A 144,179-nucleotide genomic window follows, 5' to 3' on the forward strand; every position below is an offset into this window, starting at 1 on the left:
CTCCCAAAAGAAGGTGGTGCCCCAAGTAGTGTGCGTACCTCTTTACGAACATTTTGTGAGGGTAGGCCCATTGGTTTGGGTTTAGAGGCCCCATTTCAAAAAGCTCGCCCTCAGCGTAAAAATTACAAAACATTTATTACCTCTGTGGTACGAATTTGGAGGCAATTGGAATGCTAAAGCATGTACCAAAAGTTAATGATCGTTTTAAATAAGCCGAGTCACGGTGAGTGATAGTATAGTAGAGTTTCATAACAAATTATCTCAAAATATGTGTGTTTTTTTTTAATAAATGTCAGTACAAGGCATGATTAAAATAATTGATCTTGCAGCTTATAATAGAATGTAAACAAGGAAGTCTTCCACAAAAACATGTTCGACGGCGAATCATTTTGCTAGAGGGGTATTATCAGAATGCATTAAAAAAAAAGTTTATACCAAGAGGTTCTCTGACGTGAACCATTGCACATAGCTTTATCTGCAATAGTAATTCTCAAAGACAAAGCACTCCTTTTATAGAAACAAATGTAGCTTTCTCACGCATTTACATAAGACTATGCTCAAGAAAAAGGAAGAAAATAGGTTTGTCATCATCAACGTGCCATGTGGCACTAATCGATTAGCTTTATCCAACAATCCGCAATTTCTCCCAAGAGTTTTATGCTTTACTAATGCTACCATATACATGTGGTAGTCATGTGTGTGAACACACTAGGACCGCCGGGGCTTTTTTTCCCTCTATAGGAGGTTTTTTCCCCGTGCTTTGTATACATGCCCATCACTCTAGGGCTATCTATCTTTCCATTGCACACTAAGTAATACACTCTCTATTCTATGCTTTGAGCTTCTTTCATCTTCTCCAAGCTGTGTGTGTTTCTCTGCAACCCTAATTCCAACAATTGGTATCAAAGCAGGTTGCATCCTCCCGGGCTCAGTCGCCAGCAGCTCCAACACGCGCCTACTCACTTTCTCCGATTTCTGTGACCTTTGGCGAGCATTCGCACGTCGACTAAAATTTTGGGTGTGCTTGTAGAGCTCGGTCTGCTCAGATTTCTGATTCGGCTCATTTCGGCCTCCGTTTCCACTACAGGCAGGACTAAACAGGCAATTTTGTCATTTTGTGTAGAATTTCTGTCAGTGACGTTTTCTACATAACAGGTGCCTTACAATCTTCTACGGTTTTTGCTATATGGCACGTGTTGTTCCTGCTTTGTTTCTTCTCTTTTCAGGCAGTTTTCACATCAGGTGCAGCATTTACCATGGCAGACAACAACACAGATGTGTTCAAGATGTTTGCTGCTGAGGACAGGCTGCATGGGGATAATTACCCTATGTGGGCTTATATTATGCAACATGTTCTTGTGTCAAAGGGCGTCTAGAATATTGTGCAGGGCATTGATGTACATCCTGGTTCTGAGGATGTAGGCGATGTTGAGGATGTTGCAGGTCTTGCTGCAAGGATTGCTGCTATTAGAGTTGTTTTGCCTACGGTAGAACAAGCTCGTTGGAATGTAAAGGATGCGCAGGCTCATGCGTTTATTCCGTTGTCTGTGAAGCGCACCATTGTTCCTCACATTCGTTCAGCAAAATCAGCAAAACAGGCTTGGGATATTCTAGCAAGTCTTTATGCAAGCCGCAATGAGGCTAAAATTGCTTTGCTGCGTAAGGAGCTGGAATCAAAGATTATGCATGAGGAAGATGATATAGACACTTTCCTTGCTAGTATCAAGGATATCAATGAGCAACTTATTTCTGCAGGTGAAGTCATTTCAAACAGTTCCCTTGTGCATACTATTCTTGATGCATTACCAAATTCTTACCGACTTTTGCTAGTACTTGGAGACTTATGACCCAAGGAAATCCTGAAGTTGTCAAGTTTGATGCATTATGCACATTACTATTGCAAGAGTCACTTTCCAGAAGATCAAGACTAGGCAGCATGCAGTTGAAGAGGCTTTTATTGCTTCTCAAAGAAAGGGTGGTAATAGCAATGCAGCCACTTCTTATGGTTCTACTACGAGTGGCAAAATTTCTGTTCCTACTGCTTCTGCTAGCAGCAATTCGTCTGGAAATTCTGGTGATAAGGGCAAAAAGAAGATGCGTTGCCATTATTGTAAAGATAATGATCTTGATCAAGCAGTGTCCTAAGTTGATGGCCAAAGAGGCTAAGAAGAAAGAGAGTGGTTCCAATGCAAATGTTGGTTCCACTACAAATGCATTCATTGTTGAGTCTTCTCTGAAAGGAGACTGTGTTGCTGATGTTGATGCATAATGGGCTTTTAGTGCAAAGTGCACTTACAATCCTGTTGTCCATGTGCATGCATGTCAATTGCTATAGATTCACATGTGTGGTATTTTGACAGTGGTGCTACAAAGCACATTACCTCACATCGTGAATTGTTCACCTCTCTTGAGTCTGTCCCTCATGGGAATTTAGTCACTTGTGCCAACCATGCCTCTTATCCGGTTCAAGGGGTTGGAAAGATTGTGCTTATTGCTGCAAATGGCAGTTACTTCACACTTCTTGATGCACTTTATGTACCTGGGATAAAGAAGAATCTCTTGTCTCTATCCACACTTGCTAGACTTGGACTTGTAGTCAAATTTGTGGATGACAGATGTACAATTCATGATCTCAGTTTTGGTGATAAAATTGTTGCATCTGGCCTTTTATGCCGTAGGCTATATAAGCTCACTTTGTATGAAAAGTGTGGACAAATTTGTGCAAATGCAGTTGGAGATTTAAGGGCTATTTCAGATGCAAAACTTTGGCATGCACGTTTTGGTCTTTTGAATTTTACAAGTTTGCTGCATTTGCAGAAATCTGATATGGTTGCTTCTTTGTCACCTCTTGAAGCACCTGTCAAACATGTTTGTGAAGGCTGTATTTTGGGTAAAATGCAGCGTTCTAAGTTTCCAAAGGATGGTTCAATTAGGACCACATGCAAATTGCAGCTTGTGCATAGTGATGTTTGTGGGCCCATGCAAACTCCGTCCTTGGGCAATTACCTATACTTCATGACTTTCATTGATGATTACTCTAGGCATGCATGGGTATTTCCACTTTAAACGAAGTTGTTGACCGCTGGGTCAACAACACAACATAACTCAAGTTTCGTACCAAAGTCTTATCTTTTGCGAGTTATGAAATGATGCGGATTATGGCTATAAACGTCATTTGTAATGAGTAGTTATTCTAGTTTCAGAAGCCGGGGTGCAATGGCACTTCCAGATTGTAAATACAAAGCCATTTGACCCTTTCAACCCCATTTTTGGTTAAACCTAAGGTAGCCTTAGTATATAAGGTACCTAGGTCATTTTGTAAAAGGACTTTTATCATAATCAAAACTTAGCGCTGCCGTCTACTGTGTGTGAGAGAGAAAGAGAGTGAGCATGAGCTTCATCCTCTCGCTACGCCCGGCTCACTCAACACATTGGAGATCCGACTGCACCATTTTTGTAGGCTCGAGGAGAGCTACGCGACAACGCCAAGCATTCCATGCGAGATGAAGCGCACACGCCGACACATCTACGAGCTATTTGTGGCCGTAAGTGTATCAAACGATGTCTGTTTTCTGTGTGGTAGTCATTAGGAAATTTCGGAGGTCATTTGGAGGGCCTTCTAAGAAAATGTATTTTTTGCACTCTCTCTCTAGAAAAAATGACAAATAAAAGAGCTGGGTCTTTCATAGTAAAACTTCAAAAAGTGTACTTTAAGTACATTCCTTACCCCTCTGAACATTCGTTCGTAGTGATTGAGGGATAATACTCTTTTTAGTTGTATTGAATGAACAACGTCAATACGGAGGGAATGAGGCTAACATGGAGGGACAAATCCGCAGCCGCTATTCACTCTCCATTAAACCTGCACATTTGGCTAATGGCGCACTCCTCAAATGGCACAAATGTTACCCACAAACGAGCCAAATATCACCTTCACATTGATTTGGACAATGAGTACCAACCATTGATTAAGCGCAGTAAAACAAACACACATATACCTCCCACCTCCATAGACACGCTCAGAGCTCAAGGAGCTAAACACATAGATATCTGGACGAGAGGCTCTCTCTACCCTAAGAATCCAATAACTAATGCGTCTCCACCGTTTGTCAATCCTACAAGCTTATTGACCTTTGCTGGTGATGGAGAAAACGGCCTTCTGGGTTATTGTAAATCACTTACAAGAGAAGCTGGAACTTACAAGAGCATTTTCCAATCTCAACAATGTGAGATTGTTCGCCTTTCACATTTACATTCTACAGATCAGGTTACCATTTTGCAACATAAAACAGAGGTACAAGAACTGAAAGAAAAGGTGCGAAGTTGTCAAATGAAGGACACCATCTTGGGTGGTCGTATCCGAAAGAAGAAATTGCGCAATCTTGAAACATTGCAGGTTGCATCAGGAGGTCTCAAGAAAAGAATCCGAGCATTAAGGTGATGCTTCTTGGTTGGCTACATTGTCTTAGTTAAGTAATCACTTTGTTTTTTCTTGTTATGCATTGTTTTCATGTGCCTAAATAGTGTTAGTGAAGCAAATTTTCTGTTATTTACTTATGCATTGTCTTCATGTAGAGACTCAATCTATCCTGACAAGGAAAACATTGACCCCAAAGCCAATATAGGAAAGAGATTGAAGCCACTTATAAGTAGAAGCCTGGCAGCAGATATAGTACATGACAAGAAGTTTAAGGTTCTACAAAGAAATGTAGTGGACCGCTTTATTTCAGAGAACTCAGTGCCTGCAAAAGAGATACAAGGCACACTTGATTCACTTGGTGTAAGCAAAAGAGGATATTCGGCTATCCAAAAGTCTGTCTCAACCATCTTTGTTAGGAAGGGTATAAAATCCAAACTTCTACCATCAGCCTCAAGTGTTTGGAAAGAGAGGCTTCAGCTTAACGAGGCACAGGGAGACTATCTTGGACAACCCTTTCATATTAAAGCAACTTACAGTGGCCATGGAGCCAACACTGTGGCATATGATGAGTTCAACAATATTTTTATGGACCTGCGGATACTACAGAAGAGAATGGTGGAGTTTTACAACGTCACATTTGAAGAGTCACGTGGACTATTACATTTTGTGTTAAAACTGGATGAGTGTGAGCTTGTTAAAGAGAAAAAGCTAGAGCGTGTTACTATTACTTTAATGAATAGAGCCCTCTCAAAGTGTCCCAGTGATGATCCTTTATATTTTAGTGTTCAATCAGAATCTAACATATGGTGGCTTGGTGCGTTTGAGGTAAGCGATATTCTCAAGTAAGCTCAAATATTCAGATCTACTTAAGTCTCATTTATTTTGTGTTGCAGGTAAAGAAAGAAGATCATGAGATTCTATATTGGGTGTTCCATCGAACTAATATTCCGGAGCTGATTGATCGACAGACTAACCAGGGAGAGGTACTACGTCTAGATGGAAGGGGAGACTTTCAAGTTCAGTGGCATCTTGCAGGTGACCTGAAAACATTAAAGTGCATGTATAATTGTGGAATGGGTGCAATGGCAAAGTCACCGTGTTTGTTCTGCATGGAGCCTGCAAAGGTCATGAACCCAAAGTGGTGGAGAAAAGCTCCAACACGTCACATTGAGGATCCTGCTTTTCGACCAGTTTTGAAAATACCACTTGTGAATGTTCACATTTGTACAATGCATGCCCTTTGTAGAATTGTAGAGAAATTGGTCTACTTATACATCGGGTTTGCTTGGAAGATTAAGAACTCTGCAGAACGACAAGTAGCCTTGCAGTGCTTAGAAATGGTACTGTCGGATATGGGGCTTCATGGTGGCAATGTGAAAATCCAGCGGGATGAAAAGAGATCAACTGCTGAGAAGGATGTCCCATGCAAACCTTCCATCGGTGGGGTGAAGGCACGGAGGTTTTTATCTAAGCCCCAAGGTACAAGAGATCCAAAGCTAACAAAACATGGAAAAATATATAACACATCTTATGTTAGCAAGGTAGAGTATCAGAGCTGGAAAAAGCTACATATTGCAGTCAAAGACCACGAACCAACTACTCGTAACGCGAAGGCTGAGGTTTGGCGATCAATAGACATCCTATTTTTGATGTGCGACAAAGATGACTGGTCACAAGGTGATATGAACAAGTTCAAGGAAAATCTCAACCTTCTGAAAAAATCATTCAAGACAGCATGGACAGACACCCAGATTACTCACTACATGGTATTATTGTGTATTTCATTCTCTCTTATGTGCAAATATGTGAGTGTAAAACATTCTAACTAATCTGTTTTCATATCCAGCACATCATCTTCAATCATTTGCCATATTTTATACAGAAGTATGGGAACCCGGCAATATGGAATACCCAAGGGATGGAAAAGTCTCATTACATGGCGAGAAATGCTTATTTCAGGCACACACGACATGGTGGCTCTCGAATCAAGGCTAACAGTTTGAGAGAACTATTTGAATGGTTCTATCGTAGAATCATTCATCGAATGCAGGCAAAAGAAGTCTTGGCAAATTCAGCAACAGCACAAGCAATCAGACATTTACAACAACAAAAATCTAAAAGATCAATGGCATACAACAACTCCGGAGCTCGTGAAAGTCAACGAAGGTGGAGAGAGACAATGGTGTATGTGAATCACAAGTGGAGAAAGATACTCTGAGTGGATGGCATTGTAAAAAATTTATGTAATACATGACCTTATACAATTGCTACTTGAAGTGTATCAAGATTTTGCAGGTTCAATTTTGTTTTTTGGCACGTCACCCTTGTAACGAATCATGAGATGTTTGCCATACTCTAAAAGTTCATCTGGGTTTTGTCTACCAAGAGCTAGTGCCATTGCTGTGTACGTGTAGTAATACGCTGCCCGACCACCTGTATAGCCTGGGCAGTAACCAAAACAATCTCTAGCAAACACTTTGTCAACAAGAATGACTTTATCTGCACTTTTGGGCAGCACCGGTCCACCCAAGAAGCGTGATAGTGTCTTGAATGTGTAAGTTGCTATTGAACCCTCTTGTGACATGGAATTGTGAAAAACTACTATCGGTGACTCGCAGAGCTTTGAAAGGTACTGTGCTAGGGCCGCATCCCTTCCTCGATACTCTCTTGTCCGGCGCCGAAGGAAGTCATCCTTGTCAGCAATCCAAGACTGCACATACAATGTCAGAAATGACACAAACAGAGAGAGAGAGAGAGAGAGAGAGAGAGAGAGAGAGAGAGAGAGAGAGAGAGAGATACCATGAAGCTCTCATCCTGCAGAAAGAGGTTTTCTTGCCACAGGTCTACAGATGTAGTTGACCCCTGACCTGAATGGTTAAACCAATCCTCCACTTCTTTGTTACTTTTCGATGGTCTTAGGCTTTGTCTTATTGCTTGGAAGGTGGCTTCATCAGGGAGTGTCTCCTTGTATTTTTCAGCTTTCTCAAAGCATCTTCGAAGGCATTCCATTGGATTGCTGGATGTTTCCATTGCCTCATCATCACTACTATCCTCTGAAACAAATCCACTCCTCTCCTCTTGGACTCTGGAAATAATAGCCAGGGAGAAATCCTCCCTTAAATAAAACACACTTTGCACATCATGTAAGAAGATATAGGTCCTGTCTCCAATCCTGAACTCAGGCACAGCTGGCAACATCATCTGAGCATGCTTCTCAGTGAAGTTACTGACATCCAATGGAAGTTTGATTTCTGTGGTTTTCACGGAGAGCATCTTACTTCTTTGTACTTCAATTGCCTCAACCTCAAGGTCAACTGTGTCTTCAACCTCCTCGACTTCTTGCATATGAGTTGTCTCCTCGCATTCCTCTTCTGGTGCTGCATCATGCTCCTCTAACACCTCATCAGGATTCTGCATGAGGAATCCAAACAGGCTGTTGAGGTAAATCATAAAGCCAAAGGCTTCCTGAATGAGTTTGCATTCTTTTTGGTGCAAAGGGCAGACTGAATGTCGGCAAGAGGGTGGTAACTCCCTATACTTCTTCACTCCCTGTCCCTTTCCACCACAGTCATTTAAATGCACAAGAGTCATAGTAGGCAGAACAACCCTTCCTACCTGCACCATCACCTCAAACTTATCTCTGTAGGACTGCAAGAAATTACTGTGCTGAGCTAATAGGTCTTCAATGTCAAACTTTGGATTAAACATAGAATGAATTAGATCATACTTGTCCCCAGCACCACAAGATGCTGCAAAATCAAACAGCCTCTCATCAGTTGCAGCTGGGTCTTCCAGAGAACCTACATCCTCCTTTTCTTTACATTCTGTACTTTCTAGCACATCTGCATCATCGGAGAAGTCTATATTTCTCTTTCTGGTATTTTTCTTGAGATGTACCTTACAGGGCACCACACCCTTGTCGGGTGAGGAATCTTCTTGCCTTGGTGACCTCTCTGATTGGTCTTCACCAACAAACTTTTCCTCAGATATGTCCTCACAAAAGTCAACAGTTCTTTTGGCAGATACATTAAGCAACTGAGCCTGCAAGGTTTGAAATCCTGGCACAAGCCCTGGATCTGGTTTCAGCCTCTTCTGCCTACTGGACCTTAATCCTAATCATCAAGAAACATAACAAGTCAAAACCAAGAGCAAACATGACAATTCTGCCAAAACCCAACCATCATGATCTCTCTCTCTCTCCCCTTATAGATATAAATATATCTATAAATATAAATAAATAAATAAATAAATATATCTGTCTCTCACCAAAACAGAAACACACCTAGTCTCTCTCTCTCTCTCTCTCTCTCTCTCTCTCTCTCTCTCTCTCTCTCTCTCTCTCTCTCTCACTCACTTTGCATTTGTCTATAGGACTAAAGGCGCGCGAAGAAGGAAATGTGCCTTGTGCAAACCTCTCCGCGCGCCTTAAGTACAACTGCCAGAGAAATAGCATTACTAACGGCGCGCGGAGAGAGTAGCCAAAGGAACTTTCCCTTCCTCGCGCGCCTTTAGTCCAATGGACAAATGCAAAGAGAGAGAGAGAGAGAGAGAGAGAGAGAGAGAGAGAGAGAGAGAGGATGTGTCTGTGTATTTGTCTATGGAACTATGGGTATTGAGGTGTGTGTGTGTGTGTTGAAGAACACACACACACACACACACACATACACATACACACACACACACACCAACTGCTAGATATACAGAGAGAAAGAGTGAGAGATCACCTTTTTTTGGTGGGGTTTGCAGGAACTCAAAGGGAGGTGTCTCCTCCATTGCTTTTCTCTGTGTCAAGGGAGTCTGTCTTTCTCCCTCCCTCTCTCTCTCTCTCTCTCTCCCTCTGAGAGTAAGGACTCCCTCTTTCTCTATCTCTCTCAATCTGTGTCTCTCCCTCTCCCTTTCTCTGTGACAAGCTGATCACACTTTCTCTCTCTCTGAGACTCTCTCTCTCTCTCTCTCTCTCTCTCTCTCTCTCTCTCTCTCTCTCTCTCTCTCTTTGTGACAATCTGCTCTCTCTCTCTCTCTCTCTCTCTCTCTCTGTCTCTCTAAGACTCTCTCTCTCTCTCTCTCTCTCTCTCTCTCTCTCTCTTTGTGACAATCTGCTCTCTCTCTCTCTCTCTGTCTCTCTAAGACTCTCTCTCTCTCTCTCTCTCTCTCTATTGTTCTCTCTCTTTCTCTCTCTCAAAATCACACCTTTAACGGATACACACGGCGGCGCCCCACGTGTCACAATCAATTAAAATATATTTGCATGCGGTCGCACGTGTGGTAATAATTATTTCCGTATACTTTTTGTACGCCATATAAAGCGGTGAAGAGAGAGAAAAACTACACCTTGTGAAAGAGAGTGAGTGAGTGAGAGAGTGAGATAGAGAGTGTGCAAGAGCAAAGCCTGCGTCTCCGACAGCAACCCCACGCAGCGAGATAAAGAAGGTCTGCTTCTCCCTCTGGCTTTGCCTAAATCTCTCTATCTCTGTTTCTGTCACCCACACACAAACACACACACACATATACACACCCACACACACACACACACACACACACACATACACACCCACACACACACACACACACACACACACACACACTCACAAACACACACACTTACACAGAGACACACATCTTAAAAATACACACACACACACAATCTCTCTCCCTCTCTCTCTCTCTCTCTGTCTCCCTCTCTCTCTATACCAACGGCGCGCGTAGAGAGACATACCCGTAGTTCATGTGTCTATGCGCGCCGTTAGTACAGTCCATTGAGCAGAGAGAGAGAGAGAGAGAGAGAGAGAGAGAGAGAGAGAGAGAGAGAGAGAGAGAGATAGTATTGGTGTGTTATTTTAACCTATACTAACGGCGCGCGGACGTGTTTGTTGAAGTTAAACGGTGGTCTATGCGCGCCTTTGGTAATGTAGATTCTCTCTCTCTCTCTCTCTCTCTCTCTCTCTCTCTCTCTCTCTCTCTAGTTATATATGCTAAGCTAGAGAGAGAGAGAGAGAGAGAGAGAGAGAGAGAGAGAGAGAGAGAGAGAGTCACAGAGAGTCAGAGAGAGAGAGAGAGAGAGAGAGAGAGAGAGAGGGAGAGAGAGAGGGAGAGAAAGAGAGAAGGGGATTGAGACTCTTCTTTTGGTGTACAGTAAGATGGCTAGAACAAAAGCCACTGCAAGGAAGGCAGGCAAGGGTCCAGGATTAGCATCGAAAGCAAGTGGTAGATCAGCAACCCCAAAGAAAAGACTTGGAAAACCAAATAAAATTCTGAAAGGGCCAAGGATGAAGAAGCTCCAAACCTGCATGGGACTTTTCAGAGAAATCAGAAAGGCACAAAAATGTGTAGATTTATGCATACCAAAACTGCCCTTCCAGAGGATGGTGAGGTCCATATGTGATGAAGCTACCTGGGGCACCAAAAGGTGGAAGGTGGTGGCATTGATGGCTCTACAGGAAGCAGCTGAGGACTTTCTACTGGAGTACTTCAGTGACATGACCATTGTTGCAGCCCATGCCCACAGGGTTACTATAATGGACAAAGATAGTGAGACATTGAAAAGAATAAGGTGGAGGTATGACAAACTGCTGGTCCCCAATGTGTGCAAGGACAAGAAAATGAGAGAAATTTTGTTATACCCCCGGAGCTAGTGCCTCAGCTCACAGTTGTAGATGTCACACACGATGTGAATACAAGGGCAAAGGCAGAGACTATTGCTCGCCAAACAGAGGAAATGAGGGAAGCAGAGCTTCAGGAGAAAGCAAAAGTAGCAGAGGTGGCCCAGAAACAAACAGAGTGCAATGTGACCCTGTCTATAGAGGCAATGAATCAAGAAACTCTGCTTTCAATGAAGAATGGTTTGCTTGCAGACATACCATTTGTAGATGGAACCAGAAGCCTAGCTTTGGAAAAGGTGGACATTGATTTATTGCAGAATCCAGATGCTCAGATTTCAGACACAATTATCTATGCTTGTCTTAAGTAAGTGTTACTATCTTGCTAGCTTTGAAAACTCAGATAATAGTTTTGCTAACTCAGGCAAGGTCTCTGCAGCCTGATCAAAAGTCAACTCCCACTGCACACTCACACAGAGGTGTTTCTCCTTGATCCACAAATGTCTGTAATTATTAGACAAAAGAATAGTCCATCTGGGACATTTGAGAGCTGGTTCCGCCACTGTGCTATGCTGGAAGTTACTGTGATCATCTTCCCATATGAGAACAACCATCACTGGAGTCTCATATGCCTTGATGTTGACCAACCAGCAGTGTGGGTGTTCAATTCAATAAAAGGAACCCACCCTGAAATTAGGCTGTAAGTGTTTTGTGTCAGAAAGTGTTTATTATAGATATCCATGTAAATTTGAAGCCTCATGCTAACATCTTGACATTGCCTAATGCAGTTGTATAAAGAGGTTGTTGCTTGCCTATGGCAAGCTATGTGGAAGGTATGAACTATACAAGGCCACAATCAAAGAAGTACCTGTCCCAAATCAAACCGATGGGAATTCTTGCGGCTGGAGATGTCTTCTCCATGCAGAATATGTCCTGCAAAGCTACTTTGCATTAAAACCTTTCATGACTAAGGTACCCATTTTGCAATGCATTCAGTTAGTTTTGGTTTAGTCTATAAAAGAATTCTCATCATGTGGTCTTTCAATTTTGCAGAGTGCTTTAAAAAACTACACATATGATTATTTGCAAAGATACCGGGTAAGTTTAATACAACACCTGCTTACTATGTCTAGCCCTAGAGAGCTTGAAGATAGCGGCTTGGATGAGCGCACTATTGATCTTACAAAACATGACGTGCCACCACGACAAACCCCTACATCCGATACAGTGGAATCGCATCGGGCCGAGGGTGTCATATCAGCAGAAGATCAAAGAGTCGAGGATGAGGAAAGGACAAATGAGCATATGGAAGCAGCTAAGGTTCAACCGGAGGAGACAATAAAAGAGGCAAGTCAGCCTGTGGAACAGCCAAAAGAGCCTATGGCTGAAACCGAAGATGAGGAAAGCAGGCCTATAGATGAGCAAAAGGTTATGGATGAGGAAAGCAGGCCTCGGGACGAGCAAAATGATATGGATCAGGAAAGGATGTATGAGGCAAGCCGATCAACCTTGAATCAGGCAGAAAGGGCCATGGGGGAGACCCCTGATGAAGCTTTGAATGATGACTATGAAGATAAAGCGGAGGAGAGCAACAATGACATGAACACTACAGAGACCCAGTATGGACCCTTGCTACCTGTAGATACGGTTGTTCCGGTAATGTCTATTCAAGTATGGCAAAATATGTTCAGCTTCTAACTACTTATATGTACTTGTCAACTTTTACAGAGGTTGATTATCTTGGACGTCAATGGATTGCTGCTGATGCGGGTGCCTCTCGGTGACAGAGGACCCTTTGATGATTTGCAAACGTTTCGGATGGGAACTTGTCGAGTCGTGGTTCGTCCAGGAACCAAGGAGTTTATTGAGTTTCTTCTTCCGCGCTTCAGAGTTGGCATATGGTCTTCAATGCAAAGGCAAAACTTATCGCCACTAGTTGCAATAGTTTGCAGTGTATGCCAAGCTCACACGTCAGATTTTGCCTTTTTGTATGATCAAAGAAAATGCGTTACTGTTGAGGGCCACTACCACCCTAAAAAACCAGGATTACCTCTTTTGTACAAACCGTTTAGCCAAATCGGTGTACCCTTTGATGCAACTAATACACTACTAATTGACGATACTCCCGAAAAGGGAGAACTAAATCCGCCGGGAACAACCATCTCACCACCTTCTTTCGAGGGGCATTCCTTCGATTTTTACCTTGAAGATATTCTGATTCCATACTTACAGAAATTGTATCTCAGTCCATTGTTCACGGACGAGTTTGTACTTTCTAATGAATTAAGATGATACTTCTATCTGTGTTTTTCTAATATATAGACAGAGAGAGAGAGAGAGAGAGAGAGAGAGAGAGAGAGAGAGAGAGAGAGAGAGATTTGACGTGGTAAACAAATGTATTTCAAGCACACTTTTTCACAGGGCACAATTGAAAAATGAGATCAATAAACTTCATGTCTTGAAAGTCATTTGTATACACTTGGGTTTACAAGAATATCTGTTACATTGACACTACTTCAACCCGACCATCCAACTCTTTGCACAAAATATCTTTTTCTCTTCGCCGCATCACCTTACGGCCAGCTAAGAAAAAGGAAAAATCTGATAGTTCCTTGTCCATTGACTCTTCAATGATGTCATTTCGCAAATGCTGAAGACTGCATAGCTCCCTTATTGTAACCACCAATAGTAGGCCATGCTCTTTATCAATCACTTCCACATCCACAGTAGGATTATCTTCCAAACCTGCAGAAACTTGGTCCATAGGAATGTACTTACCGTTTAGCATTTGTGATCGCATATACCAAAATGAGAGTAATAGTGATTGGCTTGCAATCATGTACTTGACAACTAGAGTATCAAGCGCGACCTCGCACCGTAAACCAATCTCTTCCTTTGCATACCATCCTTTGTCAAGAAGTTTGTCACAGGATGAATGCTGAAATGACTTGCACATGAACATAGTTTTTGTAACTCTGATGTTGTAGCTATGAAACAGCTCTATGAAGAGTGCAACAGGACAAAAGTTTGCAATTCGAACCAGTTTGGTAGGAACAGAGCTACGCAGAGACCTTTGTATATCCTTGTAGAGCTTACTTCGCATTGCCTCCACCATTGTTTCCTCGGGAACTGGCCAGTCCACAGTGTTCCAATCAGTCGGTAGAGGTAGTTTCACCAACATGCCATTCTTATTGCCTGAGCTGAGTTGGTAAAAGTGGTCATAAAAAAAGATTCCCTCATCAGCCAATCTTTTGGTGCTCCTCTCTGAATACTGTAGAGAACCAATATGGGCATGTACAACATGGAAGAGGCCTATTATGCACTCCACAGGCTCCCATTGCTCATAAGAAGAGGGATAAACATCTGCAATATATAAAAGAAGAGTTAAACTAAGAGTATCAATAAGTACAAATGACAAATCTAATGTAATTGAGTTGTGAAGAGTAGAGACATTACTCATAACAAGCGGGAGAAACATTGCAAAATATATAAGAAAAGTTATAATGAGAGTATCAGTAAGTTCACATGTCAAGAGTACTTACAATTGCAACGTGGTTGATGTATATTTGATACATTTCCACCGTTTGCTATCACCTCTGGATGGGTAAACACATGCTGAACAAGAACTTCCTTTACAGATCTTTTGCCGATCTCAACTTTGAAATCCAACACCCTGGCTTTCCATGCTGAGCGGTAAACGTTGATACCACTAAACCTCTTGGGTCTTCTTGGTTGCATGAGGACCCATGAACCTTTGTTTATCCTTTGTCCAACCCATTGGTTGTCTGCACTTATTGAAGCTGGTATTGTAATTGAGGATATGCTACTACTTGGCCTTCTAGGCAAAGTGCCGTTGTTGTTTGTTGGTGTGAGAGACAGTAAACACCTTGAGGCTCTTGGGCGAGAAGACGTGGATGCCATAACTCTCAGAGAAAAGCTTTAGTGGAGGGAGATTCACTTTGAAAGCATTCTAATGGAGGGAAAGTGTTTCAAAATTCCAATATCTTGTGCGGGCTTAATGGTCACCCTCCAGTACGTTAATGACCATGAGAGAATATCAGAAGTGGGACCACACGCAAGCACCTAAAAGCTCGGTAAAAGTAAAGAAATTACTATGCTACAATCCTAGTTTCGTGAAAGTTTTATGCTATTTTCCTATTTTTTGAGTTTTTCCAGGTACTTTTCTACGTAACGTAGCCTTCATGCTCATTGGACGCGCTCTATTTTTCTCTCTCTTCATATGGCCCTCTAAATGACCTCCAAAATTTCCTAATGAGTCTATAGAATCGTGGCGACATAAGCTACGCATAGGTACTCATAAATTTCAATTTCGGGCACTTTCAAAATTCGGCTCTTTCATCCTACGCGTTTTCCGCGGATGGGTTTAGAGTGAGGGTTTTGAGTGTAGAAGCTTAGGGACAGGTGTATCCTACTGAGGGGATGGTGTTCCTTAAGTTTCGCACGTGAGTTACCTTCCGTATGTGTGTATGTGGCTAGGTGGTGTAGTTGAGAGCAGTGAGATTCTTGATTGTGGTTTAGTTGGCCTTCCTGAGTGTTGTATGTGTAGGATGGTCTCAGCTTGACAAGCTTAAGAGATTTCCTCCGTGTGCCTATCGTGTCATCTGTGTCCTCGATTGACATTATGTTGATCTAGGTAGTGTTTGCATGCACTTCATGGGTGTGTGAGTCGCTCCCCGTCCAACATTGGCGCCGTTGCCGTGGACACAAGGACCTAAGTAGGTTTCCTACTAACACTCGTGTGATGGTTTCTTGATTTAGTTTTGCCTAAAGAAAGTGTTTTTCTTAAGTGTTTCCGGAAGAGGATATTCCCTGATCAAGTGGATAGCCAGGAAGCGTGTGTCTTGCCGAGGGTCTGCGACAAGATAGGTTTAGTTAGGATCTGTGGATTAGAGTAGTTGTTGGTGGTCGAGTGATTTGTGAGGTGATAAAAGTGTTTACTAGTCCGTGTGTGGCAGTGAAGCGTTTTTCGACTCATAGATGCAAAACCCCATATGATTTGTAGGAGTAGCTTTAGGTAAGTGATCTAATTCTGATCTAGAGCTATTCAGCATTGAATTATTTGCTAAAGTGCTTGATTGCATTTGAAATCACAAAAAAGTGTGCTTTTGAGGGTAAAAATGCATTAAACAAGCTTTTGTGGATATTTTTGTATGACTGACTGATGTTGTGCATATAAAAGAGCATTTGCAAGGGTTTTGTGAAGACAACCTGCAATTCTATAAACATAGACATCCTATGTGTAGTATGTCTCAAGGGGGTTCTGGAGACCAAATTTGAAAATTTTGATTGCACCAGTGTGTTCAGAGGGTAGGTTTTACCCTAGTATCATATTGACTTGAGTGTTTTTCCCTATTTTTGTTGACCAAAAGCCAAAAGGCGGAGTCAAAAAACGTAAAATTTCAGAAAAGGCTTAAATTGAGTGATTTTTGCATGTTTTTGCAATTTTGAAGCATACTTGCACTTGCTGAGAGCATAAGGAAGCATTAGGGACACTTCAATCTCAAAAAATCAGCAGTAGACATCCTACGCGTAGTATGTCTACAAGGTGATCTAGTGGAAATTTTGAAAATCTGAGGTGACCAGTGTGTTCAGAAGGTAGGTTTTACCCTATTTTCACATGGAAAGTGGAAATTTGATCAAATTTTGACAGATCAAAGCCAAAAGACGAGAATTGCCAGACATCCTACCCAAATTGTGCCCAAGGCATAATTTTTGAGACCAAACCATAGGGTGACTTCATGTGCATGTTATAAATGTTGTATTGAGTGCATGTGATAAATTTCATCTCATTTGGGTCAGTGGAAGGAAGATTGAACAGAATTTAGCATTTTTGACTGAAAAAGGTGAACAGCTAAAATTTGGGACTTTTGAAATCCAAACCAAAATCTAAGCATACCACTGGGTTACTGACATCAAGGGGAAGATGTGGGACAAGTCTGGGGTGAAACAGGCCAAAAAGACATCCTACGCGTAGGATGTCATATGTGTGATTTGGCACTCCAAACAAAATTCTGAGCATACCACAGTGATCAGCACCTTAAGGAGAGTCTGTGGTTCAAATTTGGGGCAATTCTGAGCAGTTAGACATCCTACACGTAGGATGTCTAATGCATGATTTAGAGGCCAAATTCAAATTGTGGACATAGCAGGGTGTTGTATAGCCTTAGGCAAGCCTCCTAGTCAAATTTGGTCCAATTTGGAGTTGATTTGAATAGGGAGTTCATCAGAACAAACATCGGGCTTTTGGAACAGATTCTTGATCATTTGACCAACCTATAGGTGTCAGAATCAAAAAGTAAAAATAGCTGTGAGTTTAGCACATCAAGCTAGGGGAAGCTACAGTGCAAGTTTGAGCTGAAGCAGAGCAAAAAGACATCCTACGCGTAGGATGTCTCCAGCTTGATTTAGGACTCCAAACCAACCTATGAGCACACCACTGTGATCAGCACATCAAGGAGAAGCTAGGGTGAAACTTTAAAGTCATTCTGAGCAAAAAGACATCCTACGCGTAGGATATCTCAAGGCCATTTCTAGGTCCAAATGAAATTATGAGCATACCATTGTGTTGCTGGACTTAAGGGGAGTCCCTTGACCAAATTTTGTTAAATTCTGAGCATATAGACATCCTACGCATAGGATGTCTCTAGGCCAGTTTTAGGGTCCAACTGTAATTTTGACCAGACAGAAGTGTTCACAGTGTCACAGAGATCCCAAATCTTTTTTCAAATTTGAATTTGGACTCATTTTGACCATTCTAAACTGCATTTCACTGTTTTGGCCATAACTTTCACAAACGGTATCGAATCGGAAAAGTTTTTATATCAAAACGTAGCCTGAGAGCGGCTCTACAGATCTTAGAGCAAAACTTGAACTACGGCAACCATTTAGTTCAATTTTGAAAAAAAACATTGTTTGAGGCCTCAAAATTCATCCGCAAGTTAGGGGTGTCTAAAAGTGACAATTTGCGAGAATTGTGACGAAACGGTTGCGGTTTTGGACATAGTTTCGACTTTTCCCTAACCAAAGCACTTGAACACAATGGACTAAGTCTACTTGAACCAAGCCAAAGCTCTGAAGCCCAGAAATCATGTCTACCCTAGATTCAAACGCAGCTTACACAAGCTTGGAGATCCCGGCGATAGAGGAATATCCTCCCACAATGGATCTTCCAAACTTGCAATTGATAAAGACCCATCTTGTTGAGAGAGTTTGGATGATTGGTCATGAGAGTGAAGGACTATATAGATACATTGACGACAATGAGGTCAATCTTTATAGGTGCTCAGATCCATACCTAGAAGAGATAACTGATTACAAGCTCTTATATCTCTACACATACGGAGTCGACTGTCAATGGAGATCTATAGTTGTCGACAAGTATGGACGAGAATACACAGTTGTAGAAAGCACAAATCCACAAAATGTACTAGAAAGAGGTGGATATTTGGTCAATGAAGGACCAAAAATGCCTCCACCAAATACGAGAATTCCTATAGGAATTCCAAGAAGAGAGCCACCAGGATTCCCTTCAAGAGCGATAACGAGAGAAGGATTGGGAGAGTCTCTGGTTAGACTTGTAGACAATCGACGAGTTAGATCATCCCAAGTCCAGAAATGGGTAAACAGAAAATACTCCAGAGATAAAGATCCGAGAGATCACGTAGCGGCTTTTAGAAGAGTGATTAGAGCAGAGGAAGTTTCAGATTTTGTGACACAGTTTGCGGGATTTGGATTGACTCTAGAAGATGATGCAGCTACATGGTTCGACTCGGTGGAAAAATGGGATTTTGAGACCCTAGATGAGCTGTTTGAGGAGTTTATTGAAGAATTCTCGCCAAAAGGCATTGCTCACCACACGGTCTCGCAAATCCATAGATTCAAACAGAAAGAGGATGAATCATTACGCAAAGCATCATTACGGCTCAAGAGATATGTTAAGCTCTGCCCGAGAGCGGAATTACCTACGCAAGCACAACTGATGCTGATCTTTATCCAGGGAATGAGACATGCGGGCCTTCAGAAGGATCTGCGTATGATAAGGAGGATGACGCTAAACGAGTTGATCAAAGAAGCTCTTTATCTAGTGGATAACTGTGAGGCATACAAAGAAAAGGACTTAAAGAGTCAAGGAGATGACACATCCTCTCAGCACAGTGTTTCACAGATAAGTGAGTCCATTGCCAAGCCAACGGCACCTATTGATCAAGAAAAGCTTATCGACGACTTGGTCAAGAGGTTGATTCCTCTGGTAAGGTCTGATTCGGGAGAGCCGAAGTGGTGTGAAATTGAGAGAAAATGGATGAACCATACGGGGAAAGAGTGCTATTATAGCATGGACAATGCTAGGGAGAGGTATGTACAACCTGTTCCAAAAGCACCTATTCCACCTAGATACATTACGGGGAATGCGCCAAGACTAGTAGGAGTTTTAAGGCCACATCTTGTCTTAGGACAACAACCTCCGCTGCCAGGTGCTAGAATGCAAGTAGACATGAGATACATGCCAATGATGGAAGCATCAAATAAACCAACGCCAGTACCAGCTACAATGTGGTATAGCAACCAAAGTGAGCACTACCCTTCGGAGCAACAAAATGTGAGAGAAACACATGGAGTGGTGAGGCCAGTACAACCTCCACCTCCTGGGTTTCAATCGAAAGAAAGAAGGTATGAAATGGACGAAAGGACATTGCGATTCATTGCAAATAGCGGCTTATCTAGATCAAAGCTTTCTTATAGCCAAGAGGAAATGCTAAAAGAATCTCCTCAACCAGAGACAGATTGTCACAAAAGTCGTGACAACCACTTGGTCAAACAATGTCCTCATACGGAGATCACTGAAGTAAATGCCTATTGTCTTGAGTGTAGCATCACTCACTTGATCCCCGATTGCCCAAAAAAACCAAACCAAATCAGGAAAATCACGACAAATTTATTAGGAATTGTTCAGCTACCTAGTAGCTCAGAAAATGAAAATGTTGTACCAGTTCAAGTAGTTACGAGAGCACAAGCTCAAAAGAAAGCTGATGAGAATCCAGAGACAAAGAACACGGAAAGTGACACAAGTCCAAAGACAGATGATGAACCAAATATAGACGCACCTAGTCAGAAAACCAAGAGCAAACGAAATAGTTGGAAAGCTAGAAAGACTAGGATGAAAGCACGCAGGGAACGAGAGAAAAAATCCCTAGCTGAGAAGCTTACCGAAGCTCAGGAGAAGATAAAACAACATGAGGAAAAGGAGGCACCTTCTCTTACACAGATGGTTAAACCTCTACAAGAACCATCCACTGATGAGAAACTGAGAAGTGCTAGTTCAGGAGGATCTGTGTTAGCAGAGAAGGTTAATGAGACATTAGATGCCCTCTTGAAAGCCTATGATGAAAGGCTCAAAAACAACCAAACCCAAGAACACAGGTGGATGACATATCCCTATGCGTAACTAGAAAAGCAAAAATTTGAAATGTGCCAGAAAATGATTCAAACAGCCCAAGCTTTACTAGAATCACCAATTGCAAAACCTGAGAATGTGATCCGTGTCATGCCTACGCAAGTAATCCCACCAAACCAGGAACTAAAAGAGCCAGATTCTAGTCATGAGCACACACCAAAACTCAAAGACCCAGCATTAGAACCAAGGATAGTACTGAATACCACGGATAACTCTTCCGAGGGATTTAACCAAGCTATACCTGAGGATTGTAAAGAGATAGATGGTCTTGATGAATTGTGGAAACAAGTCAGAGAGGCCAATGAAGCCGATGACCTAAGAAGATGAGTAGACAAGACTAGTGATGAACGAGGAGTGTTTCTACCACCAATAGAGGAATTTAAGACTGGATCTCAAATAAATCTAGACATGCAATCGTGTTGGGGCGACAAAGGATCTGTACAATTTATGGATAGTCAACCCCATTCGCTAAGAACACTACCATCCTACATGGGAAAGTACGAGACCAAGTCAGATGTGGTTGCAGTCCCATCAAAGAGACTGTCTCCCAACAAGGCCATCGATTCAAAGGGGCTAGTAGATATTCTATCTACCCCAGTCACCTGTACAATAATGTTAGCCGAGTTGCTTAGAATAAGACCAAACATGTGGGCTAATGTGGGTAAATGCCTAGAGAAATTTGGTGTAAAAACCCCAATGACTCAAATCGCGGAAGGCATCAAAGAGCTTGAAATGCCTCAACTAAATACTAGGCCAGTGCCATTAAACAAGGTAGGCGAGTATTACGAGGGAGAAGATGGAAACACCACCCTTCCTGTGGAATTCAATGGTGTAAAAACCATGGCAATCCTTGACACTGGAGCTGGTGTGGCCATTGCAACCAAAGAGGTTTGAAAAAAGTGGGGAAAACCTGCCTTGAGATCCACACGAATGACCCTGCAGCTTGCAGACGGACACAAGGAAAAGCCCCTAGGACTGCTAGAAAAAGTACTTGTTACTTCTTGTGGCATTGAATATGAACACACTTTTGCTGTTGTTGACTTTGGCAAGAAGAACAACTATGAAATCATTCTAGGAAGAGCATTCATGCGACAATTGAAAATGGTCCAAGATTGGGGTTATGACCATATATACCTAAGACATATGGAGACCATAACAAAGATAAACTTGAGGAACAATAGCTATAGGGATGTGACGAGAACACCGGTTGAGGAGTTTGATTCCGCCACAATAGCAGGATCAGAACTTCCAGCTTGGTTAGGTAAGCCTAAAGAACTGTGGATGTGTGGAGCTTCACAATGTGGTAGCTTGAAACGTGAGGAATGCATCCTAGAGCGAGCTATGGAGGATAGGGACTATATCCCAGAACCATTTCCTGAAGAAGAGTTAGAGCCTTCTAGATGGGAACACATCTTGGCTACTCTGGACGTGTGCGCCGTGGAGGATGCTCCCACAACAAAGTTTTGTGATGAAAATGGCTATGATGTCGTTCCTTATTTTGCAGTGAGTGTAATCCAGGAAAGCGAAGAGAACCAGACATCAACAAGCTCTCAAAATAAGGAGCACACAAAGAAATGTGGAGAATCAAAAGATGAAGAAGACGACGAGTTCTATGACTCTGTAGAACACTTCGAGCTTCAAGAAGATCAACGACCCAGGAATCAATGTCATCACTACACGAATAAAGTGCATCAAAAGTGGATTCCAAAGTCCTCCGTAAAGACACAGCCACCACAAGCATCCTCATACATGGCTCCTAATAAGGATGCAAAGACTCAGCTGGGAGGAAGACGACCAGAGAAACGAGCTAACAATGCTCTAATCAATGGGCTAGAAAAGTCCTCCAAGAAACTACCACCCACGAGCAAACAGATAGTAACTTTCCACTACCAGCCAAAAAATCAAGGGAAAGTACAAGAAGTCAACCTTGTTGAGGATAGTAGCGATAGTGATGAATCTTATGACATCCCCTATCATCAACTCAGGCCATCACTATCACCAACCCCTTCAACAACAACCATGACAGGTCAAAAGAATAGGACAACAAGTCAAAGCCAAAAAGCTCGACAAATCTGGATACCAAAAAGCCAGATCGGCCAAAAACAGATATGGATCAAGAAGACAAAGATCTCTAATGACAAATCACAAGATCCAACACCAACACAAAAACAAGAAAAGAGTGCACAAACGGGTAAGAATAGCACAAAGTCGCAAGCTTTCACAACTCAGGTTTGGGCTCCAAAGAAGTTGATTCAAGCACAAAAAAGTCAGAAATTCATTTGGATTCCAAAACAACCATAGTATCAACTTTCAAAGCCTAAATCCCGTCACCAACCAAGCGTACAAGGGCTAAAGCAAAGACCACTGTTGACTCACACAACAAAAAGGTGGATCCCAAAGAAGTCTCTTCAAACACAAACGAAGCACGGGCAAGTATGGGTTCCCAAACGAGAGTCAGCAACAACAAAACAACCAATAATCACAAAGAAATGGGTCCCAAAGAAGAACAACAAAACTGTTGTCAATGCATCGCCGCTTGAATTCTTACAATTCTTCCTACGATTGCAGTACAGTTAGAAGAGAGCAAGTCGTTTCAATCAAGCAACGATACAGGAGCTTCAAAGACCATTACATTGCTTAGAATAGGAAACCTTGCCAACAAATGCCAATAAGAAAATTGCTTATACCCACATCTTGCACAACATAAATCTTTTCCATGCATTGACTATGTATGCATAATAGGGCTACATTACAAGGCCTGCATAGGCACAACTTTTAATTGCCCTAGCACAACACATACCCTTTGCGATACCCTGTCGTAAAGGATGACTCCAAATAGGAAGGGGGGAGGCATTCTAAATGCGGACCTAACATTATGACTATTAGAGGGCAATGTTTTGTGAGATGCATTGAATTTTTGCATTTTATTGTGATAATTTTTTGACGAAATTTAGAGTATATGCCCTCATAGTAGTGTTACAGAGGAGTATGGGGACAAAATCCATATATGAGCCCCTAGGGACATGTGTATATTGTACATAGCATTTATATTTCTATTTGAATGATTTTCCTTTTGTTAAGTTCGTTTTAATATTTTCTTTGTTTATTATTAAGAAAAAATAAAAAAATCCATAATCCACATGAAGAAAAGACTGACGAGAGGCCTGAGCACTACAAAGAGAAGAAGGTACAGGGAAACGATGAAACTTCACGAAGTATGTCTCAGCAGCCACTACAACAGCCGAAGAACTTGTCACAAAGCAGTGTCAACATGCAACCGACAAGTCATACAAGTCAGAATCGAGTAGCTAAGCCACAAAATGAGTGAGGTGTTAGTCCCAAAGCTTCAAGTAATATTCTCTGTGGTCTAAGCGTCTTAGCTATTCTAGGTACTGCTCAAGCTGGAAGAGTTGAGCATATTTAAGTTGTGTCGCTCATGCTGGTATAGGTGAGCAAAAGAGTCGAAGTCTAAGTACTTAAGTTTGGTGAAGTGAAGGAGAAGGTTCAAAAGACACTCACGTACTGAGCACAGTGAGATACGAGTGGTGAAACTTCTACATCGAAAACCCTTCTTGGAAAGGTGGAAGCTATTGAGACATCTTTTGATGTCACATGTGCTACATTTATTCCTCGAAACACCCATCATCTCCTTCTTTCACATTGCATGCTTTTGTTGAAAATTTTCTCATATGCATATAGAGTGTCCCATAATTGGCACTTGCATCAGGCACTCTTTCCGTGTTTCACCCAAGCACTCACCTTTCATGAACATGTACTTCACGTTCAACTGCTCAACTCCAATAAGAGCGTATACCAAAGGCATTTGTTTTCCCACCGGGTTTTTTCCCTTTGGTCATCCAGGTTTCAGATCCTAATCTAAAGACACCTATCACCATCCTCTTGTACATATTCCTTCTACATCAACAATAAGGAAATGCTACTCAAATCAATCGACAAATGAATTGGAGCACCAATTTCAGATCATAGCATACTTCTCCTCAATGGCGAGTCGAAGAATGGCCTACAATGACAAAGCTGCAGACAACACTAACAACATGATTGCACAGGAACAAAGACGTCCCCAATGAAGAAGAGAAGACATAAAAGTAATCAGAGGATCTCAAAAGCTTGTCCTTGATAATGCGCATCGAATGCTCGGCAGGGTTTTGAACCTCAAATTAGAATAATTACGTCCTGGATTCGGCATGACAGACAGACTTTGCATTGGAGTGCAACTTGGCCTAAAGAAGTTAAGGGTTTAGCCATACAATTTCTACAAAAACCTTACAAAGTTGTCATTGGCTCACAAGATCAGAAAGCCAATCACTCAATTCTACAGATTGTAGAAGTTGTTTCTAAGAATCACAAATACTCCGAATTGACAGATTTGTTGGAGCAAGTGATGGATGGAGCTTTCTCTATCCATGATGATAAGAGTCAAGTTAAACGACATTGGGTTCTTTTTTAATTTAGATCTAGCAATAGACCTATACTACCAGAAACAGATGCTGCAGCTCGGAGCGTGGATGTGAAAGACATAAAGTTCGTCATCAATTATGATTTTCCTGAATCATGTGAAGACTATGTACATCAGATTGGACGAACAAGACAAGCTACTGCAAAGGCTATAGTCTATACTTTCTTTACAACAACAAAACGATAGCACAGACCACATCGCCATCGACAATCACGTCATGTCGGGGATGACATGAACGTGGAAGGGGGGAATGTTGACCGCTGGGTCAACAACACAACATAACTCAAGTTTCGTACCAAAGTCTTATCTTTTGCGAGTTATGAAATGATGCGGATTATGGCTATAAACGTCATTTGTAATGAGTAGTTATTCTAGTTTCAGAAGCCCGGGTGCAATGGCACTTCCAGATTGTAAATACAAAGCCATTTGACCCTTTCAACCCCATTTTTGGTTAAACCTAAGGTAGCCTTAGTATATAAGGTACCTAGGTCATTTTGTAAAAGGACTTTTATCATAATCAAAACTTAGCGCTGCCGTCTACTGTGTGTGAGAGAGAAAGAGAGTGAGCGTGAGCTTCATCCTCTTGCTACGCCCGGCTTGCTCAACACATTGGAGATCCGACTGCACCATTGTTGTAGGCTCGAGGAGAGCTACGCGACAACGCCAAGCATTCCATGCGAGATGAAGCGCACACGCCGACACATCTACGAGCTATTTGTGGCCGTAAGTGTATCAAACGATGTCTGTTTTCTGCGTGCTAGTAGTCTATAGAATCGTGGCGACATAAGCTACGCATAGGTACTCATAAATTTCAGTTTCAGGCACTTTCAAAATTCGGCTCTGTCATCCTACGCGTTTTCCGCAAATGGGTTTAGAGTGAGGGTTTTGAGTGTAGAAGCTTAGGGACAGGTGTATCCTAGTGAGCCAGATTCGTACGAAACTTAAGGAATGGCAGCGCTAAGTTTTGATTATGATAAAATTCCTTTTACAAAATGACCTAGGTACCTTATATACTAAGGCTACCTTAGGTTTAACCAAAAATGGGGTTGAAAGGGTCAAATGGCTTTGTATTTACAATCTGGAAGTGCCATTGCACCCCGGCTTCTGAAACTAGAATAACTACTCATTACAAATGACGTTTATAGACATAATCCGCAGCATTTCATAACTCGCAAAAGATAAGACTTTGGTACGAAACTTGAGTTATGTTGTGTTGTTGACCCAGCGGTCAACAGAAGTCCAAAGTTTTTATGTGCTTCAAACAATTTCTGGCTATGGATGAAAATGTCTCGAAATGTACTATGGGCACCCTCCATTCTGATCCAGGGGGGGGAGTATATGTCTCATGAACTTAATGCATTTTTGGCTAGTCGTGGGATAAAACACCATCGTATAGTGCCTTATACACCTCAGCAAAATGGTGTTGCTGAGAGGAAAAACAGATCACTTACAGAAATGGCATGATGTATGGTCAAAAGTCAAGCTTTGCCGCATTCTTTTTGTCTTGAGGCCATCATGTGTGCCACTTATGTACTAAACAGGTATCCTACGAAAGCTTTGCAATCTATTACTCCATATGAAGCATGGCATGATAGAAAGCCTTCTATTGAGCACATGCGTGTTTTTGGTTGTTTGGCATATGCTTTGGTGCCACAAACGCAGCGCAGAAAATTGGATGATAAGGTTGTCAAATGTATTTTTGTTGGTTATAATGTTGAAAGCAAAGGTTACGGGTTGTATCATCCGCAAACAAAGTGTATTCTGGTTTCACAGGATGTAGTGTTTGTGGAAGATTCTGTTCAGCCCTTGCTGTCATGTACTAGAGACAGTAATGTAAGCTCACGACACATTTATGACACTTTGTTGCGTCTTTTCAATGGTGGAAATACGAATGTAAATTCCAATGAGGTAAATGTACAGCCTATGGGGGTTTCTGAAAATGTTACAGATTTGCCTATTACCGATGCAGATGTACATGATGTACTTGATGAGGAAAGGGCTAAAAATGAGCAGGCTAGAGGTATGCCAAAATGGCTGGTGCATACATTGTGTGACAGTAAATTGGATGCACCTTTGTCTAGTCGTACTTGTTTAGGCTCTCGCCATGCATCTTATGCATCAGATTGTTATGCTTTGGCTGTGTCTAGCTTACTTGATGTTGAGGAACCTTTGTCTTTTGATGAAGCACAGAATTCATAAAATTGGATGGCTGCCATGCAATCAGAATATGATGCACTTCTAGAAAATGACACATGGACTTTATGCGATTTGCCTCCTGGCAAAACGGCCATTGGTACGAAGTGGGTTTACAAGCTGAAACGCAAGGTGAGATCGATCGCCATAAGGCTCGACTTGTTGCAAAGGGTTATGCACAACAAAAAGGCATATATTATGAACAGACTTTTTCTCCCACTTGTCGTATGACTACTATGCGTTTTCTATGTAAATTGGCAGCTCATTTTGGTTGGGATGTACATCAATCAGACATTGTTATTGCTTTCTTGAATGGTGACATATTTGAGGAATTTTATGTAACGTAGCCTCGCGGTTTTGTCAAGAAAGGACAGAAGGACAAAGTGTGCAGATGTAAGAAGGCTTTGTATGGGTTGAAGCAATCTTCTCATGCTTGGTATGAGAAATGTGACACTTTGGTCAAACGACGCTTTTGTAACAATCCAACAGAAAGCACATTGTATATAAAGCGTGAGGGCGATGTACTTCTCATCGTTCTTCTTTATGTGGACGATTTGCTGATCATTGGTCCCAATGAGGCACATATTGCCGAATTTAAGGTTGATTTGAATGCTACTTTCAAGATGAAAGATTTGGGGCTGTTGCATCATTATTTGGGCATACAGTTTAAGCAGTGTGATGGTGGTATTGCCTTGTGTCAAAAACGTTACATAGAGACATTGATATGTAAGTTTGGACTTGAGGATTGCAAACCTATTGCCACTCCCATGGAAATAGGTTTGAAGTTGAGTCTACATGATACTAGCGATCCTCCTGATGTCACTCTTTACCAAACTGCTGCTGGTTTCCTTATTTATGTATGCAACACGAGGCCGGATATTCAATTTGTAGTCTCACAGATCATCAGATTCGTGCATAGCCCAGGGTCTAAGCATTGGCAGGCTGTCAAGAGGATTTTTCGCTACCTTAGTGGCAGTTTACATCTTGGCTTGTTTTATCCCAAGTGGGGATCATTGCCGCCAGGCTTACATGCTTTTTTGGACTCGGATTAGGCTGGTTGTTTTGACACGTGAGTGTCCATGAGTGGTTTTTGTTTCATGCTTGGCAGTTCATGTATATCATGGTTGAGCAAGAAGCAACCTACTGTGGCCACTTCTAGTTGTGAGGTTGAGTACAGGGCAGTCTTCACAGCTATGGTTGAGTGTGTATGGCTCAGACGCCTTATGGTCGATTTGGGTGTTGGACAAGACACTGCCAACACTGTCTACAGTAACAGTCAAAGCGCATTGGCAGTTGCGAGGAACTCAGTTTTTCATGCTCGCACAAAGCACATTGAGGTGCATTACCACTATGTCATGGAGAGGCTCTCAGCAGGAGAGATCAGCTTGGCTTATGTGCCAACATAGGACAACCTTGCAGATCTTTTCACAAAGGCATTGTCTCGGGAGAAGCTCGAAGCTTTCTGCAAAGCTTTGGGCTTACTCCCCTTTGTGGAATGGTCATGTCATCAAGGCAATGTCACTTCCCTTGACTCATGTGCCAGCTCTCGTTCACCGCATCACTCCAGGGGAGATTTGTTACCATACACATGTGGTAGTGATGTGTGTGAACACGCTAGGACAGTCGGGGTATTTTTTCCCTCTTTAGGAGGTTTTTTCCCCCATGCATTGTATATACGCCCATCACTCTAGGGCTATCTATCTTTCCATTGCACACTAAGTAATACACTCTCTATTGTGTGCTTTGAGCTTCCTTCATCTTCTCCAAGCTGTGTGCGTTTCTCTGCAACCCTAATTCCACAAACTAAGGCCATACATCTTTAGATTTACGTAAGAGTTAGGGCTTACAATCTTATGCAATCTTCAACAATCGTAGAAACCATGAAAGAAAACGCGATAAATGGGGTTAGAGTGCCAGTATGTCACTCTTTTGATGATAGATTTTCATTGCATCTGATCCACATATACAAAGTATATACAAAAAAAGTTCTACAACCCCTAACTAAAACCAAGCAAGGTGGCGTTCTTTGATCTCTTTAAAGAAGTGCAAACTCACTAGATAAGATGATGCCCATCACTTGACATGTCTTCTCAATTTACTAACATATGCCAAAGATGATTATTTAAGAAGTATTAAACCCTGCAACACCATGATTTATTGAAATCTCTTGAGTCTAGATACGGCTGTCTGAACAAATTTAGCCATTGAATGCCTCACAAGGAGATTGAGCGCACAAAACTAGTCCTAGAAGACAAGCGATATTGGAAATCTCCACTCTAGATAGTTAGATGCTACATGAAACATTGTGCAGACATAACATTGTGATCATACATTGTTAGCACAATGGTGTCCATGTACGCAAAATCCACCCAACAAAGACCAGAAAAAGTCCAGCTAATAAAGAGAAATACCCATTGCATGAGAGACAAACCCTGACAGTCTCACTGAGTTATATTATTGAGGAGGAATGATCCCCAAAAACCAATAAGGTTTTACAAATACTTGTTGTGACGACGAGAGAGAGAGAGAGAGAGAGAGAGGAAATGAAATGTTAGATTATACGTCTTCAAAGGGCCAAAATTACCAATGAGACCAAACTGATACAATCCTTGAGGATCTAAACCAATGCCTGGGTACAAAAATAAAATGAAGTAAAGTGAAAAAGTGAAAAAAAAAGACTACAGTGAAAATCCTAAAGTCGTTAGGTCAAAATCATCATCATCATCATCAATGGCCGTGGGCACGACGTCATGCATTGTCGGAGAAAGTATGGCATCGGTCGTTGAAGAGCTTTGTCAATGTCCACCTCTGTAGGTAGTCGCACTAGGGGGGGAAGAGAGAAGGAGAGAGAGAGAATCTTATGGGGGTTCGTCACAGCATGAGAGAGAGAGAGAGAGAGAAAGAAAAAGAAACAACTGCACCTCTGCATGGGGTGCCAGTGTGGATGAGAAGGAGAGAGGTATTGGATGTAGTGTGGTGCATGGAAAGCGGATGGTCTGTGGCGGCTGTAAAGAGAGTGAAGGAGTGAATCTTCACAGCATGCGATGACATGTTGCATGCGAGAGAGAGAGAGAGAGAGAGAGAGAGAGAGAGAGAGAGAGAGAGGGGGGGGGGGGGGGGGGGAGGTTGGATGCATCCAATGAGCAGCCATTTTCACCTTCTCATGGACATTATTTTTCCATTTTCTATGTATATATTCATGGGCTCACATTGAGTTTCAAGTTGTATCTGTTTATTCACTTCATGTACTTTAGACGACCCCATAACTTTTAAAACCCTAGGTATATAAGTGAATGTAGCTCATGTGAAAGGGGAGATATCAATATGAGAGAAACCTAGAGTAGAGAAGGAGAAGAAGGAGGCTATGGAGGTGGTTTAAGTTGTGTATTAGTGTCTCGTTGGTGTAGATTAAGAACTAATCACTCTCTAATTCTTGACTGCCTATTGTATGTTTGATTCTAGTAGTGTGTGCATGATTAGATTAGTGTGTAGATTAAGGATTTGTGCATGCATTGCTCTAATCATAACTCCATGAGCTTGGGTGAGCTTGTGATAAGGATGTGACCACAAGGATTAGTAGAGAATACAATGATTAACAACCTTGATTAGCATAAGGATTAGCGTGTGTGCATACACTAATCCCCTTCATTAGTTCTCTCTTCTTCCTATTGTAGATAATCTCATGTGATTTCCCCACTCAATTCTATCTCATTTCTCTCACACAAACACCCATGTGTGATGTTTCCATGCCCTAGCCGGGTCGCTGGCATCCTTGGATTGATAATTTTGTTGATTCTTTGGAGCTATGCTACAAGGGAGTTAACATTTGGCGCCGTTGCCGGGGACAGTAGCCTAAGCTAGAGGAGAATTTTTTAATATAATCGAATGTTTCTGAGTAGATTTAGGTAGAAAACCCCAAATTTTTCACTAATTGATCACTAATTTTTGGCTAATCTGCTACCAATTCAAGTGCTTTACATGTGTGTATGCCCAATTAGAGGTTTAGTCATCACTCTTTTGATATGAAACTGTAAAAATTTTGACTAAAATTGAGTGATTTTTTAATGTGTAATTATGGATTTTTTTTCATGATTAGGCTCTCTAATTTTTCTCTAATCACATGTGTTTTTTGTGCAACACATAGCTAAATCGTTAATTAGAGTTGTAATTACTATCCTTGGAAATGATGCTACACATGAGATTTTGTGCTCAATTGATTGTAGGTGAAATGCCATTAAGCGGTTGCTAGTACACACACACGTGTAGGCGTCAATTGGAGTTGGAAATAGACGCGTTGCTCATGAAATTATGAGTGCACTAACCCACTCAATTGCTGATTTGATTTGTAGGTTGATTAAAGTTTGATTACACAAAGAATTAGTGCAAATTTAAGTGCAATTAGTATATCCATGTATAGACAAAGTGCGCACTTTCGAGTGCTAATTATAGCTTAATTGGTGCCAATTAGAATTGTGAAAGGCAATGACTTGTTTGATGATGTTATGACAATGATGGTTCATATATTTTGATTGCTAAAATTGTGTCGTTATGGCGTCAAAATTGCTGTAGAAATTGTGTGTGTGCACTAATTGCTAGAATTATGCTTAATTTTGCTAGTTTTTGCACACATAATTGAACTAGTCATTGGTTGCAAATTGATGTGTAATTGATTGCATTGCAAAGCCCAAAGCACAAAAAACGATCAATTTTACAGCGATTTGATTGTCAATTGCATTGAAAATTGATTGGGATTGTAATTTTGATGTTCCAAGTGCTGAAAATCAAGTAGAATGAGTTGCATTTTTCAAAAAGAATTCGGCTAATTTTTGGTAATTATTTTGTTAATTTTTAGCATTTTTTGTGCTAATTTAGTGCTTAAAATTGTTCAACTTTTATCAAAAATTAATAAAATTGTAAAAATCTAATGTGAACAAATGATCCGAAATGAAATTTTTGAAATGATGAACTCTCACTAAGTTTTTGGTTGTTTTTAGCATTTTTTGGATATTTTTCAGGTAATTTTACCTTCTTGGGTAAAATTTTTTAACTTTGTTGCATCTATGTATATTTTCACTTGCCCCGCTTCCGGGACCACCGGGCTGCACTCAACCTCGCATGCATCCACGTTTGCACTTACTTTGTCCCGCACTCATTGCCCCCGTGCACACACTCTCTAACCAGTCTCCACTCCTTGACCTTGTGTGACCCAACCTCTGCGCGTGCGCGCGCGCACACACACACACACACATAAAACAAAAGCAAAACAAACAAAAGAAGGAAAGACAAAAGACTTTTTTTTAAAAAAGACAAGAAAGTCAACACACAAAGAAACACACACACATACACACGTTTTCTCTCTCGTGCACACACACAAGAGACCAAAATAATAATATTAAAAAAAATAAAAACTCAAAAAAAATCATATTTTTTGTTTTTCTATGTCTTGTTTCTCTTCATTGCATTGCACATGCATCAAACATCCGCACACGCCCCCTTCACACGCATTTAAGCACGAATAGACGAATTTAGAGCCTCGAGACTCAGATTTCATCCAAAATTGTCCGATATTGTCAATTTGAGCCGTTTTTAACATATTCGAGCCAGATCACACACACAAACCTTGTTTGATATGGATTTTTATTTTGGGTATACGATTTTTCAGATTACACGCTTTAGAGTTGTTTCGATTTGATATTGCATTTTGGCTCGATTTGACCACAGAGTCCCACGATTGACCATATTTGACCTCGACTTGTAATTGAGATTTGTTTTGGCCTTGATATTGACCAAATTTAGCTAGTTAGAGCCTGGTCACATGCGAGATCTCGATTTGGCTGCTTTTGGCTATTCTTAGCACACCGACGCACGATTAGAGCTCAATTTGGTTACTAGACCTACATTTGGCTACAACTTTGACCGACTGACTGATTTTAGAGCCAGATTACACACATAGATCCCAATTACCATTTGGATAGCCATTCATTGCTAGATTACTCCTTGCACCTAGTGCATTGGTTTATTGCCCCCTAGCACCAGATTTGACTTAGACTGCTAGACTTTGGCAGTCATGGATATTGAGGCCATATTTGATCGATTATTATGGATCCATGGCGAGTTAGATGGATTACCTATGTACATCCATGTAGATACCCATCAAAGGTATATCTAGATTCAACCCACAGACAACCAGGCCCCCAGATTTCAGATGCTTACAGCCCGGGCACATGCCACATTGCCAAGTGAGCTTCTTGATGGTGTTGGTATAGTATATAGACATATGACGGAGGATAGTCCGGAGCATATCACTTTAGCCCATCTTGAGGATTGCAGAGACACACTTGAGCCACCACATACTCCATCATTGCGAGCGTGTGACACTGGACCCATATATACGGATGAGGATAGGAGGTTTTACATAAGAGAGCTTGCTAGCTCTGGAGAGTATCCCTTCTATGATACTGTGATTGTGATCCCCCCAGGTTCCTTCCGAGGTACCTACAGGAGTGTCCATGATGATTCTACATATGTATTACTATGTGGACTATGATATTCTCCTTCACGACCTAGTGATACTGAGTATACATTAGCTATGATGACTATGCAGCCTACAGGACTTTGATCACCTCCAAGATTTCCATCTTCACCACCATCTAGGAGACTGACCTTAGCAAAGATCATAACAAAGGCTAGGGCAGATATGGAGCGTAGGGTGCAGAGCCATACTAGTGCACAACCAGAGCTATGAGCCACAGAGACAACTACACCTCAGATTTTGAATGTTCCTACTATTAGCACACATGCTAGAGAGGTTGTAGGCATGATACCACCTTCCACATTGCCAGCCATGATCACACTAGATACTGAGCTTTCCAGATCACATGCACCAGATTTACTTATGATTGCTAGATCACCTAGAGCCACCATGCAAGCACGAGCCGAGCCTACGGTTGACACTCCGAGTATTGAGGACCGAGATGAGATTGTGCTACATTTTGTAGGCCATAGAGGAGCCATGCCTTGGTTTCTTGACCATGAAGGACATTCCTATACCAGAGGTACCTTCTCAGATGACATAGACCCTTCTATATGTCAGATAGCTAGAGTTCAGAGGAGACATTTTGGTACAATTGAGTTCTTTACTGATGAACTCAAGGGCACATATATGTCCCTTCCGACCAGCCCATATGATGCTATTGACAGTGCACATCCCGATGATTGTTTGGATACCCATGTACATCCTACGATAGTGCAGTTACCTAGATTGGAGCACACATTGACTTATGTTGATGATTGTGGGCGTAGATACAGATATGAGCAGACGAGATGGTATATTGAGCCAGTCATGAGTGTTATGGCGTATCTTATTGGAGATCTTCACGATAGGATTTATAGAGACCCATTGGGTGAGATTTACTATTTGATGATTGGATTGCCCTATTCTCCATGGCATGGCCAGGATACTAGACAGATGCCCGCCGAGAGTTCACATACACCTCCTAGACAGATATCCCGTACCAGGTCACCTCCCAGAGCTTCATCACCTAGACAGATTTTGCCACAAAGCATAGTTGATTAGTTGCGATTTAGAGTGATTGAGATGAAGAGGACGGATGCTGAGATTGATGGGACAAGTACACTAGAGGTCCCTACCATGGAGCCACCTACATTGCCAATTCCAGTGGTTGATACTTGTTCTATGAGGGATGTACAGCCTAGTGAGATTGCTCCTACACTAGAGACGAGCACTGAGCCACTAGAGATTGATAGAGTGCCAAATTCCATAGCTATTATTGATGATCCCCTTGCACCTATCATAGAGGTAGATGTCCCATCTACCATCCATCCATATGGAGCTAGGTGCTAGCCAGCCATTGACCATTAGACAGAGAGCTAGAAGATTACAAGCTTTACTATTTGGAGAGAGTTCTCTCATCCCTCCTAGTTGCACTAGACCATTGACTTGAGCATAATGACTATGGTGCACTAGCTGCATGCATTTATACTAGAGGCACTTTTTTCCTACGGGTTTTTTCCCTTTAGGTATCCAGGTTTGAGACCCTAGTTTAGGATTTCTTTCATTTTGTAATAAAACTTTCACTACTATGCTGACACACCTTTCTAGGTGGTAGTGTCTTGCCTTATACTTTTGCAGCATAGATGGTTCAGCTTCCAGATTGCATGGTTCCATTGAGTATCAGAGTTATATGCCGATTTCCACAGCTACTGAGGAGCTGCATCATATTTCTCCAGGTGTATCACTTCCTATGCTATATTTTTTTGTACACCTATATTTGCTTATTGTGGCTTTTCATGGTTTGATTGAGTCCATTTTATTATGTCTTGTTATCTGCCAGTAGAGATAAATAAGTTTGTACATGCTTCACTTAATTAACATAGAGTTCAGTCTTATTGATAAGCCTTGAGGTTAGGAGGTTGACTTTAGGTTAACTTATTTACTTGACCTACTAGTCCTAGTTGGTAGAATTATTTAAATTTTAGAGACCTTAGGAGGGTTTTAGGCATAGAGAGGCTTGCTCATTTCACAACAAAGAGCACTAGTAAGAACACAAAGGATATGAAAGCACAAAAGTGCCACAAGTGTAAAAGCTTAAGCTGGAGGAGAAATCCCAGCTGGATTTTGGTACTTCACTCACGTATAGCCTATGGTATTAGAGTCCTTGAGATTCCCAGTGGGGCGCTTTTCCTTGAGAAGCAAATAACCTCGGGCATACAAAATAAGCACTCACGAAAAATGCTCTTAAAAACAATGTGAAAAAAAAGAGCAAGAAAAATAAGAGAGAAAAAGAAAAGACTTCCATTGAGCTTAAAGTAAAAAATTCAAGCTTTTGTACAGTTAGTTCGCTTATCTCTGCTCATAAACACAAATAGGGAATCTTGCCGTTAGATAATTTTTCTAACTTAGCTAGTACTAGAGTGACTGTTTTAACCCTTCGCCATAGCTAACTAATTGATAGACTCATAAACTCTTGTTTAATTATTTTTAGCAAGTGCAGTTTATTTGTCTTTTATTGGCAGTTTAACAATTCATAATTCTTTGCACTTAGTCATTCCATTATGTGCTTTACTTTGCCTTATGACTTATTTGGCACATGATTATGCTTGCTACTTCATTGCCTTTTGTCATTTGGAGGCACATTCCTCCTGGAGCGTTCACCACGACATATCTTTGTCGAGGGCGATAAAGCCTAGGAAGGGGGGAATGTTGGATGCATCCAACATCAGCAACCATTTTCACTTTCTCATGGGCATTATTTTTCCATTTGCTATGTATATATTCATGGGCTCACATTGAGTTTCAAGCTGTATTTGTTTATTCACTTCATGTACTTTGGGCGATCGGCCATAACTTTTAAAACCCTAGGTATATAAGTAAATGTAGCTCATGTGAAAGGGGAGATATCATTTTGAGAGAAACCTAGAGTAGAGAAGGAGAAGAAGGAGGCTATGGAGGTGGAACCATAGAGCCGCATGTACTCTCTTCACGGACCGATTATATGCATGCAATGAAGATGAGTCCTTTTGCCTTTCTCTTGCTTTTCATTAAGTTGTGTATTAGTGTCTTGATGGTGTAGATTAAGAACTAATCACTCTCTAATTCTTGACTGCCTATTGTATGTTTGATTCTAATAGTGTGTGCATGATTAGATTAGTGTGTAGATTAAGGATTTGTGCATGCATTGCTCTAATCATAACTCCATGTGCTTGGGTGAGCTTGTGATTATGATGTGACCGTGAGGATTAGTAGAATGCAATGATTAGCAACCTTGATTATCATAAGGGTTAGCATGTGTGCATACACTAATCCCCTTCATTAGTTCTCTCTTCTTCCTATTCTAGATAATCTCATGTAATTTCCCCACTCAATTCTATCTCATTTCTCTCACACAATCACCCATGTGTGATGTTTCCATGCCCTAGCCGGGTTGCTACCATCCTTGGATTGATAATTTTGTTGATTATTTGGAGCTATGCTACAAGGGAGTTAACACACACACACACACACACACACACACACACACACACACACAAAGTTATGTTGGTGATTGAGAGGCACCACATGGTAAACATAGTGGTGGTTGGAAAGGTCTCTGATGTGACGAGCAGCCCTTTGGGCGGCCGTAGGCATGCAGAGTAGCTATAGTAGGTGGTTGGAGTTCAATTGCATGGGTAGTACTCGACTAAGTCTGTGAAAAAAGAACTGTCAACAGTTGCATGCGAGGTGGGGGGGTGGTGGTTTGCATGGTAAGGCACACAGCTGCACCATCAATTGAGAAAGAGAGAGAAGGAGTTATTGGATGGTCCTTGTAGAGAGAGAGAGACAGAGAAGTGATGCATGTGCGGGTGTTGGGTGAACCGTTTGGAGGCTTGCACAAGTTGGAGCCGAAAGAAACTAAAATATTGTGATGTTTGAGCTGGCAAATTTCCAGAGAGATAGCGTTATCAGGTGGCCGCTAGATCTACCAGTGCTGCTATGTGTCACTGTCGATGAACATTCACCTGCCTGTGCTGTCGTGTCGTGACGCAATCGAAAGATTTTTTGTTTGTGTGCCCTTTCTCTCATACATCTCCGCATATGCCTCACCCATCTCTTCTATGCTTCACTTGCCATGTAATGTCGGCTGTAGTTTGGGATATGGTTTTGCTTCAACTGCATTAGTTTATAAAGATTATATATACAAACTATTTTATGTATAATTTATATTGGCACTTCTGGTATCCGGCTAGTCAGGCTAGTCAGATCTCTTTCAAGGATTACAAATTACTGAAAGGCTAGGACTAAAAATATTCTAAAATTTGCAAGGAACAACTAATTGTATCAAGGAGGAAGACAAAAGGACTCATCTTCATTGCATGCATATAATCGGTTCGTGAAGAGAGTACATGGAGAAGAGGAGAGAAGAAAGACACAAGCACTGGGTGCAATCTCTCCCACGTGCAAGAGTGAGCATTTTCCTCTTGCACGTTGTCGGAGTGCAAAGTTCTCCAAGGTTGACCGGGAAAGCACCGCGCCTCTGGCTATAGACAGGAGCTCAGCAGGCATTCAAATTAGGATAATAGAGTGCAGAGAGATGTAATTAATGGTTTAATACACATAATACTAAAGATTCAAGAGAGGAGAGAGAGAAGACTGCAAATAAGAACAATATTTATTGATATGGTGAAGAAACAAAGCTTCCAAACTCAAGAGATGCAGTACAGTAGATACATTGTAAGATTTCTAAATGCTCTTTTACAATCCAGTTGCACACGCCCATTTCGTATGCCTTTTGAATTGCAACCCTCACCTCAGAATCCTTCCCCAAGCTGTCCCACCATCCCGCTTCCTTCTGCTCTGGCTTCCCCAATTGCTCCCAAGCAGAACAACTCCCTACTGCTCTAGCAGGTTCTCTCAAAAACTCTTCCCAAAAATGCTCGAGAAAATGACCCTCCCCAGAAACTAACTGAACCCTTTTTTAGTGCAAAAATACCCCTTTTATAGAGGTCCAAGTATCCCCAAAAAGGAAAAAAATTGGAGCTCACTTGCTCGTGCACTTCTACTGAAGATCCTTTTGGACTTCTTTGCATTGCTTGCACTTGTCATAGTCCACTTTTGGTAACTCTTTGCATGGTGCACATATCTCGGCTCTTTGTCCACCCAATTCATCTGCTCGGCTAGACTTGCTCTTCTCGGCGTCTTTCCCTAGCTTTTTCATGAGACGGTCCCCTTTGTTTTAGTCCTGGAAGTCTTTGAACTCTCTCCATTACCCCTTCTTGCTCTCCACTAGCCGGATAAGTCTCTTGGCCAACTTTGTGATTCTCTCTCTCCATTCACTGTGGGATAAGCCCCTTGAAGCCGTCGAATTCTCTCTCTCACTGTTGTGGGACCCCTCCCCAAGGCGAGCAATAGCGACCTCGCTATTGGGGGGGCATCCTTGCCTTTAAAAGTTTTGGGCCCATATGGGCGCGGGCAGTAACAACCCTTTAATGAGTTGCCACATCACTTGCCGTCACCGACCGTCGAACACAACCGTCCACAGCCGCCGCCAACACATCTCGCGGGCGGCGCCAGTGCGCCACCAAAAACCGCACTGGATAGCCCCCGGCTCCACCAACGCAGCGCCCGAAGGGCACACCAGAGAGCTCCTCTCTCTTCACACTTCTACAAAAGGCTCCACGTTGTAGGTCATATACTACACCAACCTTCCCTCAAATGGCTCATGTGGGTCTATTAGACCTACCACACGGCAACTTCCCAGCACCGCAGCCTCCAAGCCTGCAAATCCATCAAAATTTTTGAGAAAAAAAACATCCAACTAGCAAGTATTGTCATTGCCCGCTTGACTTCTCAAACCTCGAGCCGTCAATTCTAACCGAGAGCCACCATTCCGGACATCAAAAATACATGCTTGCCCTGCACTTCAAGATTCTTCGAGATTGTAAACTGAGGCCGACAGAACCGCAAAGTTCATATGTCGCTGCCCCGCCGACAATTGCATCCAACTTTCTAGCTTCTTTAACTTCCTGCTTTAGGCTCCGTTTAAGGTTCAGTCAATTCCTGCTAGCTCCATATATTGCACAACACCTTCTAGAACTCTGTCAGGGTCCAAAAATTGCCAGACGGCAAGACTTCCCACGTGGTCAGGTGGACACCAACCTAGCCCTCGTCAAAACTTAAACTGGCCATATCTTGTAATCCGTAGCTTTGATCTGCAATCTGAAAAGACGGATAGGATCCATAAATTGAGCACTACATTCCTATACCCTGACATCCACTTGGGCCACCTATCCCCAGCTACCCTGTTCGGCAAGAATCTGCAACACACCAAACCTTCATCCTTCACTATCTTGGGCTCCATAGCTCTATTTGATAAGCCGTTTAGACCTGCTCCTTTAGCACTTCAAACTGTACATTTCTAAGTAGAAAACCAGCCCTTCTTCCTTTCTTCACATGTCAGCTCACTTAGATCACTTTGGTCTACAGAAACCCACATAATACATACATTTCTACTAATTTGATGCCATAAACAATTCTAACATAGTGCATAGATTTGTCAAAATTCACAGATACAAAAAAAACTCTGTTTTTCAGCTTGTGCACGCAAAGCGGCACGACAACGTATTTATTTATAGATTTCTTCAATGCTAAAAAATGAACACAAATTGGCCGGTCGACATAAATGGACATAGCTCGTAATGAGCACTTGAGTAATAAATGTACATATCCCTTATCCATAACAGCGTGATCAGAGACTTAAGCTCCTCCCAAAATTCTTTAAAGAACTCCCTAGTCATGCCGTCCCATCCTCGACACTTCTCATTGCCGAAAGCTTGCATCGCTTGAGAGCATTCCTCCTCGGAGAACGCCTTCTCCAAGATGTTGGCGTTCAAATGTGATACCATTTTTTTGACACTTCCCAGAGCGCAGCTTTGGATCCATTCACGTTGGGGGAGCGAGCCTCATGCTGGCCCATGATCTATTGCAAGTGGTTAAGCATCATAAGAGCCATTTCATTTGGGTCCTTAATCTCCGTTCCTTCCCCATCGGTGGATAGCGAGTGGACGATGCCCCGATTTCTCTTGACTTTGAGGGCCCTGAAGAAGTGAGACTGATTAGCCTCCTTCGGCAGGAGGAAAGTCTCTCTGGATAAAATTCTGGTCTTCTTCACCTCCTCTGGTTGTTGTTCAGTCAAGTCACATTTAGCTCGACTTCAGAAGTTGACCATGATGGCTTGTAAAGTTTAAAGAGGGTCCAATGCATGCTCTAGCCATTCTATGCTCCATGTAATGGGTATGGCCCATGAACTTTGAGAGTAGCAAAATTAGGAAATTAGATAAAGCACTTTTGTGAGATTACTTTGTGAGCACAGCGGGTGAACTTAATTGATGGTAGCAACATAAACATGGTACTTAGTTAACTTGGCATGAACAATACTTTTGCAAGAGAGAGAGAGTTTAGAGAACATGACAATAGTTGAGGACCGGATGCATACAAAGCCGGTCCCCCCTCCAATAGGCATTTGTATTATAGTTTCTCCCATCAAGAGAGACTTGGTACAATACAATTTTTGTGTTCCTTGTGACCTAGGTGATGCAATGAAGATGGAAAGCTTCATGCATCACAAACATAACATAAACTTTGTAGAAAGCATTAACTATCCCAAGCCTCAGTCCCAAGGCCTCAAACACCTTCGAAGGTGGAGAGAGCTAGCGGGGAATGAGGATAGGGAAGAGGAAGAAGAAACATTCCATAGGAGAAATAAATAGTTTCTCACTTATCATCGCTCTTCTTGCTAGCATATATAATAGCATAGTAATGAAGATGGAGAAGATGGCAAGCTTAAGCATTGAAGCATGACTCTTGGTTGGATTTGCATTCTATAGCCAAGAGTGTTGGTGTAGGCTCTCACTTCTCACAAGCTTGGAGAAGGAGGTGGAGTTCCTCAACTTTCACCAAGTAAGAATGAATCCACAAAATGAGTGTGTGTGTGTGTGGTGTATATCCCCCCAGCACCCGCCTTGCTTGCTTGTGGCAAGTTGTAGCTTTTACACATGTTTCAAGCTCATTGGACCCCTCTCCCCCCTAGACAATCACATGCAATATGCATTCAAGTACATGGGTAGTCTTTGGACAAGTGTCCTCCTTACCCCTTAGAGAGAGAGAGCTTGAAAATATCTAGATATTTGTTGGATGGGACTAGAAGCTCATTGGACCCCTCTTTAGCCCAACCAATAGCATTTAAGCACACCATGTGGTTAAGCATAGGGAGAGTCTGACATGCGTCCCATGTGCCCTTTGAGAAAAGGGGTGCCCTTTGGGTGAGTGGAAAGTTAAGTCAAAGATTCCCCTAACTTTGGGACTTTCATACATAGGAAGCTTCTCAAGCACCTTCCTCATTAAGTTTGTAGGGTCTCTTTTTGAGTCAAGCACCTTACCCCCCATGTATGGGAAGATTCTCGAGCACCTTCCTCATTAAGTTTGTAGGGTCTCTTTTTGACTCAAGCACTTTACCCCCCCATTAAGTATGACAAGCACCTCAAGCACCTTAGTCATCAAGCACGCACCTTAGTCATCAAGCACGACAAGCACCTCAAGCTTAGGTCGGGTTCTCAGCCCTAGCTTTCCTAAGATCATAGGACTTTTAACACTAACCATTGGAGGTCTTTAATGAAGCTAACCCTAAGGTCTTTCAAGCTCCATTAGATGCACATTGCTCTTTGATAGACTACTTCTTTTTGGACCCCTATTGAGATGTGACCATCTCTCCTCTTGATCCCCTGCTGAGGTAAGTTTAGAAGCACTTATTTCACATTGCTCTTTGATATACCATCTCCTTTTGGACCCCTATTGAGATGCAACCATCTCTCCTTTTGGTCCCGTGTTGAGATAGGTCTAGAAGCACATGTTTCTATTCTAACTCTTGTTCCCGTTTATTCTCCCACATTAATGATCAATTTAATATGAGAAAATCATTTGGTAAAGTTAGATATTATATTTTATGACACTCCACCTTGGTGTGGAGTAAAGTATTAGCCCCTCATAAATTTGCATCTAAATTATGCTTGCATCAATCAATGCACTAGGTGTACAAAAAACATATGAGCACACATGATAGTTGGGCAAGTGATGGAGCAATGAGCGAACCACTATGTGAGAATACAAACCTTCTTACTCAGCTCAAAAAACCGATTATCATATTTTTATAGAGAAGCTCATCTCTCCTCATTTGTAGAAACGAGGCCTCCAATGGTAAGGCATGATGAAACTAATATCCATAAAAGTCTTCTATGGTTCCTTCTTAGGAAAAGGGGGCACCCATTAAGTTGAATGCTCATCGGAGTGGCAAGAATATTTACCATGCTGTGTCGAACGCATCAAAAGTAGGGCTTTCTATGTAGTTTGCCACTACGGCCCGCCAATCTACATGTGAAGCAAAGAGGGAGAGAGAGAGTTTGATAGGGATACCATAGATCATGTGTGCAAAGAAGCCTTGGCGAAAACCTCCTTAATTCTAGGCTTCACAAAAGTCCTTGCTAGCAACCTCTATCATTTGGGCATTCTTTCAAGAGGTGCACCTCATTTCTTGGGCCCATGTACCACATGGGCGACTGATAGCGGAAAAACAAGCTTGCCTGAGCACCTGCTTTGTCACTCGATGTGAAAAAAGATATACCTTTTTGCCTCAATTGCAACAACAAAACAATTTACGCCATCTTGATGGTAACAAGCTCAGTAAGCGGGTGAACAGGCTCAAACCCAACTGAAACTCTCCCAACATTGCTTTTCTTCTTGTCCGTGGTGTGCCAAACATGGGTGAGGGGTCCAGGTTGCCTCACTTTGCCCAAAGTTGGACACAACACTCAGCCAATTGGCTTTTGTTGTGTCCTTCGTACACGCGAGGACGAACATGTGTGACATAGGCCTTAGTAGAACAACAAGAAAGGAGGTATGGTCGGGCCATATGAGGGGGATGAAACGCCCTAATGCGATTGGAAAGTAGAGTGGCGGCCATAAAAAGCGACTCAGAAATAAAGGGGTCTTTTCCATACGACTGGAGGAAAATGATGAGATGCGAGGCCTTGTGCTTATCCACGTTCGCCATTCTGCTGCAACAATCTCACCAGCCAACCGGCTAGTGCGTACCTCCCACGTGACCCTCCGCGTGGGCGGACAGCCCTGGCCACGTCTGCAGACGTGTAAGCATACGCTCTTGTTCTTCACTCCCGCCGTTTTACCATCCACCACCGCTCTCCGACTCCCGCCGCCCTCTCTCCTTACTGTGTTGCCAAGTAGACGCGATCTCCGGCCCTTATCTGCGCACACATACAGGTAAAGTAGGAATTTTCAGCTCCCATGGAAGCTTCAATCACCCCCTTCCTCTCTTCCCCCCCACTCACATCCTAATTCCATCCACAATTGAGGCCCCTTTCCCTCTTGCTGCAACATGTCCTCCAAAACCATGACCTACTCCTCCTCAGCTGCCGAACCTCGCAGCAGCAGCTCCTCCGTGGTTCGCTCCAAGCACAATCGCCGCGTTGTGGTTGCACAGACAACTGCAGATGCCAAATTGCATGCAGTTTTTGAGCAAGCGCAGTCCGAGGGCGATACTGGGGGCAGCTCCTTTGACTACATGCGTTCCATTGAGGATGCCCGCGGCTCAGTTTTGAGCGAAAGGGTGCCAGCACAGGCAGTGACGGCATACCTTCAAAGAATGCAGAGAGGCGGCCTCATCCAACCATTTGGATGCATGCTTGCACTGGAGGAGGGCAGCTTTAGGGTAATTGCCTACAGTGAAAATGCTGCAGAAATGCTTGACCTCATGCCTCAATCTGTACCTAGTGTAGGGGTGCAAGTTCTGGTGCTTGGCATCGGCACTGACGCGCGCACGCTTTTCACATATGCAAGTGCAGCTGCCCTGGAGAAGGCCTCAGGGGCTGTTGATGTCTCCATGCTCAATCCCATTACTGTGCACTGCCGCAGCTCGAGCAAGCCTTTCAATGCAATTGTGCACCGCATTGATGTGGGCTTAGTTATTGACTTTGAACCAGTCCGGCCTGCTGATGTTGCTGTATGGGCTGCTGCCGGAGCCTTGCAATCACACAAGCTAGCTGCCAAGGCCATATCCAGATTACAGGCACTTCCAGTAGGGGATATTGATCTCTTATGTGATTCTGTTGTGGAAGAAGTCAGAGAGCTGACAGGGTATGATCGTGTCATGGCTTATAAATTCCACGAAGATGAACACGGTGAAGTCTTAGCTGAGATTCGAAGATCTGACTTGGAACCGTACTTGGGGTTGCATTATCCTGCAACTGACATTCCACAGGCATCGCGTTTCCTTTTCATGAAGAACAGGGTTAGGATGATTTGTGATTGCCGGGCACTTCCAGTAAGAGTTATTCAGGACAAAGAGCTAAGGCAGCCTTTGAGTTTAGCGGGGTCTACGCTACGGGCTCCTCATGGGTGTCACAGTCAGTACATGGCTAACATGGGATCGATTGCTTCATTGGTCATGGCTGTTGTTGTCAATGATAACGATGAAGATGTGAGTAACCGATCTCAACAACCAAAGATGAGGAGGCTATGGGGACTTGTCGTTTGCCACCATACTACACCTAGAGCAGTACCATTTGCACTTAGGTCAGCTTGCGAGTTCCTGATGCAGGTGTTTGGTCTTCAGCTGAACATGGAGCTGGAGCTTGCAGCTCAGATGAGGGAAAAACACATATTGCGCACTCAGACTCTTTTATGTGACATGCTGCTTCGAGATGCACCTATTGGAATAGTATCTGAATCACCCAACATAATGGACCTCGTGAAATGTGATGGAGCTGCCTTGTACTACGGTAAGAATTTTTGGTTACTTGGAACAACTCCCATAGAGGCCCAGATCAAGGACCTTGCAGAGTGGCTTCTTGATGTCCATAGAGACTCTACAGGTCTGAGCACAGATAGCCTTGCAGATGCTGGATATCCTGGTGCAGCTGCATTGGGGGATGCTGTGTGTGGAATGGCTGCAGCAAAGATTACTACCAGAGATTTTTTATTCTGGTTTCGCTCTCATACCGCAAAGGAGATTAAGTGGGGTGGGGCGAAGCATGATCCAGAGGACAGGGATGATGGCAGGAAGATGCATCCAAGGTCATCTTTCAAGGCTTTCTTGGAGGTAGTGAAGAGGAGAAGCCTGCCATGGGAGGACATGGAAATGGATGCAATCCATTCCTTGCAGTTGATACTGAGGGGATCCTTTCAAGACATTGATGACAGTGATACAAAGACAATGATTCATGCTCGTCTAAATGATCTCAAGTTACATGGGATGGATGAGTTGAGTACTGTTGCAAATGAAATGGTACGCCTTATAGAAACAGCTACAGCACCTATATTTGCTGTGGATGCAGGTGGGTTTATCAATGGATGGAATGCAAAAGTGGCGGAACTGACAGGCCTGACCGTGGAGGAGGCCATGAGTAGGTCGCTGGTCAGAGATGTGGTGGTGAATGCATCCATGGAAACAGCTGAAAGAGTGTTAGATTTGGCACTACAAGGTTATAGTCTGTTTCTAACTCTTTTGAGCTCATTGTTTTAAAGTGATTTGGAATTGATGATCGCGAAATAGACCTGAACTTCCGGTTAGGTTATTAGTAGCTTGAATTAATCCTGTCAAGGGTGCAAATTCGTAAGAAATACCTGTGCCTTCACAAATCATACTGTATGATGGAGAGTTGTTGTTTGAATGTAAGCCTTTTGTATTGGGTAGTGGTCTTGTTGGGTTGAGGGCTTTGTTTTTTGTTTCTAGGACAAGAAGAGCAGAATGTGGAAATTAAGCTCAAGACGTATGGTGACCAAGCTATAAAGGGACCAGTGATATTAATTGTGAATGCATGCTCGAGCAGGGATTTTACGGACAATGTGGTTGGAGTTTGTTTCGTTGGTCAGGATGTAACAGGTCAAAAGGTGGTGATGGACAAATTCACTCGTATTCAGGGTGATTACAAGACTATAGTACAGAACCCAAATCCCTTGATACCACCTATTTTTGGTGCAGATGAGTTTGGTTATTGTTCCGAGTGGAACCCAGCAATGGAAAAATTTTCAGGCTGGAAGCGTGAGGATGTGATCGGTAAAATGCTAATAGGGGAAGTATTTGGCTCTGATTTGGCATGCTGCAAGTTGAGAGGTCAGGACTCAATGACCAAGTTCATGATAATTTTGAATGCTGCAATGGGGGGACGAGACTCTGATAGGTTCCCTTTCGGTTTCTTTGACCGATATGGTAAATATGCAGAGGCGCTTCTGATCGCCAATAAGAGAACTGATAGTGATGGAGCAATCACTGGCGTGTTCTGTTTTCTTCACACAGCGAGTCCGGAGTTGCAGCAAGCTTTGCAAGTTCAGAAGCGATCTGCAAGGACTGCCCTAGATAGACTAAAAGAGGTTGCTTACATGAAACAAGAGATTAGGAATCCTTTGTATGGGATCGTCTTCACAAGGAAGCTGCTGGATAATACAAATCTTACAGATGAGCAGAAGCAAATTATGGAGACCAGTTCTTTGTGTGAAAAACAGCTGCAAAATATCCTGGATGAGGACAACTTCGAAAAGCTTGATCAAGGGTATGTCTACTCTCATTGAAGTTGGTTAACTTGTTCAAATCATCGTTAGGTAGTGTTGTCTTTGTGGAGTTTGGATTGCTTACAATTGGTCAGGTTTCACGTTGCTCTCTAGCAGCAGCCATAAAGTAGCTCAAGAGGCAGTGCTTGATGATATGGATGATTGCAGGGAATTGTGTGTTTTCAAGAAACTTTCCCCTTTGCTTCTTGGGGGTGTCTCTTCTTGCTTTTCCCTCTTTCTTAATGACTCCTGCAAACCCCCGAAACACAAATGAAGCTCCACCATGATGGACCTTAGGAGCTGCATATACATTATAGTTTGGATGTAAGAATTGCATTGGCACATCCTACTAAATGGCATAGTGTGGAAGCTTTTATGGAACACACACTTGTTAGAGAGAGAGAGAGAGAGAGAGAGAGAGAGAGAGAGAGAGAGAGAGAGAGAGAGAGAGAGAGAGAGAGAGAGAGAGAGATGAAGTGAAATGAAATGATATATTAACGTCTTCACAAGGCCAAAATGACCTATGAGACCATCAGATACAAAATGGTGAATCTAATACAATGTCTGACGTACAAGTACAAAAAGTACTGAATGTAAAAAATGAAAACTGAAAATGAAGTGTGAAATGTGAAATGTGAAAATGTAGAATAGGCCCTCAATGACAATCTGGGTGTCGTGCTAGAATGCCTCTGATCCTCTGCTGGAGTCTCCGTCGATGGAGTGTGCTCCTGTGTCTCGGTCGTGGTCGTCTCAATACCTTTAGATGGACACAGAAAGAGATTTCAGCTTTTAATCTCTTAAAGGAAAAGATGACTTCAGATCCAGTCATTGTGTTGCCAGATCTTAGGAAGTCATTTGTGGTCCAGTGTGACGCCTGTGGTAGTAGCATTGGTGCAATGCTAATGCAAGATGGCAGGGTAGTAGCCTATGAGAGCAGAATTTTGCAAGGGCCAGAGATGACCATGCAGGTCTATGAGAAAGAGTTACTGGCTGTGATTCATGCGCTCTTAAGTTGGAAACACTACCTGCTAGGTGCAGATTTCGTTGTCCAAACGGACCATCAGACCTTGCGATACTTCTTGACACAGACAAAGTTATCTGAGAAGCATATGCGATGGGCAAATATTTTGTCCATGTTCCACTTTCAGATTGTGCATGTGGAAGGCAAGAAGAACGTTGTGGATGATGCCTTGTCAAGGAAGCCACAAATTTCAGCTGTGTCAATTCCCTATCATCATGAACTTGATGATATGAGGGAACAATATACAAATGATGAAGATTTTGCAAGGGTCTTCGAGCAACTAATGGATGGACAACGTCATGAACACTATCTTCTCAAAGATGGGTTCATGATGATGCATGGCAGATTGTGTGTCACAAAGCCATTGCGACGCAAAGTTATGGAAGAGAGTCATGTCCCACCGTATGCAGGGCATCGTGGCATCGATGCTACAGTTAAAGCGGTTGAGACATTCTTCTATTGGCCTACATTGAGAAGAGATGTGGATGCCTTTGTGCGAGAGTGCCTAATTTGCCAGAAGGTCAAGCTTGACAGGCAAAAGGCACCAGGGTTATTGCAACCACTACCTATTCCAGATAAACCATGGGAAAGTATTGCTATGGATTTTATCTTTGATTTTCCGAGCACGCAGACAGGAAACGATGGTATTTGGACCATTATTTGCAGATTTAGCAAACAGACTCATTTTATTCCTGTCAGGAAGAAGATAAAACCAGATCAGATGGCACGCTTGTTTATGAGCAATATTTTGAAGTATCATGGCATGCCACAGTCGATTGTTAGCGACCGTGATCCACGCATGACAAGTTTGTTCTGGAGAGGCTTGTTTGAGAATATGGGCACCACGCTCAAATTCTCTTCGTCATTTCATCCTCAAACAGATGGGCAGTCAGAAGAGGCAAATTCTACTGTCCTAGATCTGCTGAAGTGCTATGTGTCAGAGCATAAAGGAAAGTGGGAGCAGTATTTGCCATTGGTGGAGTATGCATACAATAATACAGTGCATTCATCAACTGGCAAGGCACCTTTTGAAATAGTTGAAGGTGGCAAGAAAGTTCCTCCCATACTGCATACAAAGGACTAGATATTTGAAGCAGATAAGTATGTTCAGGACATGGATGAAATGTACAAGAAGGTCAAAGTGGCCTTAGAAAAGACTCAGGCAAAGCAAAAGAAAGCAGCTGATTGTCACCGTCGTGAAGTGGTATATTCACTTGGTGATTGGGTGCTTTTGCGCTTTGAAAAGGCAAGGTTAAAGAAGATGAAGGGCAAGGAAAGACTGTTTGCAAAGCTCAGCATGCGTTACTATGGGTCTTTTCAAGTGTGCGACATAATCAGTGATGTTGCATATAGGCTGAAATTGCATGACAGTTGGAAGATTCACAATGCGTTTCATGTGAGTCTTCTCAGACCCTATGTGGGTGATGTGCCAGAAGATATGCCAGCTGAAGATCAGCCGGAAGTCGAGGAACTTGATGAGATCTTGGTCCCGGAACAGATTTTGGCACACAAAGAAAGGAGAGTGAAAGGCAAGGTTGCTAGGCGTTACTTGGTAAAGTTCAGAAACTATCCACCAATGGATGCTAAGTGGATGGAAGAAGGTGAACTGGCAGAATCACCAACTGTGTTATCACTTTACCTTGAAGCCTTCGATTTGCAACCTACCTTGACCCCTTGAGTTTCAAAGCTACATGGATTGTCAGTGTGACAATGGCTTCTGAAGCAAATGATGTACATGGTATTTAAAGTGAGCTCAAATGAAATACCTGTTACATGAATGTTAGAGCTGTACAGATTGTCAGTTTGGCAATTGCTCTTATGGAATGTCCAAAACTTTGGTTAGTGCTATAGAAGTGAGTATTTCTTGTCAGTTTGTCAAGGATACAGTAATTGCTTCTGTCACGAGGACGTGGCAGTTATTAACCATGTCACAGAGATGTGGCAACGGCTAACCTTGGTTGTTGGTTTCTTTTCAATGGGGTTTATTTTATTTGTTTTGAGACCCTCTTTTTGAAGTAGCAAACGGTCGGACATTGTATGGCCAATGTGAACGGTAGATTCACCCGCAGACGGGAAGTGGTCGGCACTGGAATTCGTATGGTAAGAGGATGCCTAAGCTCAGAGCAAGATCATATAGGTCCCCCCGTCGCACTTAGCAAGTTGGTGGATACTAGGAAGTCAACTCAATTAAGGCGTAAAGTCAAGGTGGGACTACCAACAAAAAGTATCCGACAGTTGGCCACATTGCACTTTTGGATGCGGTCCCAATGAGGATAGATGGTCAGAAGACCAGTGGGAGCCCAACAGAAGCATCTCCTAAAATTTAGGGAACTGCTATTTTGGGCCGTGAAATGTGTTCGCGTCATTACCTCCGGTATGACTAGGGGAACATTTTATAACTCTGCCGTGAAGTCAACTGGGCAACCGGTCAGGATATTTTTAAACGGCGAACCCGAAACGGGCAAATGCTTGTAAATGCGCCAAGTGTCGAATTTTCATGCACTTTCCTCTTGCAGAAGAAGTGGCGCTGAATTTTATGCTGGGAGAGGCCTCATTTCAGCTTTTGTCACAGGTTAAGAGCTATGGAGTGCTTCCTTTCCCTCTCATGTACAGTGTGGTGCTAGGAGTGATGCCCTGCACACTACACATTGCTCTCTCTCTCCCCTATGTCCAGTTATGTGATGCCCCACAAGAGGGCTACTCATTTGACTGATGTACAGTTGTGTGGGTTCATGCTTTTGTGCTGAGGCAAGAGCCTCCTTAAGCAGGAACAGGGGTAGCTAGCTGCTACTCCAAAGCAGGCACTGGTGAGGGTCATAACCTCACCGTACAGGTGCAAAATCAGCGCTGTGTATGCGCTGTAATTTTACTGTTTTTCAGCCATACGGACGCCAGGACCATTGGGAATCGTGCCCCACTGGCAGAGGACAGTTAGGGGACTGTTTGGGGCTGAAAACAAGGCAAAAACCAATAAATACAGCGTGCTGAATTTACTGTTTTTGGACAGGAATCAGAGGGTATACGCCAGTAGAAGCGAGTTCCAGCAGGGGAATTGGTTTCGCGCAAGTTTTGGGACTGTTATGTTGCCGAAATTTGGCCAAATCAAATGGTATCTAGGTGGATACACGTGAAGGATTCCCAGGACTCTTCTTTGTACTTTACCCTCCTAAAGAATAAAGAAATGCCGAAAGGGGTGCCAATTTTGGGGCCTACAGGTTGTCGGCGTCTGCTCGGAGCATTCTAGCTTCCGAGCCGTGTGTGTGATTAAGTGTTAATTTGTCACAAGTGTGTGACTACTATCTATCCTTTTTGTTGATTTCTTTCTTATTATCTATTTACTTTCACTTTTTGGAAACACCCCTCGGGAAATCTAACTGCCGTGCATTGCATAGCTAGTGTGGAACTGTTCAGAGGGAGTCCAGGCCTGAGGGCAAGAGAGCACTAAGGTTGGGCAAGGACTATGGTTAGCCAAGTGGGGTCATTGACTAGCCAAAGTGGAATCCTTTGCTACAGAGGCTACATTTCAGTTCTGGATGTGGCTGCAGTGTACAAAGAGGGTCAGATGACCTAGAAAGATACAATGGCAGCATCTCCTAAAATTTAGGGAACTGCTATTTTGGGACCTGAAAATGTGTTGGCGTCATTACCTCCGGAATGACAAGGGGAACATTTTCTTACTCTGTCGTGAAGTCAACTGGGCAACCGGTTGGGAGATTTTTAGACGGCAACCCCGAAACGGGAAAATGCTTATAAATGTGCCAAGTGGCACATTCTGGTGCACTTGCCTTATGCAACAAGAAGTGGCGCTGAATTTAGGAGTGGGAGAGCCTCATTTTCAGATTTGTCACAGGTTAAGAGTTATGGAGTGCTTGCTTTCCCTCCTATGTACAGTGCGGTGCCAGGAGTGATGCCCTGCACGCTACGCTCTGCCCTCTCTCTCCCCTTTGGCAGTATGTTATGCCCCTCTAGTGGGCTTTTCATTTGACCAATGTACAATTGTGTGGGTTCATGCGCGATTGCCGAGGCAAGAGCCTCTTGCACAGGTACTGGATTAGCTAGCGGCTAATCCCCCGCAGGTACAGGTTAATTCGGAGAGGTTTCACGCCAGAAATCTCGTCCGATTAAAAGGGCAAGCAGCCCTACAGATGCGGGAGCTCGAGGACTTGCTATGGATGCGACCGGCACGCGAAACGGAGCCCGAGACAGTAAATTACAGCCTGCTGTGTATTTTTGCAGGTTTAGGGTTTTGGCCCTAAACGGACCCTAATACCCCCAAGAGGTTTGGGGACGCAAGGGGACCGCTGTATAGGCGATCTGGTGCATTTTCAGAGCTGAAAACAGAGAATTCAGCGTGCTGCAGATTCTCGCCAGGTTTTGCAAAGTGCCCGTATGCGTCGGGAAAGTCAATCAATGCGTGGGAATACTGACTGTGAAGGGTTCTAGTAGAGTTATGCTGCCGAAATCGGGCTGGAACAGTGGAAATTCAATCGAGTTTGTACGGGGCAGCTTGTAGGGAACCACAGCGTTTATTCCCTCTTTTGAACAATAAAGAAATACCGAAAGGGGCGCCTAAGTTAGGGGCCAATCTGGTGTCGGTCTACTCATACAGGTGCAATCTAGCAGCCTGTATCCCTCTCCCCTTTGTTGTGTCTTGAAAGTACAGGTAAAATAGACGACTAATAATGGGTGAAAGCTAAATCAAGGTTTAAAGTAAAGTCTACCGCCCTTTTTGGATTGAACAGGCCGGTTACATGGTTCCATCGACGGGATTAAATCACTTTTTCCCATAGAAGTGAGCCTTGGTTAGTTTTGGGCTTGAAGACACAGGGGATCATAGACGAGACAGAGGGAATTTCAATTATGGCTGACAGACCAGATGATGTGACTGAAGAGGTTTCCTCTTCACAAGGTCAACAGACACATGAAGTGGGTGAGTCCTCAAGACCACCACAGACAGATGACGATATATTCAGGACCCAGTTGGCTACTGCTGTGGCTAGGTTCACACAAGTAATGCAAAACCCGAGGTTTTTAGCCTTTCTGCAACGTGCTGTTTCGTCTCAGCAAGTTGGGTCACTGGATCATATTCAAAAGCCTGTTAAGGCTCGAGCACAGGTGATTCATACCGCACAGTCAATGGAAACACCTGTACACTTGACGGAGAACATGCAGTTTCCACAACCTATGCCTAAGGTGCAAGAACAGGTGGCTGAGATGCCAGTCTTTCAAGCTGTACCAGTTCAGCCCGCCACCTTTCAGCAGCCTATAGCTGGTTCTAATGGGCAGGGAAGCAACCTACAGGCTATGCAACAGGTCTTCCCACCACCTTCAGTACACCCTGGCTATTTTGGAGGTGGATCCGTATTCCAGAGCATGGCTGGTCATGCACCTGGAAATCAGTTTTACACGCCAGGAACAGTGTTTGGGGGTGCTCAAACGTTGATGCCTAACCCCATGTACAGTGTCATGGGTATGCAACCAGGGTTTCAGAGCACTCAGGGCCAATTTGGGATGCCACAGGCAAATTTTGGTATGGCTGGAATTACAAATCAGTAGCCAAATATGGCATTTCTAGGTCAAGTTGATAGCGGCCAAGGAACACAGATGAACCCTAATAGTGTTCCCATGTTTCAGTCACTTCCATATGACAATTTAACGCCGCTGGAGAGGCCAACTCCGTACAAAGAAGGTGGCAAAGGTGTGTCATTCACGACCTTTACAGGGTTTGATGACAGGAAGAAGGCTCTCTCATTCCTCCAGCAGTTTGACAAGGCCTATGCAGGGGGAAACTTTACAGAGGCTTCAAAGGTCCGCAAGGCAGCCACTTTCTTGACAGGGAATGCGGGACAATGGTGGACAACTTTATTGCTTCAAGGGCAAGCTCCGTCCACATGGATTTACTTCAAGCAGATTTTTGCAGCAGCATGGTTATTTGATGACTTTGAAGTAGATGTCATGACAGAATGGCACCAGCTAAATGCTGCCACTTGCAGAAATCTGGATGATTACAATCGAAAGTTTTGGAAAGCTCTACTTCCAGTAACTTCCTATAGGTTTGTGCCATTGACAGAAGAGATTGAAAAATACTGTTGTGGCCTACCCAAAGGATTGAGAAAATACTGCACGAAGACAAAAGTCACTACTTTGACGCAGCTCATCGAGGTAGCAAACACTGGCAATGGTTTGCTCAAGGGAGAAGATTCTGAATTTAACATTGGCGTCAAGGCAGGATCAGGCAAGAAAAATTCAGCCAAGAAGCACGTTCCCAATGAGGCTCCTAAAGGGACTCAGGAGTCAGCCAACGCAGGGAAAGACAAAGCTACGGCTGAATCAGAAAAAGGACCAGCAAAGAAATGGAAAAGACGTTTTCCTCGCAAGTCAGAAGAGCAAAAGAAGGTCATGAGGACAGAGAACAAATGCTTTTTATGTGAGCAGCCTGGCCACATTGCTTACAATTGTCCTACAAAGAAAAGGCCAGCTGATTCTGAGGACAAGGAAGACAAGAAAGGAAAGAAGCCCATGGCTGGTCTAGTGCTTGATATGGTGGGCGACGAGCCAAATTCAGATGCAAGTGAGCTTTGCAGAGCATGGGGAAAGGTCAGGGATCAAACAGTGCTTATCTTCTTTGATCCAGGTGCCAAAGCCAACTTCATTTCCCCAGAATTGGCTTCAAAGTTGGGAATCAGACCTGAAGAGATGGGGTATACAGCAGAGGCAGGTTTGGCATGTCCTGGCCATACAAAGGCTGTGACACCCATCATTGGAAAGTTGCGTCTACATATCCAGTCCTATGTAGATGTTGAAGAATTTTACATCATGCCACTGGACGGATGTGATGTGTTGTTAGGTATTCCTTGGTTGTTTCGTGTACAGGGAATCATGGATGCCTACAACAAAAAGATCACTGTACAGAGCAGGGGAAAGACTCATATTCTGGATGTAAATCTTAAAGGGGAGTCTATTCCCACTATATCAGCTTCTGCTATTACTTCTGTAATGAAAAAGCATCTTTTTGCGTACTTGGTTTTTGCACGTGAAGTGTCAGATTGTGATGAATCAAATTTATCTGTGCTAGATAAAGAAAGGTCAATGTTTTTACAACAGTATAGTGACTGTTTTTCCGATTCATTACCGTCTCAATTACCGCCAGAGAGACCCGAGGACCATGCGATAGATTTGGTGCCAGGCAGTAGCCCACCAAATAAGCCTTCGTACAGGGTTAGTGCGGCTCAGCAGAAAGAGATAATGGGCCAAGTACAGGAGTTGTTAGAAAAGGGGCTGATTCAGCCCAGCTCATCCCCATTCTGCTCTCCAGTGTTGTTGGTGCAGAAAAAGGATGGCTCATGGCGTATGTGCATCGACTACCGTGCACTGAACAAGAATACCATCAAGAATAGGTTCCCTATACCTAGAATTGATGATATTATGGACAAATTAGAAGGAGTTGCTATGTTTAGCAAGATAGATCTAAAGAGTGGGTACCATCAGATTCGCATTAGATCAGAGGATGTGCACAAGACTGCTTTTAGAACGACGTTTGGCCTTTACGAATTTTTAGTGATGCCCTTTGGTCTCACAAATGCTCTTGCTACGTTCAATAGGATGATGGATAGAATTTTCCGTCCACACCAGCAGTTTGTTGGTACATTCTTTGATGACATGATAGTCTACTCAAAGAATGAAGAGGAGCATAGGCATCACTTGGCCATTGTGTTCAAAGAGCTACGCAGTCATAGGTTGCTCATCAATGCAAAGAAAAGTGAGTTTTTTTCTGGAAGAGATTCACTTTCTAGGACACATTGTCTCAAAGGATGGTGTCAGAATGGATCCTGCAAAAGTTGAAGCGATCAAGTCATGGCCAAATTTGAAGACGGTGCATGATGTCCGAAGCTTTTTGGGACTATGCTCCTATTACAGAAGGTTTATCCGAAATTTCACTGAGATTGCTTCACCTTTACATGCTCTTCAAAAGAAGGCAGTCACCTTTAGATGGACACAAAAAGAGATTTCAGCTTTTAATCTCTTAAAGGAAAAGATGACTTCAGATCCAGTCATTGTGTTGCCTGATCTTAGGAAGTCATTTGTTGTCCAGTGTAATGCCTGCGGTAGTAGCATTGGTGCAGTGCTAATGCAAGATGGCAGGGTAGTAGCCTATGAGAGCAGAATTTTGCAAGGGCCAGAGATGACCATGCAGGTCTATGAGAAAGAGTTACTGGCTGTGATTCATGCGCTCTTAAGTTGGAAACACTACCTGCTAGGTGCAGATTTCGTTGTCCAAACGGACCATCAGACCTTGCGATACTTCTTGACACAGACAAAGTTATCTGAGAAGCATATGCGATGGGCAAATATTTTGTCCATGTTCCACTTTCAGATTGTGCATATGGAAGGCAAGAAGAACGTTGTGGCTGATGCCTTGTCAAGGAAGCCACAAATTTCAGCTGTGTCAATTCCCTATCATCATGAACTTGATGATATGAGGGAACAATATGCAAATGATGAAGATTTTGCAAGGGTCTTCGAGCAACTAATGGATGGACAACGTCATGAACACTATCTTCTCAAAGATGGGTTCATGATGATGCATGGCAGATTGTGTGTCACAAAGCCATTGCGACGCAAAGTTATGGAAGAGAGTCATGTCCCACCGTATGCAGGGCATCGTGGCATCGATGCTACAGTTAAAGCGGTTGAGACATTCTTCTATTGGCCTACATTGAGAAGAGATGTGGATGCCTTTGTGCGAGAATGTCTAATTTGCCAGAAGGTCAAGCTTGACAGGCAAAAGGCACCAGGGTTATTGCAACCACTACCTATTCCAGATAAACCATGGGAAAGTATTGCTATGGATTTAATCTTTGATCTTCCGAGCACGCAGACAGGAAACGATGGTATTTGGACCATTATTTGCAGATTCAGCAAACAAGCTCATTTTATTCCTGTCAGGAAGAAGATAAAACCAGATCAGATGGCACGCTTGTTTATGAGCAATATTTTCAAGTATCATGGCATGCCACAGCCGATTGTTAGCGACCGTGATCCACGCATGACAAGTTTGTTCTGGAGAGGCTTGTTTGAGAATATGGGCACCACGCTCAAATTCTCTTCGTCATTTCATCCTCAAACAGATGGGCAGTCAGAAGAGGCAAATTCTACTGTCCTAGATCTGCTGAAGTGCTATGTGTCAGAGCATAAAGGAAAGTGGGAGCAGTATTTGCCATTGGTGGAGTATGCATACAATAATACAGTGCATTCATCAACTGGCAAGGCACCCTTTGAGATAGTTGAAGGTGGCAAGAAAGTTCCTCCCATACTGCATACAAAGGACAAGATATTTGAAGCAGATAAGTATGTTCAGGACATGGATGAAATGTATAAGAAGGTCAAAGTGGCCTTAGAAAGGACTCAGGCAAAGCAAAAGAAAGCAGCTGATCGTCACCGTCGTGAAGTGGTATATTCACTTGGTGATTGGGTGCTTTTACGCTTTGAAAAGGCAAGGTTAAAGAAGATGAAGGGCAAGGAAAGACTGTTTCCAAAGCTCAGCATGCGTTACTATGGGCCTTTTCAAGTGTGCGACATAATCAGTGATGTTGCATATAGGCTGAAATTGCCTGACAGTTGGAAGATTCACAATGCGTTTCATGTGAGTCTTCTCAGACCCTATGTGGGTGAAGTGCCAGAAGATATGCCAGCTGAAGATCAACCGGAAGTCGAGGAACTTGACGAGATCTTGGTCCCTGAATAGATTTTGGCACACAAAGAAAGGAAAGTGAAAGGCAAGGTTGCTAGGCGTTACTTGGTAAAGTTCAGAAACTATCCACCAATGGATGCTAAGTGGATGGAAGAAGGTGAACTTGCAGAGTCACCAACTGTGTTATTACTTTACCTTGAAGCCTTCGATTTGCAACCTACCTTGACCCCTTGAGTTTCAAAGCTACATGGATTGTCAGTGTGACAATGGCTTCTGAAACAAATGATGTACATGGTATTTAAAGTGAGCTCAAATGAAATACATGTTACATGAATGTTAGAGCTGTACAGATTGTCAGTTTGGCAATTGCTCTTATGGAATGTCCAAAACTTTGGTTAGTGCTATAGAAGTGAGTATTTCTTGTCAATTTGTCAAGGATACAGTGATTGCTTCTATTAAAGAGTACATGTGTAACTGCATTCTTAAACTGTCGGTTTGGGTATGCTCGAAAGTGTTACGGGATCCAACGTGTACTATAAGACAGTGGCAAAATGTGCAGCTACCATTTTGTCATTGGAAAGTTAGTGACTCAAAGCAATGGCAGAGTGCGCAGCTACCACTATGTCATTGGGACAGGGTTCACACGTAGGCAATACATGAGTCGACGAGGTGTTGAATACACCAGGGTTGACAATGAGCATGTATGTGTCGTATATGTGTCGACAGGTGTTGAATACATCAGTGTTGACTAGGAGCATGTACGACATAGATGCAAACGAGGACGTTTGAGATTTCAAGAGGGGGGTATGTGACAAGCGTGTGACTACTATCTATCCTTTTTGTTGATTTCTTTCTTATTATCTATTTACTTTCACTTTTTGGAAACACCCCTCGGGAAATCTAACTGCCGTGCATTGCATAGCTAGTGTGGAACTGTTCAGAGGGAGTCCAGGCCTGAGGGCAAGAGAGCACTAAGGTTGGGCAAGGACTATGGTTAGCCAAGTGGGGTCATTGACTAGCCAAAGTGGAATCCTTTGCTACAGAGGCTACATTTCAGTTCTAGATGTGGCCGGAGTGTACAAAGAGGGTCGGATGACCTAGAAAGATACAATGGCAGCATCTCCTAAAATTTAGGGAACTGCTATTTTGGGACCTGAAAATGTGTTGGCGTCATTACCTCCGGAATGACAAGGGGAACATTTTCTTACTCTGCCGTGAAGTCAACTGGGCAACCGGTTGGGAGATTTTTAGACGGCAACCCCGAAACGGGAAAATGCTTATAAATGTGCCAAGTGGCACATTCTGGTGCACTTGCCTCATGCAACAAGAAGTGGCGCTGAATTTAGGAGTGGGAGAGCCTCATTTTCAGATTTGTCACAGGTTAAGAGCTATGGAGTGCTTGCTTTCCCTCCTATGTACAGTGCGGTGCCAGGAGTGATGCCCTGCACGCTACGCACTGCCCTCTCTCTCCCCTTTGGCAATATGTTATGCCCCTCTAGTGGGCTTTTCATTTGACCAATGTACAATTGTGTGGGTTCATGCGCGATTGCCGAGGCAAGAGCCTCTTGCACAGGTACTGGATTAGCTAGCGGCTAATCCCCCGTAGGTACAGGTTAATTCGGAGAGGTTTCACACTAGAAATCTCGTCCGATTAAAAGGGCAAGTAGCCCTACAGGTGCGGGAGCTCGAGGACTTGCTAAGGATGCGACCGGCACGCGAAACGGAGCCCGAGACAGTAAATTACAGCCTGCTGTGTATTTTTGCAGGTTTAGGGTTTTGGCCCTAAACGGATCCTAATACCCCCAGGAGGTTCGGGGACGCAAGGGGACCGCTGTACAGGCGATCTGGCGCATTTTCAGGGCTGAAAACAGAGAATTCAGTGTGCTGCAGATTCTCGCCAGGTTTTGCAAAGTGCCCGTATGCGTCGGGAAAGTCAGTCAATGCGTGGGAATACTGACTGTGAAGGGTTCTAGTACAATTATGCTGCCGAAATGGGGCTGGAATAGTGGAAATTCAATCGAGTTTGTGCGGGGCAGCTTGTAGGGAACCACAACGTTTATTCCCTCTTTTGAACAATAAAGAAATACCGAAAGGGGCGCCCAAGTTAGGGGCCAATCTGGTATCGGTCTACTCATACAGGCGCAATCTAGCAGCGTGTATCCCTCTCCCCTTTGTTGTGTCTTGAAAGTACAGGTAAAATAGACGACTAATAATGGGTGAAAGCTAAATCAAGGTTTAAAGTAAAGTCTACCGCCCTTTTTGGATTGAACAGGCCGGTTACATAATTCCCGTTACAGGTCTCCTTTGCAAGTGCTCTGTGTGTGTGTGTCTAAAGTAAAGAATTTCGGGTGAAAGCCAACGCCTACCGCCCTACGGGCCGGTTTCAGCTTCTATTAAAGAGTACATGTGTAACAACATTCTTAAACTGTCGGTTTGGGTATGCTTGAAAGTGTTACGGGATCCAACGTGTACTATAAGACAATGGCAAAATGTGCAGCTACCATTTTGTCATTGGAAAGTTAGTGACTCAAAGCAATGGCAGAGTGCGCAGCTACCACTTTGTCATTGGGACAGGGTTCACACGCAGGCAATACATGTGTCGACGAGGTGTTGAATACACCAGGGTTGACAATGAGCATGTATGTGTCGTATATGTGTCGACAGGTGTTGAATACATCAGTGTTGACTAGGAGCATGCTCGACATAGATGCAAACGAGGACGTTTGAGATTTCAAGAGGGGGGTATGTGACAAGCGTGTGACTACTATCTATCCTTTTTGTTGATTTCTTTCTTATTATCTATTTACTTTCACTTTTTGGAAACACCCCTCGGGAAAGCTAACTGCCTTGCATTGCATAGCTAGTGTGGAACTGTCCAGAGGGAGTCCAGGCTTGAGGGCAAGAGAGCACGAAGGTTGGACAAGGACTATGGTTAGCCAAAGTGGGGTCATTGACTAGTCAAAGTGGAATCCTTTGCTGTAGAGGCTACATTTCAGTTCTGGATGTGGCCGTTGTGTACAAAGAGGGTAAGATGACCTAGAAAGATACAATGGCAGCATCTCCTAAAATTTAGGGAACTGCTATTTTGGGACCTGAAAATGTGTTTGCGTCATTACCTCTGGAATGACGATGGGAACATTTTCTTACTCTGCCGTGAAGTCAACTGGGCAGCCGGTTGGGAGATTTTTAGGCGGCAACCCCGAAACGGGAAAATGCTTGTAAATGTGCCAAGTGGCACCTTCTGGTGCACTTTCCTCATGCAACAAGAAGTGGTGCTGAATTTGAAGAGCAAAGAGGCTCATTTTCAGTTTTTGGTCACAGGTTAAGAGCTATGGAGTGCTTGCTTTCCCTCCTATGTACAGTGCGGTGCCAAGAGTGATGCCCTGCACGCTACGCACTGCCCTCTCTCTCCCCTATGGCAGTATGTTATGCCCCTCTAGTGGGCTTTTCAATTGACCAATGTACAATTGTGTGGGTTCATGCGCGATTGCCGAGGCAAGAGCCTCTTGCACAGGTACCGGATTAGCTAACGGCTAAACCCCCCGTAGGTACAGGTGAATTCGGAGAGGTTTCACGCCAGAAATCTCGTCCTATTCAAAGGGCAAGTAGCCCTACAGGTGCGGGAGCTCGAGGACTTGCCATGGATGCGACCGGCACGCGAAACGGAGCCCGAAACAGTAAATTACAGCCTGCTGTGTATTTTTGCAGGTTTAGGGTTTTCGCCCTAAACGGTCCCTAATACCCCCAGGAGGTTCGGGGACGCGAGGGGACCGCTGTGCAGGTGATCTGGCGCATTTTCGGGGCTAAAAACAGAGAATTCAGTGTGCTGCAGATTCTCGCCAGGTTTTGCAAAGTGCTCGTATGCGTCGGGAAAGTCATTCAATGCGTGGGAATACTGACTGTGAAGGATCCTAGTACAGTTATGCTGTCGAAATCGGGCTAGAACAGTTGAAATTCAGCCGAGCTTGTGTGGGGCAGCTTGTAGGGAACCACAGCGTTTATTCCCTCTTTTAAACAATAAAGAAATACCGAAAGGGGCGCCTAAGTTAGGGGCCAATCTAGTGTTGGTCTTCTCATACAGGTGCATTCTAGCAGCTTGTATCCCTTTCCCCCGTGTTGTGTCTTGAAAGTACAGGTAGAATAGATGACTAATAATGGGTGAAAGCTAAATCAAGGTTTGAAGTAAAGTTTACCGCCCTTTTTGGATTGAACAGGCCGGTTTCACTGACCCCAAATCTTTGGAGAAGTAATCACTGGAGGAGGTGAGTGAAACCGGCCCGTAGGGCGGTAGGCGTTGGCTTTCACTCGAAATTCTTTACTTTATACACACACACAGAGCACTTTGCAAAGAGAACCTGCGACGGGAGTTAACACTTGAACACACACACGGCTCGGAAGCTAGAATGCTCCGAGCAGACGCCGACAACCTGTAGGCCCCAAAATTGGCGCCCCTTTCGGTATTTCTTTATTCTTTAGGAGGGTAAATTACAAGGTAAGGTCCTGGGAATCCTTCACGTGTATCCACCTAGATACCATTTGATTTGGCCAAATTTCGGCAGCATAACAGCCCCAAAACTTGCGCGAAACCAATTCCCCTGCTGGAACTCGCTTGCACTGTCGTATACCCTCTGATTCCTGTCCAAAAACAGTAAATTCAGCACGCTGTATTTACTGGTTTTTGCCCTGTTTTCAACCCCAAACAGTCCCCTAACTGTCCTTTGCCAGTGGGGCACGATTCCCAATGATCCTGGCGTCCGTATGGCTGAAAAACAGTCAAATTACAGCGCATACACAGCGCTGATTTTGCACCTGTACGGTGAGGTTATGACCCTCACCAGTGCCTGCTTTGGAGCAGCAGTTAGCTACCCCTGTTCCTGCTCAAGGAGGCTCTTGCCTCAGCACAAAAGCATGAACCCACACAACTGTACATCAGTCAAATGAGTAGCCCTCTTGTGGGGCATCACATAACTGCACGTAGGGGAGAAAGAGAGCAGTATGTAGCGTGCGGGGCATCACTCCCGTCACCATACTGTGCATAGAGGGCAAGGTAAGCATTCCATAGCTTCTGTACCTGTTGCAATCCGCCTGTGGCTGAAAATGGCGTCCCCTTTGATGATATGCAGCTCGTTTTTGCCTCCCAGAGTGGCAGAATCGCTCACAAGCTGACACGTCGCCCAATTTCCGAGTTTGGGCTTTCCCTGCTAAAAATATCTCAACTGGTGCGTCAGTTGACTTCGCGGCAGAGTTGTAAAGTGTTCCCCTAGTCATACCGAAGGTAATGACGCGAACACATTTCACGGCCCAGAATAGCAGTTCCCTAATTTTTAGGAGATGCTTCCGTCGGGCTCCCGCTGGTCTTCTGACCATCTATCCTCATTGGGACCGCATCCAAAAGTGCAATGTGGCCCAACTGTCGGATACTTTCTGTTGGTGATCCCACCTTGACTTTATGCCTTTATTGAGTTCACTTCCTAGTATCCACCAACTTGCTAACTGCGATGGGAGGGACCTGTATGATCTTGCTCTGAGCCTAGACATCCTCTTACCATACGGATTCCAGTGCCGACCAACTTCCCGTCTGCGGGTGAAACTACCGTTCACATTGGCCATACAATGTCCGACCATTTGCAACTTCAAAAAGAGGGTCTCAAAAATTAAACAAAAATCATTGGAAAGAAACCAACAACTAAGGTTAGCAATTGCCACGTCCTCGTGACAGTGAGTGCTCATGGAAGAGACGCCAGGTCTCACCTGAATCTCGACTCAAAAAGAGCTGATACAAATCACGTTCCATCTGGGCTAAAAAGGCCCGCTTCTTCCGTCGCACTAAACGCCGAAGGGCAATCCGAGACTGGCTATATGTAATGACTCCAAGTATAAGCTTGCTCTGAATCTGAACTCTCATCACTCTGCACTCCTCATCATACCAACTATTCTGAGGCATGTTCCCAGAACGTCTTCTCTGATCTGGTTGAGTGTGTGGGTATGCCTCTGTTGCTGCCCCATGCAAAATCTCCGTCAATGGAGTGGTGATCACCTCCACGGTATATACAGGCTCGGCTGCCCACATCCGTCTGTAAATCTCCTCCACATAAACCGAGTCCGTCTATGGTGTAAAAGTATACCCCGTGTGTGAAATCCTCCGTGGTGTCTGAGAGGCACTATACTGGAAAGAGACTGAAAAAGTCGGGAGAGCATTGTGTAGTGTGTTTGAAATAGAACAATCGCTCCAACAGGTCTAGGACCCACACTGAGATCCTAAATATTAGAGATGAAGCTCGGTGAAGTCATGACATAGTCCACTGTATTGGCCCCATGTCTGTGTGGAAAGCATGTGAATCCCCTAGACGAAGGAAAAATCTCTAGACCACTAAGTATGGCCAAACCATGCGTAGTCGTCATCTCCATGACATATCTCCCATACTCTGTGTGCTCTCTATCGTGTGAGTGTATGTCAAGCCCCATCTCCGATATATCCATCTCTCTAAGCATCTCCTCCGAGGTATCATAAAATACCGTTTGGGAGTTGGCCGTCCTGGCATTAAAGTCTCCCAAGAGAATGATATCTCCATCTCTAGAGAACTCCCATATGTCATCATCAAGTATAGAGAAAGGGGATTGCCCTCTAGGTGAGGTATAGACTGATGTGCTAGGGGGAAAGTAACATATAGCAATGTATAAGAATCTGCCTGTCTCAACTCTCAATCTCACCCACATGTATCTCGCCCGGTCATCTCTTCGAACAATCTGTAATAGCGGCTGCAACTCCTCCTTGAATAAGACTACTACACCTCCTGAACCTTGACTCCCATGCTGGGATCTAGCGTCTGGCCAACAAGCTGTCTCCCATAAATAACCAGTCACACTTGGCATCAGCTGTCCAGATTTCTAATGTGTCTCTGAGTAAAAGACAAGGTCTCTATCTCTGAAGCTATCCTCAAAGGCACCCACATCCAGCCTATATGATCCATTACAATTCCATGCCGCTATCCGGAGTGTGGTCCCATATGTCTCGCACAGTCATGTTGTGCGTCTTTCCAAAACCACTACTTTCCCTCCTCTATAAAAGGCTGACTCGTCCTGGCTGACTCGTCCTGGCTGGCTCGTCGTCGCCCTTGGCTCTTCTCGCCCTTGCCCTTGGCAGGCAGCAGGCAGCTCGCCCTCGTCCTTCAGAGGTCAGGGCCCTCGCCCTCGCCCGTGGTAGGCAGCTCGCCCTTGGCAGGCAGCTCGCCCTCGACACAGGACCAGGAGCTCGCCCTCGACACAGTACCAGGAGCTCGCCCTCGACACATGACTTGCAGCTCGCCCTCGACCAGGAGCTCGCCCACGACCTGAGAGAGAGAGAGAGAGAGAGAGAGAGAGAGAGAGAGAGAGAGAGAGAGAGAGAGAGAGAGAGAGAGAGAGAGAGAGAGAGAGAGAGAGAGAGAGAGAGACCACATTGGATGGCGTTTTCCTATGTCTCGTTCAGTCCGATAGGGATGTCCCCTGGCAGCCTAGTTCTTTCTGTGTTAGCAGAGGTCATGTCTCTCTTCTTATGCCACAAGACCTTGCAGTTGAGAGTTCTTACTATGCCTTTGGCCGACTGGTTAGACTTTTTGGATCAGGAGTAGACAAATTACACTATGCTCTTTGTATGATATGACACACCAACCTTGGACAATCTACGGGATGCCCTTGCTACCTTACTTGGCCAGTGGTGCTCTCATCAATTGGCACAAGTCTTTTGGTTTCCTTGTAGGAGTGGATAAGGATTGTCAGTGGGGTGCGCAGGATAATTTTTCTTGGTTACCTAGAGGGGCACACTTGTAGATATTTGGGTTTTCATGTTTGGCATTGATGTGTCAGTTGAGCAGTAGTTTGCGCCCGTACTAGAGTTTATTAGGAAGAAATTATGCCATTGATCATCCTTGCATTTATCTTTGGTTGGTAGAGCCCTTGTGGGGAACATTGTATCAGCTCACCCTTTGTATTCCCTTTGTATCAGCTTTCACCCCACCCCTACCCACTATTTTCTTTTCAGTTCTTTGTACTTTTTGTACCCAGACCTGGTATTACATTCACCACATGTAACCTTTTGGTCTCAGAGCCATTTTGGCCTTTTGAAGACGTTAATATTACATTTCATTTCATCTCTCTCTCTCTCTCTCTCTCTCTCTCTCTCTCACACACACACACACACACACACACACACACACACACCATCTCGCAAGGAATCAACATGCGCTAGGCATACAAGCAGGTAGCACTACCTAATGAGGCTGCTCTGTAGAGGTTTACACACACACACAGAGCTTTCTCCCTGAATACTTAGTTCAGCTCTCTCTCTCTCTCTCTCTCTCTCTCTCTCTCTCTCTCTCTCTCTCTCTCTCTCTCTCTCTCTCTCTCTCTCTCTCCGCTTAGTTCAGCCCTTTCTCTCTCCCATTAGCAATCTCTTGCTTAGAGCTCCTTTGAGAGCAGTGAAGAGCCTACATAGCTTGCGGTGAAGGTGTAGGGAGCCCTTAGAGCTTGTGTGCATCAGAGTTACCGGGGAACAGCATTTTAGGGCCTTGGAACGCCGGAACGGCGTTCCGGCCGGCTGGAAGTTTCTGGAACGCGTCGGAACGGAACGGCGTTCCGGCTGAAAGCTGTCACCGGAACGGGACCACAGGAACGGACTGGAACGGGCCGGAACGGCCCCAACGGCAGTTTTTGAAATTAAAAAAAATGACTGTTGGGCAGCCAACGGCCATTTTCAGCAGTGAAAAAAGTATATAATGCCCCCCTCCTCCCCCATTCTTCACACACTCATCAAGCCTCAAGGCCCATTCTCCCTTGCTTGAGCCTTGCTCTCAACTCTCAAGCCAAGCTCATTCTCCCTAGCTTGCTCTCAACTCTCAAGCCATAGTGTGGCGCCACGGTATGCCTCAAGGCTCAAGCTCTCAACCTCTCTCTCTCTTGGGCTAACTTCTAAGTTCTAACCCTCAACTCTCAAGGCTCAAGGCTCAAGCTCTCTTTCAAGCTCTCACGGAATCAAGCGGCAAGCCTCTCTCTCTCAAGCCCTCTCTCTCTCTCAAAGTTCAAGATCAAGCTCTCTCTTTCACGGATAATCCATCATCCATGGCCTCTTCTTCTCGTTCAACCCCCTCCGTTCATGCGGGCAACACTCAAAAGGCGAAGGAATAGTCGTGGTGGGATGAAGTGACCTCGGAGGGCACCTTGTCGGTGGCGGGAGGTTCTCGTGCATGGGGATGCAAGCTATGCTCTTACACGCGGAAAGGGGGGCATGACAAAGTGAGGGCACACTTTCTTCGAGTGCTGGGACATGAGGTGAAATTTTGTGCCAACGTAACCATCGAGAAGAGGAGGGAGCTCGAGGAAAAGGATCGGCAATTCAACCATAAAGCCAAGCCGGCACGCAAAGGTATTGATCCAAAGACCCTCATTTTCCCTTCTTCCTCTCTACCCGGTGTAGGTTGCATCTTCAAAAGGTCCACTTCGTCGCCAAAAGACCCTTGCCACCTCTTGGGACCCAAAGAAGAAGGAAGAGGTGGATGCGGCCGTGGCCCGATTCTTCTATCACGACCATATCCCATTTGTCGCAGCGAGGTATGTTCATTGTTTTATGATTCATCAATCTTCTCTCTCATTTCTTCCGTTATCGTCGTTTCCACTTTTTTGATACTAACTTCTTCTATGTTTGATCGAAATAGGTCGGAGTATTGGAAAGTCATGGTGCAACGGATAGGAGAGTATGGCACCGGCTATGTGCCGCCATCTTCAGAGGCTCTCCGAACCACCTTGCTCGATCGAGAGAAGGCTATCGTGGAGCAAGCAACCCTCAACATTCAACGTCTTTGGGCAAAACATGGCGTTTCCCTCATTGCTGACGGGTGGAGCGATACAAGGAAGAGATCTATCTATGGTCTCGTCGCATACTCCAGTGGAGAGATGTACTTTGTGCACTCTCATGATGCCACTGAGAGTGGCAAGTCCGCCGATGTCCTCTCTGCAGAGTGGACAGCGGCCATAGAAACCATCGGTGAGCAACACGTGGTGGCCTTTGTCACAGATGGGGAGGCATCAAACAGGGCAGCAACAGCTATCATAGAGGGCCACTATCCGCATGTGACAGTGTGCTTTTGCATGGCACACTGCTTGAACAACCTTCTAAAAGACATCGGCAAGCTAGACTGGATTGCTCTAGTCATTGCTGATGCAGTGAAGATGGTTACTTTCATCAACAATCACAACTTGGTTCGGAGTGAGTACCTCAAGAGGTCGGGTGGCAAAGTGCTTCTAAAGTATTCAGATACCCGCTTCGCATTCAACTTTCTTCTTGTACGCAGGCTGTCTGAATGTCAAAATGCGGTCCGACAGGTCTTTATCAGTGATGAGTTCACCACCTCCCCCTATGCAAAGACAGTTGCAGGGATTTTGTGCAAGGATAAGGCAGAGGATCTTGAGTTCTGGAAGGAGCTCAAGAGTCTAGATGCACAGGTAAAACCGGTGGTTCATTTGCTTCGAGTTCTGGATGGCATGGATCCTTGCATTGGCAAGATTTATGAGGCAATGGACCGCATGATTGAGCAGCTTGCACAGCTTGAGCCGAATGCAGAGCGATATGAGGAGATCCATGCGCTTTGCAGCTCGAGGTGGAATTCATATGCCTCTCCTTTACACGGGGCAGCGAACATGGTGGATCCAGAGTTCCAAGGTGTAGGGCAAGAGACAGATAGTGAAGTCATGAACCAATTTACAGAGATCTTAAACAAGATGGTTCAGGCAGATGGGCGACGCATTGTCAGAGATCAGCTGAGACAGTACAGAGAGATGCGGGGGTCATTTGGTAGTCCAGATGCTCAGAATGATCGCAAGAAAATAGGTTCAGTGCTTTGGTGGGAGGACTATGGCTATGATGGCCTTGAGCTTCAGAGATTGGCGATCCGTATTCTCAGCCAGTCAGTTAGTACCTCATGCTTGGAGCAATTGTGGAGTACCTTTAGCCACATTGCTTCCAAGAAGAGAAATCGGCTCGGAGTGGAGAAGGCTAATGATCTTGTCTTCGTCAGCGCAAATTTGAAAATGCTTTGCAAGAGTACAGACAAACAAACAGATCCTTTTACACAGTGGGAGATGGAGCAAGAGGCTTCTCAGGCGGGTGGAGATGCACATCCACCAACACCAGGTACTTCATCTGTGGCTGAGATCGAGCCGGACCTAGACCTCGATGATGAGGAATGGGAGGGTGTGCATGATTTACAGCCGGCTACTACGGATTGGGAGGCCTCTCTGGCTAGTGGCTCTTGAGTCTTGAGTCTTTGCCATTTATCCACCTTTTTGTATGGCTGCTTGAGCCTTGCCCTCTTTGCCATTTGTAGCTACTAGCATCTTTATGGTATTTGTCACCTTCAGTCTTTTGGTATTGTGGTCACTGAAGTCTGGTTTGAACTTTGCACCCCTTTGGCTTTTTTGTAGCACCTTGGCCGCTGGCGGCCCTTGAGGCTTGTTACTATGTTAGCCATAATTAATTCCAAAGTGTTATCTCTGACTACTACTCTTGCAATTATTTGAGAGCATTGTGTATGTACTATGGGCATTGTGTTTACTCATTGTTGTTCATCTGGCTATGTACTCTGGGCGCCTCACATCCCAATCAAGTCATAATAAGGTTAAATGGTCTTCGAATCGTGTTTTTTGTGGGTATTAGAGTCAAAGGACTCTAATACTACTTGTATTCAAACACATAACGCTAAAAAAAATAATATTTGGGTGTTTTTTTAGCCTGCCGTTCCGGGCCCATTCCCGTTCCCCCGTTCCGCAGGGAGGCCCGTCGCCGTTCCCATTCCGCGTTCCGGGTAACTCTGGTGTGCATCCCTACAGGGAGTAGAAGCACTCAGACAAGCGCAATATTGGCTGCCCATACAAAATTTCAGCATTCCGACGAAGGCCAAAAGCAATTTTCAGCCAAGAAGCACTTTTATGGGTACCCCCTACGCGAGCTGTCACAAACTGATGATGTGGCATGACCAACTAATAAGTTGTTCCAACTTATGGACAACTGTCGAGGGGCCAAAGGAGACACCTAATAAGTTGTCCCAACTTATGGACAGTTGCCGAGGGGCCAAAGGGAGTCGGGACACCTAGGCATTAAAAATAATACGTACGGACTGTTGACGTGGCTGGCTGTACGGACGCCCACCATATGCGTTGTTGACGTGGCAAGTGTACGGAAATCTGCGAATTGCCTTGGCTGTTTTGGGCGGCAGCTCTTGGCACCCGATGCTTTTGGAACTCAAGCTTTTCATGTGAACTGCTTTTCCAAGGCCAAGGGCCCTTAAATAAGGCGCTAGGATCTTTCTATGGCTCATTTAGAGCTGATGAGCCGGTGAGCAGAGGAGAGCCAGGGCAATTGTACTTACTCAAATTGTTAATGAAAAAAGAAATACCGAAAGGGGCGCCAGTCTTTGGGGCCAATCTCTCTGGGCACGGAACTACGCCGGGCTGTGTCAACTCAATTGAAATGTGATTTAATTTTGTGAAGTGTTTTAAGTAAATCTCTTTCTTGTGTCGCGACAAATTCTAGACTTGGGTTCCAAGTTTGTTATAGTGGTATCAGAGCTCAACCGATTTCTCTTCTACAGGGAAATCCGATCCCTTTTCTCGCGGCGTACATGGATTCACCCAAGAATTAGACGACTCCTGCCACCTCAAGAATAGAAGGCAGTACGGAGAATTCGAGTGGATTAGCAGAACTAGAGTACGAGCCACCTCCGCCTATGGAGTACCAGCTTATGGAGATGCAACGTCAACAACATGTTGATGAGTGCGCAAAGCAGATGCTCCAATTTGCAAAGGATCTACAGTATGTCAAATTTTTGGCCCGGCACTTGATGGATGAAGTGCATACTCATTGACAGAAAGCCATTGAGTCACCCATAAAACCGGCCCTCCTACCCCAAGGATGTTTACTGAAGAACTTAACGACGTCATCGAAAAACGAATCAATCAACTTCTAGAAGTGAAGAAGCCATTGAAGAAAGTTGAAACAATTGAAGAAGCGCAACAAGGGGACTGACTACCCCGATCACTTAGGGCCGTCAATCTTCTTTTGCAAATGCACGGAAGCAGAAGAAGCATATACGCTTCGAAGGACTACCCAGTTCTTCTTCTCCTTCTTCTGACAGTTCGGAAAGCTTTTCCTCGACTCTCAGCAAGGAGCACAGAAGGGACAAGAAGTAAAGCAAGAATCAAAGTTTTGGAAAGAACAAGAAAAAGGCAAAGAAAGCAAATCCCGACCCTTTTCTGACAGTTCTACTGAGGAATCATCCTCTGACAGTTCGGACTCCGATGATCACATGTTTTATGCAAAGAAGAAACACTTTTATAGAGCCAACCAGTATGATTTTCTCGAAGACAAGGGCAAAAAGACCAAGGAGTTTAAGGAAGGTGGGCAGTCAATGAAATTTGAGTCCTTTTTTGGATTCCTAGATGCCCCCAAGGCTTTAGCTTTTATTCAGCAGTTTGATATAGCATTCTCTAGAGGGCGCTACCCAGAGCACTCCAAGATCAGGAGGACGGCATCATTTTTGAAAGGACATGCACGAACGTGGTGGTCTTCTTTTGAGGCGAGAAGCCCTGACCAAGTGGTTAAAGCCTTGACCAAGTTAATGAAATTTGAATCCTTTTTTGGATTCCAAGATGCCCCCAAGGCTTTAGCCTTTATTCAACAGTTTGATATAGCATTCTCTGGAGGGCGCTACTCAGAGCACTCCAAGATCAGGAGGGGGGCATCATTCTTGAAAGGAAATGCACGAACGTGGTGGTCCACTCTTCTTTTGAGGAGAGAAGCCCTGACCAAGTGGTTAAAGTTCAAACAACTCTTTATTTCTTCTTGGTTGACTCGGGAGTACGAACGAGATGTGAGAATCGCTTGGAACCATCTTCGGATGACCAAGGGTGACACTTTGGATGCTTATTGTGAAAGACTTTGGGATTCTTTTCTACCGACCTCTTCTTTTAAGAAGGTCACTTTCAAGGAGCAAATTGAGCGGTTTTGATGTGGACATCCCAAGGAGATCCGAGATTATTGCTTTGAGCAGAAATCCGAGTCCATACAACAATTGATGGGACATGCTAAGGGGGGATTCTCGATACATTCGGGTAACTTGACTTACCCTGTGATGAAGTTTTGACACCAAGGACCGGACAGAGTTCAACCAATGACAATAGAAGAAAGAGGAAGTTCCAGAAAAAGAAAGACGCACGACCCCGATTGATCGAGGAATAGAGAACCGAATATCTCAAAGAGGGGAAGTTTTTGACTGCCACACATCTTTGCGAAGTGCTCTAAAAAGGAACAGTGAGGACAATCTCAAGAAAGGCCAGAGAGCTCCAGAGCAATAGAAGAACGTGGCAAAAAAGGCAAGATGAAAGCAGGACTGGTACTAGATTGTATGGGGACCGACCCGAGTCAGATGGACGAAAGCATAGAACTTTGCCTCGCATGGGGCAAAGTAAAACATCAGGAAGGCCTCATCTTCTTTGATGGAGGAGCCAAGGCCAACCTCATTTCACTTGAATTGGCGGCTCGACTTGGAATTACGCCCGACAAGATGGGGCCATAGGCGGAGGCAGTTCTAGCGGTGCCCGGACGGGATGTTGCCATTACACCTGTCATTTGCAAACTCCGTTTGCATTGTCAAGGGTATTTGGGGCACGAGGACTTTTACGTCATGCCTTTGGAAGGGTGTGACGTTCTCCTAGGAATCCCTTGGTACCACAAGAACAACGCCATGGTTGACTATAGGGCCAAGAAAGTGACTTTGACGAATGAGAAGGGCAAGATAATTGTACTTGATGTAAAATTGAAGGGCGAGTCCGTCTTTATTGTATCTGCTTCGGCCATTTCGAAGTTAATTTAATCTAGTCTTTTTGTTTACTCGATCTACTTGAAAGAATTGAATGATGAACTAATGTGTCTGAATTGGATAAAGAACGACAAGAATTTATGCACACATGTTGATTGTTTCTCAGAAGGCCTACTAGGCAAGTTACCCCCACCTCCTCTTGAGGACTACACCATTGACTTGATTCTTGGAAGCACACCACCAAACTGGCCACCTTATTGCGTTAGCGGAGCCCAGAATGAAGAAATCATGAACCAAGCAAAAGAACTTTTAGAAAAGGGTCTCATCCAACCTAGTACATCACCCTATTGTTCTCCGGTTTTGCTAGTACTAAAGAAAGACGGATCTTGGAGAATGTGCATTGATTACAGAGCTCTCAATAAAATCACCATCAAGAACAGATTTTCTATTCCAAGGATCGATGATATTCTTGACAGACTTCAGGGTTCCTCTTGTTTCAGCAAGATTGATTTGAAAAGCGGATATCATCAGATCAAAATAGCTCTGGGAGATGTCTACAAGATAGTCTTTCGGACAAGTTTTGGTTTGTACGAATTTTTGGTGATGCCCTTTGGACTTACGAATGTTCCAGCAACTGTCAACTAAATGGTGGATAGGATTTTCTGAGAGCATCGATCTTTTGTGGGCACTTTCTTTAATGACATTATAGTTTTCTCCAAGAATGAAACAGAGCACCGACACCATTTGCTACAGGTCTTTCAAGCATTGCGCAAGCATAGATTGGTTATCAATGCCAAAAAGAGCAAGTTTTTCTTACCAGAGATACATTTCTTGGGGCACATCGTCTCGGCAAAAGGAGTACAGATCGACTCGGCCAAAATTGAGACTATCCGCGATTGGCATGACCTAAAGAATGTTCATGAAGTTCAAGTCTTTTTGGGCTTGTGCTCTTATTATTGGCGGTTCTTTCGGAAGTTTGCAAAGATTGCCTAACCTTTGCATTTATTGACTCAGAAGGGTGTCCCTTTCTCGTGGGGACCGACAGAGGTGAGTGCTTTTCAGACACTTAAAGAAAAAGACTACTGGACCAGTGTTGGCTTTGCCAGATTTGCAAAAGCCGTTCGAAGTTTATTGTGATGCTTGTGGTTGTAGTCTGGAAGCGGTCTTGATGCAAGAAGGCCATGTGATTGCTTATGAAAGTAGGATGTTTTCACGACCAGAGTTGGTAGCACAGATTTGTAAGAAAGAGCTATTGTCACTGATCCATGCTCTTACACAGTGGCGAGACTATTTACTCGGAGCCGATTTCACAGTTTTTACAGATCATCAAAGTCTACGCTATTTCTTGTCAGTGAAATAGCTTTCAGAAAAGCAGATGCGGTGGGCTAACATCTTGTCATCGTTTCACTTCTAGATTGTCCATGTTCATGGACAGAAAAATTTAGTGGCAGATGCATTATCTCAAAAGCCCTTAGTTATGGCTATTTCCGCAATTCATCATAGAAGCTTTGAGGATATGGTTGACCAGTAAGCAATAGATCCTAACTTTGCGCACATTTTTACTCGGATATAGAATGGGGAGACAGTTCTAAGGTATTCCATACGAGATGGCTACTTGATGAAGAAAACGATCTTGTGTGTTACACAGCCTTTGAGGGAAAAGGTCTTGGCAGAGTGCCATTGTCCACCTTTTACGGGTCACCGCGGCATCGATACCACCTTGAAGGGTGTGGAGCGTTACTTCTATTGACCGAGACTCAAAAAGGATGTGGAGGATAATGTTCACAGTTGTTTAGTATGCCAAAAGGTCAAGTTTGATAGGCATAAGGCACATGGATTACCATAGCGTTTACCCATTCCCACCCGCATGGATTTCATCTTTGATCTCTCGAAGACTCAAAGTGGGCACGATGGCATTTGGATTGTTATTGATAGATTTAGCAAGCCAGCTCACTTCATTCCAGTAAAGAAAACAGTCAAGCCGGATCATTTAGCGAGACTGTTCATTGATCAGATATCCGGTTACATGGCATGCCTGAGACCATAGTCTCCATCAGAGATCCCCGATTATGAGTTTGTTTTAGAAGGGTATATGGGAGAACATTGGCACGCGGTTGCAGTTCTCGTCATCTTTCCACCCGTAGACCGATGGGCAATTTGAGATAGCCAATTTAGTGGTTTTGGATTTATTGAAAACTTACATCTCTGATCAGAAGACTAAGTGGGAAAAATATTTGCCTTTGGTGGAATTTGCCTACAATAACATGGTTCACTCTTCGACGGGGAAGCACCATTTTAGGTAATCGAAGGTGCTAAAAAGGTCCCTCCCTTTCGAAGCACTAAAGACAAGAAGCCTCAAGCACGGCACAAGAAGGCAATAGATCGACATCGACGCGACTTGAAGGAAGGCACGCCTAAGAACATCAAAGGGAAAGGAGTGGCTTTTTCCAAAGTTTAGCATGAGATATTATGGCCCTTTCTAGATTAAAGAAAAGATAAATGATGTATCCTTCAGACTCAAGTTGCCAAATACTTGGAAGATTTACAATGCATTTCATGTGAGTCTATTGAAACCCTTTAAGGGTGAGGTGCCAGTTGATGGGGAGCTTGGTGAGCAACCCTAAGTCGAAGAGAGCGAGGAGATACTCGTTCCAAAACAAATTTTGGCACATAAGGAAAGAGAAGTGAAATGTAAAGTGATTCAATGGTTCTTAGTGAAATTTAAGAACTATCTGGCATTACATGCGAAGTGGACGGAGGAGGAGGACCTAGCAGATACTCCTCAGATTTTGGAACTTCACCTTGAGGCTTTAGGTTTAGCTGCGTCTACTTTGAAAGATCCCGTGGATCAGCAGGGTTGAAATCTGGTGCAGACGGGTGTTACGTGACACATCTAACCCTGTGTACGTGGACAAGCTACTTCATGACAAGGGTTCAGTTCAGTCCAGTCAGTCTAGCTTAGGAAGTGTTCTGGCACTTTTGTGAGTATGTTCGCAGACCGTGCATACCCAGACACTTAGATTAGATGCATATCCTCTGGTTGCACACATCATGATCATCAGATTCCCATCAGAACCCATCAGGAGCATTTTTATAGTGCATAGACCTATTTTCCCTATTTTTGACATTTTTCACTTATTATTTTTAAGTGACTTTTGTTGGGAACTAGGTAGGGCAATTTTGCTAAGCAAGTATATCAAGAAACCTAGCGCTAGCACTTATGAGCAGAAGAGGCAGCAGGAACTTCGGTTCAACAGGGACCTTCTCAGCAGGACCCCCAGCAGGCCTAGCGTTTTTGCATCTGCAAGAAGGCCTAGCGTTTTGCTCCCAGATCGACCAGCATTTTTGCATTTGCAGCAGCGTGGTGACAGCAGAGGACAGATCAGCCATAGCGTTAGTAGTTTGCACCAGCAAATTTCCACAACAGAACAAGAATCAGCCCTAGCATTTTTGCATCAGCCTAGCACCTCAGCGTTTTTGCAGATCTTCGCGACAGAACCAACAAGAAGACCAGCGTTTTCAGTTTTCAGCATAGACACTCCGGAGAACAAGTCCCAAACCTCGTAGGTCTCACCTTCCCACAATAGATCCTCGCCGCACGGTCAGATCCCGCTAAGTTTGCAGTTTCAGCCCGGAAAACACAGATTTCAGCATCTGCGTTTTCAGCACGTCGTTGTGGCATCGTCGCAATCGACATCGTCATTGACATAGAGTCAGAATTCAGCCGATAAAAAATTGCAGATTTCAGCCATTAGCATTTTCAGATTTCAGCCCATCTCGCCGTCGGCAAGTCCAAGCATTGTAGAGATTTGTGCTATCATAAGTAGACCGCTCTCACCATAGAGAATGGGCCTTCGGAGGAGGGTTTTGACAACATTCTGGTGTCGTATTCTTCTCTCTCTATCTCTCAGTCTCAGCACCTTCATTCATAGTGTTTATCCACTTTGTTTGTGATCAATTGCACTCTCTTATTAAAGGAACGGAAGGCTCTTCCTTCCGTAAGTAAAAGGAACCTTGAGCACAATTCGGAGCACTCATCTTGAGCAAAGTTCAACAACCACTTCTGTTGCACCTTACATTGGTATGAGAGCTTTGGCAGTGTTCTGTATCACTCAAGGAAAGAACCACATTTTTTTTTTTTTTGCTTGTTGTGGTCGCACGTAACCCAAGTTCTCTTGGGCGTGTCGATTTTTAATCGTGTTTTTGAAGAGTGACAGGAAACCCAAGAAAGAAGGGCTTGTCTAGCCTCCCCTTGTACCTCTTTTCACTCATTGAGAGCGGACCGTGCACTTAGCGGCCGGCCAATCGACGTGAGGTGGGAAAAAGCAACCTTGGTGTGAGCGCAAGGCCGCCAAGGGGTGCACCCGCGGAAAAGAACAGAACTCGGGTGAAGAGAAGATCCTTCTCTAACATAGATTGCAAGCTAAAGAAGAGCCTCAAGACCCTCAAGAACCTCAAGAACTCAAGAACCTCAAGAACCCAAGAACCCAAGATCCACAAGAACCAAGTTCCTCGTGAACTTAAGAACCAAAGAACTCAGTGTATGGTCATCACCCGAAGCGGAATGGATACTTTGCCCGGAGGTGATGAGCATGACGGTAGCGAAGAAGAATCTCACCACCAAGGAGGTTTTTCTGATCCTCCTCCTTCCCCATCTACGCCACGGATTGTACAAAAGCCTATGGAGGCTTTGGTCAAGTCGATGATGGACATGATGGCACAACTAGAAGCGAATCGCATTGCCATGGAGCGTGAACGCAAAACCAGACAGGAAACCTTGGACCGCGAAGTGCACTTGGCGGCCGAGGAATGAAAAGAAAGAAAAGCACAAAGAAAGAAGGCGACCAAAGAAAGACGAGCGGCCTTGGAGGCCGATCGTGAGGCACAAAGAGAATTACGCATGCAAGAATTGGTTCGACAGGTTCTCGCCTCGAAGTCCGAGCTAGCCAAAGATGTTGATAGTTCATCAAGTGGCGCAAGCCGAGATTCGGACTCCAACAACCCAGTCACAGAGTAGTTGACTTTCAATAAGTATGATGGTAAGATGGATGCTACGGTTATTCGTTCTTGGTTGCATCTATTTAATGCTTATTTTGCAACCAGTAAGAAGACAGGCAATAGCAAGGTTTTGACTGTAGTTATGTACCTTGCCGGTGATGCCATTAATTGGTATCACGCATAGCAAGAGGCACAGCTGGTCGCGCACCCAGAGGAAGCCGACGAAGACGCGTCCCTTTCTTTCAATTGGGCCGACTTCCAAGACAAGCTCAAGGCGCGGTTTATGCCACCCCGGTACCTCGCACGATAAAGGACAATTGGCGCGGACTCAAGCAAAATGGTATGCCATGTATGTCTTTCTCTAATCGTGTTTTGCAGCTCGGCACTCAATTACGCAAATCGGATGCGGTGTGCAAAGAGACATTCCTTTATGGATTGGACGAGTATATCAAGTATGATGTTGAGGTGCTCGATCCAATTCAACAAGGCGGTAGCGATTGCTCTCGCATAGAGATGAAGCACAACAAGGGAAAGCCTAAGGAAAACAAGACTTCGACAAGTACCTCTCAGACTTCTCACATTCCTCAGAACGGTAACTCTTCTAACCAATCTTCCAAGTCTCTCAGAAAAGAACTCTCAAAATGAACCTAAGGGTAAAGCTAACACAATTGCTAAACCTAAACTCTCTCCAGATGAAAAGGCAGAACAAGGCATTTTAGGAGGATACATCACGTCAGAAGAACAAAGCATTTGTTCTAAGGAAGGTCGTTGTTTTCATTGCCACATCAAGGGTCACATAAAAAGAACATGTCCTAAGCTTGAATCTAATGACTCTAAAGAACCCACAGAACCCACTTCCTCTGTCAATGCAATAAATGAGAACACGAGTGTGACCCAAGTCTCTCATGATCCTCTCATTGATGAGTCTCTCATTAAGTGTTATGGTCATGTGAATGGTCAGCCTTTTGTCGTATTGTTTGACCCAGGCAGTATGCATGATTTGATTAGTGACTCTCTTGTCGAAAGAGCCCGCTTGGAGGTTCGCAGGACATCTTTTTTCGAGGTATCTGGCTTCTCTCCCGATATGGACTCTCTCATCACGCAAGAGTGCCTTGATGTTTTGTTCACTGCTCAACAAGTGTCCTTCCACAAAAAATTTGTAGTCTCTCCTCTTTCAGGATGTATTATGCTTTTTGGCATTCGATGGTTTCGTGAACATAACCCTCTCATTGCTTGGGTGGAAAATACGTTCATTTTCAATGCCAAAAGTGACTCTCCCCTTGTCATTTGTGGAGAGCAAGTTGTTCATTCTTCATCTCTCATTTCTAATGTGCAGGCGAAGATTGAAAGGATTCAGGAGAAGGAGACTCTTTCAGTCTCGTCTTCTTTTTCAACGCATGACACACATGATTTGCGTAATAATGTTACGCATGATGATTGCATGATCAAGATGTGATTATTCACGAGCATGATGATTTGCATGATCAAGATGTGATTTCTCACGAGCATGATGATGTGATTGTTCACAAGGATGATGGGTTAGTTGATGCTTTTTCCAGTGAAGCTAACCTCATTGCAGATTCGATCAATTACGAAGAATTGATCTTGGCTCTCGAGCCTAGGTCCAAAGAACCCCCACAGGAAGTATTATGTGTTTGAATGATTAGTCAACACGCATTGTGTCGAGTGTTTCATTCGTGATGCTTTCCTTTATTTTAGTCACCGTCCTTATGTGATCCCTTTTCACAGGCATGACATATTGTTCGACGAGTACAATTCACTCATGAATTCATGTATGCGGATGATTCATGAAAAGATGAAATGTTTGCATTCAAGGAATTTACAATCCATGTCCCTTCCTTGGCATGACACAGTTTCCGAAAGAGCACAAGAAGGATTGAGCATCAAGCATCGGCATTTCCATCGTGATTTGCCACAGTTGATCGATTTAGATCAGAAAGTCGAGATTCGACCCCATTGTTTGTGTGTGTTTGATGAACGATTTGGTACTGCGTCACTTTGTTCATCTGTATTGCATGCACAGTTTTTTCGAAGGGATAGTATTTTGCCAGTCACTTTACATGGAATAGGTATGTTCATGTTTTTGTGTTGAAAGTGGTTTTAGGAATTTTTAGCCTCCCTCGGAGATTCTTGACGAAGGTCGACGCATGACTATAGACGGAGTTGAAACATTGAAGGAGCCACAGAAGACTTTGCGTCGCTTTCTGCGCAGCCCAAAGAAGCAAGCGTAGCAAACCTTTATGAAGTTCAAGTATCGCATGACCCACGCATCCGAGTGGACCGACGAAGAGTCCTTTCCAAGATTCCAGACATTGTTGGCGATCTCCCTCGACGCCATACAGTTCGGTACCAGTACCTCACTTTAAAAAGGAGGGGATGTCACGTTACACATTTGACCCTATGTGTACGTGGACAAGCTACTTCATGAAAAGGGTTCAGTTCAGTCTAATCAGTTTAGCTTAGGAAGTGTTCTGGCACTTTTGTGAGTTTGTTCGCAGACCGTGCATGCCCAGACAGTTAGATTAGATACATATTTTTTGGTTGCACACAACATGATCATCAGATTCCCATTAGAACCCATCAGGAGCATTTTATCAGTGCATAGATCTATTTTTCCTATTTTTGACATTTTTCACTTATTATTTTGAAGTGACTTGTTGGGAACTAGGTAGGGCAATTTTGCTAAGCAAGTATATCAAGAAACCTAGCGCTAGCACTTATGAGCAGAAGAGGCAACTTTGGTTCAGCAGGCACCTTCTCAGCAGGACCCCAGTAGGCCTAGCGTTTTGCTCCCAGATCAACCAGCGTTTTTGCATTTGCAACAGCTTGGCGGCAGCAGAGGACAGATCAGCCCTAAGCGTTAGCAGTTTGCTCCAGCAGATTTCCACAGCAGAACAAGAATCAGCCCTAGCGTTTTTGCATCAGCCTGGCACCTCAGCGTTTTTGCAGATCTTTGCGACAGAACCAACAAGAAGACCAGCGTTTCAGTTTTCAGCATAGACACTCCGCAGAACAAGTCTCAAACCTCGCAGGTCTCACCTTCCCGCAGCAGATCCTCGCCGCATGGTCAGATCCCGCCAAGTTTGTAGTTTCAGCCCGGAAAACGCAGATTTCAGCATCTGCGTTTTCAGCGCGTCGTCGTCGCATCGTCGCCATCGACATAGAGTCTGAATTCAGCAGATAAAAATTTGCAGATTTCAGCCATTAGCATTTCGCCATAGAGAGTGGGGCCTTCGGAGGGGGGTTTTGACAACATTCTGGTGTCGTATTCTTCTCTCTCTATCTCTCAGTCTCAGCACCTTCATTCACAGTGTTTATCCACTTTGTTTGTGATCACTTGCACTCTCTCGTTAAAGGAACGGAAGGCTCTCCCTTCTGTAAGTAAAAGGAACCTTGAGCACAGTTCGGAGCACTCATCTTGAGCAAAGTTAAACATTCACTTCCGCTGCACCTAACAACGGGATAGCACAAGAGGGGAGTCACCCCCCTCCTTTGTCACAGATTACCTGGATGGAACAGAGTCACTGATCTTTGGATTTTAGGGATACACTGTCAGAGCTGCTGGCAGTGTTCTGTTGTATGACTTTATGAATGATGAAAATGGGAATTCCCGAAATTGAACCTGAATGATGTGTACTCTCTCATGTAATTTGTTTGAGTTCAGGAACTGAAAGACGAAATAACTACAGCATTTCGGTCTTGGGGATCTCTATAGACATGATCGCAATAAGGATTAGTTAATCCGACATCAATGGGATCGGGATGAATCTAGATGCAATTACTAAATACAATTGCTGGCAGTGATGGTCTAAGATTTGGAATGGATTTTTATGAGATTGCTTTAATATGATGTGCTGTGATGTGACTGTCGTCTTTATACGGCTAGATGTGTCTTGTCTAGTGGGTTGGTACTTAGAGTCAGTGTCTACTAAACCGGTTTATGGCCTCTGTCTGTTTTGTAGGCGTAATCGAGGGCGATTACCATCCTTTCATGTGGGGGGTATGTCACAAACTGATGACGTGGCATGACCAACTAATAAGTTGTTCCAACTTATGGACAAGTGCCGAGGGGCCAAAGGGGACATATTAGGTGTCCCAACTTATGGACAACTGTCGAGGGGCCAAAGGGACACCTAGGCATTAAAAATAATGCGTATGGATTGTTGACGTGGCTGGCTGTACGGACGTTCGCGATATGCGTTGCTGACGTGGCAAGTGTACGGAAATCTGCGAATTGTGCTTGCTGTTTTGCGCAGCAGCTCTTGGCACCAGATGCTTTTGGAACTCAAGCTTTTCATGTAAACTGCTTTTCCAAGGCCAAGGGCCTTTAAATAAGACCCTAGGCTCTCCCTCTGGCTCATTCAGAGTTAACGAGTTGGTGAGCAGAGGAGAGCCAGGGCAATTGTACTTACTCAAATTGTTAATGCAAAAAGAAGTAGCGCCAGTCTTTGGGGCCAATCTCTTTGGGCACGGAACTACGGCGGGCAGTGTTGACTCAATTGAACTGAGATTTAATTTTGTGAAGTGTTTAAGTAAATCTCTCTCTTGTGTCGCGACAGATTCTAGACTTGGCGTGTCCAAGTTTGTTACACGAGCAGATAAGGGAAGAAGCCTCTCCCGCGCAGAAAATTGTAGTTCGAAGCAGATATAGCCGTTCTCGACTACAGGTATGATGAATTTCAGACTATAGGCTTATGAAACCATGCATCTTTATGCATCGAAAAAGTATTTGGGAGTGGATTCTGTTTCGGGTTCTCGTGCTTGTAACAGTTCAGAAATTAATAACAATCTCCTTCAAGGGGGGGACAGCCCAAGTGAAATAGTAAATTAGTTTTAAAGTACCGTTTCTGTGGCAGTCAGAACCAGTCCTCACTCCTAATCTGCCCCTGGGAGATACTTGAGCCATCACCAGACAAAGATGAAATGGGCATTTTATATTAATTTTGAAAGCTGGTTGAACCTACAATGTCTTTCACTGGAAAGGGGATGGCCTCAACTGCCATCATGTACACTACCCAAAACGTGAGGAAGGCAGATGTTATGCAACTGCTTCCTCTTTGGCTCCTTCTTTTGCCAGCTGTATTTTTTTTATTTTTTTTAGAACTTTGAATGCAAAGTTTGATAAAAATTGTCTTATGCAGTACATTGTTGTTATAGATTCAGGGGCGTGGTAAGAAGTAATGCTCTACATTTCCTAATAGCTGCTTTATATGGTTTCGACAATTCAAAATTGTTTTGGTAGCTCACAGTTAGTACTTTATTTCTGTATGGATCTGAGCATTATATAGGTTTGTTGCGATGGAGAATGTTGGGAGTTGACTCCAATACTGTCTGATTTTGTATTTGGCTTGTAGTTTTGTTAGTTATCGTGTTACTCTCTGTTGTTGTTTGAGGGGTTTATGGTGATTTTTCTTTGGCTGCAACAGAAATGTGGATTTGGATACGTTAGAGTTCACCATGGGCACAGTGATGGATGCTGTGATCAGCCAAGGCATGATCAGATCAAGAGAGAAAGGACTACAACTTATAAGAGAAACTCATGTTGAGATTAAAAACACACGGCTTTTTGGAGATCAATATCGATTGCAGCAAGTGTTAGCTGACTTTCTCACCACAGCAATACGATTCACCTCTTCTTCAGATGGGTGGGTGGGCATCAAAGTTGTGCCGACTATCAAGAACATGAAGGATGGACTGCATATAGTTCATTTTGAGTTCAGGTATTCATCTAGCATTCATGTTGTCTTTTTGAAGGCAAATCTATAGGTAAAATTTATTCATCATACTCATTGCAGCCTGATGATAAGCACTGGACATCAATATAAGTGTTGGTCAGCCTATGCTTATTATGCACGTAGACCGTGTCAGGTTCAATAAATACCTACATCTTCCAAAAAAGTTTCCTTGTGATAGGTGTGGGTACATGCTTGTAGGCATTCCTGTCCACGATGCCAGGTGTCAAAAAGGCACACGATGCAAGTGCTGAACTGTGGTGCATTTACTTGTATGAAAAGGAAATAGCCATTTTCTGTTTGTATTAGACATGTCCTAATTTAGGCAATTGTGGCTAACTTTGTCGCAGTTTGCATGATTGATTGATTATCTTGTCAGCTAGAAGATCTTCATGTTTATGGCCATGTGACAGTAATATATGAATTGTGTCTGAAGAAAAGGGCAATTTAATCCAGGCACGGAAGCTCTCTGTAGTCTTATAATAATAGGAACCATGCGACCACATTACTAGGTTGCTGAAAGATCACCTTAAACCTGTCTTTCTGACAATTATTATGGTAAATGCCCACAGTTTTAGCACATTGAACCGTGACCTTGCATAGTGGGCTTTGAAAGCTGTGCTGGGATCAATGAAATCAACCCCACAGCACAAAACCATGGGGATAATTAGAAACAATTAAAGGCCATTATGAATTTTGCCTAGAGGCTTTTCGTAGCTCTTCATTCTTTCAGTGTACAAGTCAATCAAATGCTTCTTGTATAGAGAGACTCTTTGTTTATTTGTGCAGTTGCTGCTTTTTAATTCTGTTTTGCAACAGGGTGTCCCATCCTGGTTCTGGAATACCAGAAGACCTTGTCCAGCAGATGTATGACCGCTCTCAAGAAATAACACAAGAAGGAATGGGACTGAGTGTTTCGAGGAAGCTTGTAAAGTTGATGAATGGTGATGTAAAATACACTCGTGAAGCTGGAGTTTGCTATTTTCTAGTTACGGTGGAGCTTCCCCTTGTTCAAGAAGATGACTGATGTTGAGAACATGAAGATCTGCAGTGGTGAGAAATTCCAACTAACAGTTTCAAAACTGCTTCGGACTTCTTCAGAACCCCAAGAACACATGCACACATGCTCTTGCCCTTCTCCTTTTCATGAAGCGGTCAAGTTCTAAGTTTGGGTTCCATATAAGTAACATTTTTTGTCAGTTTCTAGGGCTACTTCTCTTAGTGATACATTACTTCGTGTCCTTATTAGGGACACACACAATTTGCTTTTTCTTACTCCCCTTAGCATTGGTTTGATGGAAGGTAGAAGAAGTTTGTGTGTGCCTAAGCGCTTCTTCACGTTTTGCAGGAAGAACCAACAATTGCCCTCAAAAACTTCAATCACTTCCAAGATTTCTCCTTGTTCAGGAGGTAGAATTGAGTGATGGTTTCAGGATCGTGTGATTCAGGAGGGGAGAGCTTACGAGCCTGTAGTGGTATTTGTATAAATTACGTAAAAATGTTTCTGTTCCCCTCAGTTGTAAGCTGTATATTATCCTCAGTGTTGTCAAAGATAATATGGCCCTTTGCATAGGGCAGCATGGGTTGAAGGCCATGAGGCAAAGGCTTTCTCCTTTCTTGTTATGGAGCCATTATGATGTGATTAATTTTTTTGTAACTGTAGTTTGGGGAGCTTTCATTTATTCTGGTCTTCATGGTGCTTCAATTTCAAGGCGGTGATGATGAATGGAGTTCAGAGAGTTGAAGAAGCTAAAATGTGGCAAGAGTTTTGGAAGTACTAAGTAGTACTTGCATTTGACGAGGAAAGTTCACAGGTTTACAACTTTGATAGGTTGATTGGCCTTCCTTGCATATAAGGTGCCCGATTCAGCTCATTCTGCAGATGATCAGGTAAAGTCAGAAAGAGAGGGTATCTTTTTGTAGACGCTGCTATTGCCACATTTCCAGTATCTCGAAGCTGATTTTCCTAGTCCTCGTTTGAGAACTATATCATGGTTCTAGTGCCTGGCATGGCAGCATTGCAGTCTGTTGTTACAGGCCCTTATTAGAGAAATCTGTCTGTTGGCTTGCACACATGCCATCTTTCTGAGCGTGTATCTTCATGTCGCTATGTTTCTTATGCAGATTTCAGTTGCGGAAGTTTTAAAGGGTAGGGAAAGGACTTCCACTTTCCTTTCCTAGCTCTCAAGAGCCCAGGGGGGAGGGGCCATTTCTTTGTCCCGCTGCTGAGGTATTGATTGCTAATTGCTGAAGCAACCTGATGCTGAGGTGTCAAGCTCCCCTTGACTGTAGTATGCTAGTGATCAGACTGTTACACCGTACTACTTCACAAGAAGCTGCAAACTTTTGTGAAGTGATTCCAGATGCCGACGGCCAGGATCGCTTGCTCCATGACCCTGGACCTTCACGACCTCATCATGAAATGGGAGGAGGTAAGCAAGCTGAGTCACTCCATCTACCTGGGATGCGCGTGTGCATGAGGGTACATCTATGTGCGTCCCTTGGTTGAGTTGCCTCCTCTTCGGCGGCCAACTACTTTTTGTAGCCTCTACTACATACCTGTCTTCATCCTAGCTTGTTGCTGCATTCCTTTTGTCGTGGTCAGCAATGTTACTGCCGTTCTCATTGGCCTCTCTGCCTATTGATGCTACCCTCTTCTGTTTTAGAGGTCTATGGTGCCTCCGTTCCTTCACTAGGTTGCCAGCACACTTCTTTCCCTCTTAGGGACATGTTTTTTTCCAAGCCTTGTGGCTTGTCCGTGGCCTGATGCCACGCGCTGTGCTTATATTTTGTTTTTTTGTGCTTTGCCACCTCTTGCCTATCTTTTGGGAGGACGACTCTATCCATGTCTCTGCATGTGCGAGCTTGCACATACATGTGTTTTGTTGGGGGGGGGGGGGGGGGGGGGGTATTTAAGAAGACACCTGACAGAAGAGTAAGAAATGCACAAAATTTCTGTTTGCCATAAAGTCTTGTGCAAAGTGTAATCGAATGAAATTCCAATTATATCCATACGAACAAGAAGAATGATTTATTAGTCTTGTGTCTATGCTAGATGTGTCTAGAGACTCCACTCATTACCCATGTCCCTAGGTCCTATCTAAATCAAGCACTGTGCAACACAAGTTCTAATCATTTCTATTGTATAGTTTGTAGGACCCATTTAAGGTCATGCATGGCTTGCACGCATTGTCTTTTAATAGTCCAAGTAGGGAAGAAGTACATTTGTGCATAACCATGCTCTAAGTATGTCCATCTAGGCACGAGGCCCAGTTTTTCTCAACAAGAGACCATGTCAGAAGCAAATCCAGGAAGTTGAAGGTTTGTCAATACTAATGAACTACCAGCACCCTTTCGTAATGCAGCTCACTAGTATGTTTGGCTGGTTTTCATTATACTTATTTGATAGATCACACATTCCTTTTATCCACATAAATTGGTCAGAGCTCTCTTCATAGCTATCGCTAAGATCCAATAGTACTTCACAAGTTGAAGTTGTAAGACCTATCGTATAAGATTGTATGTATCTTTGATGTTTGTCAAACATGTCAGGAGTAATGGTGGTCTCCCCTCCTCTATTTATAGAGGGGAGAGCGCTTTCTGTCCCTCATTTAGCTTTGGGTGTGTTTTTATTTGAGAGTTAAGACTGTGTGTTGGTTTTCGTTACTCACTGTTACAAACATGGAGCTTGTAGCTCAACCAACCCACGTTTCTCATTGTTTACTGAACTTGGTTTTTTTTCTTGTTTAAATTGCAAACATAATCAAGCTATGGTATTTTGATCACCTTCACTATTTTTTGTGCATGTGGAAGGTGCTATTGTGAATGGATTCACGTGTTATGTTTCTCATGACAGTGTCTTTAAAAGACTAGGATCACTTACATCGCTTAGCTTTAGATAAAAGGGTCGTTGACTTGGGGATTTGATGGATTGGGGGTGTTGTTTATGTCTTTTTTTTTTTTGTTAGGTTCATCTGCATGGTTAATGCGTTGGGGGTTGAACGACCTACACGGCTAACTCATCGGAGATTTTGCCTTGGATTTGTCTAAACACCCGATGTTGGGCATTGAAGTGGCACGTAAACTGGCATGGTTGGTGTTGATACCCTATCTCAGCGATTGGTATTTGGGATCGTTTCAGAGCTCGGATTCATGGAGGGAGGCGAAGCGGCCTCAGTTTATGTTTGGCTCAGGTAGGTTGGAGGTGTTTTGGCTTGCTCTTGACGAAGTGAAATTCTCTCTGTTCATAGTAGGGCGGAAGTGGATGGGTAGATCGGTTGATCCCTACACAGGGTCCCGTGCTTTGCTAAATATTTTGTTATTCTTCTTTTGATGTTATGATATACCTAGATTTTGTCATTGCATTAATACATGGTTGTCTGTTTCATTTAGATGGGGCATTTAAAGATTCTCTATTGTCATTCTCTGATGTCTTTGTGTACTCTTTCACCCTCCACTATATTCTGGCTCTCTCTCTTCTCCCGCAGTGTGGTGTACACATATATTCACTTTCCACAATGTTATTTTGTTCTCGAGTACGCTTTCATTCATCACACCCATTTAGGGGTAGCACTAGCCGCTAGGTGTCCTTGGATGCAATCCAGCCGATGTCTAAACTCCATGCTTGGTTGGGGGACTGAGAACTCCTCCCCTATGCAAATGCTTTTGTAACTCTGATGTATATTGAAAATCATTTCAAGGTGTAAATTGTATATTTTGTGCATCGACGCTTGGGGAGCGGTATTTCTCACCTGGTATCGGAGCCTATGCTAAAGATTAAAGAAATAGCTTAAAAGCTTGATACTAATCGGGTTAGTTATGCATCATGCACGCATTTATGCATGCTGTTTGGGAAAGGATACTGTATTCATGATGCTTCTATGGGTGACATTGATTGGTGGTACTTACTTGATGTGTTTGTGCACTCTATTTTACCCATGATCTGTTGTCATTCTCTGATGTCTTTGTGCACTCTATTTCACTCTCCACTATATTCTGGCTCTCTCTCTTTTCTGGCAGTGTGGTGTACACATATATTCACCTTCCAGAATGTTATTTTGTTCTTGAATACGCTTTCATTCATCACACCCATTTAGGGGTAGCATCAGTCGTTAGGTGCCTCTGGATGCAATTCAGCTGATGTCGAAACTCCATGCTTGGTTGGGCGCTGAGAACTCCTCCTATGCAAATGCTTGCGTAACTCTGATGTATATTGAAAATCATTTCAAGGTGTAAATTGTATATTTTGTGCATAGACCCTTGTGGAGGGATATTTCTCACCTGGTATCGGAACCTATGCTAAAGGTTAAAGGAATAACTTTAAAGCTTGATGCTAATCGGGTTAGTTATGCATCATGCACGCATTTATGCATGCTGTTTGAGAAAGGATACTATATTCATGATGCTTCTATGGGTGACATTGATTGGTGGTACTTACTTGACTTGTCTTCTTATATGTGATTATGTGGTCTTGATTTATGATGAAGCGATTGAGTGTTCAACAAGCGTATCAAGAATTTCTTTGAATGTTTGTTTTAGTAATGACTGTTGAGGTGACTTCTAACGTCTCGTAAGTAGATTTTGTCTTTCAAATGGATGTAAATGACTACTCATTCCTTAGAAAATTATGGTTAAAATTTTTTCCTCCCGCCCATCCTTTTCGACCTATAGTGCGGGAAGATTAATGTAATATATTGTTAATAAGGTTTTGGATTTGACATGTTAATGCCATTGTCCCTATTGCACCTCAATCGATTGTCATTGATTGTGACATCGATGCTATGCCTCGAAAGTCACAATCTGGGAACTTTAGCGAAGAAGGAAACGATGTAGGCAAGATTCTTGTGAGGAATGGATTGAAAGCATGGATGATTACTTTGATTTAGCTCATTCATTCCTCTGCAGAAAATAAGGCTATCATTGCTAAGTGTAAACTTGAAAAGATGACCAAGCATTGGTGGAGAGACCATTGTACTGAGAATAATGTCAACTTGACTCTTGTTATATATGCTCCAGTCGGGATGACTCAGGTAGTCAAAAGTGGCACGATTCGTGTTAGACCTCCATAATCCTTTCAAGACTAGACTTCAAAGCTTACGCCTTACAAATTTTGCAGATATTCTTAATACAGGTAAACCGATTGAACTCAAAATATCAAATGGTAATAAAAGACCTCGACCAGAGGGTGAGTCTACATCTTCATATTCTCAGACTCAAGAAGCCATACTATGTGGGAGGGCAATAAGAGATCACCTTTGCTTCAATTGTTTTGAGCCTGATAATGTGTCTCGGGATTATCCGTTTAATGATCCAAAGAATTATAAACTTGCAAGACAAAATGATGCTCGAAGTACGGATACTGACAGGAACCTTAGATATTCACAGTCTAGACTTAATACAAACCAGAGACCACCACAAAACCAAGAGAATTTCAGACCTGAGAATCAAATCTTTACAAGAAATGGACAATCCAATAAACCAGCCTCGTTCATGAGGAAATCAACAGTCTCAAGGAGGAACCCAAGCCAACAGAACTCAGAATGCTTGAGGTGGAGGAAATCCATCAAATTTTTGTGTCCATGCAGCTACTGTAGATGAAGGAAAAAATGAAGAACTTTTGGTGCCTTTTGGATTTGCTAATGCTCCAACATTATTTAATACTATGGCAACCAAAATCTCTCTAGGTTAGGATCATAATTGAGAAATAAAATACTCAATTCAGCCTATATCTATAGAAGGTTTTAAACTTCTTCATTTGTTATTCATATTGAGTTGATGACACCTCGAGTTTTTCAAGTGTAAGAGGATCTAAGATCCTCAAATTTTGGGTCTCTTTTAAAAATAACAAAAATAGCTTTAAATATCTATTTTTGTCAAATTCCGGTTTAGAATGCTTGCTTGACAGTATTGTAAGGCTCTAAAGTGAAAAGCAAGGTCGTTTCTATGTTCCTATATATCAGACGGATGTTTGGTTTAGTTTTGAGAAAATCCGCTATTTTTAGCCTTTTTATGCTTTTAGGTGCTTTTTTGTGTGTGCAAAAAGCAGGGTCAAATCCTTAACCTACATGTTTTGAGGAAGCTATGGTTCAATTTTGTAGAAATATGCTTTTCGAGTGTTTTTCACGTTATTTTTAGCTTTTCATGATTTTTAGTATTTTTTAGTGAAAAAGGAGTCCGCTTTCTTATTCTAGTGAACAAGGGGAACTCGTGATTCAATTTTAGAAAAAAATGTTTTCTTTTTACTTTTTGCGCTATTGTTAGCTTTCGAGATTTTGAAAAGATGCTTTTTAGGATGACCCAAACATAAAAATATTAATTTTAGTTTCCATCGGATTTAAAAATGACTATCTGGAGAAGAAATGAGATTAAATAAGATTTTTACGAGAGGTATTTTATATAACAAGAAGTACCGCAAATATGCCAGGGCAGTACAGGAAAGTCATAATTATATCGAGGCATTATGGTGCGGCATAGTTTAGTCACAGTTTCATTAGTTGCAGGGATATTAGCTAGTTAGTCAATTTTTATTGTAAAAATTGAATGGTAAGTGGGAGAGTTGACTTCCAAAAGCTGTGCCATATTTTAAGAAAAAATTGGAGTCTTTTCCCAAAAGTTTGTAGCTAATCTAGGCTGAGAAGGGGTGCTAGTAACTTGCTTGGGGCATCACTTTGGCTTGCTGCAACGCTTATAAATTTGCAGGGAGTGCTCAGTTTTCAGTGCCGTCTGTTCCGTCTACTACCGCAAGGCAATATGTACCTATTATACGGAGTGGTACAAGTCATTTATCACCATCTCCATAAGCTCTTCTCTCTCGTTTATGGGAAGAAGAAGAAGAAGAATACTCTCTCTCTCGTTTCACGGTGTACGTGCTCTCCGAAAGCTTTCGTGGTGAACACCTCTACGTAGCTCTCATCACCGCTCTCTTGCGGCAAAGAAAAAATCCTTTCAACAGCCCCTAATCAATTCTAAGGCACGGTGAGAAGCTCTAGACTCCATAGCCATCATCATCTCTCTCTCTATATCGTTTTTCTGAGTAGATACTCTCTCGGTGATTGTTTTTTCATATACGAGTGTATGTATGGATTTTCCAAGTGTACATAAAGTTATCCCATGATTATTTAATCATGTTTAACACGCTGATTTATGCATACGATGTGTTTATGATCACGTGCGTGCATAAAAAGCACTTTTTGTTTCACGTCATAGAAGCGATAGGAACATTGCTTTGGTCATAACTCACAAACCATTATGAATCATAAAACACATCATTTAGAACATTTTATCTTGTGGGTGTCGTATGAAAATCATGCACGAGCTAAGAGATATGGGTAAAAAAACAACTTGTTGCCTACTGCACCGTCAAAATTTTGGACCCCGGGCTCCTTGGAGAACCACTATATAGATTCATCCGATGCGAAAACCCACTTCGCCAATTGAAAAGATTGATCAAACTTGATGATAAATGTATTTAGGCCTCCGTTATCACCTTGGGTATGCAAGTTATTAATCATTCCATAACCGGGTTTACCTAGGTGTGTAGGGGTGCTTCCAAGAGGGAGTACCATATGCCGTCATGAGTTAACTGAGCCATTTATATATGATTTATGGTTTATTTTGGTGAGTTGTTTTCAAGTATTAGATGTCCATAAACTCATGTGAGGGTATACGACTAGTCAACTCGAACCGCATTGACAGATATGAATAAAGTGGTTTTCTTTCTGTGTTATCGTTTGTTGTATGAATGTCAAATGGGCAAAGTGATGTGATGGAATGTTAGTCTATATTATGGATTTGAGCTTGCTGCATTGGTTTGAGATCAAACACTTTCATTTGCATGATATGTATGCTCCCAAAAATGGCAAAAAGTTTATTTTGCACATGTGTGAAGTTATGGTTTATGGTCGATCTAAGGGTCGAAACTGTTTTGCATCATGTTCATGGTGATGGAATGATATCACATGATGTATGGAACTTTGTGGATAGATGTGGATGCCTCATGTGCATGGGTATGATTGCTTTCCACCTTTCTAGGTCAAAACTAACTCTATGTGCTAGAGAGGTGAAGTGCAGATATGATGCATCGACTTCGCATGATTAGATGTTGTCAAAATTGGATTTTTTAATCATGATAAGTTGCTGGTCAGACTTATTTTATGCATGAAAAGCTCATGTCTTAAGAGCCATGTGTGTGGACTCCGATTGACTGCAGTGGATATGCCAAACTTCAAGTGTGGGAGTTGGTTTAGTGAGAATATAATTTGTGGTTAAGGGCTGAGATCCCTCATGGATTATGGTTGTGATTTTATGGTGGAAGCCGGTGTGGCTCTTGATTTTTTTTCTGGATAAGGTTATGCTGCCAAAATTTTTGCAGTCATGTTTTGTTTTAAAGTGGTTATGCAGAATTGATTGTGCCTCACCCGAGTTAAGTAAAGTGCTCACCCGTGTGATGTGATTGTATTATGGTTTATGGTTTTTGGGATTAGATCATGAAGTGATTTGGATGGTTTATGGTAGACGTGTAAAGGTAGAGACCTAGTACAGTCTAACTGCTTGGAAAAGATTGTTTGTGCATATGGAAGGTGCTATTGTAACTGGACTCACTTGTTATGTTTTTCATGGCAGCGTCGCTACAATAGTAGGATCACCTACATCGCTTAGCCTTAGATAAAAGGGTCGTTGACCTGGGGCTTTGCTGCATCGAGGCTCGGGGGGTGCACTATGTAATCATATTAATGTATAACGCGAGTTCAAAAAGAGGGGTTTTTAAATGCAAAAAATGTAGGCAATTTAACAGAGATACATTAAAATAAGGGGTTTTTATATTCAATTTTGGAAAAATTTCCTAAAATAAGGGTTCATTTTATTAATTCATACATGTTAAAAGAGGGGTTTCTAATGGCACACGAACGCACATTATATAAGAGGTACTGAACAATGAACCCCCCGAGGATTGAGGGTGTTGCCTAGGTATTATTCTTTTTGTTAGGCTCATCTACACGGTTAGTGCTTCGAGGGTTGAATGACCTACACGACTAACGCGTCGGGGATTTTACCTTGGATTTGCCTAAACATCTGATACTGGGCATCGAAGATGCATGGCACCTAAACTGGTATGGATGGCGTTGATACCCTACCACCTCCTGGTATTTGGGATCCTTTCAAAGCTCGAGTTCATGGAAAGAGGCAAAGCCGCCTCATCTTATGTCTGGCTCAAGTAGGTTGGAGGTGTTCTGGCTCGCTCCAGAGGAAGTGAAATTCTCTCTGTCCGTAGAAGAGTGAAAGTTGATGGGTGGATCGATCCCTACACAGGGTCCGGTGCTTTGCTAGATATTTTGTTATACTTATTTGATGTTATGGTATACCCAGATTTTGTCATTGCATTAATACATGGTTGCCTGTTTCATTTAGATGGGGCATTTAAAGATTCTCTATTGTCATTCTCTGAGGTCTCTGTGCACTCTATTTTACCCTCTACTATATTTTGGCTCTCTCTTCCCGCAGTGCGGTGTACATATATATTCACCCTCCACAATGTTATTTTGTTCTTGAGTATGCTTTCATTCATCACACCCATTCAGGGGTAGCACTAGTCGCTAGGTGCCTCTGGATGCAATCCGGCTCATGGTCTAAACTCCATGCTTGGTCAGGCACTGAGAACTTCTCTCCTATGCAAACGCTTCTGCAACTCTGATGTATATTGAAAATCATTCAAAGGTGTAAATTGTATATTTTTTGCATAGACCCCTGGGTAGGGGTATCTTTCAGATGTACACTGCATCATGTTGCCATAATTTAGCAAGGGCCGTTAAACAACTCTTTACGACCTTGAAACCAAGATCTGGAATCCATTGACACCCTATGAAGGTGAGATGAAGATTTTGAGGAAGGACCAGCTCGAGCAAGAAGCACTGTATAGGTTGATTCAAAAAGAGAATGCTAGCTCCAATATTTGAGAGGCTTCCAAGGCAACAACCAAAAGGAGAAGGTACTTGACAAAAAGAAGATCCATTGGAAAATTGAAGTAGTCTGAAATCAAGACTTTTTTGAAAATTTTGGTACATACCAAAATTCAAGAAAGCAGAGGAGGAATGTGGAAGGGGGGAAGACCCCTTAGCAAGCAACTTGCAGATACCATAGACTTCCAAAAGTGGTGACAAAAGCTTCCATAAGCAGTAACCCAAAGATGATCACCACGATAACTAGCACAATCCACACTCAGTCAGACACCAATCCAAGGACTATAAATAGGACCCATTACTCTTGATCCACTGACTGATTTATTTAAAATATCATTGAGCTGAAGCTTTTCCAGTACTACTTCCAATTGTACTAAGTTTTGTTTCTGAGTAATGCAATTCCAATTCCAGTCATTGCTTCCAATGCCATTTCATTTCCAGTTCCAATTATGTCTTTCATTACTCTGGAGTCTGGTTTGAAGTCTCAAGTCTTATATCAACTAACACTAACCACCGAACTGGAATAACTTTCTGGACACATCTAGCTCATTCCAATGATTTTCCAAATTAGAAATCGAGAAGACAACAAAGATATCAAACGAAGCAAGTAAGAAAACAACAAAACAATCAAGAGAAACCAATGCCTCATTTATCGAGAAAAAAGCAGTATCTTCTGCTTGTGGGAGCAGGTGTTTGTATCCGAGACAAAATCACTTGAAAACCAATGGAATCAGCTTCTCTAAACAAAAATCAAAGAAGCCAAGAAAAAGGAAATCCAAAATATCAACAACAATGTAAAATTAACGGAGTGCAAACGTGAGTATCAAAGGCTAAAAAAAACCTTAAAAGAGGGGTTTGAACAACAAAGATGGAAAGTCAAGAGGAATCTGACACAAGAAATTCAATGCACCCTCACTTTAAAAAGTACACCTTTCAAGACACACAAATTGTGATTCAGCAACTATGAGGGAACTCAAGGAACCATGTACATTGTATGATGGGCCTGAGAATACCAAAATGATTGACCTAGCTGAACCAGCGGAAGAACCAAGACTGGCTTACATAGCCACATACCTCACTGAGGAGGAAGATCAGCTTTTAAAAGCCTTCCTCAAGTAGTATAGAGACGTGTTTGATTGGTCATATAAAAACCTTAAGGGAGTGGATCTGAGTATATGTCAACTTACAATACCCCTTAGAGTGATATTAAATCATGCATACAACGTTCCTATACCTACAACAAGACATTTGCAAAGAAGATTAAGAGGAGATAGATAAGTTTAAAGAGGCGGAGTTTATCTATGAGATCTAACACACAAGTTAGATGTCACCAATCGTGGTAGTACCCAAAAAGAATGGCAAATTGCAAGTGTGTGTGAATCTCAAGAAGGTAAACGCTACCACCATAAGAGATAACTATTCCTCACCCATCACAGATCATGTGATTGAGAGAGTTGTAGGCAAGGAAGCTTACATCCTTCTTGATGGCTTTTTGGGCTATAATCAACTTACTTTAAAGACAAAGGACCAACACAAGAAAGATGCAATATGGCTTGACCAATGCACCTACCGAGTCACGCATTCAAAGAATATCTAAGAAAATTCTTAGAAATTTGCATGGATGACTTATATGTGCATTCTCTACTGAGAAACAAACATGTAGAGCACCTGAAAAAGATCTTTCAGAAGTGCAAGATTTATCGTATCTGGTTGAATCTGGAAAAATGTGTCTTCATGGACAAAGGATGATTTTAGGGTATATTGTGTAAAAAAATGGCATTTTCACAGATCCCAAGGAGATACAAGTTATTGTTTCTCTTATAAGACCCACAAAATTTACAAAGGTAGAAGACTTTATGGGTCATTGTGGCTAGTACCAAAGGTTTATCTATATATATATATATATGTATGCAGTCATTATAAAATCTCTCTATGCTCTCATTACAAATTTTGAGTAGATTGAAGAATCTGAAAAAGAATTTCAATAATTGAAGCAAAGATTGATTTTTGCTCCAATTTTGAAGCCTCTTGATTGGGATAAGATCTTTCATGTCCATGTAGATGCATTTGCATTTGCAATCGGATGCATTTTGGTAGAACCAGAGAGAACAATATGGTTTTTCCCATCTGTTACTCTAGTAGACAACTTGATAGTGCGGAAAAATATTATACAACCATGAAAAGAGAAGGATTGGGAATGGTCTATGCAGTTAGAACGTTTAGACACTATCTCCTTGTGAAAACATTTGGTTTTTTTGTGGACCATCAAGCACTATTGAACAAACCATGCAATACATGATGAACTGTGCAATGGTTTATTATATTGCTTGAATTCGATTTCACCACAGTAGTAAAAAAAGGGATTATGCATTAGAGGGTGGACCATTTGTCTCGACTGACTCATGGGGAAGCACCTCTTGGAGTTGATGATAATCGGCTTGATTTGTATCTTTTCAATATTGAGATGGTACTCAAGTGGAGCGAACATGTAATACCATTTCTACCATTGGTTCTGTGTCGATTGAAAGGCAGCCATCAGTCATTGAGAAAATAGGTTCAATTGTGCTAATAGTAGGATGGCTATGTAATCATGGAAATAATGGAGTATTTAGGCTATGTATAGAGCCAACAAAGAAAATGTGTAACATTTAATGGCCAGGTAACTTGTGTGTAGCGGAAAATAGCATAAACATAGTGAGCATTTCATTACAATAGATTCCTAATGAGCATAGCAAGAGTGCTTGGATGGAGAGAGCAACAAAAAGCATAACACCTAGTTAGATAGTCATGAACAATACTTCAAAAGAGAGAAATTAAGCTATTGACAACAGTTGAGGACCGGATTTACATGGAGCTGGTCCCCCCTCCAAAAGGATTTGTATTATAGGTTTCCCCCATCAAGGGAGACATTTTACAATACAATACTTTGTGTTCCTTCAATAACTTGCTGGTGCAATGAAGATGGAAGATTCAAGCACCATGCACACACTTATAAAACACAACATCAATTCCCTCACGGTCTCAGATCCAAGACCTCACACACCTTCAAAGATGGTGAGAGCTAGCGGGGTATGAGAGTAGATTGAGAGGAAGAAGGAGTAGTCTTATGAGAATGAAGTATATCTCCTCACATAATCACTTATAAAAGCTTATCATAGCTTAGTAATTAGCATGGTAGAGGAGATGAGCATGCATTGAAGCTTGGCTCTTGGTTGGATTTGCATCACAAAGCCTAGAGTTGCTGGTGTAGGCCTCCCTTCTCGCAAGCTTGGAGTAGATGATGAGCTTTCCATTAAAGCTTGAGGAGGGAGAGAGTCTTCTTGCTTCACACATGATATTGTGTGAGAGTGTGTGTGATAATGTCTTGCCAAAATCAGCCCTCTCTCTCTCTCTTGGTCGACCCCTCTTGGATTTTACTCATGCTAGCACCCCGTTGGACCCTGCAAAGCTTAGCCAATGATAATTGAGAAGCATAAGTGATAGCCTTTTGACATGTGTCCCCCTTTCCCCTTTTTTGAGAGCTTTAGGTATTTATTAATGCAATTAAAATCTCATTGGACCCCTTTGTCCTCTGGCTAATAGGAAGCAGGCAAGCCATTGGGCTGTTGAATGCTCATTGGACCCCTTGGGAGACTGTCTAATAGTCTTCTAGAGAGATTAATTCCTATTGGTTCTTTTATCAAGTGTTTTAAAATGAATTTACCTAAATGTACTCTAGCCTAATTCTCATTGGTCCACCTCTATGGCCATCCAATAGGATTTGAGTGCACCTTGGGGGCAACTGGGCTAGGGAGTTGACATGTGTCCCCTATTCCCTTTGTGTAAAGAGCTTGCAAAGTGTGTGTGTGTGTGTGTGTGTGTGTTTCTCTCTCATACCCTACTAAAAGGGCTAGCACCCCCTCCCATCTAGGGATTTGCAAATACTTTTTTGGTCTTCTCAAAGGTATCCAATTTCCCTAAGGTTTGACCATTGGACTTTTTATTGAATTTTGGAACCTTAGCATTTTGGAAGTCTTAATGGGCTGAACCTTAGGGTCTTTGAAGCCCATTGATGCACGTTGCTCTTTTGCAGATGGCCCCCCCTTTGGATCCCTACTATGACCGGTCTGCCAGCTTAACCAATATTCTAGGTTTTTCTCCCCTGGTACTTCCCCATATTAAATGATCAGTTTAACATGAGAAAATCATTTAGGAGAATTAGATATTAGTTATTATGACATTACCTCTCTCTTGAAACCGTAGTCATCCTCGACTATGGGATAGAGAAGATATAGCCCATTCATTAGTCCTTTTTCTAGTGGGTAGAGGATCCCTATCTTACCCTACGACATCGTTCCAAAATGGATGACTAATCCATTTGGCGCTTGAGAGCCTAAGCTGCCGTTGGCTTGTATGCACATTAGTCCTATCAATCTTCCATAGTAGAGTGACAATCTCTACTTGGTGTTTGGAAGACGTCGTCTCTGCAAACTTGATCTTAAGCATGCATACTACTTAACATTTGTGCACAATAAAGAAAAAGAGAGTCTTATAAGACAAAAACTTTGTTAATTTTAAACATTTGTACATTTGCTTACTCTAGGAAAGCATTGTAAGCATTGACAAGGTTTAGGTTATCCTTTAATTGTATGCCTTGCATCCATCTAGCATCTTCAAAAGAGTAGTTCTTACACCTAATAAGATACCGTCGGAAAATCTTATCGCCTCTCAAAACCTTGTCTTCTTGTTGGAAAATGGACTCAGACTGTAGAACCTCTTCTTGATCCTCGAGCTCCAGTGGGTCTTCAATAGTTGGTTCTTGAGGTGGCTCTCCTTTGTAAGGATTTAGTAGGATCACATGGAAAACATTGTGTATGAGCCAATGACTGGGCAACTTAAGTTGATAGGCCATCTCATTGATTGGTCTAAGAATCTGGAAGGGGCCATAGTACCTTTTTGCTAACTTAGCATAATACTTTTGGTGTCCCATAGGATTCTTGTCCGTCGTGTGCCTTAATCGAGCCTTGGGAAATTTAAGCAAGACCCAATCATCTTCTTTAAAGGCTTGGTATCTTCTGTGCTTATCAGCAACAACCTTTTGCCTTTGTTGTGAGATAGAGATAGCATCCTTAATCTTTTGGAAAGATTCTTGTAGGTCTCGGATATACTCATCTGCAACGAAGATCTTCCTATGTACCTTAAGGAGCAGGGGACTTTTTGATCTTCCTGTGTACCTTAAGTAGCAGGGGACTTTTTGATCTTCCCTCAATTACCTCAAAAGGTGCTTTTCCCGTGGAGGTATGTACAATATTATTGTAGGCATACTCCACTAAGGGTAAGTACTTCTCCCATTGAGACCTTTGATCTACTTTCGTTACATAAGCTTTTAGTAGATCAAGAATTGTTAGGTTAGCTATTTCACTTTGGCCATCCGTTTGCGGGTGATAGACCGAAGAGAAGTTTAGCCTTGTCCCTAAATTCTCAAAGAGACCCTTCCATAAATTACTAGTCATTCTAGGATCTCTATCCAAAACTGTGGACATCGGCAAGCCATGGTACTTGAAGATTTGTGATATGAAGAGGGTTGCCATTTGATGGGCCTTGATAGTCTTTTTGAGAGGTATAAAATGAGCTTGTTTGCTGAACCTGTCTATTATTGTCCATATTCCCGTATTCCCATGGATACACTTAGGCAATTCAAAGATAAAATCCATGGATATGCTATTCCATGGTGAATTAGGGATTGACAAAGGTTAAAGCAATCTAGGTTGATTCCCTCTATCAAACTTTGTCTTTTGGCATACCACACATTTAGAAACATGCTCTTGTATGTTTGCTTTCATGGTAGGCCAATAGAAATATGTTTCAATCCCTTTTAGGTAGACTGAATCTCTCTATGCCCCCATAAGGAGGAGCATGAGATTCATATATTACTTGCTCACGTAGTGAATTGGTAATACATTGTCTATTTCCATAGAGAAGATAACCATCTTGTAAAGTAAGTGGTTCCTCTTCTTCCCTAGTGCAAGGGCTGAAATCACATCTCTAAAATCGGAATCAATAGCGTACTCATCTATCATAGAAGATAAATCATTGTGTGTTGCTATGGAAACTAGATTCACTCTCGACCGTCTTGAGAGTGCATCGGCTACTTGATTATGCTTGCCACCAATGTGAGCAATATGAAAATGAAATTGCGAAAGGAAATTTTCCCACTTCATTTGTTTGTCAGAGAGCTTGGTCTGCGTGATGAAGTACTTAAGACTTTGGTGATCTGTCCGTAAAATGAAAGGAGTCCCCAATAATAGTGCTTCCACGAGTCTAAGACATGTAGAACTGTGAGGAGTAGAGATTGCTCAACAAGGTCGAGCCTTTGACTTTCATAGCTAGGCGTTCCCTTCTTGGAGCAAAACAGCTCCAAGGAAATCACCACAAGCGTCATATTGGACCTCAAATGGCTTTGAGAGATCCGGCAATGTAAGCACAGGTTGAGAGATAAGGCTTTCTTTAAGCTTTTCAAAAGCATTTTTCTCCTTGGGAGACCATGTATATCTAACGTTTTTCTTATCATCAAAGAACACTCCAGTAAAGATTCAATGAGGCCTGAACAGCTTCTCCATCAAGCGGTTAAATGTGGTTGCTGCATTGGTCAAGCCAAAAGGCATGACAATGTATTCATAAAGACCAAATGTGGTGCAAAATGCGGTCTTCACAATGTCTTGATCAACTATCCTTATTTGATGGTAGCCGCTTTTTAGGTCAATCCTACTAAAGTAGGTGGACCCTTGCAGCTTATCAAATAGGTCTCCTACTTTAGTAGGTGTCCACCTACTAAAGTAGGTGGACCCTTGCACCTTATCAAATAGGTCTTCTACCCGTGGAACGGGAAACCTACTCTTGATAGTGATCTTATTTAGTGATCAATAGTCAACACACATATGATATGTGCCGTCTTTCTTTTGCACTAATAGCACGGGTGAACAAAATGGAGATGAGCTAGGCCTAACCATGCCCTTATCAACTAACTCATGCATTTGGCGCATAATCTCCTCTTGTTGAGCTTGAGAACTCTATAAGGAGGTTTATTGGGCGGTGAACTTCTTGGAAGAAGTTCAATTGCATGGTTATCATTGCCTCGTTTAGGAGGTAGTTCACAAGGGATGTGGTCAATAAAAACATCTTGAAACCCCTTGAGAAAATTGGATAACTCTAATTCCTTGTGATTTTTTATATTTTCTTTTGCTAAAGCATTAGGTTCATTTTGAGAATCTTTAACAAAAATCATGTACACAAAAATAGAGCTCTTTATTGACTTATTGAAAGCTTGCGTATGTACAATGGGTATGGTGTTACCTAACTCCTTAGCATCTACGTATATATCTTTTTTCCTGAACCTAAAGTAGATTTTCTTTTCAGGGAATTTAACATTGGTAGCCATGCGATCAAACCATGTTGCCCCTAGGATTAAGTCCTCATGCTTGAGAAGAGAGATAAAGAAGTCCTCTTTGTCCACATAGCTTTGGACATGGAGCCTCAATTTCTCGATTAAGGGAGTGATTGAAGCTTCTTGCCCCTTGAAAGCACCATCGGCGGGTAGGACATCTCCCATATCATAGGCTTGGATGCCTAGCTTGGTGTTGTGGATATGAAATTGTGAGTAGAACCAGGGTCAAGCATCATGTTCTCTTACCTTTCTCCAAGCAGGTCATAGAGGAGATCCTTTGTTGTGAGCTTCCTCTTCTTGGATTTTGACCAAGATAGCTCTAGGAGGCTCATGGCGGGTGTTAATTTGGGGGCAAGCACTGTATGCATGCCCTTGCTCGCCACATTTGAAACAATGGTTATCTTTACGATAACGCTCAAGCTCTTCAGGAGAGAATTTATTTTGCCTTTATAAAATCCCTTATCCTTAGCTTTGTTGTTGTTGGCATTGCCTTTAGGAGACTTTTGGACATTGTCCTTCCCCTTAGGCTCATTGTTACGGTCCCTGTTCTCCGTGGGCTTCAGATTTCTCTTAGCCCCTGGTTGGAAATTGATTCGTGAAGCCACCATGGTATGGTGTATGACTGCAGATATGGTGCGTGGCCTTTGGGAGTTGATATACTCCGCCATATCTCCAGTTAAGCCCGCACAAAATTGTTGTTTTTGCTCTCCAAAATCCATCTTTTTGAAGACAGTGGCTTTGAGATGTAAGTCCCAAAACTTGTCTACATATTTGTGAATAGATTTGTAAAGAGAGAGCTTCAAGCTTTGTCATTCGGTGAGTACTTTGTCTTTGGCATTGGTAGCCAAAAAATGCCTCATGATGGAAGCTCTTAAAGCTTTCCATGTTCGTGGGGCTTCACCGTTTGCCTGTAGGCTAGACCACCATTTCCTGCTGAACTTTTGAAAATACATAGCTACATGACGTAGCTTAGAGGACTCCGTGAAGCCCTCATATCCAAACGCCGCATCAAATTGTTGGATGAAAGTCAAGACTTTGTCCGTAGCACCAAAGGTGCCATCGTAGGTAATAAAAGAGACGTTCTTTCCTCCCTCTTTGAACTTCTTGAGCTTGGACGATCTCTTCCACGTGGCATAGGATTTCCTATGGCCTCTTCTTTTTGGTGGTTCAAAAGTTGCACAATCGCTTTCTTTAGAAGATGAAGAATTTGAGGAAGATGGAGAAGAGGGTGACCTCTTTCTCACCTTTTTCTTGCCTTGTTCCTCGTCTACACCATCACTTTCTTCATAAGAGGAAGAGGATGAAGAAGATGGAGAAGAGGGTGACCTATTTCTCGCCTTTTTCTTCTCTTGTTTTCTGTCATCCCTCTTTGAATTATGGTGTGGAGAAGTGTGCGATGGTCTTCTCCGTCTGGGAGGTGATGGAGAGCGTTTTGCCCGCCGTCTTTGTGGAGCCAACTCCGTTGAGGTGGAAGGAGACTCACTTCTTTCTTGATCTTTTGGTAGGGTCTCTTGAGTTCTCCTTTGGGAAGGAGATGCATCATCAAATAGTAGATTTTTGAGCCCTTCATACACGGATCCTCTTCTTCTTCCCGAATCGGAGAGAGGCCTCTTTTGGAAGTCTCACAAGGAGGCTTCCTAGGTACTCTCTCTTGATGGTGGGGAGTTTGGAGAATCCCATGAGCAGGAAGCTACCGTTGCACTTCACTTTGGAGGGATGGATTTCCCATGGATTGTTGAATCCTAGACACAAGGTAGTTAACAAGAATAGGGGCATCATTAGTAGCCTACTCATTAGCAAAATCAAAGATATCGACATTAAGTTTACTCTCTTTAGACATGTGGATGCTTGTCAAAGCTCACAGAGATTGGAAAAAGTGAGCAAGCATGTGCTGGAGCTATTGGTGACTAAGCCCGAGAGGATGCAACCTGCTATGATACCAATTTTTGGAATTAGGGTTGCAGGAGAATGCACACAGCTTGGAGAGGACAAAGGAAGCTCAAGGAACACATAGAGAGTATATTACTTAGGGTGTAATGGAAAGATAGATAGCCCTACTAGAGTGATGGGCGTATATAGAATGCACGGGGAAAAAAACCTCCTAGTGAGGGAAAAAATGCCTTGAAGGTCATAAAAGTGTGTTCACACACATCACTACCACATGTATATGGTAACAAATATTCACGTGGCATTCCTATTAACCTACAAAAACTACCAAAAATATAGTCCCACTTAGCTTTTGTCATTTGTTGACTGGCCCGGTGGTGGGCTTTTGACATATCCTAGCGAGCCTGCTGAGAAACAATAATAGCACAACGGGCATTTGGTAGCTTTTCAACATTGACTAAAATGTGATCAAATAAAGTGTGATTATGTTAATATGTTAATAACACATGGTAATCACAAAACTTTCACGTGATCACGTTATTATCAAATCCCTAGCTTCAAGCTTTTATAGAAATGAGATGCAATACTATTGGTAGCAGTGCTCAACTTACATAATGAAGTGGCCAATCACAGTCCATGACGTTAAGCATGAACCTGATTTAGGATGTTTCAACATGTTATACGCAAACAAAGAAGATCTGATATGCGACAAAGCCTCGATCTTAGAAGGCATAGCTACACTATGTGAATCCTCTCCAACAATGTGCAAGTGGCCTGCAATTTTGCAAGAACCTTCCTCATTATCTTGCAAATGGGAGAAGGCATCGAAACCAACATTTCTCAGTTTAGAAATTGCAAGGAGCTCTCTGCCTCCAAAGTCGTCGTGTTTCCACACTTTGCTATCAAGAACTAGCCGTCACTGTAGCTCATCAAGGGCTAGGGTAGCTGGAACTGACTCTCAAATTCACTGACTTGGTGTCTGGATGATTGACTAAGCAGAGCTTCCCAGGGGTAATGTCAAAGTGCAGCTATGATGACAAATTATCATGCATGACAAAATGTGTTTGTGAGAGAGAGAGAGAGAGAGAGAGAGAGAGAGAGAGAGAGAGAGAGAGAGAGAGAGAGAGAGAGAGAGAGAGAGAGAGAGAAATCTAAACACGTGGCTCCTAAATCAATAAAGAGAGAAATTAAATTGTCATTTGTGGATATGCTGGCTTCATCATCTTAGAACTCGTCATCTTCCATCACATCATCGTTGGAGAGGGGGAATAGGGAACACACCCATCACACAAAATATCTGCCTCTCTATAGCCCAGGGATTCCACAACACCCCTAACCTCTCAAATAACACCTTCAAATTGGCTAATTTGCACTAACAACTCCACTTTAGCACACAGAACAACTATTCACACCTTGCAAAAAAAACCTTGCAACACAAATGCGCCCACACTGCTCAACTCACCCTTTCCGACTCACAAAACACTCCTATTCTGCCCTCTTGGTAGCACCTTTCAAGCTGCAGGCAAACCCTCTGCAAGCAATGACCAATACACGAAGAGCGAGAGAAAAGGAGGGGAATGGGGAGAAGAAACACAAGAGATAGGGGAAAATAAGTGGTATTATTGCATAGGGGAGTAGTACAATCAAGTATGCAGCTTCAATGGCAAGCTTGGCACTACACAAGCTTGCAACTTCCAATCCCACACTCAGGAAAAAAAGCCCTCAAATTTTCACATTTACATCCTTTTATAGGGGTGCCTCTAGGAGGTTTCTCCTCCCGTGGCCTTCACTTAGAGCTTCAATTAGAATTTCCTTGCATTGCCAACACTTGGCATAGTTCATTTTTGGAAATAATTACATGGTGTGCACATTCTCCTAATGTCCCTTCAATTTGGCCGTCCGGCTTGTTCTCCTTGGACCTTTGAGTTTTCTCTCTTTCTTTGCTCTTCCCTTGCTTGCTCTTTGGACATCGTGGCCTTCACTCTCTCCCCCCTGTGGGACCAACTCCTTTCATGAAGGGGGGAGGCAATAGCAAGGTCGCTACTACTCTCCCTTGTTTACTTCAAAAATTTGGGGCTCCAAGGAGCCGCAGGAACCACCGCCTGTCGGGATGCCATGTCATCATTATCGAACTCACCCCCATGCTGGGACGAGCATTACTGGCGCTGCCGCCACGGGCCAAAACCACCTCCAAACGCCACACATAGCGCCTGCAGCGTCGACGCCCACGCGCCATCACCAACGGGAGGGATAGCTCCCCTCTCTCTCCCCTCTTGTGTTCATAAAAGAGCCCACTGCCCAGCTCTTATACCATGCCAACTCCACCATCCACTAGGCATGTGGGATAATGCGTGCCATGTGGCATCTTGTCAAGCACAGTAGCTCTTGGGGCCCTCCAAAATTCTCCAAAGCAACCTCTTAAAAACTCATTTTTTTGGCCCTCTTCCCCAGGCTCCTATAGTCTGCTCCCGGACCCGATTTCCAAGCAGTAATAACTTACTGAAACTCCACCTTCCTGGCTCCAACCACACTTGCCGTCTCTACATCTTGATCCCTTGGCACCCTCGAACCAAGGCCTCTAAAAATGAAAAAAATCATTTGCCATTGCCCTTCCATTATCTACCTACTGTCAACTTTGATCGATCATTGCCCCGTGCTCCAACCTCGAAATGACATGCCGTCAACTCCGACTAGCTCCACAAAGTGCATACTACCTTCGAGAACCTTGGCGAGGCCCCAAAGATGCCAGATGGCACATTCTCCAATGCGGTCAAGTGGGCTCAGACCCGGCCCCTGCAAAAAATTCAACTGACTGTATCTTGCTAACCAGAGCTCTGATCCGCAATCGGAAAAGACGGGCAAGCTCCATGAATTGAGCTCTACACACTTGTAACTCGACTTCCACCTGGACCACCTGTCTCCAGCTGCCTTGTCCGGCAAGAATTTGTAATCCACTAAAAGTTCAACCTTCAATAACTTGGGCTCCGTAGCTCAGTTCGATGAGCCGTCTGGACCTGCTCCTTCAACACTTCAAGATCTTCATTCTTGGACCCAAAAGCTGCACTTTGCATCTTTTTCATATGTTCACCAAACTAGCCCATCATGGAGCCCATCATGGAGACTTCCTTGGCCGATATGCCGCATCAGGCATACAATTCCGCTGCTACCTTTCATCCCATGATTTTCCTAGCTGCTCCAGCCCTTTTCCATGATTTTGTTAGCCTGCATATATCTACCCATGCCACTTTCTAGAGTCGACACACTTTGGCTGCACCATCATTGCCCACCCCCCATGTTGAGCATTTATGCTCAGCCACATAAAAGCTTTATTCTCTTTCTAACTACAAAACCTGGCACATACTATGAGAAAACCAAAACCATATGTACATTGTTTTATTTCACCCTATTGCCAAACCTTCAAGCGGGTTGCCCCACCCCCTGCATAAGAATCTGATGCATGGCTGGCACTAACTCCCTTTCAAAATAGAGCTTGAGACGCAGACCATTTACCCTATGTTTAAGAAATCGGCCATCCATCCTTATGAGTGCATAAGTACCATTGGGAAAAACTTGATTAACCTTGTAAGGTCCCATCCACTTTTTCTTGAATTTCTTCTGAAAGGTAAAGTCAAGATAAATCTCGTACTTCATCACTAGATCGCCCTTCTCAATCCGCTTGGCTGGCAAATGTTGGTTGAACTTTGCTACCCTTTTTTCTCGCTGCTTCACATAAAAATATGCCACTGCCTCATGATCCATCTTCAAAGTTTCAAAACTTGTAATCCTATCCTGCAAAACATCTTGATGAGTCTTATTGATTCGCCACAAACCTTTGAGAACCCCTAGTTGCACATGCACAGGCAGGATCACTTCCTTGCCATATACCAACTCATAGGGAGTGAAGTTGGTTGCCACCTTATATGAAGTCGTGTAAGCCCACAAACATTTATCAAGGTTAGATTCCCATTCTTCAACCTGCTGGTATATATACTTTGTAAGCATCTTGACTATCTGCCCATTTGCACTCTCCACCAAATTATTGCACTGTGGGTGGTATGGAGATGAAAATCGGTGTTGAATCCCCAATTTGTCCACCAGAGCACACACCAACTTACTTCTGAATCCTTGTCCTCGATCTGATATAAGCACCCAAGGCACTCCAAAGCCACAACATATGCAATCAAATACAAACTGAGCAATAATATGCGCATTTACCTCTTTGACCGCTTTAGCCTCGACCCACCGTGTAAGGTAGTCTATGGCCACTACCACATATTTCTTACCGCTTGCTGACTTGGGCAATGGACCAATTGCATCCAAACCCCACTTTTCAAAGGCATCATGTGCGATGATAGCCCCTAGTTGCTCGGCTACCAGTTGTCTTTCACCCATCACTTGGCACTGATGAAACGTCTTGCACCAATAATGCACATCTCGCACAACAAAAGGCCACCAGGACCCACTTCTTAAGATACGAAACAAAACTTGACTCTTACCCTGATGACCGCTTTCCTCGTGGAATTGCTCCAATACCATACCAATCTCTTCCTTGTACAGGACACAACGTAGCACCCCATCTTGACCGTGCATCATAAGATCTTCTCCAACAAGAGTGAACCTTTTAGCCTTTTGAACAACTCTCCTCTTTTGTAGCTTGGAAAGCCCGTCAAAACATTGACCTGTACTCAAGAAATCATCAATATCCTTCAAAGTCTCTCTACCTGTATAAGTGACCGGCCCCACATAAAAAATCGACACTTGAGTTTGAACACGACTGCTAGCCAACCAATCTTCTTCTTGGTTTTTTTCTCTCCTCACATGTTTGAACTGCACTGCTTCAAAAAACTTCAACAGCTTCTTTATGGAAAAAAACCAATTCTTGAGAGAATCCCTCTTTACCTGCCATTGGCCCAAAAGTTGTTTGGTTGACAACCAGTAGAGCATCACCTTTTACGACTAGCCTTGATATGCCAAAGTCAATGCATTGCTTGAGCCCTAGGTGTAAAGTAAGATACTCCGCTTCATTGTTGGTATGCACCTCCTCCAAGTCGTAAGCTTTGGAAAAAATAACTATGCCGTGAGGATCTTGAATGACTACACCTCCACCTGCTTTCTGTGTTACTCGTCTGTAAGCGCCATCAAATCACATCGTGAAGGCCCCTTCCAAGTCAGGTTCCTCCTTATCCTCCTCTCGTACCACCCTTGGATAAATTGGTAACTCAACCTCCTTGTTGACTAGGATATCCGCCAAATGAGACCGCCATGTGTGATCCACTTTGAACTCAAACTCAAACTCTTGAAGCTCGATTACCCACTTCATGATTCATTTCCCTGGCTTCAAGTGTAGCACCACTTCAGGCAAAAGATTGTTAGTAGTCAACACATAAAACTTCCGAACGACCAAATATACTTTGAACTTTCTGCAGGTAAAAACCAAAGCCATCACCTACTGTTCCACCTCCGTATAAGTAGCTTCACCCGGACTAATGATCTTGCTTTCGAAGTAAACAGGCTTATAACTCCTTCCTACCTTTTGTAGCAATACTACTCCGATAGCCACCGTTCCCACCGTCATAGCAATATAAAAATCATCCTCATGATTAGGAGGACATAATGTAGGTAACTGACATAGAATACCTTTCACTTTATCAAATGCCTCTTGAGCTTCCTCATCCCATTGAAATCCATGCACCTGTTGGGCCCTTTTCTGAAGAGGGTAGACATATTGAGATAACATCCAAAAAAAGCGGGATAAATACTTTAACTTATGCACGAATGACGCCAATTCTGTTGCACTGGTTGGAGGCTCCATAAGAACCAATGCTTTCACCTTCCCTGGGTCTGCTTCAATTCCGTTCTGTGATATCACATGACCCAGCAACTGAACCCTTGGTTGTGCTAGCTTGCACTTCTTTGGATTCAATTGACCTCCTTCTTCATCTAGCCTTTGAAAACAAAGCCTTAACTTGGACAAATGTTCTGCCCTGGAACTATAGCAACCAATATCATCCATAAACACCTGATGAACTTACCCAAGTATGGCCCAAACACCTTGTTCATCCAATCTTGAAATGTCGCATACGCATTCACCAGTCCAAAAGGCATCCTGCGGTAGACAAATTAAGCAACCCCATGGAGAAATGAAGGTAGTCTTTAACTCATCCTCCAAAGCAATACCAATATAAAAATACCTTGAAAATCCATCCATAACGGAATAGCGTTCATGTCCGGCGACCTGGTTTAAAATCTCATCTTGAAATGGCAGGGGGTAATGATTCCGCTTGGTTGCAGCATTCAAAGGCTTATAATCTACACATACTCGCCCATTTTTCATTTTTCTTCGGGGTAATGACAACAGGAGAGACCCACTCAGACTCCTCTACTGGATATATAATACCTGCCTCGAGCAATTTGTTGATCTCCTGCCATAGAGCTTCCTTTTGAATATCTCCCAACCTCTTGAGCTTCTGTGCTTTTGGCCTGTATCCTTCTTTAAGTAGAATCTGATGCTCCACTCCTTTAGCTCCCCTCAGACCCTTATACTCTATTGCAAATGAGTCAGGGTAGGAAGCACATAGGTCCATATAGCCTTCCTTCTCCTGCTTTGTCAAATCTGTACCTAGCATATCTTCCACCTCTTTAGCTTGCAGACTACAAATAGGAACTTGCATACCTCTCTTTGCAGTGGTAGAGTCTATTGTGACTCCGAAAAAATCTGTATCCAGCTTCAATAAATCCTCATGACTCTCTTCCTCTTCGGCACTGGTCAACCCTTCATCATAAGTAGACTCTGTTTTCGTACTCATAGCTGGTACTGAAGTCTAGATTCTCTCCACTTGCGGAGGGATGAAAATGACTTTCCTTGGTCTTTAGATCCAACACAATCTGTCCTCCATTTTCCCGATCTGGCAAGGTAAACACCCCGGTCTCCCAATCTTGCTTGGCTCCAATTGCCAACAACCATGGCCTCCCCAATATAATTGGATAAGCATTCTCTCCTGATTTTGTGACAAAAGAATCAATTAAGCATTCAATTCCCATAACCTTTACCTTAACATCCTGTGCCACTCCTAAACAACGAGCTTTGGCATGATTAGCCATCCTCATTCGCACATTGGACCTGACAACAGCTTTAATGCCAATGTCCCTCATAGCAGACTCCGTAATAACACAGACTTGGGCACCACCATCGATGTAGGCTTGAACCTATTTCTTCTTCTCAATCAAAACATCCACCACCGGAAGCACATCGGTCGGACTCCCCACCTTTAAGGCTAGATTTTGTACTGTATGCACCTCTCCTCCCACTCGAGGAAGCCTCGTACTGACATTGGTTGACCATTGCCTTCTTAACTTAGGGTTTAATGCAAGCAGCTTCCCAAAAGTGATGTTAGCCTTTTGATTTTGAACATCTCTAACCAAATCATACTCCAGATTACCGCGTCCCAATTGAAAATCCTTTTGGGTAATTCTTCATCTTTGCGTTCTTCTGCTTGGCTTTGGCTGCTCTCTACCTTCATTTCCCTTTTGTTTCCCCTTCTTTGCTCTAGTTTCACGCTCCGTCTCAGTCTCCCTTTCACGTCGTGCTCTTTTGTTGGCCATAATGTCAACCTCCTACCTGTCAACACCAATAATGTTAACCCTTGGTATTTCATCATTACCTGATGGAGCCGCCTGTGCTTGGTTTTCAACCTCTTGCTGCCCTCTTTGGCCATTAAAATGTGCTTGACCACGGCCTTGACCAAATAAAGGATACATGCCGCCCCTTTACCTTGGTGGGTGAGGGCAATCTGGAGCATAGTGGCCCTCCTCTCTGAAATTGTAACACCTGCCAGGCAATTGCCTAGATCTGCCTCTTCCTGCCCTTGCTTGACCTCTGTCTATAACACTTAAACGAAACTCTTGCATTTTCTGAGACAAATCTTGCACTGTACGTACCCATTGTTGAGGAACGGTTGCTACCCCTCGATTGGGCTGATTCTCCGTTTGGACTTCTTCTCTCAGATTTGAAGTTGGATTGGGAACCATCGCCTCATATCCCAATGCACCTTGCTCAATCTTCTTCTTTATTTTATGGCTCTTAGACTGCGCAATAGCAACAACCCCGTTGTAATTCTCCGAGCCCTCGAAATCCACCTTTTCACAAACTTTGGGATGTAAACAAGACATAAAATTTTCCAATTTAAAGTACTCACCACCATTGACCAACTGCATGGCCACTGCAAAGTCCCTCTAGCATTCTTTGAAGCGGGCAAGGAAGGCGCTAAATTCCTCATTCATGTCCCGCTTCAAATTTTTCAATCTTGCATCCAAGTGGACTGGAGATACCTCTTTTCAAAAATCTTGTAGCAAACGGGCCCGCAACACTGGCCACATAATTCTTGGCTCTCCCTCCAACGCATAGAACCATGTATTTGCTTTTCCCTGCATCAACAACGAGATCGTTTGCATCTTGCTATCTTCATTCGGCATATGCAGTGACAGCATATACAACTCAAAATCGGCCATCCACTCTTCCGGATCTCCTTCTTTGGCAAAAACTGGTTCATAACTAGGTGTTGCCATCTCTCCTTGATGGAAATAACCGTCTTTGATCAACATCGATGAGCAATCAGCAGCTCCTCAGTGGGGGCACCAGAAGATGGAGATGGATGAAGATGGCCTCTCTATAGCCCAGGGATTCCACAACACCCCTAACAACTCAAATAACACCTTCAAACTGACTAATTTGCACTAAAAACTCCACTTTAGCACATAGAACAACTATCTCACACCTTGCAAAAAACACCTTGCAGTACAAATGCACCCACACTGCTCAACTCACCCTTTGCCACTCACAAAACACTCCTATTCTGCCCTCTTGGTAGCACCTTTCAAGCTACAGGCAAACCCTCTGCAAGCAATGACCAATACACGAAGAGCGAGAGAAAAGGAGGGGAATGGGGAGAAGAAACACAAGAGATAGGGGCAAATAAGTGGTATTATTGCATAGGGGAGTAGTACAATCAAGTATGCAGCTTCAATGGAAAGCTTGGCACTACACAAGCTTGCAACTTCCAATCCCACACTCAGGCAAAAAAGCCCTCAAATTTTCACATTTACATCCTTTTATAGGGGTGCCTCTAGGAGGTTCAAAAAAGAAATGATGGGTGAGTTTCTCCTCCTGTGGCCTTCACTTAGAGCTTCAATTAGAATTTCCTTGCATTGCCAACACTCGGAATAGTTCATTTTTGGAAATAATTACATGGTGTGCACATTCTCCTAATGTCCCTTCAATTTGGCTGTCTGGCTTGTTCTCCTTGGACCTTTGAGTTTGCTCTCTTGCTTTGCTCTTCCCTTGCTTTCTCTCTGGACATCGTGGCCTTCACTCTCTCTCCCTTGTGGGACCAACTCCTTTCATGAAGGGGGGAGGCAATAGCGAGGTTGCTATTGCCCTCCCTTGTTTACTTCAAAAATTTGGGGCTCCAAGGAGCCGTGGGAACCACCGCCTGTCCGGATGCCACATCATCACTGTTGAACTCACCCCCACATTGGCGTGAGCGCCACTGGTGCCGCCGCCACGAGCCAAAAGCACCGCCAAACGCCACACGGAGCGCCCTGCGGAGCGCCTGCAGGGCCGATGCCCACGCGCCATCACCAACGGGAGGGAGAGCTCCCCTCTCTCTCCCCTCTTGTGTTCATAGAAGAGCCCACAACCCAGCTCTTATACCGTACCAACTCCGTCATCCGCTGCGAATGTGGGATAATGCCTGCCACGTGGCATCCTGTCAAGCACAATAGCCCTTGGGGCCCTCCAAAATTCTCCAAAGAAACCTCTTAAAAACTCAATTTTTTGGCCCTCTTTCCTAGGCTTCTATAGTCTGCTCTTGGACCCGATTTCCAAGCAGTAACAACTTACTGAAACTCCACCTTCCCGACTCCAACCACACTTGACATCTCTGCATCTTGATCCCTCAGCACCCTCGAACCAAGGCCTCCAAAAATGAAAAAAATCATCTGCCCTTGCCCTTCCATTATCTACTGTCAACTTTGATCGATCATTGCTCCGTGCTCCAACCTCGGAATGACATGCCGTCAACTCCGACTAGCTCCACATAGTGCATGCTACCTTCAAGAACCTTGGCGAGTCCCCAAAGATGCCAGATGGCGCATTCTCCAATGCGGTCAAGTGGGCTCAGACCTGGCCCTCGCAAAAAAATCAACTGACTGTATCTTGCTAACCAAAGCTCTGATCCGCAATCAGAAAAGACGGGTAGGCTCCAGAAATTGAGCTCTACACACTTGTACCTCGACTTCCACTTGGACCACCTGTCTCTAGCTGCCCTGTCCCGCAAGAATCTGCAATCCACTAAAACTTCAACCTTCAATAACTTGGGCTCCGTAGCTCGATTCGATGAGTCTTTTGGACCTGCTCCTTCAGCACTTCAAGCTCTTCATTCCTGGACCCAAAAGGTGCACTTTGCATCTCTTTCATCTGTTCACCAAAACTAGCCCATCATGGAGCCTTCCTTGGCCTATAAGCCGCATCAGGCATACAATTCCGCTGCTACCTGTCATCCCATGATTTTCCTAGTTTCTCCAGCCCTTTGCCATGCTTTTGCTAGCCTGCATATATCTACCCATGCCACTTTCTAGAGTCAACACACTTTGTCTGCACCATTGTCATCATGAAAATCCTCCTTGCTAAGATTGGAAGCACTAGGATTTGAATCATCGATCTCTCTATCCACTATTTTCTCCTCATGCAAAGTAGTAGGTGGAAGATGTTGGGACTTTGGCTAGGGTGGATGGTAATGGTGAGAATCCATGGGAGATGGCATGGTGCAGAAGGAGATGAAAGAGAGAGAGAAGAGCAGCTTGACATAGTAAAAAGATATGTTATATGTGATATTTTAATTTAAATCCTAAATTTACATATATATGACCAATTTGGCCATGCACACTCCACTAGAACTGGAGGTATATATATTTACATGCTTCAAGAGAGTTTTCCCATATGAACTACTTTGACTAAACTAGGGATTGGAAGCCCAATAATCGCCCCCTCAAGCCCAAACTAGACACATCACTCTCATGATACCTTGAGTTTTTGATGTACTCGTCAATCGTGAGTTTTAGGTTCTCTACCAACCAAGGTTTTTTGGTACACCCATAACTTGGTGCTATTGTTAAGTGGTGCATGCTTTTCACCACCCCCCTAGAAGTCATCACTTGTACATAGCTAAGAGGAAGATGAAACAAAAAAATTAAAGAAAACAAATATTCCCATCTTGGAACTTGAAGTAGTGCAACACTATTCGGGATACCGATGCGGGTGAGAGATTGTAACTACTCAAGAGGGGAAGTCCTCAACAATCATTTGGTTTGGATGAATGTCGGGTATGGCAAATAAAGAAGAAGATGGTTCTCAAAGAAAATTGTTTTCACTAGGAGAAGGTCTTCCTCCCAAATGCAATTTTCTATGCTCACATCTCAACGCAGTCGCAAGCTCGAGCGACTTATGAGCTCCAAGTGAAAGAGCTAAAAGGGCTTGACGAGCTTTGTGCTTAAGAAGTCATTCAAGGCTTGAACGAGTTTGGAATGCTACCCTACAGAAGGGAGTTTTGCAGGGCTTTCCACCTTGACCATGGGAACTTGCCCATGAGGGGCATTATATTGAAGAAAAAAAACGTGTTTTGAAGCTGCAAGCATGGCCGCCACCTTCCCCTCCTTGCACTCCCGACGTGGCCGCCACCCTAGGCCTTACCCTCCCTCTCTCCCTCTTGCTTAGTGTCACCACCCTCCCTCTCTCTCTCTCATCCATTATCATAAAACAACACACTCTCTCTCTCTCTCTCTCTCTCTCGCTCTCATTCGTCATCACCCAGCTCATGGCAACTCTCTCTCTCTCTCTCTCTCTCTCTCTCTCTCTCTCTTGGATAGCTTGATAAGCTCTACACACACACTCCTCCTCATCCCCCTCTCAGCCCCCCTTAGCCTCTCTCTCTCTCTCTCTCTCTCTCTCTCTCTCTCTCTCTCTCTCTCTCTCTCTCTCTGATGGCAGTCCAACACCAACACACTCTTTATCTCTCCTTGGCGGCCTGAGAAGGCTTGTGCACACAGACAACACACCTCATCCTCACAACCCCCCCCTTATTGCTCTCTCTCTCTCTCTCTCTCTCTCTCTCTCTCTCTCCCTTATGTCTCTCTCTCTCTCTATGTGTGTGTGTGAGCGCGCGCGCGCACACACACACCGCGCGCTCACACACACACACACACACACACATAGAGAGAGAGAGAGAGAGAGAGAGAGAGAGAGAGAGAGAGAGAGAGAGAGAGAGAGAGAGAGAGAGAGCTGAATTTTCTCCTTGCTGCTGAGAGACGAAAGTGCAAAATAGACCCAGTGGCCTCTACACCAAGACTATGCACACTTGCCTCATCATGGGAGGTACACAATAGGGGCACCACCTAGCGAGATTTGCAGCTAGGACACATACATATACATAATAAAACATGCCATGGAAAACAATTTCAAGATCCACCGCCCCAAGTGTGGGATGGGATGGTCGGAAAACAAGATGAGAAGAATGGTGAGTGAGTGAGAACGAGCTTGCTACCCGTGCATGTAGTAAGGAAGATAATATGCTCACTTCTCATACCATAGGTGGTGAATCTGCACACCTTAAGGTGCAAGTAGCAAGATGATAGGAATATGAGAGGGAGAGAGAGAGTGTGTATATGGTGGCAAATCCGCACACCTCAACATAAGCAAAATGGAAAGAAGCAAGCATAAACCATACTCACAATGAAGTGTATCCCAAGCGACACAAGGTATGGCACCAAGATGGAGTGTGTTGATTGCTTGCAAAAGATGAATACAATAGGTAGATATGGCAAGAAGATAAAAAGGAACAAGACCATAGGAGGCATAATGGAGAGATGTGAGTTGATGGCGAGGAATATCATGAGTGTATCCACCAATCTTCTTCTTGAAATCGTGCCTTCAATCCTTCATTACAAGTGTGTGGAGGTATGGTGCTCATTTTTTGTGCATGGTGATGGTGATGGTGATTGTGTTGTGATTATGTGACTAAGGTTCATGCTACTAGCATGTAGCACAAGGGTGTGTATGTGTAGGGTGTGTGTGTGTGTAGTGTCCCCTTTACAAAAGAGAAGGCCTCCTTTTATAGGCCAAGAGAGTGATTAGGGAAGAGGAGTTATTACAGAGTAACCTCAGTTAGAGGCATTCTCCCAATGAGAGCTCCGTGTGCCTTGCTTATTGACCAATTTCCTCCTAATCGTCTTCATCATGGCAAGCTTTGTCTCCATGTCACCTTCCATAGCTTGAGTCCAAGAGAATCATGATAAAATAAGAAAAAATACAAAAATAATGGAGAGAAACCCATAAGAAATTGTGTGTGTGGAGTTGGATAACCATGACTTTTTCCCAAGTGGACAGATAGGCTCCACCATTTTGGCCATACCTCCCAAACCGTAGCTCCAAAAATTATAAAACAAATCGGGGCTGAAAGATCAACTCAACGCCTACAACTTTGTTGTTGAAAACATTTTCCAATTCGAAATGAAAAAAATAGAGAAAAATCCCACAAAAATATGTGTTTGTCTTTTCCTTTCCAAAAGTCTTCCAGGTGGTCCCCTCTTGACTTCATGTGCAAGCTTTGTGTCCACCAGTGAATTATGCTTGAATTTGATAATATTTTGTTGACTCCTACTCCATAATGCATAAGATTCTCCTCCCTTTCACTATTGACTTTTACTCTTCACTTGTAGTAGTAACCGTCAAGTAGTGACCGTCGGGGTAGAATCAGCATCTAGTGATTTTTCTTTTCATAGGGCTTGTTCCTATCTCTCCTTATTCCGAGATCCAAATCTGCCAAAACCATACCTATATACAAAATAAATACATAGTTTTATTTTTATTTTTATGCATCAAGTGCATACCAAGAGAGAGGTGGAGCAAAATTTGAAAAACGGTCCTAATTAGCCCTCTCTCTGAAGCTAGAGGCATTTATGTCTCTAGCTATGTACTTGATTCTTCCTTAGTTGAGGTGGAGGAGTCTCCCTCATCAGGGATTTCCATCATAGGTGCTTGATCAAACCTCAAAAAGTACTTCTTTAGCCTCCATCCATTGACACATATTTTGTGGAGACTACCATCTGCATCCATCAATCGGTAACTCCCATTGTTGTAGCGCTCTCTAATGACGAATGGCCCCTCCCATCTAGGTGAAAACTTTTGATCCTTCCTAGTGTCAAACCTGTTATCATACCATACGACCAACATACCTTTCTTGAGACTGTGCGCTCCTTGCCGCACTGTCGAAGCAAGGGACTTGCCAATACACCGTGTGCGAGCCACAAACGGCTCCAAGCACACAACAAGCCTAAACTAGCAAGCTCAAGGAAACAAAGGGTGTGTCACTCACCGCTCTACGCTCGCATTCATCGTGGATTCCTTGCCGCGATGAAGAAGAAGCTGCAGTCGTGCCGCGCTCAACTGCTTCGCCGCCGTCGTGCCTTCGTAATGCTCGATCGCACACACACTCTCCCTCTCCCTCTCTCTCTCTCACACACACACACAAGGAGGTGAAGAATAAGAAGATGGAGATGGAGATGGAGCAAGAGCACTCTTCAATTGCACAAATGAGAGAATGAGTAAAAATTAGGTTTAGTTGGCTTTTATAGGAGCTCACCCCATTCACACTTGGGCGCCCATGCTTAGCCAATTAACCCTAGCATGTTCGTGTTAGAGTGCGCCTCTCATCGGCGATCACTCCTACCCTTTTCCTATTGGTCCGACAAGCCCGGTACTTGACTCTATCGAATACATAATACACGTCCGTCATAGGTGATGGGGTGTCCGTGAGCCGTGAGGGTTAACATGCCCCCCTTCCTGATGTAGATTCCATCCTCGAAAGCTATTGAGTTGAAGCTGGTTCGTCGAGGTGGAAGAGCATTTGAGATGAATGTCCTTAGCCTTCTTCAGTCACTGCAAAATCAAACAACATTGGCACAGTAATTGCATTCTCATAAAAAGCATATGCAGTTTTAGGTAGACAAATTGATTGGTAAAAGAATTTCAAACAATTTGGCAGCAATGAACATTAAATTGCAATGTAATCAAATGCATAAACAGATGTAAAGGTAGAAAATTAAACAAGTCTGGGGTCGCTAATTTGACGGTCGAAAAGCACTAGAGATCGAATATTAATACCATGGGTAAGCTTCTTAATTTTCTGTGGTCAATTAAGTTGTTTAATCGCAAGAGCCAAGTATTCATGTTCGAGGGCTGACTAGAGGCTATATCTAGAAAACCTTGTAGTTAAGCTAGCATAAAAGGAATTTCTCATGAAATCATTGCCTGACTGATTACTTTTTCTTTGACCCCCCAAAGTCTTTTCACATTGATTCAATTTTGATGTGTGTGCTTATTTTGTATGCCTTGGGTTTTTTTCTTTTCAAGGAAAAGCGCCCACACTAGGAACCTCTAGGGCTCTAGTACCATAGGTGATACATGTGAGTGAAGTACCAAATCAAGCTGAGATTTCTCTTCCAGCTTAAAATTTTACATTGTGGCACTTTGATTTTTTGTTTGTTCATTTTCAGCATTTTAATTTTGTAACTTTGGGGGGTCATATAACACTGTTACCCTCCCCAGGCTCATCACATTAGTAAACTCCCTTTATAATACTTAAACTAAAGGTCAATAGGGTTAAGCCCACTAGAAAGCCCTAGTACATTTCATACAATGCTGCCTAAATCGGATAAAGAACCTAAGTAACCATTGTTTATTAGGAAGGCATTCCCCATGGTATTAAGAGAAGATTTCTAATACCTAGCTTGGTCAAACTAGCTTAGTCGGACTGCTTGATTTTTACACCTAAACAAGTGATTATGACAAAACATTACATTGAATTAAATGTTTGATACTAAGCAAATGCGCTGAATATTATGCTACCAATCACAATCAAAGCAGACAAACATGGATGCAAAAAGATAAAGGGCAATGCTAATGGACAAGAAACACCTGTTTGTGTTGATGGTCGCGCTTGATTTGAAGTGTGAACGAGAGAAAGATTCCATGAAGGTCCAAATCCTAACCATAGCAACACGTTCCTGTACACACTATGAAACAAAAGGAATACCTCCAGGAGGCACATTAGTGGGAAAAGAGAACTTCGCTAATCACTCGACTCTAAAACAGAAACACTCCTATCGTACTAATCTTACCTACCCTCCATCACTCAAGTGATGAGGACCAAAGGTGTTTTATGGCATAGGTTTCTGTTTCACTGTACCAGATGTGACATGTGTAGGTCTGAGTCAATGTTTTGACTTTTATTGTGCATACTCGTTTGCTAATTGCTCTTGCTCTTTATTTTTTTGTTTTTTGTGAGTATAAAGCTTTATATGTACATTCCCTGAGATTGGTGATTGAGAGGTCAGGGAAAAAGGTTGAGAGGGAAGCAAGTGAATAATGGATGTCCACAAACACTCCCCCCTTCCTTGGGTAGATCAGACCATTTGAAATGAGCTTGTCACCCTTTGAAACCAATTGTTCCAGTTGGTAATAGGTGAGGATTTTTGCCAGTAGTTTTCTATTACCCTAGGTGCCTCGTCAAGTTGCAAGGGTGGTAAGGTACTCTCCCAGGATCGAACTTGAAGTGGTTCATCAGGTGATTCTTGAACACTGGGAGGTGTGGATTCTTTTGTAGCTTCATGGAGGTCCACTACTATAGATGGAGGCTGTGTAGAAGCTTTTACCTCTATGGATGTATTACATGAGGAGCTAGAATCTTCATGGGACTCCCCCCTTCCTGAGCTAGGTGGAACAAATCGTTCTTTCTTTGGTACCCAAACTAGCTCGGGAGCGGGTGTGTAGCATTCTGTGATTTTTTTCTTTCCACGATCATTGATTCGTTTTGGAGCTACGGGATTGGGCTCACTTGGGTCAGGTGATAGGTAAGAGCACAATCTACGTTTTGGCACCCAGATTTGATCATTTCCTTGATAGTAGCCTTGGGCTTCCAATAGTCGTTTAGGGATCCATCGCAACATTTTCTTACTTTTCTTGGAGCGAGTGGTACGTTTCTTACAAGGCTTCTGTTTTTTAGCACTAGCTATGGTCACTAAAGAAACTTTAGGGACCCACTTGTATGTTTTCTTCATTACATTAGGATGAGTCTTGTCGGAAGCGATATGCATTGCTTGTAGCATATTTAAGGGTATAGGCATTTCATCCCCCTCAGGTGTTACCCAGGTCATCCCCCTATTTCCCCAAGTGTCTATGGTTGATGCTAGGTGGACCCAATCCACATTGTCCGACTCAGTCATCCCAGGTAGGATATGTAAAGAATGAGGATGCAAGAGAGCTACACAAGACAAGCACAAAGCACACAGAGATGGAAAGCTTTTTCTTCTTCTTCACAGAAAAGAGAGTACAAAATGACTAAGTGCTAAAGCTGAAAAGTAGCACATATGTACATGCGGTCACTAAGTGTGAACTCGCTAGAAGCGTACTAGGCTGGCACTATAAGTGTAGTCCAGCTGTAGAATCACTGGCAGAGATCCTCCGTGTCGGTCACCTAACGCGCCAGTGAGTAAATGCCGTAAGCGGCCAAGACCCGTAGTGGATGCCAGCTCAAGGTGTAGAGCTCGACATCTCAACACTCCCCCTCGAGCTCTGCATGTCGCAGAGTCCAAGCATAGTCTGGAAACGTCGAAGCTTCTCAGCTCCGAGGGCCTTGGTAAAGATATCCGCTATCTGCTCCTCTGTGCTGACGTAGACCAAGTCGATGTCGCCCGCCAACACTCGCTCTCGAACGTAGTGGTAATGGACCTCTATGTGTTTGGTCCTGGCATGGAACACTGGGTTCCTAGCCAACTGCATGCTGCTGAGGTTGTCATAATGGATGAAAATCTGCTGGTCCACATGCACTCCCAAGTCCTCAAGTAATGTGCGTAGCCAAGCTACCTCGCACGCCGCAGCTGCTGCACCTCTGTACTCGGCCTCTGTGCTCGATAAAGCAACCGTAGGCTGCTTTTTGCTGCTCCAAGTAACAGCAGCACTCCCAAAAGAGAACATGAAGCCACTCGTAGATCTCCTATCAACAATGCTACCTGCCCAATCTGCATCTGTATACCCATATAATGCTAATGGTGCATCTGCTGCATAGAACAATGCGTAGTCAAGAGTACCTTGCACATACCTAAGTGTGCGTCGTACTCCATCCAAATGTGGCTTCCTCGGAAGTTGCATGAACTGACTCTCCAAGCCTACTGTGTAGCTCAAGTCTGGCCTCGTGATAGTCAAGTAGATTAGACTACCCACAATCTTCCTGTACATGTTGACATCCTCAACAACATCACCCTTCTCTGCACTCAGCTTTGCATTCACATCCAAGGGAATAGAAATTGGCTTACAATCAGCCATACCATACTTTGACAACATGTCCAAAGCATACTGTCTCTGTGATAGCCATACACCCTCTGGAATCCTGATCACTTCAATGCCAAGAAAGTAGCGTAACTCGCCTAAATCTTTCATTTCAAACTCCTGTTTGAGAAGACCCTTCACATGGTCAATCTCCATAGCATTGTCACCAACAATAATAAGGTCATCTACATATATGGTAATGACCACAATCCCCACATCACTCTCACGTACATAGAGTGAATGATCAGCATGAGCTCTCCTAAAACCAATACTGACAAGATACTTGGCAATCCTGTCATACCATGCTCTAGAGCCCTGCTTCAAACCATACAAAGCTTTGAGAAGTCTGCATACATAATCTGGGTAACCTGGATCGACATAACCAGGTGGCTGATCCATATACACTTCCTCTTGCAACTCACCATTCAAGAAGGCATTCTTTACATCCATTTGATGCATAATCCATCCTCTAGATGCAGCCACTGCTATGACAGCTCTCACTGTCGTCATCTTTGCCACTGGAGCAAAGGTCTCCTCATAGTCTATGCCATACGTCTGTGCATAACCCTTTGCGACCAGCCTTGCCTTATGACGCTCAATGTTACCATTAGCCTTATGCTTGGTTTTATACACCCATTTACAGCCAATAGCTTTCTTGCCACTTGGCAATGGCACCAACTCCCATGTGTCATTTGCTTCCAATGCAGCCATCTCTTCATTCATTGCATCATCCCAATGCACATTTCCAACTGCATCCTCAGAACATGTGGGCTCCACATCCTGTATCACCTTAGCCATGTAGGCTTGGTGATGCGTTAGATACCCATCATAAGTCAATTTCTGAACTGGATTTTTGACTCTATTAGATCTGCGCGGTCCTGGGTCACTCCTTTGCCCTCTAGCATCTTCTTGTACTTTCCTTACACCAGGTGTCCTGACAGCCGGAATTCCAAATTCCTCATCAAGACTTTGTTCAGAACCATCTGAATCCATGTCTACATGTGAAAAACCTGATGATGCATCAACCATAAAGGGAGGTTTTCATCAACCTTTTCCTTTCCTTTTCGTGATACATTCCCTGTACCTGTTGGTGGAGTAACCTGCGTACGTAGTCTACCATTCCATGGTTTCTCAACAGAGCCACGATAAGAGGACTCTTGTGGTCCACTCAAAACCTGTGACTGTGGCCTCACATTTTGTACAACCACATCATCTTTTACATCAGCCCCAATAGTGCCATGTGCATTACTGTACCAGCTGCTCATCTCATCAAAGACTACATCTCTGCTCACTCGTAATTCTCGTGTAGTAGGATTGTAGCACCTGTACCCCTTTTGTTCAAGGGAATATCCCACAAGAATACATTTCTCTGCTTTAGGATCCAATTTCCTACGCAACTCATCTGGTACATGCACGTAAGCTATGCAGCCAAACACTTTCAAGTGTGCCAAATCAGGCTTTGTACCTGTAAACTTTTCCTCAGGTGTTACATCATGCACCGCAGCTGTAGGTGTCCTGTTCATAATGTACACAGCTGTATTTACAGCTTCAGCCCAGAAATGATGAGGCATGTTCTTCTCATTCATCAATGCACGTGCAACCTCTGCAATGTGCTTGTTTTTCCTTTCTGCGACCCCATTCTGCTGTGGAGTATATCTGCATGTAAACTGCCTGTGTATACCATGCATTCACAGAAAATCTAAAAAATCATTGGAGAAGTACTCTCCCCCTCCATCTGACCTCAATGTCTTGATTTGCATATCTGTCTCCTTCTCAATCATGACTTTGAAGTCTTGAAAGTGACCAAACACTTCACTTTTGTTACGCATGAAGTAGACCCATACTTTCCTTGTATGGTCATCAATGAAAGAGACATAATACCTGCAACCATGTATACTTGCAGTATCGGTTGGACCCCAAACATCTGTGTGCACCACCTCAAGTGGCTTTTTACATACATTGCGCTCATGTGGAAATGAGCCCTTTGACTGTTTTCCAAACTGGCATGCTGCACACACTTTATGCATACCATCCACCTTGAATTTGGGCAAACCTTTTACAATTTGTTTTGATTGCATGCTGCGCAATCTGTGCTCATTGACATGGCCAATGCGTTTGTGCCAAATGTCAACATCAGCCACAACACCTGTGCCCTGTGCAAATAATGCAGCTTTTACCTCAGGCATGTCTACATTCAGCGTAAACATTCTGCCCACACATTTGCCCTCTGTGATCAGCTTACAGCCATTCTGGAAATCTTCTACATAACAGCCATTTGGATTGAAGCGAACCTGCAAACCCTGCTCAACCATTTGTCCAACAGAAACAAGATTCTTTGTAATGTTTGGGACATGAAGTACATCTGCTAAGTACTTTGCTTTCCCACTCTTCGTATTTAGAGGTATGTCCCCTACATGAGCAATGGGGTGAGCTGTGTCATCTCCTGTCTGCACATAGCCTGGCACATCTGGTTTGCGCATATCTCTAAACCACTCTCCACGAGACGTCATGTGATTAGAGGCACCTGAATCCACATACCAAACATCATCTTGGGTGGAATTCTCTGCAGTCATTGTATTCATTACATGTTGCATAACAAACATGCGCTCGTTTTTGCTGTCATCTGCATCTCTGCTAGTAGATGCATAGTTGCCCTGTTCTCTCTTTCTACTTGCTTTTCCCTTTGGACAGTCACGTGACATGTGACCTCTTTCACCACACATCCAACATTCTCTACTATCTGGAGTATGTTGCTGCCTGCTTGATCCTGCACCACGACCTCTTTGACTCCCATTGCCTTGAGACTGGTTTCCCCTGCCACCTGTATTGTTTTGATTTGATTGACCTTCCAGAAATTGGCCCTGCAACCCCTTGGGCCTCGACCACGACCTCTACCTCTACCTCTGTTGGAGTTAGAATAGAAGGCCTATTCAGAATTATTTCTGCCATGAGAAGAAGATGTGTCAAGGTTCTTCTCCTCAAGAATAAGCATAGAAATCAAATCTTGGAACACGGGGATGTCGTCTCTTGTATTCATGGAAGACCTAAAATGTACATACTCATCTCCTAGACCATCCAAGCATGCACGGACAATGTCATCGTCTTCCACTGAGACTTTAATAGATCCAAGAGCCTCAATGATACTCTTGATCTTCAAAGCATAATCATTGATGGAGAGGTTGTTCCTCTTAACCTGATTTAGCTCCGACTTTAGTTGAAGCTTCCTGGCCTTGGTGTTCACCTCGAACACTCTGCCTAAGTTTTTCCATGCAATGGCGGGGGTTTCAGCATCCTGTAGATAGCCCATCATGCCATCTGTGATGCTCATAGAAAGCCAATACATCACTTTGCTCTGGCCTTGTTGCCAGTCCCTCAAAGCTTTCCTTTGTTCTGCTGTAGCATTTGCCTCGGGAATCTCTGGTTCCTTTTCATTGTCTCCTTCTACATAGTCCCAATAACCTTTTCCTTTTAGGAAATTTGTTATTCTGAACTTCCATGCAGGGTAGTTATTTTTCTCAAGCTTCTCAGTAACAATCTGACTGAAACCGTTAGACATCTTGAAGCACTAAGACAAAATAGCTGCAATCTGCAAAAACCTGCAAATCTGCTGAACCTGCTATCGTGGTTCCTGTAACGCTTTCTACACTCAACGAGTGTCCACAATCAAGCGTTTCACAACCACTGTACTTGTACAGTAAATCTCTGTATACTGCACTTTGGACACCTGTTCAGAAGCTTGTCGTGGATTGCAAACGAAGGGATTGTGATGCTCTTGCTCTCTTAGCCTCTCTTGCCTGCACCAAGCTCTGATACCATGTAAAGAATGAGGATGCAAGAGAGCTACACAAGACAAGCACAAAGCACACAGAGATGGAAAGCTTCTTCTTCTTCTTCACAGAAAAGAGAGTACAAAATGACTAAGTGCTAAAGCTGAAAAGTGGACATATGTACATGCGGTCACTAAGTGTGAACTCGCTAGAAGCGTACTAGGCTGGCACTATAAGTGTAGTCTAGCTGTAGAATCACTGGTAGAGATCCTCCGTGTTGGTCACCTAACGCGCCAGTGAGTAAATGCCGTAAGCGGCCAAGACCCGTAGTGGATGCCAGCTCAAGGTGTAGAGCTCGACATCTCAACAGGATATCCATATAAGGAGAATCTTTGCCAATGTCTGTATCCTTCTTACAAGTGTAACAATATTGTAGTGGGGCTGAGTGAACTGTGGTGTCAGAGCGTGATCAATAATGGTTTTACTCCCTAAGGGGTGTACCTTACCAGTCACCAAATCCACTCTAAGGACAGAGTCTTGGAATTGCAAATAGACATGATTTTTAGACCAATCATGAACCATTTGTGCTTCCCTCATGAATGGTCGTCCTAAAATCATTTCATATGACATAAGGTGTTTAGAGAAATCCATTACAATGAACGTATGTCGTACCTTGTGTCCTAGATCTTTGATCTTAAGATCCTTGAGCATCCCCATAGGTTTGGCTATGGTACCATTTGCCATCTTTACCACAATGTTAGTAACACTGAGGCGGGGTTTTCCCATGGATTCCCAACAATCTTTTGTAACGATGCTAACTCCCGCACCACCATCAAGAATTCCCTTTATAGTTAATCCCTTGGTAGTGATGGGTAGGGTCGCATTAGACTCGTCACCTTCAAAATACTGCCCTAATTCGTTAATGGATACCTCGATCACAGACTCGTGTCCATCTAAGTCAAGTGATTGCACATGATTTTCCTCATCAATCATAATCGAGTCAGGCCTATTTGGTTGCGCAAACTGCGGTAATCCCGTTCGTAGCTCTCCGTTAAGGAATGCTCGAAGTGCAAGGAATAACTTAGGATCTCCATACAGCTTTGCTATGATCGTGGTTCGGACCTCAGAAGACATGAAGTCCACTAGTTTGGCAACATTCATTGGCGTTTTGCAGGGTGTAGGTCCTTGACTAGGAACTGGTGAGGATGGAATCTCATATTCCTCAATGGGATCAGGTATTCCTTCGTTAAACATCCTTTCCAACAAGAAGGGTGTATGCTCACTTTCTGATGTCCCGTCCTCACTCCCTTCTTGGATGATACTAGATATGGCTAACGGTCTATGGTTCATGTGGGGTGGATGAACTTGCGTGGGAAACACTGTGTCATGAATTTTGACCTGCATGGGTGCTGGTTCTAGTTTCCTTTGAGTCTCCTCCACTAAACCTCTTAGATGTTTCACTTGCTTAATCTCGTCTACTGGGTTTGGGTACGTCCCAATCTTCTTTTTACGATTCTTTCCTTTTTGCCCCTGCGGTTTATCTTGGGGGTCTTGGATTGGATTTGGAAACACTTGTGGTGTTTTCAGAGGCTCTTTATGATTTTCTCTTATTCGGTTTTCATTTGGTTCCATGTTACGGTTTTCTTTGTCAGTCTTTCCCTTTGTGGTATTGGTTCTAGTCTCCATTGTCTCGACTGAATCTGAATCATCCTCGAGGTCATTCATATACAGGGGGTCATCTCCTGTTCCTATATTTGTTTTGGAACTTGGCTTTGAATTTTCCGTATTCTGCGACTTCTTCCTTCGTGTCTTCTTTTTCTTTGCTTGGATAACTGACGCGGTATCTCTCTCTTCCAGGATATGTCCTGGCCCTTGAAGCATGGAACGTGTAATCGCATAAGCGGGTGCGACGGGTGGTATTGGCGATGTCACACTAGCAATTTCGACCAAATTTAGGGGTGTGATTTTAGGCGCATTTGGGTTATAGGGGCATTGGGCAATCAAGTGATCTATGCCACAACGATTACATGTGAGTATTGGCATTGCAGACGTGCTCCCTTGATTCATTTGCATCTGTGCAGCATTCTTCTGTAGCCTAATAGGGCACTCCGCTGCTCGATGTGGTCCACCACACTCGTAGCATTGAAGAGGTGGCCTCCTAGCCTGGGTGTTGATATTTTGACCTCTGGATGCGAGAGCAGCAGCTTGATAAACCGGCTTGACTTGTCCCCAACAATCTTCCATGTAGTATATAGGACATTCTTCCAATGTATCAAGTCCGTAGGAAATACTAGTGTCTATTTCCTCCTCACAGCTATCTGGATAAGCATTTGATGGCTCGCAACCCACTTGGTTCATAGGGGCAACTCTTGGATGTGGGGGCTGCGGTCCTAGCACAGGAGGTGGTAGCGGTGTAGCTTGTACAACATTTTGAGATTTAGGGACCATGTGTTGCGGTAGTTGCTCAACAGGTGGAGTAGGCATCAATACAGGAGCTCGAGGCGCATCCGTCCAGGCTAGAGGTGGTCTATTTGCCATCATACGTTTGATCATTAAACAATCCTTAGCTTGGTGACCATACCTACCACATGCGTTGCAAGTTCCATTAAATTTTACTCTAAACGTAGGGCACTCACTAGTGCTATGTGGACCTAAGCAAATGGAACACCATTGTTGCTCCCTTCTTGGATACATGTGACTATTTTGAGGGGGTCGATTATCCTTAAGAGACTCTTGGATTGCCTTGGTGAGGTCTGTCAAGAATGTCTCAAATACCTTTGGATCATTGGCAATGGGCTTTGCAGTCATGGGTTCATACTCAATGGCTTGTGAGCTAGTGGATCTCGTGTCAGTAGACACCCTCATGCCGGCTATCATCAAGTTGTCCTCTAATTGGATTGCATTGGCAGTGACATCTTCCCAGGTTGTGATACCTCTAATCACTAGTCCATTATAGATTCCTTCATTCCTCAACCCTCGAATGAACCGATCAAGCAGTTGATTATTGTTGAAGCGCTCATTTACAGGGCAGCGAGAGTTTAAGTGCTTTAGACGACTAATGAAGTCCCTTACTGACTCTCCTTCCTTACGTTCGGCCTTCTGTAGCTGAGATGCTACACCCCAAAGCACACCTTCTCGTATGTACTCCTTTAGAAACAACCTTCGAAGGGTAGGGTAGATTGTTTTCTCGTCCACCCTTAGGGTCCTATACCAATCTCCAGCCTTCCCACTTAATGTCAAGCTTAAGGCATTGCACTTATGTAGTTCGTTGCGTTCCCCTAAGGAATCACATACTTGTTCAAACACTTCAATGTGTTTTCTAGCATCTTCGTCCCCATTGAATTTTTGCGTGAGTTTGGCAATTTGTACTGCCTTACTTCTAGGCTCTCTATCAGATGCGTGACGCATATTTTCCGCGATAGATCGACCTATGGTTTGAGCAAACGCTGCCAAGTCACCTATGTGAGGAGGTAGGGCCGGTGGAGGTACTCTTGGAATCATATGTGGGAGAGGGATGGGTGCCGGTCTTGGCATATGTGTGGATGATGCAGGATATGGAACATAACCGGGCATAGGTCCACTCGGATAAGAGCTAGGGAGCGGCGCTCGAGGAGCATGAACAAGTGGTACAATTGGAGGTTTGGGGGCCATGTGTGCATAAGGGGCTAGAGGCACATATGGTCGAGGCCCCATATTAGGTACTATGACACTAGGTAGTGGCACTGCACTAACCGTAGATGTCATCGGTACATTCTCTGTCAGGCTTATCCCTGGAGTGAGCACTGGGTTTTCCTTAATAGAGGGTTGAGCCAAGTTAGGGAAGCTAAAGTTGTCGCTCGGAGGCTCAGATTGCATAGAGACCCCAGGTGAAATGACGTAAGATGGGTCCATGGGGCTCATTAGAGGAGTCTCCATTTGTGATAGAGTAGGCTGTTGAGCCTTGCTCGTATCCAGAAATCTCATGGGGCCAGTTGAGAGTATATTTACCCCTCGGTTTTGCCTTTCTGATTGAATAATGCCATGGATAACATTACAGATCATTTTCTGTTGATCTTCGATGCTCGTGGCACTAGAGGTGGATTGTACAATCTCTATCCATCCTACATGGTAGGCGTGGCCAGAGTGTAGATCCGTCAACACCTCAGTGTGGAGGTCGTATGTCCAATGATCATTAATGAACAATCCTTCTAGAGTCGACGTGTTAACGGTTTCTTGTGAGGTAGAAGCAATGTTGCTCCCCGTGGTTTTACTTGTCACCAACGGTACTCTAGAGGGAACTTCTGAAGGAGGCAGCTCAACAGGGCCTTCGTGGTAAGAAGTTGGTAGGATATCCACATGGACACTCTTTGGGGGTGTGGGGTCCACGTGCGATGTGAAAGGAGAGTCCACTTCCCCACCCCCTTCGTGTGCTTCATTTGCATCCGGTTCCGAGCGAGTAGCTCTACCTAATGTTTCCATGAAACGGCTAAACATACTAGTACTAGGCTGTGGAGCTTCGGGAGGTGCATGGCCTTCTCTCTCAGTGTTTTGGGTAGGGTATGCTTCCATGATTTCTGAGTCGGAGGAGGAATCACTAGCGGCTATTTTAGGGTCTTGGGTGGTGCTACCTTGTGTCCCCGCTGAGGGTCTAGAGCTTATCGTGGATGGGTAATGGGTGTCCGTATGAACAGAGGCACCCTCAATATGCTCGTGTTCTAGCACCCGCCCAGAGCGTAAGTGCATGTGCTTTTGATACCCTAAGGTGTCAAAAAGCTTCTCTAGGAGGCCTTGTGACTAGTTTTTAGCGTGTTTTTTGTTTGTTTTTTTGCTAGATTTTTTAGAGCGTGTCGTGGAATGGGCCGTGTGATAGCTCGAAACGAGCGTATCAGTCAGAGGGTCGTGCCGTGCTTTACAGCCCTCCGTTTGGTCACTCTATGCCCTCGGAATCCCTAAAACTGTCAATTTCCAGTAGGGAACTAGGCCCAAACTAGAAAGTCTAAGGGTGCAAGTGGGAAGAGAAAGGAGGAGAGTGGAGGACTTGTACCACATGCTCTCATTCTCTCTTGAGGGAGTAGGGTATATATATAAGAGTGAGTCTAGTATATATCATAAGACTAAGGACTGAGGCCTGGGCCTGGGCCTGGGCTTGGGCTTGGGCTTGGGAAAATGATCCCGATCTCGATCTACCTTTTATACAAACCAACCCGTCCGTTTTAAGAGTCACGTTTTTTATTTTCGAAATTGAAAATGCAGAACTTGCAGAAATTGAAAAAACGCAGACAATAGCAGAAATTGAAACTTGACAGCAAATGCAAAAAATGCAAAAAACAAAAATCTCCACACACTCCTTCCCTGCCTTTCCTATGATAGAAATTGCACCACAAAGAAGCGTAAAGTGCTAACCGAGCTTAGTGTAGGGCATATCCCCGGCAACGGTGCCAAAAATGTGCGCTCCTTGCCGCACTGTCGAAGCAAGGGACTTGCCAATACACCGTGTGCGAGCCACAAACGGCTCCAAGCACACAACAAGCCTAAACTAGCAAGCTCAAGGAAACAAAGGGTGTGTCACTCACCGCTCTACGCTCGCCTTCGTGGTGGATTCCTCGCCGCGATGAAGAAGAAGCTACAGTCGTGCCGCGCTCAACCGCTTCGCCGCCGTCGTGCCTTCGTAATGCTCGATCGCACACACACTCTCCCTCTCTCTCTCTCTCTCACACACACACACAAGGAGGTGAAGAAGAAGAAGATGGAGATGGAGATGGAGCAAGAGCACTCTTCAATTGCACAAATGAGAGAATGAGTAAAAATTAGGTTTAGTTGGCTTTTATAGGAGCTCACCCCATTCACACTTGGGCGCCCATGCTTAGCCAATTAACCCTAGCATGTTCGTGTTAGAGTGCGCCTCTCATCGGCGATCACTCCTACCCTTTTCCTATTGGTCCGACAAGCCCGGTACCTGACTCTATCGAATACATAATACACGTCCGTCGTAGGTGATGGGGTGTCCGTGAGCCGTGAGGGTTAACAGAGACCTTTTGCCCTAAGTCCCTTGTTGAAGGTAAGTCGATGTTGCTCTGCCTGTGTTGCATAATAGTTGATAGCATCTTCTCTGTCTAGTTGAAGCCTCTCTAGATCAAGAATGTGGTTGTGGAGATGAATATTAGGAAGTTCCATCTACCCAGCTAGCACCCTGAGAATAGCTAATTGTACTTCAATGGGTAAAATGGCCTCCTTACCATACACCAAGTGATATCGTGTGAACCCAAGGGATGTGCGAAATGAAGTGCGATAAGCCCAAAGTGCAGCCATAAGATGCTTGTCCCAATCACTTTTGTGATTGTTTACATGTTTAGTGATGATCTTGCAGATCATACCATTTACCTTTTCCACCAAACCATTACATTGTGGGTAGTAGGGAGTTGAGTGTCGTCGTGAGATACCCAGCTTCTTCATCAGCTCTCCTACTAGGTCTCCTCTAAAACCCGGTCCCTTGTCAAAAATTATTTCAAGAGGAGTGCCAAAATGGCAACAAATGTTTTCAAACACAAACTTAGCCACTTCCTTAGCTGTAATCCGGATAGTGGCAACTGCTTCAGCCCACCTGATCATGTAGTCCACACCCATGATAATATACAATTTACCTGATTGACTCCTTGGCAAAGGCCCAATGGCATCAATTCCCCATTTCTCAAATGGTCCATATGAGATTATAGGAGTCTGTGGCTCATATGTGAGCCTCCTATCACCAATCTTCTGACACTCCTTGCATGTTTTGCACCAGTCATGCACATCCCTCTATAAACTAGGCCACAAAAACCCGGCTTGTAGAACTTTCCTACTGGTGATGTCAAGTGCAAAGTGCCCTCCACAAACACCATCATGGAAACTTGTAATCATTTCTGTGATTTATCTAGAGAGAGGTACACGCCTAAGAATTTGATCCTTACCCTTGCAGTAGAGGTCGTCATTGATAAGGCGGTATTTTGTTGCCTTGGGCACAAGCCACTGCTTTTGGCCCTTAGTAAGATCTTTAGGACACTCTCCTGTGTCCAAGAAACTCATGATGTTAGGCATAGCATCACTACCTTGGAAGAGAGGGAGCTTCAACTTGATAGCACCCACCACTTGAACATCTTGTAGCTTCTCTCTAGCTAGAGCATCTGCTTCTTGATTTTCTGCTCGAGGGACATGATGTAATTGTACAACTTGAAACTTCCCCAAGAGTTCCTTAACCTTGCGCAAATGGCCTAGCAAGCTATGATTTTTACAAGCCCAAGTTCCTTGTATTTGTTTTATTAAAAGCATGGCATCACCAAATACATTTAACCGTTGAATACCTTGTGTCACACACCACTCTAAACCAAGAGTTAAGGCTGCATATTCTCCTTCATTGTTGGAGTGGGAATCCAAGAGAAGCCCAATGGAAAAAACCTTATCTCCTTGCTCATTGAAGATGACAATGCCAGCTGCAACTTTGTCCACTATCCTCTTGTAGGCTCCATCAAAGTAAAGAGAGTGAGCCCCCTCTACCTTTGGGACCTCCAACACAAGTGTAGTCTCTTTGTCACTTGTCTTGATCTTCAACTTCTTTTCATAGTGGCGATGAGTGAGAATGCCTCCTAGACTGGCTCTTGTGGAGCTCTCCACTTGCATTGTGTAGTCAAACTCTTGCAACCTTGTAAGCCATTTGGAAATCCTAGAAGAAACATCCATGTGTTGCATTACATAAGGAAATACTTCTTCCATTGTTAAGATTATGAATGGTCTAGACAGTAAATAAGAGAGAAACTTGGTGATAGCAAACATTAATGCAAGAACCATGTGCTCCACTATCGTGTACCCTTTTTTGATGGAGTCATCATGCGACTAGAGAAGTAGATAGGACGCATGAAAGAAGTTTGAGGATCCTTTTGCATCAATACAGCCCCAAGTGTGTCATTGCCCACACTAGGGTTTACATAAAAAAATGGATCGTCCCACTTTGGAGGTGCAATGGTGGGAAGTGAGGCTAGAATTTGTTTTACCTCATTGAACTGTTGTTCATTTTCTTCACTCCAAGTGCAGATCTCTTGATGGGTAACTTGTTGTAAAGGGAGAACCACTTGAGAGAGCAGGTGAATGAACCTACTCAAATACCTCCTTTTGAAGAAAAGAGACCAACTGCTTTGTTGTGGTGGGAGAGGTCAAAGCCACCAAGGCTTGAACCTTGCTTGGGTCAGCTTCAATGCCCTTGGCAGAGATCACATGGCCAAGAAGAGTAACCTTTCTTTCACCAATGTGGCATTTTTCACATTGAGTTGGCCACCCAAAGCTTGCAACCTAGCTAGACCTTCATAAACTTTCTCCAAATGAAGAGAGCGGGAGCTATAGATACAAAAGTCATCAATAAAAACACGGATTGATTTTCCAAATAATGGTTGAAAAACAAATGTCACATAGCACTGAAAAGTGGACGGAGCATTAGTGAGACCAAAAGGCATACTCTGTAAGCAAAACATCCCCATGGTGTGATGAAGGTTGTCTTCTTTTGATCTTCTTTAGTGATGCTAATTTGGAAGTAGCCTGAGTAGCCATAAAACAACAACACACATGCCTAAACAGAAGGTTATTCCACTTATCTAGAAGATTGGGACGTTGGCTTTAAAAAACTATTTGACTATATAACTTAGATGGACCCATTGTTTATAATTCCTGTTCAAGTTGATTGGTGTTAGGCAGCACTTCTTTGACTAAATTCTTGGACTCTTGCTCACGGCTATTGTAGTCTTTTGACTTTGCTTATTTTAGGGTTGCAGGTTAATCCAAAATTACTTACCTTGACTTTTATATTTTTGGTACACAATAATGACATGATGAATGTTTGTATTAGAGTCACCCCTGACCCATTGAAACATGCAAGGATTATGGAACAAATTACACAACACTTAAAGAATAGTCCTCCTAAAAAGCCATGTCTCCTTGTTAACTGAGCCAACGTCAATTAACAAAATCTGCTAAAGGCCCAAGTCCTACGGATGCACATCAAAAATCAACATGCAGAAGCAGTAAAGATTGGAGCTATACATTTTTCACATTTTTCCAAAATGGTTATGTATTGAAAATTCCTAATTTATTTCAAGCCATTGTAATATTTCTAGTGTGTTACGGGATCAATGGGAGTTCCAAGTTGTAAAGAACAGGTCAGTTAGTGTGCCTAGCTTACAGATCCAGTAAGTGGTGAAGCCCTAAAGATGTTAGGCGCTCAGACATTGCATATTTTACCCTAGGTATATAAGGCAGTGTGTGAAAGAAATTAGGGTTCTCAAGCTCATTTGTTGAGACCACTCTTTGGTGAGAGCTCGTGAGATGTGTGGCTATGGAGTCCTTGAGCTTCTCCTTGCTCATGTGACTTGATTAATTCTCTTTCACTATGTCTCTCTCATACTTCTTGTGATTGCTAATGATGCTTTGATTAGCTAGATCGTAACTAATTAGTGGTTAATCCCACTCTAATCTTGTGTGATTGACCTCTTTTGCTTGTGTGAGCATGTAGGTTTGATTGGAGTGTGGTGCTCGATAGATAGATAGATAGATCAATGTGTGTGTGCTTGTAGTTAGTGTGTTGCATGATAGGATTAGTGATGTGTGCGTCTTGCAATCGTTAGTGTGTGTGATTGGGTTGATTTGAGGTGAAGGAAAGTGGATGTGGAGATTTCCCATCATTGTGGCTTAGCTCCTCCATAGGCCGAGAAGTTTACCTCATAGAGTCACCATTCGTGTTGCCATGATTATCTCACTAATCGTGTGAGTGTTTCCATGCCCTAGCCGGGTAGCTCAGCTCTCTGTATTGATAATTTTGTTCGTCATTGGATCTATGCTACGATGGTACCCCCAACATTTGACGCCGTTTCTGGGGACGATGGCCTACGCTAGTGTAATTGTGGAATAATCGGATGTGTTTCCTCACTAATTTCTTCACTAGTTTCACTTGTGTGTTTAAGGTTTTGTGGATTTTGGATGTGTGTGCATGAAACAATGCGTTCATTTTTCACTAATTTGTCACCATATCTTGCCAATTGTGTGTCTACACACTTTAATTTCACACTAACCCCTTGCTAATATCACTAATTTTTGCTAGATTACACACTAATTTTCTACTAAGGATTGGAGCTTCCAACAACCATTCAAGTGATCTTCATTGGAAAGGTAAACAAGGTGGTATTCTCAACCTCCCTAGAATCTAAAAATGTGTAGAGATGAGTAGAGATGCCATGATGATGCTATGTAAATTAACACCATGTTGATGCTATGTTATGCTATGTTAATTCACACCCTGTCAATGCTATGTTAACTACAACACCATGTTGATGCTATGTTATGCTATGAAAATTTTTGAAATGTTCATTTTCATGCCGTCATAATGCCGAAATTTTTCAGATTTGGAGGCATATGGAATTGACAAATTCAATTGCTGATTGGTGAATGTACATTGCTAATTGTGTGCCTAGTTAATTTAAATTCATGCTTTAATGGTCAATTTCAAGTGTGTGTGCATTAAAATTAAGAGTGTGTGCATTCTAATTGAGTGTGTGTATGACTAATTTTAGGTGTGTATGCACTATTATGCCTAGGTTGTTTGTGCACCTAAAAATCAATGTGTGCTTAATGATTTTTCAATTGTGGTAATTGATTTGCATTGTGATCATGCCCAAATAGATATTTGTGAATTCAAATTGCAATTTCAACAAGATTAACCCTTTTGTGTGCGCACCTAAAAATTGGTAAAAACTGCCAATTATTTGTGTGTGTGTGTGTGTGTGTGTGTGTGTGTGTAAAAAGTGCTTAATGTGCATAATTAATTCAATGTTTGATTGCATATTTGATGTGTGTAATGGTTAATTGCTACGTTTTTTAACTCAAAACAAGGATTTACACATTCCAAATGCGTCAAATTTTTACCTAATTTTGTCGATTTTAATTGCCTAGTTTGGAATTTATTGATGAAATTATTTGGCAGTTGAATTGATGTGATTATTGTGATTTGATTTGGTTTCACTAATCCCCTATGTGTGGAGAATTTTTTTTAAAAAAAGGATATTTTTTTTGGATAATTTTTTGCTAATTTTTGCTTAATTCTGTAAAAATTCGATATCTTGCGATCTTGACGAGCTATTTTGTGTGCATATCCATGGCATCATTTTGAGCGCATTTGTGCACTCCTTGGTTGATTTTGAGCATTTGGCTATTTCCGGGGGATAAGGTTGTTGATTTTGTCGTCGTAAATCACATTTTTGATAAAGACTGCTATTTTTGGTGTGCTTATGCAAGTCAAAAGTATTTGATTGTGATTGCCAATGATTTTTGAGATTTTTAGAATTTTTTGGGATTTTTTTTCCAATGTTTTGGATTTTCAAGTGATTTTTAATGTTTTTGGCTAATTTTTGGACTAAATTTGGCTTTTTCAGACATTATGAAAATAAAAATTGAAAAAAAAAGTCGGTTCAACAAATGTTGGTGATTGATCACAAGCTTGGACGTATGCTCTAAAAAATTTTGATAGTCGTACGGATTCGACGGTCAAATTTCTTTCGATGTGAAAATCCGACTCTGATGGCTAGTTCCGGTGAGAACCACCTCCTGTGATCACTAAGGTTGAATTTTGCCTTTTTTAGGCGCATAATAATACCTCTCCCTCACTTTCTCTCTCTTACTTCCTCTCTCCCACTTGCTCTCTTGTCTTTTCCTCTCTTGCCTCTATGGACGCTGGAAGGCACCAAGGGAGTGGACCCCTCTCTCTTATCTCCCTCTCACTCTTTCTCTCTCCGGAGTCTGTGCCATTTTGGCGCATGTAGGCCCTTCTCTCTCTTATTTTCTCCTTTATTCATGAGTCATCATCTTTCTTTCTCCCTCTCTTTTACTCATGCTCACGTGCTTCCTCCACAAACTCCCCCCCCCCCCCCCCCCCCCTCCCCCCCCCCTTTGAAGTTTGCTATGTCACGACTCGAGCGCCACATGAGCCTCGCTTTCTCTCTCTCTTCTTCCCTCGTCACCTGTAGGCCCTGCCTCGCCATCCTCGCTGCGCATTCCTACTCACACAACTCTCTCTCTGTCTCTTTCTCTCTCTCTCTCTCTCTTTAATCTCTCTCCTCGCTCTATTGCTGCGTGCCAGCTCCTACGTTGTTCTTCCCTGTTGTGCCACGTCAACGACGATTGCAGTCACCCTCCCTACACGCGGACACATGTTCTCTCCCTTTGTTTCGCTTGCATGGCGCGTTGCTGCTCTTTCGTCCCTGCTCGACCCACCATCGCCATCACTAAGATAAGTCAAAGGTAAAGTTTATTTATTAGAAAACAAACAAAAAACCAAAAAAAAAATAAAAAAAATCACAAAAACCTTTAAAAATCACATAAAAACAATAAAAGACCAAAAATTCGACAAAAAAAGAAGGGGAAAAGAGAAATATTAAAATGCCAAAAAATCCATTAACTCAAAGAAAAATACTTTTAAAAAATCACAAAGTTTTTGTTAGAAGCTGGACACACCCCACGGCAACTAACTACTCGGAAGATTATTATTTTTGTAATTATTCATTCATTGAGGAAAACCTGATTTTTCACTTTGTAAATATTGGGACTTACAGAAGTTTCCAGATTGTATCCCAGTTTTGATAGTTAGATTGAGTAGTTGGTTGATTTTGGAACTATAGGGTTTGAGAATTGTAAGGTATATATACCACTTTTTGACCTTAATAAAAAATCCTTTTGTCATTTTTAAAAACAAGTTTTGAAGTCTGTGAGTGAGCGTACTGTGTACGAGAGAGAGTGTGAGCTTCATCTTGACGCTACGTGTGCACTGGTGGTCGGAATCGAGTGCGAAGAAGTGCAGCGTGTTGCCCCCGACGAGAGTTACGTGCCGATATCTACATTGTGCGCGTATGGTCCGATTTTGCGAGCTCCTTCTACGAGCTTCATCTGGTGATTGGGTGAGCATACGTTGTCCGATTTTGCATTGCAACATATCCACGCGTTCACATTGAGTAGAGCTAAACATTAGGCACTTTAGATTTTGGAAACGAAGACCTGCAAATTTCGGCCAGACATCCTACATGATTTTGCACCAGGTTTTTTGGGTTGGGATTTTGGTTCATAGCCCTTAGGGAGAGCGGCCTATTGGTATTAGTAGGGTCTCCTTCAAGTTTTATGGTGTTTCGAGATTGTTTGATGGGTGTTCGGCTCTAGAAAGCGTTGTAGGAAGTTTCCTCTTATGCACTCTTGAAGGCTGTGACATAGAAAATTGCTAGAGACCTCTGTAGGAATTAGTTAGGAGTCGGTCGAGTGTAGGTTGACACCTTATGCTTGCTTCCACGTGCCTATGGGTCAAGCTTCGTCCTTAGCTGACATTATATGTTAGGTGAGTTCTCGCTATGCTGACGTCTGTCGCGGCGTATCCGTCCAAAATTGGCGCCGCTGTCGGGGACGAAAATCTTAGGTAGGTGACCGAGACTAATCCTTGAGGATAGGGATTTTTGGCTTGCCAAAAGTCTTGTTTTATATTTAGATAGGATCAGAGGGTGGAGGACTCTCTAGGTCTTAGAGGGAGTGTAGGAAGCGTGTGTCTGGCGTAATTCCTTCGACCTAGGTAGATTAGGTAGACCAAGGTAGTTTTAGGTAGTAGTCAGGTTTTTGAGTAGGAATTGGAGTGGTAGAGGCGGTGAGAGGAGAGCATGAGAGTCCCGAGAGGCTAGAAAGCAACCAAAACACCATTATCACCATTTCACATGATGAGTAGGAGTAGAATAAGTAGGACATCATGATTCAGGATCTAGAGCATTTCATGTATGTATACTTGCTTGGTAAAGTCATCACAAGTTTGTAAAAGACACAAAAAGATGCAAAAGTGTGTTTGAAAGCCTAAGAGAAATCCAAAAGTTATTATGAGTGTTTCTGATAGAGCTACAGAACATCAGGAGCATTTCTGTCAGGAAAAAAATTAATTTCAAGCCAGGAGACATCCTACGCGTAGGATGTCTACAGGCTAATCTGGTGGGAATTTTGGGATTTTGAGTTGACCAGTGTGTTCAGAAGGTGGGGTTTACCCTAATTTCAACTGGAAAGTGGAAATTTGACCATATCTTGACAGGATAAGACTAGATAGACTGAAATTGCTAGACATCCTATCCAAATTTTTCCAAAACATTATTTTGAGACCAAAACCATAAAATGGATGCATGAGCATGTCTTGCATGATATATTGAGTGACTGAGAGGGGTTTCACCTCATTTGGGTGAGAAAATTGGGTTCAGAGCAGACTTTAGCACTTTTGACTCAAAAAGGCAAGAACATCTAAAATTGGGGACTTTTGAAATCCAAACCAAAATCTAAGCATACCACTAGGTTAATGACATCAAAGGGAAAATGTGGGTCAAGTTTGGGGTCAAACATGCCAAAAAGACATCCTACACGGGATGTCTTCTGTGTGATTTTGGACTCCAAACCAAATTTTGAGTATACCAAAGTGATCAGCAACTCAAGGGGAGCCTGTTCTTTGAGTTTGAAGCCATTCTGATGAAAAAGATATCCTACGTGTAGGATGTCTTAAGCAAGAAATTGAAGCCAGACATTGACAGTGAGCATAGCAAGGTGTTGTATAGCCTAAGGCAAGCCTCCTAGTCAATTTTGATCCAAATTAGAGTTGATTAGACTGATCAAGATCAGCAACAGGCTGTCGGAACATATTTTTGACTCATTGACCAGCTAATAGGTGTCCAAATCAAAAAGGAAAAACAGCTGTGGGCTCAGGACATCAAGGGGAAACCATAGTGCAAAAATCCAGGCAAAACAAAGCAGGAGACATCCTACGCGTAGGATGTCTATTGGGGCTTACTGAAGAGAAAATTTGACTGGGCTTAGATAGTGAGATTCCCTTTGGCTTAAGGGTTCCAGAACTTCTTTCAGAAGTGAATTTGGACCTTGTTTGTCCATTTGACGGAGCAAGACTGAATTCAGACTTTTTTACGTAAATTGACCAATATCCGAAGGAAGTACAGTTTCAGATTAGCAGACCTAATCCAGAACATCAGTAGTGTATAAAATACAGTAGTGGTTGAGATTAACTCTCCAGTTATACCAATCATTACTAAGATAACCTCTAGCAGATAAATGCTTTGATTCGATTTGCCAAAATTAAACGCTTGTGTACAGGTATATTCAGCAACAAAGCAAGAAGTTGTGTGGAGACTGGTCCTTTGCCATGTGAGTGGTTGGATTTGTGATAAATTGCATTGATAAGTTTGATGAATTTAAGATTAGGAAGATACATTGTTAGAGACCAGAAGGTGGCAGGTGACCAAGGTAGCTTAGTGTCCACCAAAGAGAGTGTAACTCAGGCAAGGTTAGATCCGCTAGCACCGATTATTGAGGAAGGTAGTGATACTGACACTTTGTCAGACAAATCTTTCTTCATGATGGGTAGTCAACAGCCAGGAGGTTTCACATACGACAGACCAATGCCAGGAGGAAGCACCTCCTTGAATCCTTTGAATGATTCCAAACTCACTGTGATCTTCTTACAAGGAACAAACTCAAGGGGAGCCCTAGTCTGTTCTGACTATCGAGGACGCAAGTGCATTTGTATCGAAGAGAGGCCAGCGCAGAGATTGGAGATAATCCGAGTCTATGATGATGGAGATAGATTTCGATACGAAAAGGGGAACCACTATTTAATAGTTAGTAACCCTGAAGATTACAATAGATATGGAGATAACATGGCGAAAGGGAAAATGGTTTCAGAAGCTCAAGAACCGCCACCAAACATTGATCGGCCCGGAGCTATTTTTATGTATGACAAGAAAACAACCAGGGTTCCAATTTATAACGAGAATGTGGGAATCTACAAGCATGAGAGTGAGGGTATAGTCGCTTACTTTCGCAGCAAAGAACCATACGTAAACGAATTAAGCAAAGACAAGGTTCTTTACTTATTCTCTTATGAAACTGCCATGGGGAAGGGTATAGTTTTTGTTGATAGATACTAGCGAGAATACCAACGGATTCTCCCAGAGGAGGTAGAAAGGCCCTAAGACTAAAAAGATATGTTAAGTTCTGTCCTGTGGAAGAACTACCAACTCAGTCCTGACTCATGCTAATATTCATCCAAGGACTAAAGAATGCGGATCTCCAGAAAGACTTACATATGAAAAGGAGCACGACGTTGAATGAGTTGACCAAGGAGGCTCTATACCTTGTGGACAATTGTGCGGTCTACAAAGAGGGGGAGTTCAAGGACTTTGACGACGATTCATCTTCACAACAAAGTGGAAGCAAGTCTTCTAAGACAACACCGAAAGGAGAACTAGCTATAAACTAGGAGCAACTAGTAGATGAAGTGCTAAAAAAGATTAACTTGTATGCCAAACCCCAAGCTAAACAGCCCAAGTGGTGTGCTATTGAACAAAAATGGACAAACTATGGGACCGAGGAATGTTATTATAACAAGGGATATGTGAGAGAGAGACCTTACGCTCCCCAAGCTCCGGTAGCTTCTCCTAGAGTTCCACCGATGCCTAGATATCAAGCAGGTAACCTACCAGGACCTGTAGGTGTAGAAAGACCGCAACCGGTGTTGGGGCAACAACCACCCCTACCAAGATTACGACCACTCGGTATAAGATACACACCAACAGTAACCGAATCAGAGGATAAGTCTTTGGTACCTATGCATGCATATTATGAAGATCCCAATGGATAGGCGGAAAACCCTGTCTATTATCCTCTGGAAGAACCCTCGACAACAGAACCATGGAGCATGATAGGAAATACAAGACCACCAACAACTGCACAGACAGCAGGAGAAGGGAGATATAGTTTAGATGAACGAACATTGTTGTTCATAGCCAACGGAGGCATGGGTGGATAGAGACATGAATAGCAACAAAGAGGAGCTCAAGGAGCACCTCAACAACCCAAGGGACCCTGCTACAAGTGTGGTGGAGACCATTGGCTGAGAGACTGTCCTCATGATGAAATCATTAGAGTCAACGCATATTGCACTGAGTGTGGAGTTACTCATTTGATTCCTGATTTCCCTAAAAACCCGAGCAAAGGAGCAAAAACCACCTTGAACATGCTAGAAATAGTATCTTCCAGTGGAGGGTTGGAAAATGAAACAATCATACCTATTAAGGCAGGAATACGAGCCCAAGCTCAAAGAATGACGAACCAACCCATAGTTGAAGAGCCAAAAACCGATGCCCAAAGTTCAGAAACGAAAGATCAGAGAAGCACTTGGAAAGCTAGAAAGGCGCGTATGAAAGCCAAGAAGGAACGAGAGCAAACAGCTCTATCCAAGGAGTTGAAACATACAAAGGATAGATTAGAGCGGTTAGAGGATCTCGCTAGCTTAAGCTCACACACCACTACAACCATAGCAACTAAGGAAATAGCAGAGCCCAAAAGTGCGGGATCAGGAGGATCTGTACTGGCAGACAAGGTAAATGAGCAGTTGGATGCGCTTCTAAAAGCTTATGAAGCTAGACTCAAAAAGAACCAAGCCCAGGAGCAAAGGTGGATGACCTTTCCATATGCGGAAATTGAAAAAAAAAGGTTGGAAATGTGTAAAAGGATGATCAAAACGGCTCAATCATTGATGGAAAAACTGTTGGGTAAACCTGCAAATTGGCATGAGGCACCAGCTCCAACCCCTATCCAACCAACTTTAGAGGAACATGTAGAGACAAAGGAAAGACTCACTAATGCCTATGAGTCTAGAGGAGAGCCTATCATAGCGCCAAATACAACAGATGAGGCAAGTAACGGGTCCCAACCTAAAATATTGACAGAAATGGCTAAGGACTATAACGGTATAGACGATCTGTGGAAGTAAATCCGTGAGGCCAACGAGGCTAATAGGATGAGTAACCACATGGATAGCATGAGAAAAGAAAAGAATGTAACCTTACCTCCTATTGAAGAATTTGAGGCAAGGTCACAAATGAACTTTGAGATACATTCACAAGGGGGAGACCAAGGATCAATTAGTTCGGGGCACAGCCAACCAGACTCGTTGAGAACTTTACCCTCTTACCTAGGAGAGTATGAAGCCAAGTCCGAAGTGAGAGCAATCCCATCTCAAAGACTTTCTTCTAACAAAGTGATGGATTCACAAGGATTGATTG

The 144,179-nt window shown here is 43.3% G+C and overlaps 1 protein-coding gene across 3 annotated transcripts; it reads left to right on the forward strand.

Moving 5' to 3' along the window:
- The first annotated feature begins 43,824 nt into the window (after window positions 1-43,824).
- On the forward strand, window positions 43,825-87,948 carry LOC147450568 (phytochrome 1-like). 3 transcript variants are annotated; one of them, XM_086519748.1, is made up of 11 exons: window positions 43,825-46,205; window positions 46,457-47,273; window positions 83,275-83,568; window positions 84,400-84,493; window positions 84,570-84,633; window positions 84,929-84,981; window positions 85,029-85,055; window positions 85,244-85,276; window positions 85,438-85,470; window positions 85,705-86,012; window positions 87,549-87,948. In XM_086519748.1, the coding sequence occupies exons 1-10, from the start codon at window positions 44,102-44,104 to the stop codon at window positions 85,759-85,761; spliced, it is 3,576 nt and encodes a 1,191-aa protein (XP_086375874.1). In that variant the 5' UTR covers window positions 43,825-44,101; the 3' UTR covers window positions 85,762-86,012; window positions 87,549-87,948. The 3 variants fall into 3 exon arrangements, with proteins under 3 accessions (XP_086375874.1, XP_086375873.1, XP_086375872.1); XM_086519746.1 differs by lacking the exons at window positions 84,929-84,981; window positions 85,029-85,055; window positions 85,244-85,276; window positions 85,438-85,470; window positions 85,705-86,012 and having other exon boundaries at window positions 43,835-46,205; window positions 84,400-84,633; XM_086519747.1 differs by lacking the exons at window positions 83,275-83,568; window positions 84,400-84,493; window positions 84,570-84,633; ... (4 more) ...; window positions 85,705-86,012; window positions 87,549-87,948 and adding an exon at window positions 82,408-82,520 and having other exon boundaries at window positions 43,830-46,205.
- The last annotated feature ends 56,231 nt before the right edge of the window (window positions 87,949-144,179 follow it).

Source organism: Adiantum capillus-veneris, chromosome 9 (genome assembly GCF_014529385.1).
Source record: "Adiantum capillus-veneris isolate H3 chromosome 9, ASM1452938v2, whole genome shotgun sequence".
In the NCBI taxonomy this organism is placed as follows: domain Eukaryota; kingdom Viridiplantae; phylum Streptophyta; class Polypodiopsida; order Polypodiales; family Pteridaceae; genus Adiantum; species Adiantum capillus-veneris.

Bases quoted from the DNA above. Each gene is read 5' to 3' on its own strand.
- LOC147450568 (XM_086519748.1), top strand. From the start codon at position 44,102: ATGTCCTCCAAAACCATGACCTACTCCTCCTCAGCTGCCGAACCTCGC. The intron at 85,056-85,243 runs GTATTTGTATAA...TTGTAACTGTAG, and splicing joins GAGCTTACGAGCCTGTAGTG to TTTGGGGAGCTTTCATTTAT. The intron at 85,277-85,437 runs GTGCTTCAATTT...CTTGCATATAAG, and splicing joins CATTTATTCTGGTCTTCATG to GTGCCCGATTCAGCTCATTC.